This window comes from Tasmannia lanceolata, unplaced genomic scaffold (assembly GCF_043159265.1).
Source record: "Tasmannia lanceolata isolate RefF3 unplaced genomic scaffold, GAP_Taslan_0.1 ptg000013l, whole genome shotgun sequence".
In the NCBI taxonomy this organism is placed as follows: domain Eukaryota; kingdom Viridiplantae; phylum Streptophyta; class Magnoliopsida; order Canellales; family Winteraceae; genus Tasmannia; species Tasmannia lanceolata.
In genome coordinates this window covers 49,516,278-49,644,069 of record NW_027518690.1, presented here as the reverse complement: position 1 = coordinate 49,644,069, position 127,792 = coordinate 49,516,278, and the positions used below count along the sequence as shown (strand labels likewise).

The 127,792-nt window shown below is 39.0% G+C and overlaps 6 protein-coding genes, 1 non-coding gene and 1 pseudogene across 10 annotated transcripts; 5 read left to right on the top strand and 3 right to left on the bottom strand.

Moving 5' to 3' along the window:
* Window positions 1–22,837: 22,837 nt before the first annotated feature.
* Window positions 22,838–35,263, top strand: LOC143890459 (alpha/beta-Hydrolases superfamily protein). Its single transcript, XM_077395154.1, has 6 exons — window positions 22,838–23,066; window positions 23,465–23,526; window positions 24,306–24,441; window positions 29,626–29,698; window positions 34,697–34,762; window positions 34,871–35,263. The coding sequence occupies exons 1-6, from the start codon at window positions 22,924–22,926 to the stop codon at window positions 35,084–35,086; spliced, it is 696 nt and encodes a 231-aa protein (XP_077251269.1). The 5' UTR covers window positions 22,838–22,923; the 3' UTR covers window positions 35,087–35,263.
* Window positions 35,264–47,806: 12,543 nt separating this feature from the next.
* On the top strand, window positions 47,807–54,702 carry LOC143890458 (Glycosyl hydrolase superfamily protein). The gene is made up of 8 exons (XM_077395153.1): window positions 47,807–48,120; window positions 48,228–48,301; window positions 49,609–49,689; window positions 49,771–49,855; window positions 51,944–52,041; window positions 52,146–52,233; window positions 52,418–52,769; window positions 54,322–54,702. The coding sequence occupies exons 1-8, from the start codon at window positions 47,854–47,856 to the stop codon at window positions 54,570–54,572; spliced, it is 1,296 nt and encodes a 431-aa protein (XP_077251268.1). The 5' UTR covers window positions 47,807–47,853; the 3' UTR covers window positions 54,573–54,702.
* Window positions 54,703–56,266: 1,564 nt separating this feature from the next.
* On the top strand, window positions 56,267–63,973 carry LOC143890457 (rhodanese-like domain-containing protein 4, chloroplastic). 2 transcript variants are annotated; one of them, XM_077395150.1, is made up of 8 exons: window positions 56,272–57,173; window positions 58,776–58,878; window positions 58,986–59,072; window positions 59,495–59,569; window positions 59,785–59,859; window positions 60,018–60,098; window positions 63,020–63,247; window positions 63,521–63,973. In XM_077395150.1, exons 1-8 carry the CDS (start codon window positions 56,509–56,511, stop codon window positions 63,566–63,568), a joined length of 1,362 nt encoding a protein of 453 aa, XP_077251265.1. In that variant the 5' UTR covers window positions 56,272–56,508; the 3' UTR covers window positions 63,569–63,973. The 2 variants fall into 2 exon arrangements, with proteins under 2 accessions (XP_077251266.1, XP_077251265.1); XM_077395151.1 differs by lacking the exon at window positions 63,521–63,973 and having other exon boundaries at window positions 56,267–57,173; window positions 62,915–63,052.
* A 1,338-nt stretch (window positions 63,974–65,311) lies between these two features.
* LOC143890455 (calcium-dependent protein kinase 1-like) lies at window positions 65,312–71,723 on the bottom strand. 2 transcript variants are annotated; one of them, XM_077395148.1, is made up of 8 exons: window positions 71,004–71,723; window positions 69,378–69,521; window positions 69,127–69,279; window positions 67,902–68,017; window positions 67,646–67,813; window positions 67,044–67,171; window positions 66,834–66,933; window positions 65,312–65,741 (listed from the first exon to the last, which is right to left on the bottom strand). In XM_077395148.1, the coding sequence occupies exons 1-8, from the start codon at window positions 71,665–71,667 to the stop codon at window positions 65,658–65,660; spliced, it is 1,557 nt and encodes a 518-aa protein (XP_077251263.1). In that variant the 5' UTR covers window positions 71,668–71,723; the 3' UTR covers window positions 65,312–65,657. The 2 variants fall into 2 exon arrangements, with proteins under 2 accessions (XP_077251263.1, XP_077251264.1); XM_077395149.1 differs by lacking the exons at window positions 69,127–69,279; window positions 69,378–69,521.
* Window positions 71,724–73,651: 1,928 nt separating this feature from the next.
* On the top strand, window positions 73,652–94,443 carry LOC143890454 (phosphoesterase). Of its 2 annotated transcripts, XM_077395146.1 has the most exons (14): window positions 73,654–74,177; window positions 74,266–74,319; window positions 74,651–74,713; window positions 74,803–74,865; window positions 74,956–75,018; window positions 75,114–75,176; window positions 88,212–88,283; window positions 88,537–88,593; window positions 89,118–89,194; window positions 89,720–89,801; window positions 90,003–90,119; window positions 90,561–90,688; window positions 92,924–92,993; window positions 94,115–94,443. In XM_077395146.1, the coding sequence occupies exons 1-14, from the start codon at window positions 73,977–73,979 to the stop codon at window positions 94,175–94,177; spliced, it is 1,173 nt and encodes a 390-aa protein (XP_077251261.1). In that variant the 5' UTR covers window positions 73,654–73,976; the 3' UTR covers window positions 94,178–94,443. The 2 variants fall into 2 exon arrangements, with proteins under 2 accessions (XP_077251262.1, XP_077251261.1); XM_077395147.1 differs by lacking the exons at window positions 74,956–75,018; window positions 75,114–75,176 and having other exon boundaries at window positions 73,652–74,177.
* An 857-nt stretch (window positions 94,444–95,300) lies between these two features.
* TRNAG-UCC (transfer RNA glycine (anticodon UCC)) lies at window positions 95,301–95,372 on the bottom strand. The gene has a single exon. It is a non-coding gene; the product is annotated as a tRNA-Gly (tRNA).
* Window positions 95,373–101,725: 6,353 nt separating this feature from the next.
* On the top strand, window positions 101,726–121,049 carry LOC143890453 (glycosyl transferase family 1 protein). The gene is made up of 14 exons (XM_077395145.1): window positions 101,726–102,357; window positions 102,772–102,858; window positions 108,493–108,602; window positions 108,827–108,877; window positions 109,220–109,391; window positions 109,521–109,832; window positions 109,923–110,126; window positions 110,244–110,741; window positions 110,860–111,069; window positions 114,837–115,025; window positions 117,491–117,654; window positions 118,142–118,294; window positions 119,774–119,852; window positions 120,346–121,049. The coding sequence occupies exons 1-14, from the start codon at window positions 101,923–101,925 to the stop codon at window positions 120,790–120,792; spliced, it is 3,111 nt and encodes a 1,036-aa protein (XP_077251260.1). The 5' UTR covers window positions 101,726–101,922; the 3' UTR covers window positions 120,793–121,049.
* LOC143891495 (U2 spliceosomal RNA) lies at window positions 102,882–103,039 on the bottom strand (annotated as a pseudogene).
* Window positions 121,050–127,792: the final 6,743 nt, after the last annotated feature.

Below are 127,792 nucleotides of genomic sequence, written 5' to 3'. Positions count from 1 at the left end.
CAAGTGATTTCAACCAATTGCAAAGGAAAATTATCAATCCCAAGATTACTGTTCATACAGAGAACGATCAATTTTCCTCCCTGATGTTGTTGAATCTATTTTGAAGCCAAAATTCATGTTGGAAAAGATTATGGCTTTCACTGAGCCCCTAATTTTCATTAGCAGTTGAGATATTTGTCAATTCCAAGTGGTTTGGAGACAATCTTGCCCTCCGATAGTTGCTTTCTTTGGGTGGTCGGTTAGCTGGGGCCGCATTCAAACTATGGATTTTTTGAGGAAATGAGGAATGTGGTTGGTAGATCACTGTCCTCTATGTTTATCCGCTGGGGAATCCATTGACCACCTTTTCATACACTGTAAGGTTGCTCGCCATATTTGGGGTCTTATTTTTTCTCGTTTTGGAATCAGTTGGGTCCCCTCCAACTCTATGGCTGAATTCATTCAGAGTTGGGCCTGGACTCCTTGGAAAAGGAAAGGCAGAACGCTGTGGAAGATGTGTCTCCTGGCCTCATGGTGGTTCTTGTGGAAAGAGAGGAATGCTCGTATCTTTGAAGGGAAGGCTAGATCTCCCTATTGGATTTATATTCAGTTGATAGCTGCGGTCATATCCTGGGCTCGAAGCCTTCCTCTGTTTCGTTTTGTTTCAGCTTTCGACCTCTGGGAAGGATGGTCAATCATATGCTTGGAATCGGCTACCAAAGTGAAAATCCTCCCCTCCTGGATTCCTCCTCTTCCGGGGTCCCTGAAACTTAACTTTGACGGATCGTCTATCGGCAATCCAGGAATGGCAGGAGTAGGGGGGTTATGTAGAAACCACAAAGGGGAAGTCCTCTGGGCCTACTCGGGGCCTATCGGAGTGGCAGACTCAAACGAGGCAGAGGTCCGAGCCTTTCATAGCGGGCTTCTCTCGATGCCTCGTCTAGAGTGCGACAAAATTATCGTCGAAGGGGATTCCTTAAATGTTATTCGCTAGCTTTCGGGTAACGCTTCTCCCCCTTGGCGATTTTTGCCTCTCTTAGAGGAAATAGAGGACAGAGCTAAGGGCTCCTCAATAGTTTTTCGCCATGTCAGGAGATCAGCCAATGCGGAAGCAGACACCCTTGCCAAGAAAGGAGTCTTTCGGGCCGCGTTTGAATGCTTTGACTATCTACCTCCTTGAATTATTGTACTGCTATCTTTGTATTATCTTTGTTCCTTCAGGACCACCTCGGTTCTGTTTTTACATATATATATATATATTCTGTTGCCCTTTTCAAAAAAAATAATTGACTACAGTCACTTAGTGCAATGCTATAAGAAGCGTGAATCAATAGCGGTGAGAGAAAACTATATAGCAATGGCTCTTTTGAGATTGAAAATGTTTTTCATTTGGAATGGGTTACCCACACTAGCATTTGACTTTGGATAACATCTATGCTTACCAGCCCACGACCGCCGGGAAATATCCGCCGGTAATACCCCTTTTTCTTGCAGTGTGGCTTTCACTTAGCCCCTAATTTTCATTAGCAGTTGAGATATTTGTCAATGGCATAATTGACTACAGTCACTTAGTGCAATGCTCTAAGAAGCGTGAGTCAATAGTGGTGAGAGAAAACTTTATAGCAATGGCTCTTTTGAGATTGGAAATGTTTTTCATTTGGAATGGGTTTCCCACACTAGCATTTGACTTTGGATAACATCTACGCTTACCAGCCCACGACCGCCGGGAAATATCCGCCGGTAATACCCCTTTTTCTTGTAGTGTGGCTTTCACTTAGCCCCTAATTTTCATTAGCAGTTGAGATATTTGTCAATGGCATAATTGACTACAGTCACTTAGTGCAATGCTATAAGAAGCGTGAATCAATAGTAGTGAGAGAAAACTTTATAGCAATGGCTCTTTTGAGATTGGAAATGTTTTTCATTTGGAATGGGTTTCCCACACCAGCATTTGACTTTGGATAACATCTATGCTTACGAGCCCACGACCGCCGGGAAATATCCGCCGGTAATACCCCTTTTTCTTGTAGTGTGGCTTTCAGTTAGCCCCTAATTTTTTCATTAGCAGTTGAGATATTTGTCAATGGCATAATTGACTACAGTCACTTAGTGCAATGCTATAAGAAGCGTGAATCAATAGTGGTGAGAGAAAACTTTATAGCAATGGATCTTTAGAGATTGGAAATGTTTTTCATTTGGAATGGGTTTCCCACACTAGCATTTGACTTTGGATAACATCTACGCTTACAAGCCCACGACCGCCGGGAAATATCCGCCGGTAATACCCCTTTTTCTTGTAGTGTGGCTTTCACTTAGCCCCTAATTTCCATTAGCAGTTGAGATATTTGTCAATGGCATAATTGACTACAGTCACTTAGTGCAATGCTATAAGAAGCGTGAATCAATAGTAGTGAGAGAAAACTTTATAGCAATGGCTCTTTTGAGATTGGAAATGTTTTTCATTTGGAATGGGTTTCCCACACTAGCATTTGACTTTGGATAACATCTACACTTACGAGCCCAAAATGCATAAAAAGATATCCCTTTTTTACTAGAAAATAAATGGGATCAATTTTTCTCATAATTTCAACTATCTTCAAATGAACTTTTACTAGAAATTACAGATTATCTTTTGCAGGCTGTCCTAGTATGAATTTTTATATGAATTATCATGAATATTCTTTCTCAAGTTGATCATCATGCCTGTTGGTTGCCTATTCAATTTCTTGTTGATCATCATGCCTGTTGGTTGCCTATTCAATTTCTTGTTGATCTCATGCCCTACATTTTGTAGGCTGATGCCAAAGGGTTCCACACAAGGACATGCATATGTAATGGGGGCAACTGATCTTGTACACCATAATGAGGCAAATGATGCATCTCTCAATACTTTTTAGAAGGGATGCTTCCACCTTCTGCTTAGAAAGCTTGCAGCCCATAATACCCTAATTTTTGTAATTTTTTCTTTTCAATTTATGAACAACATGTCTTGATTGTCCTAAATAAAAATACCAAGTTATTTTGTGAATGTGATGTCGATGTGTATACATGTTGTCCTTTGTAAACTGGTTATGTATGCAATGTAAACAACTGTTTTGTAAATAGATTCTGTATGTCATGTAAACTGGTTATGTATGTGATGTGGATGTGTATACAGGTTGTCCTTTGTAAACAAGTTATGCATGCAATGTAAATAGTTGTTTTGTACCCCATGTTTTGGGAATTTTGAAAATTAAAATTATTTTGAAAAATATATAAAATTTATATCATTCCGCTAAAGCGCCTAGCAAATCCCCAGTGATTTTTTTCGTCTCTAGATAATCTAAGGTTACAACCCACATCCTTATTCCCATTTCTATACTTTGGTCCTAGAGGTACTGAAAATAATCAGTGTGATGTAGAATAACTAACCAACTTCTCCAAAACCAAAAGCTTAAGCTGCTAGAGAAAGGTGTTATTTATTTTTTATACTTTAACACTCCCCCGCACGTGTGGCCAACTTGGCAAACACGTGGCACATGTGGTCCCACTTTGGGCCGACCATCGCATGTGGATTTTTTACTATCTGGGAGGTTTGAACTCGAGACCTTTGGCTCTGATACCATGATAACTTACCAACTTCTCCAAAATCTTAAGCTGTTGGAGAAAGGTGTTATTTATCTTTTATACTTTAACAGTTATTATGAAAATATAAAGAAAAAATAAAATAAGTCAAGGACTTCGTGCGCTACAAGACTACAAGTAAACAGGGGTACAGAGATCAGATGTGCAAAATAAAACGATTTTGCTAATAGAAATAATAATGGGATCGATACTATGAGATGCTCTTAATATGAGACCCATGTGAGAAGCTTGACCCGGGCCCATCCACGAGTTGTTAGCATGATCCGGTTCCCTTATACTGTGCCCCCAACCTAGATGACATAATGTGAAAATCATTCTGTCTTAAAACATTTCTAATCATTCGATTATAGAATTTGAACATGAACCATTGCTCATTTTTTCCCAACTGTTCATTTCCAAGCCGATGGTTGGACAATTATATTATCAGATGAATGTAAGCATTCGGTCATTTCAACACCACAACCATAGAGCCTACCATATGAAGATCAGGTTAATGTCGGGGGGCCGGGTGGGCAGTGGCTCTTATTATTCTTAGGCACTTTGCATATTAAGGCGTTTTATGGTATCCACCTACCTCATTTACTAGGATAGTGAATCCATTTTGTGACATTGAAATCGATCTCCCTCCAATATGCATTAAGGCCCTGTTTGTTTTAGAAAATGAGAGCTGATTGTGAGTCCCAAACTGATTGTTTAGCTGTTTGCATTGGAGACATGGATTTTAAGGCCTTGTTCGTTTTAGATTGTGGCAGCCGATTGTGAGCCCCAAACTTATTATTAGACTCAAAATTAAACGTAATTCTGAGTCCAAGAACTCAAAATTAAACGTAATTTTGAGTCCAAGAATCGGTTTGGGGCTCACAATCGCTTATCATGAGCAAAGTCTAAAAGTCTAATAATCAGTTTTGGACACACAAAAGGTTCTCAATCCAAACAGGGCCAAGCTTCTAGCTTCCCTAATTTAGGGCCCGTTTCGATACCTCATATTTTGTATTTGGATTTGGAATTGAGTTTTGAATACAAAATGAATAAATCAGGTAGCTCATGTTGAGGGAGACAGAGAGGGAAGGGGGTACTTCCTATTGGAGAGGAGAGGTTGAGGAGCAAAGAGGGTGAAAGATTTCCAATTTACTTATTTCCATAGCATATTTGGAAATCTGATTTTTTCCACTATCAGTCGCTGATTTGGAAACCCAAGGATTTGATCCGGATCCAAATCACAATGCAAAATGGGCTGCAAATGTGAAAAATCAAAATCAAAATCTTCTCGGCATCGAAACGGGCCCTTAATCTCCATAATTTTTCATGAGGTTTTTTGCAAAAAGAGTATCCTAGTATGCAAGATTTGCAAGATATAGTAACCAAGTTTGCTATTTTGCTAGAAGAGTAACAGGGTTTGGCAATTTTTTGCATGTGAGTCAAAGTTGTTAAAGTATAAAAGATAAATAGCGCCTTTCTCCAACAGCTTAAGCTTTTGGAGAAGTTGGTAAGTTAACATGGTATCAGAGCCAAAGGTCTCGAGTTCAAACCTCTCGGATAGCAAAAGTCCACATGCGATGGTCGGCCCAAAGTGAGACCACATGTGCCACCTGTTTGCCAAGTGGGCCACACGTGCGGGGGAGTGTTAAAGTATAAAAGATAAATAACGCCTTTCTCCAAGAGCTAAAGCTTTTGGAGAAGTTGGTCAGTTAACAAAAGTTATGCTCTCTTGATGGAATTCAAACCGAAGATGATTTTAAATTTGAAATGGACAAAATTACCCTTTATTTAAAGAATGTTAGTGGTGGCATTATGATCTTCCCACGCCTCTCTGGTTTTTAGAGTTTTTATATGGTGTAAGCCTGTAGTTTTCAAAAAATACTAAAGAATTTGTCGCTAGTAATTAAGAGTTTTTCATTGATACACTGGCCCTGCGTGTCCCTAGTAATCAAAAGGAGCGTAAGTATCACTTCCCTTCCAAAATTCAATGAAATTTCAAAGGCTTCAAAACATATACATTTCCAGTGACCTATCTTCATGTGAATGACCCGCTCCATTGGATCAGTTTCTTATGCAACATTACACATGCAATTAAAATGCAATACATGTAAGTAGGGCAAGCATGTAATGTAACTAAACCGGTACAGGCCACCCTCTTGTAGTGTAAAAAGAGCAGTCATAAGTACACTAGAGGGAGGTGGGCCGGTGTGGAACCCGATCCGAGAGAGGCGGGGGGACGTGCCCCCACGCGAGTCTCGGGATCATCCACGTGAAGGAGAGCTCCGCCAAGGAACTCTCGAAAGAGTGCCCCTCACAGCATGAGCGGCGATGTGAAGTGAGATACCTCTCGATTCGGGGACTAGCCCGGATTCGAGACGCACCTTAAACAAAGAAAGAGTCGCCATCCAAGGAAGTAGGCCCTGGATCCCATGCTGTGCTCTGTCGCAACAGATAACCAGAGATATATAAAAGGTCCGTGCCTGATGACGAATGGGGAAGGGGTTAGGCGCCCCCAATTCGCCCAAGTGCGAGCACCTGGTCTCTTATGCCATTTATTATTAATTTTGAAGAATTTTGGGCGAAAATCACGCGAAATGGGAATGAAGATCTCCGAGATAACGTCTATCTAATCATGCATGTCTCGGAGATGAATAAGAAGCACAAAAAGGAAATGAAAGATGTCACCTAAGAATAGCTAGATTATGAGTGCCATGCCTAATTGGTGTCTAAATTCTGGTGGGCACACACATGCATGCTACATCTAAAGGTATAGGATCTGTACATGAAAGTAAGAAAACACAGCAAAACATACAGCACAACCAATGACTCGACACGACACACCCTAAACTCTAAGGCGATAATTGACTCGGACCAAGATGGCCATCCATCTTAGCTGCACTACGTATCCCGGCCTCGGGAAGAATCAGAGCCAACGTAGTTCGGCGACCTATGCTAAACTACAATGCCTAACCCTCTAGAACCGCTATCCTAGACTCGATTAACTAGACCCGACTAGTTTTTAAAGCTTCTTGCGACATTACTTAAGTTCAAGTGCATGGTGATTTTTAGGACTCCCTGTATGCCCTAACTAATGCCAGTGAACCCTACACCCTAGGTGTGACTAGGTTGTGTGTCCTAAGGAAAACCGTGGGCTATCTAAGCGCGTTCTAGTCTAGCCATCGACTCGACTAAGTGTCTAACCGACCACAACCTGAGGCCTCCTAACTCTAGGGACACTCACACGACCGGACATGACAAAGCAACACAATCAGGACAGACTCCCCACTCTACGACACCCCCAAACGCCTAGGACTGACTCCTAACTCTATGGGAGGATCTTTTGAAAATTGTTGGTAAAGTTATTTTGAAGAATTTTTGTAGTTTTGGAAGATTTTGAAGTTGTGAAAGTTATGAAGTTGTGGGAAATTGCGGAAATTGTGAGAAATATTTACAAAAATGGTGACTGCACTCAGGATGCCAGCAGCACGCCTGAGCTGCCTACGTACCCCTCAGCTAGGGATCAAGCCATCCGTAGTTCGGACCCAGATTTTCCTAACTACACTCTAATGACTCGAGATTTTTGAGATTTTTGATTTTTCAGATGTTTTTGATTTTTTTCGATACAAGAGGACAGAATCCTATCATCACAAGGGGAAGACAGACTCCTGATATCCTGCAAAGGTTGGACAGCATCCTATGCTTTGCGGGGGGAAATGAACAGAATCACGACTCTGCAAGGGTTGGACAGCATCCTATACCTTGCAGGAGTGGATAGAAAAAATGCGGAATGAACAGAATAACAACTCTGCAAGGGTTGGACAGCATCCTATATCTTGCAGGAGTGGATAGAAAAAACGCACGACTTGATGAGAGGGCGGACAGAATCCTAACCCCTATGATGATAGGACAGACCCCTGAAAGACTGAAGGACTGACTCCTATGCTGAAGACTGACTCTGAAAGATGGAAGGACAGAATCCTAAATTTTATGAAGGGATAGGACAGAATCCTAAACTCTACAGGGGTAGGACAGACACCTAAACCCTAGGATGGTAAGACTAACTCCTAAACTCTCTAGGACTGACTCTAAAGAGGAAGAAATCCCTTAACCTGCGAAGACTCTAAGGCAGGAAGGGAAGGGGTTGGCTCAAGAAGCATTCCGTCATAGCCTCTTTCATATCCTGAAACAAACAATGAAACCCGAGCTACAATGAAGGCCCTTTTGAAACCCTTATACAGGTACGAGAAGACCGAGCCCAACAAAGATGGAACATAAACATAAACGCCAAGGGAAACATGTAGATGGAGAACAGGACCAATGGGCCATGGGCATTTTAACTGGAAACAGATGAAGTTGATGCGCCCAACAAAACAAGGTAATGCCCGTACTGCTAATGGAGAGGTTGCTATGGGCTAAAATGAAAATGGCGGTTGGGTGTAGTCCAAGATATCATTGACTAATGTTTCACAATAGCAATGAATTCAATTTAGTTCAAAATATCAAAGCAACACATGATCAGGAAAGCCCTAAGATTCGGGCCTAAAGAAAATCAAGTTACAAAAGAAAGTGGAACCCGATTTTAAATATTCAAGCAACATGGATCCAAAAATTACATAAAGAAGTGAGATTACTTGGCATATTTCTTTGTAAATTGGCACAAGGGAAATGGCAAAGATGACCAGGTAGGCAATGATAGATTTCCAAGATTGAGAGCTCAAAATATTCAAACTGAAATAAAACTATTAGGGTATGTCCTCCTATAATCCCTAGAAACTGTGAAGACAGACTTGCAACTCATGCTATCAGAGCAAGCATAACGGCTATAGAACAAATAAACACTCATAGCAGTGCCATGAACACCAAGAATTTGAAAGAGAATACCATGTAAAAGCTTGAGGGGAATGAATCATACCTATGGATCGCAGGAAATTGCGCTTACAATGCAGAGTGCCAGTGATTGCGAAATTTCCCAAAATGCCGAAAGTGTTTGCAGATTGTCAGAATCGAGTGCTGGCCGCGGAAGGAGGTTGGTTGAGGCAAAAAGGGGGGGAATGGGGGGGAACCTGCCAAAACCCCTCTCTCTCTTAGCTCTCTCTCTCTCTCTCTTTCTCTCTCTCTCTCTCTCTCTCCCTCTCTCTCTATATTGCTCTGTTTTTTGCAAATGGAGGAGGGTTTGGGTCTTACAAATGGGTTTTGGGTAAAAACCGAAATGGGTTTGGGATTAGAAAATGGTGGATGTGGTTGTTGATGGGGGATGGGGATCGGATTCGTCGGCGGTTTTGATATGGGTTTGGAAGTGGGGATGGGGTGGAGATGGGTTTCGGTTTTTTGAGGTGGTGGTTGGAGAAGATGAGGGTTTGAGAGGATTTTCGAAGTGGGTTTTGGGTGGAGATGGATTTCGGTTTTTGGAGGTGGTGGTTGGAGAAGACGAGGGTGGAAGAGGGGGTTTCAATGGAGGTTTGGGTGGAGGATTTTGGGTTTCGGGTTTCGGGTTTCGGGTTTCGGGTTTGAGAGGATGGTGGTGGGTTTTGGGTTTTTGAAAATGGGTTTTGGGGGAAAGGGAGTTGCAGAAAGTGGTTCGGCTTTAGGGTGGAGATGGTGGATGGGCGGCGGCTTGGGAGGATTTTCGAAGGGTTTTTGGTGGCTAGAGGTGGCGGTGGCCGGTGGCGATGAGGGGTGGCCGGTTTGCAGGTTCTGCGGGGGTGATGGTGGAGGTGTGGGAGGTTGGCCGGAGATGGGAGATGGTGGCCTGGAGAGGTGGCTGCAAAGGTGGTGGCCGGAATCCGGTTGGGTCGCCGGAGGAGAAGACTCTTTCTCTCTTTCTCTCTCTCTCTGCAGCTCAAAGCAATGGTTTTTTTTATTTTTATTTTTTTTTGTGACAGAGGAGGTGGCTGTGGAGAGGCTTGGTGGTGGTGGGTTTGGGGATTTTGGGTGGCTGCAATGGTGGAGGGTATGGTTGTGGAGCGGTTGGTGGTGGTTTGGGTTTTTTTTTTTTTTTTGAAATGGTTTTCTTGCTGGCTGATGGTGGACTTGGGCTTTGGGGAAGAAAGGCTAGGTGGTGGCTGAGTTCTGCCGGATTTCGGCCGGAGGAAGAGGGAGGTGGTGGTGGTGGTGGTTCGGTGGATGAGGAGAAGAGATGGTGGTTTTGCTTTTCTCTTTTTTTCCTCCCTGCTCTTCTCCCTCTCTGTATATTTTTCAACGAGAATGCTGCCCCCTCCACCAATTTTCTTTTTTTGATTTTTATAACTAGGGTTGGGACCTAGCTCTAATCCTCACCATCCATTTCGTTTGATGGCCTAGATCATTTCTCTTTGTGCAAAAAATTGAAACCCTAAACATGCCTTCCATCATGGCCCTACACTTGTCCTTCCTTTGATCTTAGGGTCCTTGCTCATTGCTTGTAGGGGAAGCAATGAGCACACCCAAGAATACCCTTAAAGATGGGTTTATCTCCTTCTTGCCCCACACCTATACTTTGATTTTTCTTTTAATTAGAGAAGAAAGATATACGCAACCCCTCCTTTTTGCTCTAGACAGCCCCCTCTAGTGTATTTTAACTACTCTTATCCTTACAGGGGGGGGCTCGGGTAGAAAAGGGGGCGAAATAAAATAAAAAATTTTGTTTGCCTATGGTAAGCTAGTATTGACACACCCATGCCCTGCTAATTCACCCTCCCTTTTATATTTCTTTAAGCTACGCCCGGCTCGAGCTCGAGACACGGGTAGGGATGCGACCTGGGTTGATTCATGAAATTCGGGTTGAGATTTTCAACTGCCAATCGGGTTAGGCTCAGATTAATTCCATTCATTGTCCGCCTGACCTCGGGATTTCATTCGAATACACGGGTTTAGGGCCCTGTCAAAATGGGGTGTCTACAGCCGGGTAAGAAAAGGGGTGAATATATCACTTCCCTATAATTATTTATAAAAATATAAGTCATAGCAGTTTTGTAAAAGAACATAACTGATGACTTTCAAAGAGGCCTCAGTGTCTCATTTAAAGATAACTCACACACCCTAACGTTTTGCGTTCAAAGGGGTTGAGATTTTGGCGATGTAGGACATCTTTCGTAAGGAGTGATGCACCATACCTGACTTGCATGATAGAGAGGACACAGTGCTGTGTGTAATCCGCACTACCATATACTGAAAATGTCACTACTCGCTTTGTTTTGTACTATTCTAATTAGCTTTTCAATGGTATTAGTCAAGATGTTACGTAAAACGAAGCGAGTAGTGCCATAATCAAAATAATTTGCTTAGGCCACAATTTAATTAGGTTAATTAATTTTTTTCTCTTATTGATTAAATTATTAATTACAATGTTTGTTTGTTTGCGCCTCCCTGTAATCGAGCTGGGCTGTTTGCCTGTTTGTTGACTATTCATAGATCTATCAATAGTTTCCTTCAGTCTTTCATATTCGCGCTCCCCCAAAAAAAAAAAAATTTTAACCAGACACTGACTATTCCTTGATGAGGAAGCAAGTAGATCTTTCTTTCGTCTACCATGCTGCATGCCTGCTTGAGGCTGATTCATGTTTGATTTTTGAAAGTAAGAGGGGTAAAACGACTACTTATATATATAAAGAAATATAAAGATTGACCCCTATTAGTAAGGGCATCCCAAAAATACTTCAAGAATATCTTGTATTGGTCCAGGTAAATCCATTATGGCGCAGGGCAAGCCGAAAATCTGAGTTTATCGGAAGCTTGGTCTAAAATTCCCGAAAAATTGGCTTTTTATGATTTCATAGGTAAAAAAAGAAAATAGAAACATGGAATAGATTTTGAGACAAACCTTGAGCTGAAAAGAGAGATGAATGGTGTACCTGTACTAATGAAAGCATGACAGACATTGCTGACTCTCCCTCAAAGCCTCAGGCTTGCCTCAGAGAGGCAATGCCAAAAGCCCTTGAGGGAGAGTAAGCAGTGGATGCGATGGATAGACTCTGCTCCATATAGAGCTCCACACATAGCCAAGTAAGCGAGACACAATTTGTGCACTCCCCCCACAAGAACTCCAAACCCCTCCAATGTGGCTGTGCCAGTGTGCCCTGTGACACCTAGTTTAGTCTTAGCCCACATGGCAAGGTTTGAAGCCCTTGAGGGAGAGTGAACAACCAATGCCACGAAAAAAACATATCCACACATGCCATTGTCTGATTGGATTGACTCACTAAGAAATGGACTGAGGCTTCCTTCTTATAGGCCAAAAAGTATATTAAAAAAAAAGGGAATTGACACTTGATTTTAGTGGCCATATCCAGTTGGTTCCCAAAAGGGGAACCAAAATCAATTGAAAGGTTGCCCCTTGGAGCCTTAGCAGGGCCGTATCACTGTTAGCAAGAATAAAGTGGAACGGTTCCCTTTGACATTCCACATATTTTATTATCCTTGGTTTTTGCTCATGGTTTTTAAGAGAGTTTCACTCTTAACATGCTTGGCTAATCTGTACTTTTTTTTATGGCTCCATTTCTTTCAGCGTATAATGGGCGTAAAACAAATTTTTTTGCCCATTTTCCCACTTAGAAATGGGCATAAATTTTCTTCTACGCCTTTTTTATGTTGAAAGAAACAGTGGAAAACTTTTTCCACTGAATTGTTTTCAAGGGCATGCTTGTTTCACTGTAAAATGGGCGTGAAACAAATAGAGGCTATTGGTTTTGCACTAATATTTTGCCATAAAATTTTTAACCCTTCTATTTTAAGAGTTGTCTATAGTGTTTGAGCTGTTCATTTTACACCAAATATATGGAAGGGTTAGGATAAACTTACGGAGAATCTATGATAGGAACTATATAGCATGAGTTGTTTTTTCAAGGTCTTCTTATGAAGAACTTTTACCTAAAAAATGATTACCAAACCATACAAAATCTTAACTTTTGTTAATTTCCTTTTTAGGAAAAATCTATCAATGTAACCAAACATGCCCCAAAGAACATGGTTTATGTTAATTAGGAATGCCAAAGAACAAGAAGATGGACAGGGGGAAGGGGTCGTTTACAGGTCCCCTTTTTTATGCTAGTAGGCCCGTGTGTGTGTGAGAGAGATTATTGGGGCCATTGATTTGGTGGGCTACCACGATACTTTACCATGAAGATCGGTCCCATGCTGATTGAAGATATCAAGACATCATCCAATCTGTCGGAAGTTGGGCCATGGCATTAATTTAAACTTAGTTACAAGGGAAATGATATATTCGTCCCTTTTTCTTCCTTGGGCCACCCCCTTGTAGTGTAAAATTGGCCTGCAACTGTTTGTTGGGAGGTTTACTTCACAGTGTGAATTCCAAGTGATTTCAACCAATTGCAAAGGAAAATTATCAATCCCAAGATTACTGTTCATACAGAGAACGAACAATTTTCCTCCCTGATGTTGTTGAATCTATTTTGAAGCCAAAATTCATGTTGGAAAAGATTCTGGCTTTCACTTAGCCCCTAATTTTCATTAGCAGTTGAGATATTTGTCAATCGCATAATTGACTACAGTCACTTAGTGCAATGCTATAAGAAGCGTGAATCAATAGTAGTGAGAGAAAACTTTATAGCAATGGCTCTTTTGAGATTGGAAATGTTTTTCATTTGGAATGGGTTTCCCACACTAGCATTTGACTTTGGATAACATCTACGCTTACGAGCCCACGACCGGTAATACCCCTTTTTCTTGTAGTGTGGCTTTCACTTAGCCCCTAATCTTCATTAGCAGTTGAGATATTTGTCAATGGCATAATTGACTACAGTCACTTAGTGCAATGCTATAAGAAGCGTGAATCAATAGTGGTGAGAGAAAACTTTATAGCAATGGCTCTTTTGAGATTGGAAATGTTTTTCATTTGGAATGGGTTTCCCACACTAGCATTTGACTTTGGATAACATCTACGCTTACGAGCCCACGACCGCTGGGAAATATCCGCCGGTAATACCCCTTTTTCTTGTAGTGTGGCTTCCACTTTGCCCCTAATCTTCATTAGCAGTTGAGATATTTGTCAATGGCATAATTGACTACAGTCACTTAGTGCAATGCTATAAGAAGCGTGAATCAATAGTGGTGAGAGAAAACTTTATAGCAATGGCTCTTTTGAGATTGGAAATGTTTTTCATTTGGAATGGGTTTCCCACACTAGCATTTGACTTTGGATAACATCTACGCTTACGAGCCCACGACCGCTGGGAAATATCCGCCGGTAATACCCCTTTTTCTTGTAGTGTGGCTTTCACTTAGCCCCTAATTTTCATTAGCAGTTGAGATATTTGTCAATGGCATAATTGACTACAGTCACTTAGTGCAGTGCTATAAGAAGCGTGAATCAATAGTAGTGAGAGAAAACTTTATAGCAATGGCTCTTTTGAGATTGGAAATGTTTTTCATTTGGAATGGGTTTCCCACACTAGCATTTGACTTTGGATAACATCTACACTTACGAGCCCAAAATGCATAAAAATATATCCCTTTTTTACTAGAAAATAAATGGGATCAATTTTTCTCATAATTTCAACTATCTTCAAATGAACTTTTACTAGAAATTACAGATTATCTTTTGTAGGCTGTCCTAGTATGAATTTTTATATGAATTATCATGAATATTCTTTCTCAAGTTGATCATCATGCCTGTTGGTTGCCTATTCAATTTCTTGTTGATCTCATGCCCTACATTTTGTAGGCTGATGCCAAAGGGTTCCACACAAGGACATGCATATGTAATGGGGGCAACTGATCTTGTACACCATAATGAGGCAAATGATGCATCTCTCAATACTTTTTAGAAGGGATGCTTCCACCTTCTGCTTAGAAAGCTTGCAGACCATAATACCCTAATTTTTGTAATTTTTTCTTTTCAATTTATGAACAACATGTCTTGATTGTCCTAAATAAAAATACCAAGTTATTTTGTGAATGTGATGTCGATGTGTATACATGTTGTCCTTTCTAAACTGGTTATGCATGCAATATAAACAACTGTTTTGTAAATAGATTCTGTATGTCATGTAAACTGGTTATGTATGTGATGTGGATGTGTATACAGGTTGTCCTTTGTAAACAAGTTATGCATGCAATGTAAATAGTTGTTTTGTACCCCATGTTTTGGGAATTTTGAAAATTAAAATTATTTTGAAAAATATATAAAATTTATATCATTCCGCTAAAGCGCCTAGCAAATCCCCAGTGATTTTTTTCGTCTCTAGATAATCTAAGGTTACAACCCACATCCTTATTCCCATTTCTATACTTTGGTCCTAGAGGTACTGAAAATAATCAGTGTGATGTAGAATAGGAATCAATTTGACTCACAGGATTCTATATGGTATGGAAAGTCTTGTGAGTAGACAGATTAAGCTTATGTTATTGATAACTAACCAACTTCTCCAAAAGCTTAAGCTGCTGGAGAAAGGTGTTATTTATCTTTTATACTTTAACACTCCCCCGCACGTGTGGCCAACTTGGCAAACACGTGGCACATGTGGTCCCACTTTGGGCCGACCATCGCATGTGGATTTTTTGCTATCCGGGAGGTTTGAACTCGAGACCTTTGGCTCTGAAACCATGATAACTCACCAACTTCTCCAAAAGCTTAAGCTGTTGGAGAAAGGTGTTATTTATCTTTTATACTTTAACAGTTATTTTGAAAATATAAAGAAAAAAAAAATTAAGTCAAGGACTTCGTGCGCTACAAGTAAACAGGGGTACAGAGATCAGATGTGCAAAATAAAATGATTTTGCTAATAGAAATAATAATGGGATCGATACTGTGAGATGCTCTTAATATGAGACCCATGTGAGAAGCTTGACCCGGGCCCATCCACGAGTTGTTAGCATGATCCGGTTCCCTTATACTATGCCCCCAACCTAGATGACATAATGTGAAAATCATTCTGTCTTAAAACATTTCTAATCATTCGATTATAGAATTTGAACATGAACCATTGCTCATTTTTTCCCAACTGTTCATTTCCAAGCCGATGGTTGGACAATTAGGATCATCAGATGAATGTAAACATTCGGTCATTTCAACGCCACAACCATAGAGCCTACCATATGAAGATCAGGTTAATGTCGGGGGGCCGGGTGGGCAGTGGCTCTTATTATTCTTAGGCACTTCGCATATTAAGGCGTTTTATGGTATCCACCTACCTCATTTACTAGGATAGTGAATCCATTTTGTGACATTGAAATCGATCTCCCTCCAGTATGCATTAAGGCCCTGTTTGTTTTAGAAAATGAGAGCTGATTGTGAGTCCCAAACTGATTGTTTAGCTGTTTGCATTGGAGACATGGATTTTAAGGCCTTGTTCGTTTTAGATTGTGGCAGCCGATTGTGAGCCCCAAACTTATTATTAGACTCAAAATTAAACGTAATTCTGAGTCCAAGAACTCAAAATTAAACGTAATTCTGAGTCCAAGAATCGGTTTGGGGCTCACAATCACTTATCATGAGCAAGGTCTAAAAGTCTAATAATCAGTTTTGGACACACAAAAGGTTCTCAATCCAAAACAAACAGGGCCTAAGCTTCTAGCTTCCCTAATTTAGGGCCCGTTTTGATACCTCATATTTTGTATTTGGATTTGGAATTGAGTTTTGAATACAAAATGAATAAATCAGGTAGCTCATGTTGAGGGAGACAGAGAGGGAAGGGGGTACTTCCTATTGGAGAGGAGAGGTTGAGGAGCAAAGAGGGTGAAAGATTTCCAATTTACTTATTTCCATAGCATATTTGGAAATCTGATTTTTTCCACTATCAGTCGCTGATTTGGAAACCCAAGGATTTGATCCGGATCCAAATCACAATGCAAAATGGGCTGCAAATGTGAAAAATCAAAATCAAAATCTTCTCGGCATCGAAACAGGCCCTTAATCTCCATAATTTTTCATGAGGTTTTTTGCAAAAAGAGTATCCTAGTATGCAAGATTTGCAAGATATAGTAACCAAGTTTGCTATTTTGCAAGAAGAGTAACAGGGTTTGGCAATTTTTTGCATGTGAGTCAAAGTTGTTAAAGTATAAAAGATAAATAGCGCCTTTCTCCAACAGCTTAAGCTTTTGGAGAAGTTGGTAAGTTAACATGGTATCAGAGCCAAAGGTCTCGAGTTCAAACCTCCCGGATAGCAAAAGTCCACATGCGATGGTTGGCCCAAAGTGAGACCACATGTGCCACCTGTTTGCCAAGTGGGCCACACGTGCGGGGGAGTGTTAAAGTATAAAAGATAAATAACGCCTTTCTCCAAGAGCTAAAGCTCTTGGAGAAGTTGGTCAGTTAACAAAAGTTATGCTCTCTTGATGGAATTCAAACCGAAGATGATTTTAAATTTGAAATGGACAAAATTACCCTTTATTTAAAGAATGTTAGTGGTGGCATTATGATCTTCCCACGCCCCTCTGGTTTTTAGAGTTTTTATATGGTGTAAGCCTGTAGTTTTCAAAAAATACTAAAGAATTTGTCGCTAGTAATTAAGAGTTTTTCATTGATACACTGGCCCTGCGTGTCCCTAGTAATCAAAAGGAGCGTAAGTATCACTTCCCTAAATTTCAAAGGCTTCAAAACATATACATTTCCAGTGACCTATCTTCATGTGAATGACCCGCTCCATGGATCAGTTTCTTATGCAACATTACACATGCAATTAAAATGCAATACATGTAAGTAGGGCAAGCATGTAATGTAACTAAACCGGTACAGGGCACCCTCTTGTAGTGTAAAAAGAGCAGTCATAAGTACACTAGAGGGAGGTGGGCCGGGTAAGATAAGGGGTGAATATATCACTTCCCATTATTTACAAAAATATAAGTCATAGCAGTTTTGTAAAAGAACATAACTGATGACTTTCAAAGAGGCCTCAGTGTCTCATTTAAAGATAACTCACACACCCTAACGTTTTGCGTTAAAAGGGGTTGAGATTTTGGCGATGTAGGACATCTTTCGTAGGGAGTGATGCACCATACCTGACTTGCATGTTAGTGAGGACACAGTGCTGACTGTAATCCGCACTACCATATACTGAAAATGTCACTACTCGCTTTGTTTTATACTATTCTAATTAGCTTTTCAATGGTATTAGTCAAGATGTTGTGTAAAACGAAGCGAGTAGTGCCATAATCAAAATAATTTGCTTAGGCCACAATTTAATTAGGTTAAATAATTTTTTTCTCTTATTTATTAAATTATTAATTACAATGGTTGTTTGTTTGCGCCTCCCTGTAATCGAGCTAGGCTGTTTGCCTGTTTGTTGGCTATTCATAGATCTATCAATAGTTTCCTTCAGTCTTTCATATTCGCGCGCCCCAAAAATAAATAAATAAATAAATTAACCAGACACTGACTATTCCTTGATGAGGAAGCAAGTAGATCTTTCTTTCGTCTACCATGCTGCATGCCTGCTTGAGGCTGATTCATGTTTGATTTTTTAAAGTAAAAGGGGTAAAACGACTACTTATATATATATATATATATATATATATATAGAAATATAAAGATTGACCCCTATTAGTAAGGGCATCCCAAAAATACTAAAAGAATATCTTGTATTGGTCCAGGTAAATCCATTATGGCGCAGGGCAAGCCGAAAATCTGAGTTTATCGGAAGCTTGGTCTAAAATTCCCGAAAAATTGGCTTTTTATGATTTCATAGGTAAAAAAAGAAAATAGAAACATGGAATAGATTTTGAGACAAACCTTGAGCTGAAAAGAGAGATGAATGGTGTACCTGTACTAATGAAAGCATGACAGACATAGTTGACTCTCCCTCAAAGCCTCAGGCTTGCCAAAAGCCCTTGAGGGAGAGTAAGCAGTGGATGCCATGGATGGACTCTGCTCCATATAGAACTCCCACATAGCCAAGTAAGCGAGACACAATTTGTGCACTCCCCCCACAAGAACTCCAAACCCCTCCAATGTGGCTGTGCCAGTGTGCCCTGGGACACCTAGTTTAGTCTTAGCCCACATGGCAAGGTTTGAAGCCCTTGAGGGAGAGTGAACAACCAATGCCATGAAAAAAAATATCCACACATGCCATTGTCTGATTGGATTGACTCACTAACAAATGGACTGAGGCTTCCTTCTTATAGGCCAAAAAGTAGATAAAAAAAAAGGGAATTGACTAATTTCATGATGGCCCCTTCATATCTTTGACACTTGATTTTAGTGGCCATATCCAGTTGGTTCCCAAAAGGGGAACCAAAATCAATTGAAAGGTTGCCCCTTGGAGCCTTAGCAGGGCCGTATCACTGTTAGCAAGAATAAAGTGGAACGGTTCCCTTTGACATTCCACATATTTTATTATGCATGGTTTCTGCCCATGGTTTTTAACAACTTGCCATGGATCCCTTAATCCTATTGCAACCATTTTAAAGGAAATTGATAATAACCCATAAAAAAAAAAGGAAATTGATACTATCAACTGGGTGAAGAGAGTTTCACTCTTAACATGCTTGGCTAATCTGTACTTTTTTTTATGGCTCCATTTCTTTCAGCGTATAATGGGCGAAAAAAATTTTTTTTGCCCATTTTCCTACTTAGAAATGGGCATAAATTTTCTTTTACGCCCTTTTTATGTTGAAAGAAACAGTGGAAAACTTTTTCCACTGAATTTTTTTCAAGGGCATGCTTGTTTCACTCTAATGGTGTGTTTGGCGTACCGTTTGAAATAGCGTTTAAAACTCCGTTTTGCAAAACGGTGTTTTGGTTCAAAACGGTGTTTTGCCAAATGGCATTTTTATGTTTGGTTGGCCAGATCAAAACGGCGTTTTAAACGGCAAACGGAGGTATTGTGTGTTTGGTTGCAAATGCCCCAAAACGGAGTTTTAGTAAAATGACCAAAAAGGGCATTGTTTGGTTGGCTTCAATGTAACTCAATTACTCTCTCATTAGGCCCAATATTAAAAGGTCATTAGGATCTCATTCAAACACTATTAAAATTTAACATCATTGCCACAAAAAAAAAAATAGGCTATACCTTTGGGGTTCTTCTCCTTCTTTTTCTCAACGGCCGGATTTGACGGACGAGAGGAGGCGCTGAGGCAGTGAGGCGTGAGAGGGTTTGCAACTTTGCAAAGTAGATGAACAAAGTAAGAAACTAGGGTTTCTTTTAATTCTTTTGTCTTTAAAAAATCAAAATTAAGAGATCATATAATGATATCAGCAGCCCCTTGTTTTGAATTAAATATTAACAATTTAACAAATTTGTGTCCTCAAGAATGATATTAACACCCCCACTTTTTTTATATTTGACGTAACGCATAAAATGCACGCATATACGTAAAAATGGATTTTTGTGAGGGCAGACATGTAAAAACCCGTAGCCTAAAAACTCCGTTCAAAACGGCGTTTTGCAAACGGACCTCCCCCCCTCCGTTTGCAAAACGGTGTTTCAAACGGCGTTTCAAACTGTGGATGCGCACCCAAACACTCCCAAACGGCCGTTTGGCCCCAAAACGGTGTTTCAAACGCCAAACGGTGTTTTAAACAGTACGCCAAACACGCACTAAAATGGGCGTGAAACAAATAGAGGCTATTGGTTTTGCACTAATATTTTGCCATAAAAATTTTAACCCTTCTATTTTTAGAGTTGTCTATAGTGTTTGAACTGTTCATTTTACACCAAATATATGGAAGGGTTAGGATAATCTTACGGAGAATCTAAGATAGGAACTATATAGCATGAGTTGTTTTTTCAAGGTCTTCTTATGAAGAACTTTTACCTAAAAAATGATTACCAAACCATACAAAATCTGAACTTTTGTTAATTTCTTTTTTAGGAAAAATCTATCAATGTAACCAAACATGCCCCAAACGGGCACCATTGACTCATGCCACTTAGCTTGACATCTCTTAGAAAGCTAGAGAAATCAGCCTTTGATTAATCATCTTTAAAACGTAGCCATGGATGTTGAGATCAATTGGCATTGTGAATAAGATATTAATAAGTGGTTTTAGAAATTTTAAGGGCATATATGTTTTCCACATGGTGAGTGCCATCTTTTTAGGATCAGAGTGTTAGGATCGTCCTATAGAGATAATATACGGGCTATAACCTATTTTCCTTGTGGCCCCATCAAATGAACGGTTTAGATCATCTGAAAAGTGGTCCCCACTTTACTTTTTGAAAAATACGGGAATTAATGGGCACTCACCATATAAATCTCACCAATTAGAAACGGGGAGAAATAGGTGATTCGTCCTGTTATCAAATCATAGTCGTCCAGATATCAACCCCCTTTCCACGATTAGTCGTTTTTAAACGAGGAAAAGTATTTTAGTAGGATTTGACATCTAAAACAGCACTCCCACTAACAGTCCAAGTGGGTTGATCAATGTCGGTTGCCCCAAGAAAGCCTAAAAATGGGGCTTTACCCATACAAAAGCAACCATAAAAAAGTTTTGTGGTCGAGAATCTTACGAATTACTATTAAATTTTGCTAGCTAGATCTAAACTTCCAATTAGGAAAAGATGAAAGATTTTTCATAAGGAAAATTTCATATATACTATGAGATATATATAGCCTTTTTGTTTTGCATTAAAAAAAAATAAAAAATCTAAACCTCTGTTTGGTTGCCAGGTTTTTTTGGTTCCTGGGATTTATGTGGGAGAAAAAAAATCCCGGTAAAATAAAAAAAAGTCCCGGTGGGAAAAAAAAAAGTCCTAGAAGTATCTCGGTAAAATAAAAATCCCATGTTTGGTTGACCGGACTATAGTGGGAGAAAAAAACACTTTGTTTGGTTGCTTGAACTGTTGGGAAGAAAAAAATTCTTCTCAAGCTTATTTTGGTTCCTGGGATTATCTTGGTTCCTAGGATTATTTTGGGATAGGACGAAAAGGCAATCATTACAAGAGTGGGATTAAAAAATTCACCACACAAGGAATCATTACAAGAGTGGGAATAAAAAAATTCTAGTGCTAAAAGGCAACCAAACATGGGATGAGACCAAAACTTTACTAAAACTTCCTGGAACAAAAATTTTACTGGCAATCAAACGGAGAAGAACAGGTTGTGACACACTTTGGTCCTCGTCTTAGAAAGCGACTTTGGTCAGCTGTATTTTGGTCTTTTTGGCAAAAGCTAGCCACCTTAGATGCTTAGAAGTTTCTCCTTGTATTCGTGGTGCAAAGAAAAGAAAATGGTAGGATATGTTTTTTATGCTTTTATGGATGGTCGAGGAGGGGCGAGGGGGTGAGTCGTGACATCATTGTATCGAGAAAGCATGCTCACGTTGTTTGGGCCACTTTTAGTAGGTTGAATTTCAAACTTACCGTTCATTTATTTGGTGGAAAAAGAAATTTAGTTGAAAGAGAAAACACGAAGCATAATAGCCATCCAAAGGCCTCTTGAAATAACTAATTAAGTCCTGGTTAATCTAAATAAAAGCAACAGTAAGCAATTAAGCCTCAATGGTCTATCTATTATTTTCTCAAAGATATATAGTCTCTCCTTTCTAGTATGGATAATTACTTCTTGGTATGAATTAGGTAAGAAACCAAAAGTTTTAACAAACGTTAGATTAAATTTTGTGCCCTTTGGACGCCATACGAATGAATTAATCGACAAGAAGACTGATAAGATAGGCGTATAGAAACATCCAATTATAGGCGTAGCTTGAAAGTTTAGTAGTACGGAGAAAGGGATTTGCTAGGCAATTTCACATAAAACCATTTTGAAGCTGGCTTTTGCACGTGAGAACAGCCCGTGCGGGGCTTTCGCTAGGCAATTTCGCAGTACAGCCCACTTGATAGTAGATAGGATGATTCAAATTGTCCTTTTGTTTGGCCTTGCGCCCCAAAATCATTTCATCCTAACCCTCTGATCTATAGAGGGATGGGCCACAACGTAAATAGGTTGTGTCCCAAAATCATTTCCCTAGGATGATCCTAACCCTTGGATCTATAGAGGGACTGCACATTATGGAAACTTCAATAAATTGGAAGGTTTGGATCATCCCATGGAAATTATTTTTGGGGCACAACCTATTTACGCCGTGGCCCAACAAATGGACGGTTTGGATCATCCTATGGAGTGGGCTGAACCGTACATTTTGAAAATACGGGTTTGCACGGCAACTCATCATAGTAGTATGTGTATATCTCCTTTCAGGGTTGTGCATGCATCCGGGATTGTGATGGGCCAATTTACGATCACCATTGGATCTTGATGGGAATACGATCAGCCGCATCATTCTCCTCGTCATTTTCACAAACATGCAGGGGTCTTTGTGTAACTTTGTATGTATTTTAAGCGGGAAAAGGTTTTAGAGAGTTAAATCATCATCATTTTCTAAAGGTTTTAGGGTTTTTCTAGGGTTTGAGAAAGAGCTGATCTCCTCTCAACTGGATCTTGCGATTTTCTAGGGTTTCATTCATGGCTTCACCTCCCACCTCAAAGCGTCGCCGTAAGAACCAGAACGATGATCATCCGAAGGACTCTTGCGTGCAGAAAACCTCTCCTCTCGTCGTTTTTGCTCATGGAGCAGGATCTCCTTCCACTTCCGAATGGATGATAAGGTTATTTCTCATCCGAATCCTAAAGTTAAAGTTTCAAATAATCATCAATTTCTCCTTTGAGAATCGTCAAATCACTTCGTTAGAATACGATTTATCTTCTTCTTCCTGATTTTAATTGATATTGGATCTGTAGTGTTTGGTTTCTTTGTAAATTCCTGTAATTTTATTGAAATGCAACTTTTAAAATTTCGATAACAGTATTCGATTTTCCATTTTGAGCACCTGCAATTTGAAACCTAGATTAGGGCATTTTCGGCTCTCTGTTTGATGCCTTTAAGAACTATGCAGATGGACTGTATCAAAATGCCCTTCTTTTGTTCGTGATCTTGATGCTAATGAGGAAAATCCTCCGTACAATAATATCTCATTAAACTGAAAACATTTGATATATTTTACAGATGGAAGGAAATGCTGGGAAATGCATTGAATGCAATTGAAGTAGTCACATTTGATTACCCCTGTGAGTCGTTTTACCGACTTATGATTTGTTTGAGGGCAGTGATATTCCCCCTGCTGATGGATATTTCCCCCCCTTTAACAGATTCCGTTAGGATATATATGAAGGGGGGAGGTGCATCCGTTAACTCCAAATGCTTTAAAAGTTAACTATTTCTGTTAAAGGGCGTGGGGGGGGGGGGGGGGGGGGGGAGGAATATCATTGCCCTTTGTTTGATTCTTCACTATTTCGTTTCGTAAGTTAAGCTCTCATAACTTTTTAACCTTCTTTTCAAATCTCGACTCTTTTTTAGCATTTCTTCTCAAAGGCTAAATCTGTTTGATCAAATTTGGGAGTTTTCACCATCAAAATTTATCTCCAAATTTAGGTTGTCTTCTGAATTTTAGCATGTCCATGAAGTTAGTAGCTTAAATGACAATACATCTACCAAAGTTAGTTGGAGTAACTTTGTGAAACAACCAATTACTCCAAAAGCTTAAGCTGTTAATTGGTGTTATTTAATCATTTATACTTCAACACTCCCCCTCATGTGGTGGCCCCTTTTTTTTGGGTGATTTGTAACATCAAGGAGTTGTTGAGTTTTGAACCCAGGTCCTACCATGAGCCAATAGCTCTGATACCTCGTGAAACAACCAATTACTTAAGCTTTTGGAGTAATTGGTCATTTGACAAACTTTTCTATACTGTACGAGAACTCATAAAACTATTGAAGAAGGTGTGCTTTTACATACATTACTCAAGACCATAGAGTTCAAAGGCTAACTGGATTGAATGCTGGGCAGACTTGTCTGGTGGAAAGCGTAGAGCTCCTCCCAAGGCAGAAAAATTAGTTGAGTACCATTCAGATATTGTCAAAACAGCTGTTCTAAAATATCCTGGGCATCCACTGATTTTGGCAGGCAAGTCCATGGGTTCAAGGTAATGGTTACTTGATTATCTGAATTGTTTCACATACATCAATGTCATTACATCTGTCATGTGTAATGTGCACAGAGGAATTTGCCAATTAGAGGTGACAATAACTCGTGTCAATTAGAGGAGACAATGACTCTTGATAGCACATTTCCTTGGGTTTATAATCAGATATTTTCTTTATTCAATTAATCTCCTTAAATAGGGATAATAAGCAACAACCAATCAGAAAGTTACGGCTACAAACTTGGACTTATCTAATCCTAAGATCACGGAGATAAAGTAGCTAACAAGAGTCATGCTAACGGTACATGACTTATTCAAATACATGGCTTATTCAAATACTTAAACTATTAATTCCTAACAAATAGGATCGGCAACATAATCCAATCAAATAGGATCAGCAACATATCATCCACCGCACACAACATTTCCCCTTCCTTCAAGCAACCTTGTCCACAAGGTTGAAGTTGGGATATTCCTTGCGCATGGTCCACTCATTGAGCCAAGTAGCTTCTGCAGGTGTGGTGCCTTCAAACTGGACCAGATATTCCTTGTAGAACCGTCTGCCACGCTTCCTTTTACGAACTTGAAGTACTGCTAGTGACCTTGGTTGAAGCTGGCCTTGGTCATCTTCTTCAGGGAGCTCGACAAGGGCCACATTTCCATCTCCTAGTCGTTTCTTAAGAAGAGATATGTGAAAAATCGGGTGCACTTTAGAATGAATGGGAAGATCAAGTTTGTAAGCAACCAGCCCAATTCGTTCAAGAATTTTGTAAGGACCGTAAAACCGGGGAGAAAGTTTGGTGACCTTCTTAAGATGAACAGAACTTTGCCGATATGGTTGAAGTCGAAGATAGACCATATCGCCTACCACAAATTCCTTGTCAGTCCTCCCTTGGTCTGCTAATCGTTTCATTCGTTCTTGAGCCACTTGTAAGTTTTCCTTTACCAATTGGAGAACTTCATCCCGAGAGAGCAAAGCTTCTTCTACATCTAAGTCTGAACTTGTACCTTTGACATAGGAGAGCAATCTTGGAGGATCAATACCATAGACAACCCGAAAGGGAGTGAAGCAGGTTGATGAATGTGTGTTGGTGTTGTGCCAAAACTCGGCTAAGGAAAGCCAAAGAACCCAATTTCGTGGTTTAAGTCCAGCAAAACAACGCAAATAATTTTCAAGGCATTTATTGACAATCTCGATTTGACCGTCCGATTGTGGATGGTAAGCCGATGATAACTGTAAATGCACACCTTGAAGGTCAAATAACTCTTGCCAGAAGCTTAATAAAACTGTCAGCAAATGCTCTTGCGACTGAGGGAGCCGTGAAGGGGTGTTTGAGAGCTACAAAATGTGAATATTTAGATAATCTATCCACGATGACCATACTAGTATCCTTACCTTGGGATTTCGGCAGACCCTCAATAAAATCCATGCTAATGTCCTCAAAGATAACCTTAGGAATTGGCAATGGTTGCAAAGTCCCATATGGTTTGACATTTTGCGCCTTAACTCACTGACATACGTCACATTTTCTGATAAAATCTCGAACATATGAACGTTGTCCAGGCCATGAAAAATCTCTAGCAATCCTGCGCAATGTTTGGTGGAAGCCAGAATGGCCCCCCATCGAGTCCTCATGCATGGCTCGGGTAATGTCTTCCCTTGCTGCATTAGTCGCTGAAACTAGTATCCTGCCTTTGTGATACAAAATCCCATCACGAATAGTATAATAGTAATGATCAAGTGTACCTTCATTATATTGCTGGAGAAGGTCCTGTAAGTCTTGGTCCGATTGATAAGCAGCCTTCAAGGTTTGATACCACTGAGGAACAATGGTGGAAATGCCAAAGAGATCTTGTCGAGATAGTGCATCGGCCACTCGGTTGAGGGTCCCCTTTTTATATTCTACGACAAAATCATAACCAAAAAATTTAGAGACCCATTCTTGTTGTTTTGGAGTACCAATTCTTTGTTCCAACAAGAATTTAAGGGACTTCTGATCTGTCCGAATGATAAACCGATTGTTGAGTAGATACGGTCTCCATTTTTTAATGGCCATCACCAAAGCCAATAGCTCCTTCTCATATGTGGATAAGTTGAGTTGTTTAGCTCCCAAAGCATGGCTTAAGAAAGCCAAAGGGTGTTGAGATTGCATTAGAACAGCCCCCACGCCTCTCCCACTAGCATCACATTCAATTATAAACGGGTTTGTGAAATCTGGAAGAGCTAGAACCGGCGGAGAAGACATAGCTTGCTTCAAATTATTGAAAGCCTCCTTGGATTCGGTTGTCCACACAAACTGATTTTTCTTCAACATTTGAGTGAGAGGTGCTGCTACTGTACCAAAGTCTCGTACAAACTTCCGATAATACCCGGCAAGTCCCAAGAAGCCTCGTAGTGCTTTCACAGTTTGTGGCAGTGGCCAATCAATTATGCACTTAATTTTCTCCTGGTCTACGGACACTCCCTGTTTGGAAATAACATGGCCAAGATAGTCTATGGCTTCACAAGCAAATCGGCATTTAGATTCCCTGGCATGTAAGTGATGATGCTCTAGAAGTGATAGTGTAACCTGTAAATGTTTCAAATGGTCATCAAGGTTATGACTATAAATCAAAATATCATCGAAAAAAACAAGAATGAATTTTCGTAAATATGGACGGAAAATTTCATTCATCACCGATTGGAAGGTTGAGGGAGCATTCGTGAGTCCAAACGGCATTACTAAAAATTCATAGTGTCCCTCATGAGTTCGGAAAGCCGTTTTATGGACATCATCCGTGGCCACTTGTATTTGGTGATAGCCGGAGCGAAGATCTATCTTTGAAAAAATTGTGGCTATGTAATTCGTCAAATAAATCATCTATCACCGGAATAGGATATCGGTCCTTCACCGTGATAGAATTTAGGACCCGATAATCCACACAAAGCCTCCATGAACCATCACTTTTTTTTTACTAAGAAGATAGGAGAGGAATACGGGCTGTGACTATGCCGAATGATACCATCCTTTAACATCTGTGTAACATGCCGCTCAATCTCCGATTTCTGAAAATGGGCATACCTATAAGGTCGAACACTTACAGGTTTATCATCGATTAAGGGAATTTGATGGTCCTGGGCCCGAGATGGAGGCAAGCCCTTGGGCTCACTAAATATGTCCTTGTAACGCTACAATAGCTTATGAACCGGACCTGATGAGCTGGAATTAATCGGTCCTAAACCTGCTGGAGTGATTTGGGCTGCACAAATGTGAAATAGAAGCCCACGTTGTGGAATTGGCTCCATTAGGTTTAGTACAGCAACATCTTTTTGGCGATCTCCATAAAGAACACATGAACGACCTTCGTGCTTGAACTCCATTGTCAACTTCTTGAAGTCCCAAATGATTGGACCGAGTGTACATAACCAAAGAGCACCCAGTACAACATCGCACCCTGCTAGAGGAAGTAATTGAAATTCGGTGGAGATAGAGGTACCTTGGAGGTTAAGCCGTACATCGGTGCACCGTCCTTCGCTATGTAGAGTCTCCCCATTGGCAACCATGACACTGACTACTTGATTTTCTTGCCGCTGGATCCCAGTTTTTATTGCCACACTCGGGTCAAGGAAGTTATGGGTACTTCCTGAGTCTATTAAAACGCCAATGGTTTTGTGGCCAAGGTTTGCGGTGATTCTCATGGTATTGGGAGTTTGTGTGCCAGAGATGGCATGGAGAGATATGGTTAAGGGTGTTTCGTCATCCCCATCAGATAACTCCATATCGACAGAATTTGGGTTGTCTTCAGTGGCTTCTAAGAGAAAGAGGGTTTGGGTTTTACATCGATGGCCCGGGACTAATTTTTCGTCACAATTATAACATAGACCGCGCTCCCTACGGTCCTTCATCTCGGCATGGCTTATAGTTCGAACAGCTGGGTTTTTGTTCAGGCTAGGGTGTTTGTGGTGGTAAGTGTTTGGCACGGATTTGGAAGATATGAAGGAAGTCTTCTTTTTTTTGTCTTTTATGCGGGCAAGGGCTATGGCTTCATCAATGGTGGATGGTCTAAGGAGTTGCACAGTGTCTCTTATTTCTTCTTTGAGCCCACTTATGAAGTTCTTGAGACGGAAACTCTCTGGTAATCCTTCCACACGATCTGACAGCATCTCATATTCGTCAACATATGCAGCAACAGTAGTAGTTTGGTGTAGTTTGGTCAATGCACCTTCTGGATCTTCGTATTCCGTAGGTCCAAAGCGGCGGTCCAAAGCCTTGGTGAATGAGGCCCAATCCAAGATGAGACCTGCATTTTGAAGATACTTATAATATTGTAAGGCTTTGCCTTTAAGGGAGAAGGAAACATACAATATTTTTTGGAGCGGAGGGATGTTGTATAGCAAGAAATATTGATCAGCTTGCATAATCCAACCGGTTGGATCCTCAATTCCATCATATTTCAGGAGTTCAACTTTTGGCAGGTGAGGAAGGGGTGCAGGAGCCGTTTCTCCATTACCGGAAGAAGAAGCAGGGGGTGATCCACGAGGTCGGGTTGAAGGAGCGGTTGTTTGGGATAGGGACAGTTCACGCAAGTGGTGAATCTCTTTCTGCAATTCGTGAACCAATTGCTCAAGGGATGTTGTTCTCTAGTTTTGCTGCTGCATCATCTCTGCAACCTCTCAAACTCTCATGTTAGCCGGAGGGTTGTCGGTCATGGTGTAGGAACGTAGGCTCTGATACCAGTTGTAATGTGCACAGAGGAATTTGCCAATTAGAGGTGACAATAACTCTTGTCAATTAGAGGAGACAATGACTCTTGATAACACGTTTCCTTGGGTTTATAATCAGATACTTTCTTTATTCAATTAATCTCCTTAAATAGGGATAATAAGCAACAACTAATCAAAAAGTTATAGCTACGAACTTGGACTTATCTAATCCTAAGATCATGGAGATAAAGTAGCTAACAAGAGTCATGCTAACGGTACATGACTTATTCAAATACTTAAAGTATTAATTCCTAACAAATAGGATCGGCAACATAATCCAATCAAATAGGATCAGCAACATATCATCCACCGCACACAACATCATGGAGCTGAAAATATTCTCCCTACTTAATTTTTGAACTTTATGGCTGCTTGGTTAAAGTATCTGATGGTTTTATTTATTGACTTTTGTGCATCGCTTTTGCTTTTTCTTTGAACAGAGTCAGCTGCATGGTTGCAAGTACAGAAGGCATCCATGCTTCAGCCATAGTTTGCTTAGGCTACCCACTGAAGGTTCATTATTATTTATCTCTCCACTTTCACTTGCTTATCTGCATCATTTGTGTATTTCCCATGCCATGCTTTCATGTTGTATGTGTGAACTGGGTAAGTCTTAGAGTGCAGCAGTCCTTGTTTGAAATGTTGAATGCTCGATCTGGAGGTGCATAGCTTTTATATTTTTTTTCTGTGTGAGGGTTCATGTGTGGTTTTGAATTATCACTCGAAAACTTCACATTATGGAATCATGCGAGTGTGATGAGAAACCCATTGAAAAGGGAGGGAAGGAAAGGAACTTGTAGAATCTGCTTTTAGCATGCAAAAGATAAAACTAGATAAAATCAAATAAAATATAAAACACTGGAAACGTTTTTTGCATGCCAAGGACAAAATCCATGCTTAAGTCTTGCCGTGGTTCATGTGGAACTGATAGTGGAGTGTATAGTCCAGTATTATGCTTTCGCCCCCTTGCCAATTGACAAGTAAAACACTGCTGGATAAATCCCACTACGTAAGGTCAGGCCAAAATAATCTGTCTTCAACCATTGCAAATTTGTGATGGTCTGGTCACGACCGAAGTTTCCTACGACGCATCCGGAGCGCAATTCCCATACAACTTGGTATCTAACTGATGTGTCGGGAAGACAAAGGCGAGTATCTTGGAAGTTGGTACCCGTTGTGCATTGTTTAGCCCGTGGCACTGTCTTGTCGTCCAGCTACAAGGTCACCATAGATGGTATCGAAGTCTTTGCATGCAAAATGTTGCTTCTTTAGTTGGTTGGACCCATCAACGTGGATTGGGATAGAATGTAAGATGTATATAGCTCGACCTAAAGCATCTGCCACCTTGTTCTCAACTCCTGCATGATGTTTGATGAAGGTGTATTCTTTTAAGTGTTTCATTCTTACCATGTTCTGGAATTAGGATCTTTGTGGTGTTTAGGTGACAATGTGCTTGGAGGGGTGATTAAAGATTCTAGAGGGCAGATTAGGATGACCTTCTCAGGTCCGGCTGGTATATGCGATGCAAATGAAGCGGAAGCGAGGGCTCTTTGCTTCGGCCTTCGGTGGTATTCAGGAAACAATTTGGGTCCATTAATAATTGAGGGCGATTCTACGAATGTGGTTGCATGGCCAAAGAATTTATCTCCGGGACCATGGGAACTTCACAGAATTATTGCAGAAATTAGGGACCGGATTCGTATGATTTGCCCCCAAATTTCCCATCGAAGGAGGTCGGCAAATAACCTAGCTGATCAATTGGCAAAAGAGGGGGCATTCTTGGAATCGACCACTATAATCATACCCGACTTTCATTTGGAGGATGTTAATGGTTAGTTTTGGATGTATTCTTTTTGTTGTTCTATGCTTCTGATGTAATACTTGATGGTGACAACTTGTCCCTAGCTTGTAATTTTCATCATTAGTAATATACAGTCATCTTTGAAAAAAAAAAAGGTGACAATGTGCTTGATGATCTGACTAAAGCACAAACTCCTTAGATATTAAGTAATGCTGTGAATGTCGCAGAGTCAGAACTACGACATATAAGTCCTTGTCATATGTAGAAAACTTTGGCCTCGTTCAACATCTCAATATGATAAGCGATAGGGTGACCACTTTGCATAAGAACACCTCCGAGCCCAACGCAACTTAATCCAAAGACCATAGAAAAGTCAGGAAGTTGAAGTATTGTCATATCTGCCATCTTCTGCTTTATAGTTTCTGTTAACTTACCAACTTCTCCAAAAGCTTAAGCTGTTTGAGAAAGGCGTTATTTATCTTTTATACTTTATTAACACTCCCCCGCACATGTGGCCCACTTGGCAAACACGTGGCACATGTGGTCCCACTTTGGGCCAACCATCGCATGTGGATTTTTGCTATCCAGGAGGTTTGAACTCGTGACCTTTGCTCTGATACCATGTGAAACCACCAGTTACTCCAAAAGCTTAAGCTGTTGGAGAAAGGCGTTATTTATCTTTTCTACTTTATTAACAGTTTCAAAGGCCTTAGTAGCTGCCTTTGATTACACAACTCTACTCAACTCAACTTAACTAAGCCTTTGAACTCTGTTTTTTTTTTTCATGGCATCTATAATAATAGGGCCATGAGGGTGTTAAAGTTCTCGCGAATCGCTTGTAGAATGTAGCCAAACCATGGAAACTCCGCACTTTGTGCAGGTTAGTAGGTATTGGCCAATTTAAAATAGCTTTCACCTTTTCATGATCAACTTTTACACCACAACAGATACAATAAAGCCCAAAAAGATTACATTAGTGGTCATGAAAGAACATTTCTTCATATTAGCGTAAAGCTTCGCGTGAAAAATCCTTGGTAATTGTTGAAGATGATATTTTCTTCCTTACTAGGAGGGACGAACGGAGAAACCCATAAAAAAGAATATTTTCTTCCCTACATTTACAATAAGAATATCATCAAAATATAGAACAAAAAATTTGTCGATGTAAGGCTGGAAGCACTGTTCAAAATGCGGATGTGGGTCAAAACGTGGCCAAAGCAAATCCTAGTCGACTCAGCACGACACGGTCGAGTATTCGGTTGACACGGCTGAGTACTTAGTTGATGTGGGGCAAAATCATCTTAACTTTTCAATAAGCATGTAATCCTTAAATCATTTTAACAGAAACCATAGATATTGGTAATTTTCTTTGTAATTTAGAGTACTAGGATAGTTTAGAAGCAAAGGTTGCATTCATAATTGTATCCTAATTGCGATCAATCCTTGAGAATTTGAGCGTTTAAATTATAGTATGTTGCTGGCTCCGAGGTTGTAGTCAACTGAAATCCTGAGATACATGCCAGGTAATAATATACTATAACTTATATGCTAAATTGTGCAATGGTGGAAAGCACGATTCCCGCCAACATCAAATGAACCCAACTGAGCACGCTGAGCTTAAGCAGCAAGTGAGCTTCTCAGAAAAGGCTTCACCTGCAAAAGCCTTAGCATGTGAACCGTTACAACCGTACTCCAACGAAGGATGAAGGACGACAGTTAGAGGATGTACGTTGATTGTCAGACCATCAATAAGATCACCATCAAGTATTGATTTTTCACCTTTCCCATCCCACAGCTTGATGACATGCTAAACATGATGGCGGGATCATCCATCTTCACTAAGATTGATTTTTATTATGCTACCATCATATCCAGGTTAGAACCAATGGAAGATGGAGTTCAAAATGGAGTTAACGAGTGGCTCGTTATGCCATTAGGCCTTTCCAACGCCCCTAGCACCTTCATACGGATTATGAACCAAGTCTTCCAGCCGTAGTTTTAAAACCCCTCTGTGCCATCATGAACTCCCCCGAGTCGACCCTTTTACCTTGGTTGTATTCTCATGTCTGAGTAGTCTTTTAAGACCTCTTCGATTTCAGGTGGAACTTTAGGAGGTGACTCATCATTAGGCTTTGTGACTTCACCATGTGCACTATACCTGCCTTTTTTCTCCATCTCAAGCTGCTTTTGGGTGGGAATGTTTAGTGTTTTCCTTGTTGGAGTGTTGAGCTTCACTTTCGCATGGCTCTCGAGACCCTTGGGGGACATGGGCTTCAATGCAATTTTCTCCCGTTGTGCATAAACTGATAGGTATTGGCTTGTCCATGATAAACATCTTATTCGTACATCCACAGTCGATCAAGAAGTATAAAGATGACACTCATCGGTGCCACATCACTCCAAATCGACTCATGGAAGGTACCAAAAGATATATTAATAAGGCTGTGCCACATTACCTGTATTGTGCCCTATGTCATAAATGTCGTTCTCGGGAATTTCTCGGCAAGGGAAAATCTAGGGACATATTAATTTTTATTATCTTTTTTCGGGTTTATATCGGGAAATAGATGAAATAGATGGTAAAAATAAAATTATTTAAATTAATATAAAAATATTAAATTTAAGAAAAAAATATAAAATAAAAATATCATAAAAATACCGTGATATTATCAGGATATTTTATGATAAAAATGAAAATATCGCTATATTTTTAAAATCTCAGGATTAGTTCGGGATTTTTTTCATTTTATCAAAATCTCGCGATAAAAACGCTATATTTTGAAAATATCGGAGATATTTGTGACATAGATTGTGCCATTGTCAACCCACACAATTTTATAAGGTCATGCGTAAGGCTGAGTGTTAACTTGCAGACGATCAAGGGTGGATTTGGAGACCACATTCATGCTGCTTCCCCCATCAATGTTGAGCTTACAAACATTATCTCTAGTCTTGACCAACGTGTGAAAGATGGCGGTGCGAAGCCAGTCATCTTTAATCTCCTCATTCGGCATAGTCAAGATTTGTGGTATTTTGTGGGACAAAGACGTGTCATTGTTCTTAGAAGCTCACCCTCGAAAACGTCCTTAGTCACTAATTCCGAGTCGTAAACATGATTACCGTTGTCTTTTTCTTAGATGCCAAGATGTAAGTTCTTGGAAGAACAGTTAATAGAGAAAAGCCCCTTGCCTTCACACAAGAAGAAAATTATACCGCTACTAGTCTTCTGTGGAGGTCTGCCAATGGGCGGTGTTGCGGGCGCTGAAGGGGCAGCAGCTCGTGGAATACTTCGTCTAGGCTGAGTGTTGCTATGATTAGGTGTTGGCCTAGAGCCTTGACCACTATCTAGGGGCTTTTTGGTGCTCGAATCATTGCCATGGCAGCAAGCCAGTTAATGGAGGCTTGAGGACTCAACTCCGTTGTGTTGATGTTGGATTTGTTGGCTGACATAGCCAGAGGGTCGTTGCCGTTTCTCTTCAATTCATTAATTTCATAATCAAAATCAGAAGTCACTTGCAGCCATATAAGGATTAGTCTCTTCCAAGACCAAAACCAACATACATTTTAAATTACTTCCTGGGGAACTCTACCCGGTGTCTGTTTTTCTGGTTAATATCAATCATTAATTCATACTGTTCAAAATATATATATATATATATATATATATATATATATATATCATTAATTCATAAGAGGATATTCCATTTCAGGGCATAAATGGTGCAGTGCGAGATGAAACTTTACTGCAACTTATAGTTCCAATAATGTTTGTACAGGTGAGAGGCTACGTGTTCCTTGCTTTCTCTGGTATTTGAAATTTTCTTCTGTTTGAGCTCTACAATTCCAGTGACATTTCCTGTTCTACTTGTTTAACATTCATGAAGGGCAGCAAAGATGGGTTATGTCCGCTGGATACGCTATCTGCTGTTCGCAAGAAGATGAAATCCGTGAATGAGTTGCATGTGATTGAAGGAGGTGACCACTCTTTTAAGATTGGAAAGAAATTCCTGCAGTCAAACGAATTAAGCCAGGCCGAAGCTGATGAACAGGGTGTTGAGGCTATTGCAGAGTTTGTTGCGGGATTGACTGCAGAAGGATGAAACTTTTTGCCTCTTTTTAATTATCGAGGGTATATTTAACATGAGCATATCTGTAAGCATCTTGACCACTTCTTCATTTTGGAGTTACAGTTTCAAGGACCCTGTACGAGCCAAGTTGTGGCATGCCAAGGTTCTTGGTGGCCATTACTGTATAGAGCATCTGAAAGTGGTAAACCATCTCTCTCTCTCTCTCTCTCTCTCTCTCTCTCTCTCTCTCTCTCTCTCTCTTATTGTTTTCATCCTAGAATGTCTCATTCTCAGTGACCTTGTGCTTTATAACCTATCCAAACCCCTAAAATTATCACCCATCACTGTGGCCCATCAAATAAACGGTTTGGATCATCCTAAGGAGTGGGGCCACTGTACTTTCTGATAACTACTGTACTTCACGCTCGCACACATGGAATATGATTACAACGGTAATAAAATATGTTACCTTTCAAAAAAAAAAAATCCATCTGGCTGTATCTCTATTGAGGGCTTTCCTCATTTATGTTTATTCTCCTCCAGCTTCTGCAACACTTTATCATGTTGTTATATCAAAATCATTTGAATAACGCACCAAATAACACATTCAAAGGACAGACATGCCTAAAACATAGACATGGCAAACGGGTGGGCCGGGCCGGTCTCACCCAACCTGTACGGGTCCGGGTGGTACGGGCCGGGTCAGAAATTACCCGGAATTTTACGGGTCACTATTTTGTGAACCCTAGTGACCCGGACCCCACCCATATGGACCGCATGGACCTGTGGGTCAACTTTTTTTTCTTTTTTTTAGCTGTCCATGTGATGGGCCATAACGTACATAGGTTGTGCTCAAAAAAAAATTCCAAAGGATTATCCTAGCCCTCTATAGAAACCTCTATAGATTGGAGGGCTAGGATCATCATATCGAAAGTGATGAATGATGCGGTTATCCTGGGAACTGATTCCCCTTTCCTCCCATCAATTGATATTCTTGAGAACCTGGCGAAGCTTATTGCTCGTTCTAGAGCCTGTTATGTTATCAATAATGGCAGAGATCCTCTTTCTTTCAATGAGAGAGGCGGCTAGACAAGGAGAGAATCTGACTGTGGGATGAACTACTTCCTTGTATGCCGGATCACAAGGTCTTTTCTTGGTCTCTTTTGACTTCTTTACTCCGATGACCGGTCCACAGGAGACTAATTTGTTTCAACGACAGCCATTGGTGAAGACTCGAACCTGTCTGCGCCTCATGGACGAAGTAAAATTAGATAGAAAAAAGAAAGACAAATGAGGAACAAAGGGTGTTGACAAATAAGAAAAATACCTGACCGGTGAAATGTCATCTTTATGTGTTTTGAGGCACATCCTATTTAGGTTGTGTTCTATCACACGGACGGTTTAGATCATCCTATGATGTGGTCCTTTCAATACTTTCTGAAAAATATGGGACTGTAAGGGCTTACGCCATATAAAATCTCGATCATTTGAGTTTTAATGGGTACCTGTGACTTTACCTGGCCCGGTTAGTTTGACGGACCTGTAGCGGCCGGGTCAAATTGCAACAGGTCACTAATTCAGTGACCCAGACTCGTAAATTATGGGTAGGTCGAGTGGGCATGTAAGTCCGGATCACTTTTTGCCAAGCCTAATAAAACATATGAGTTAGATCTTAATTTTCTAATTAACTTGAACTTAACACGTACCTTCTCATGTTGTCGACGCTTTCACTGCTCCTAGTGCTATGTGGTCATCTTCATCTTCTTTTACTTGGTTGGTTAGATGGCTATGGTCAGGACCCTTGTGCGTGTGGATTGATGGAATCAGGCACCAGAATCGGCATCCTATTCTGATTCCACCTGAGTCTGACATTTGGTTCAAAAAAATGAACAGAGTAAAAAGGGTGGAATTAAAACCATGGTGGAGTAAATAGGGGAAAGTGTCACGATCTGTTTCCCATCCAAGAGGTGGTATTCTGATACCACCCCAGTCAGAATTAAATTTTTATTGGACTTTTTTACTTGAAATTTTTATTAGAAATTTTCTTATTCCATTTGCAGGGAGTCACAATAGGAATCAGAATAGGATGCTGATTCTGATTCTTGATTCTGACAATCCAAGCACTACTTTTTATTGTAATTTCTTTTTCATTCCATTTACAAGGAAAATAAAATTAGCAACTAGAATTGGCACCCGTTTTCTGATACTACCCGACTCTGTTTTTTGGTTCAGATAAATTAACAGAACGGAATTGGAGGTGGAATTAAATTTGGAGCAAAATAGATGGAGAAACTCATCATATGTTTCCCGCCCAAGGGGTGTGTTCTGATTCCCTCTGAATCAAAATATGGATGCCAATTATTGATTTCTTTTCTCCTATAAATGAAATGGAAGCAAATTCATATAAAAGAGTGTGTTTGGATTGCTCGAATTAGGAATCAGAATCAGCATCCAATTCTGATTCCAATTATGATTTCCCTACGTATGGAATGGAAAAAATCCAATAAAATTTCAATAAAAAACTCCAATAAAAATTTAATTCCAACCAGGGTGTAATTAGAATACAACCTCTTGGGCAGAAAGCAGATTACTGCATTTTCCCTCCATCTATTCCGCCCCATTTTCAATTCTGCCCTCCTTATTCCATTCATTTTTTTTAACCAAATGCCAAAATTAGGTGAAATCAGAATAGGATGCCGATTCCGGTGCATGATTTCAGCAATCCAAATGCACCCGAATCATTATCTCTATAGCTCTCCCTTCTAACTTGTAGGCAGCATTGCAGTCTGAATGCTCAACATGTGATTCAGTTGTTGCTCTTCCCTAGCATTGAAGCCATTGCAAATGAGGCAACAGACAAGATCTTGTCTTGGGAATGATTAATGAAGATGATGCTAGATTTATAGCAATCGGGTGGGATTCCTTCACTTGCATTATACACACTTTTCATCTTTTACCAGGCAAACAGCATGTGATTCTATTCTCCATTAATCAATCCTCTCTTCTTTATACACACTTGGCATCTTTTATGAGGCAAACACCTTGAGATTCTTTTCTCCATTAAGCAATCCTCTCGTTTCTTCACTCAATCAGTAAAGCACATGATTCCATTCTCGATTAGTGGCTAAGATCGGTAATGAAAAGCTTAAACCTTTTGCTTCACTAGAATCCTTCCTATCAAATATAGTGGCAACTGGCAAAACACTTAGATCATCATCCACTTTTACCATCATATATGGGTTTTGGGTTTGTTTTCTTAACAAAAAATGGCATGAATGTACTTGTTTTAACCCCTAATTTTGCAATAAGGCCTTTACAGACCCTGAGAATTTCCATCCAAAGTCCCCTTGATTTGTCGAGATATATGATTAAACAGATCTATGTCAAGACAATTTGATCATGAAAACTTCATTTGGCTTTCGAAAATAATCCTTGGATAAAAATATTATTAGAACAAAATTGTACTGATGCCTCAAGATAAACTTATCGAGGTAGGATAACCAATCCCAGGAACATCTTATACATGGATGGTAGGAACCCAATTCTGCATGTAGACCCTAGTGTCCGCGGGTCATTGTGCAAAAACCTCAATAATAATTGATTTTAACCGAATATGAAATAAATAAGGGCCTGTTTGGATGCATAGAAGATTTTGATTTGGATTTCGCACATTTGCTACTCTTTTTGCATTGTAATTTGGATCCGGATCAAATTCTTGGATTTCTAATTCAGCAACTGACAGTGAGTAAAATCAGATTTCCAAAAATGCTGTGCAAATAAGAAATTAGAAATCCACAGATATGGCAGTTTCCATTGCCCTCTCTGCTCCTCAACAACCTCTCCCCTCCAATAAGAAGTGCCCCCTTCCGTCTCAGTCTCCCTCAACATGAGCTGCTGGATCTATTAATTTTGTATTCAAAACTTTTTTCCAATTCCAGATACAATGTATGAAGTATCCAAACGGGCCCTAAGGAATTTGCTGGGGCCACTGTGCTGCTGTGTGTGTGAGAGAGCTGCCACACAGGCTTAGATTTTGTCTTATTCATTTAGTTCACATGAGGTGAACCGGATTTGCTAGGGACCATTGCAGAGAGCATGGAGTCAGGGATTTACACTTGGGGGCCGGACTAATTTGCACCCTTTTTCGGACACATGGTGGACCCACCACGTGAAGAGTAGCATTGATTATAAGAGTCTACTCTTACAAAAGTTAAGAGTAGATGCGTGACAGAGAAAATAATCCAATGCGATAAGGCATGTGACGATATGGGCCCAATGAGGACCCTGACATGACTTAAAGTAAGATTCCTACTTTGGTCAGTAGTCTTTTCTTTTATTTTTCATTTGTCTTTTGTAAACCCTAAACCCTCGCTTCCCAAGTCTATACAAGGGAAGGAAGTCGGTAGTAGTGAATATCGAAGATAAGCTGTGAGAGTTTTAGTTCTGAAATAATTCCTCTTGACCTAAGCAGCCCTTGATTCTCTCTTCTTTACCTTCCGACTATGCCAGAAAAAGCTTGAGAGACCTTCCATTCAGCTAGATAGAAGGAAGAGAAGTACTCCCAATCCATGTTGAAGCCTCGATAGGCGATCAACGATAAACCAGTTGAGCCAAAGACCTTCTTTAGCCACAAATTTGCTTACCCTCCTTGTAAGCTGAGTGAGCGGACCCAAATAGTCTGAATGCGCTATCCTACCTCCGTTTCACCCGTTAGCATGTGTTGCGTTGGGCGTTTAGGCACAGGGATTTGAACGGCTTTGTAAGATAGGCAGCTGAAGTTTATCAACCGATTTGCGTGGAGACGGGACTCTGAGGAAATCTAATGGAGACTCTCAAGCAAGTAAGAGAGAAAATAAGGTAAAAATTAGAGAAAATCTGGGCTAGCTTTAAACAAGAAGGAACTATAAGCAGGGGATAGACAAACATTTGGCAAAAACTTCAGGCAAGAAATTGTTGATGCAAATAAACTGAAAAGTTTTGCAGCATACTGAATAAGTATGAACCCCATAGATGATCTAAACCACTCAGGAGAAATCCAGAGTGAATTAAGATACCTTTCTGAACAAGAAAGATTATCCTCCATATCTGTTACAGACTTACAAGGAGAAATTATATGAAGCCCCACCGTGAAATCGTAAAGGGCGGGCGAGACAAATCCTGCTGCCATGGTTTTTGAACCAAGGAAAAGTCCAAAAAGAGGCTTTCTCTTGGATTAAAAATCAATGGAGAGATGGTTCTCTCCGCCCTTTATAATTTCATGGTCGGGCATTATATAAGTTCTCGTTAAGAAGAACCAAAATAAGATTAGATTTGATACGATGAAAAGACTTAATATTCTCTTCAGATCCATCTTATGATCCAGGGTGGGATTCCCCCTTTCATGAATCGAACATAAGAGCCACTGAAAATCTTGGAGGTTCGAGTTCTGAAAGGCCCCCATCTCAAATGGTATCAGAGCCTGGACAGCCAAGTAGAACTGTTGCACAGACAGGAGCTGCTAGGCCCATAAGGTGCCCAGACTACACCAGAACTGGAGAACTATGCATAACTTGTGAAGTACAAGGTTATTATGGTTCAGACACTGACCCTTTTGAAGATGACCCTAGTCATCCGGACTCTAGATGGAAGTGATTCATGGATTAAGTTCCTTTATTCTTAAAGAGTCTATCATATCGTTATAGAGATTAAGAATGAATTACCAAATTGCAGGTCTAGATGAAGAGTTAACTACTCTTAACAATTACTTGTTTCTGTAGAGTAAAGTGTTTTGAGTATGAACATCTTCTACATTTAGACACAAATTGTTGGAATATTGGAAGCAAAGACACTGCAGAGTGTTTAAATACCCTTGTTGATGTTGCTCTCATAAACGAGAAATCATATGGTGGCCGACCGTGAAATTTATAAGGGGCTCCTTGATTTTTTATCTAAGTGGGAAGTCAAAAGAGGGGGTTTGACCCGGATAAAAAAATAAGGGGCAGAGCTCTGTCCTTGTAAATTTCACGGTCGGCCACCATATAAATTCTCTAAACAAACAACAAGTTGATCGATCAGACTTCCTCAACAGTAACTGAAAAGTTAAGCAACCTCAAGAAACTTGTCAAAAGGCACCATTCTGAAGAACCGACATCCAGTACTCAGCGATTATAATGAGAAGTGGAGTCAAATTTATAGAATGTGTTCTAGACTTGATTCTAAGGTGAAAGCTTTTGAAGAAAAACAAGATCAAACTAACAAAGTGACATCTGTTTTTAAAATGATGGAGAAAATTGATTCCAAAAAGAATCAAGAAAATTCCTCTACTAGTTTTATCGACAAAAAGTTGGATGATCTTTCTAAGCAATTAGAAACCTAGATCTCTGAAATAACCAAGAAGATTGAAAAACGTCTTTCAGAGGTTATAGACAAAATCTTAGAAAGGTTTAACAAGGTTGAAGGTCTACTTGAAGATTTCAAGTTTGACCCAGAAAAAAGGACTGAGGAGAATAGCAAGCAAATACTGGATTTAAGCAAGAGAGCTTACCCAGCTATTGAGCGAGCTACTACTCTCCTCAAAGAGGTAAAAGAACATCTGAAACAAACGGATGATGTCCTCGCTGAAATACGCAAATATCAATGACAGAGTCCAGATATAATTCAGAAGTTGATAAGATTACTAATATTCTTGACGGAACCCGAATTTATGGTTCACCACCTTTAACGAGTACCAGTGCCTTAGAACACACCAAAGCAGTGTATTCTATAGAGCAAACTACTCAAAGGCTCACAGTTCAGATACTAGTAAGATTTAAAGATTTCCAAGATACTGTAGAAAACAGGCTTGATGTTCTTTACAGACAAAACAAAGAGATAGAAGAAAGTCTTCAGAAATTGAAGAACGACTATTCAACTCCAGACAATACTCAGGTAACATCTGAGATAAAGGCAACTAAGGAAAAGATAGCTCAAGAAATTGAGTCTGTCCGAACAGACCTTAGTAAGATATCGATTGGACAACCTGTCAAAGACCCGAGCTAACCTAACTTTGGCTGGATGACAGGCAGAAAATCGAGTTTGAACTGGCTTCTTGATCCAAGTCCTAAGGCTCTCACCTTAGACAAAGGAAAGGACAAAGCATGAATTCTTTGTTCAAAAATATCAAGAACATAGTTAAGAAAGACAAACAAAAATATCAGGCTTATGATAAGCTGAGAATTTATATGATGACCGACCGTAAAAACAACAAGGGCGGAGTGTCAAAACTCTGCTCCTTGATTTTTTATCTAAGTGGGAAGTCAAAAATGAGGTTTGGCAGAGTGTCAAAACTCTGCCCCTTTTTTTACTTCCCACTTAGATAAAAAATCAAGAGGCAGAGTTTTGACACTTTGTCCTTGCTGTTTTCACAGTCGGCCACCATATAATTTCTCTGATAAGCTAACGCTATCACAACAGCATGATATTATTAATGGAGACACTCCCAAATTATCTCAAAGTGCTCTTTATGAAGAGAAATTATATTATGCCCGACCGTGAAGTTGTAAAGGGCGGAAGGAGACAAAACCTGCTGCCTTGGTTTTTAACCAAGGAAAAGTAAAAAATGGGGCTTTCTCTTGGATTAAAAATCAAGGGAGAGAGGTTTTGTCTCTCTCCGCCCTTTATTTTCACGGTCGGGCATCATATAATTTCTCCTATTATGAAACCAAGAATGTTTCGAATATAAATACTGAAAGGTATTTCAAAAGAGTAACGAGAGATTATAACTTTAAACATGATGTCATGAACATTTCAATTTGGCAGAGAGATGATATAACCAAAGCCACAGGTTATTATCACCTAGCCGCTGTTCAGATCTTGATTAAAGTTTTGGGAAGCAGCCAGCTTGATTTACCAATTCAAGTTGCATTCTTAGACAATCGATGGCTAAATCCTAAAAATAGGATTTTAGGACTGTGGTCCACTAACCTCTCCACAGGAGGAGTTTATACAGAACTCTATACAGATCTATGCATTAGTGTGGAAGATTGAAATTACAAGGCGTGTGTACTGCACATCGTTTTCAAAGAGAAATTGCTGGATGGACCTCTCCCGGTAAGTATAACTATAACCACAAACTATAGTTGGAATAGTGGAAATAAACCATTCAGGAAACGAGATGATCGTTTCAATCCAGATAATAGGATTATTGGAACTTCATGTCACTTTAAAATGAAATTATCAATCTTCCTAAACCATTAGAAATCCAGAATTACACTTATGATCTGAATTTCGAAATACCAAAATGGCAAGATGATATTGGAGAAACTTCCAATCCCTCTTACTTGCACGAAAGCCGCGATGCTTTACATATTTAGATGGAAGATCCCAAATCAAGATGATTTGATTTTAATTCTCACCCTTTATCTAATGATTCAGATGATAAGGATGGCTAGCTATAACTACAAAAAGCTATCACGAGAATTAAACTTAGACCCCGAACAGAATTTACAAATTCTTGCAACCAAATTGAGCAAGGAATGGGACAATCAACAAATGCCAACCCAAGAGCTAATCCGGCGAGAATGTGCTGTTCGAAGTATTCTGTATAAATAGAAAGCCAAGATGAGAAGTTCTTCATTCCAAGCTTCTCCACTACAATCCTTTCTTACAAAGAATTCTCAAAACTTCTAAGTTGTAGAGATGGCTTCCACCCGCGACAAGTCCAACACCATGGCGACGCTTCAACAACAAGTGAGTCGACTCGCCTCGGTAAGTCAGGAAACTGTTTCTTCCTTAATGGAGACGGCTAATCCAATCCCACCGGCGATTGGTAAATATATCTCAAATCCGGAGATGGCTGTTGCTTTGCCAAAAAGCAAATCCCGTGACCGGAGAAGAGAGAAGAGAAAACTTCTGGCCGAAACCAGAGAGAACCTGTTAACTTACCAACTTCTCCAAAAGCTTAGCTGTTGGAGAAAGGCGTTATTTATCTTTTATACTTCAACACTCCCCCACACGTGTGGCCCACTTGGCAAACACGTGGCACATGTGGTCCCACTTTGGGCCGACCATCGCATGTGGATTTTTGCTATCCGGGAGGTTTGAACTCGAGACCTTTGGCTCTGATACCATGTTAACTTACCAAATTCTCCAAAAGCTTTAGCTGTTGGAGAAAGCGTTATTTATCTTTTATTCTTCAACAGAACCCTTTGGAAAAACCGAGCTATGCTGCAGCTCTTAAAGATGCAGGCAAAAAGATAAAGCTCATCACCCTAGGATCACCCTCCGATGTTAATCTCCGACCAGAAACCCCAAAACCCTATAGTTTTGATTCCATTGTGAAGAAACCCAGATATAGGTACCAGACAGACAAAATTGAGTGGAATTGCCATACTAGCAATTTCATCACACCTGAACAAAAGACTTCTTCAAGAGTGTTTCAGGCACTGATCAATGGATCCCACAGCTGTCAAGAAAATAGAAAAGCAATTTTCTATGCTTAACAACTTAGCATCAGGAGCAGCACAGACACCAGCAATGGTGATTACTCCCACAAAAACCAAAAATGCTGAAAAAGCATCCTCATCACAGACAACAGAATTGGTATCTGAAGAACCTTGGGATCCCAAGTTGGTGACACCAAAGAATAACGAAGAAATCGAAAAAGCTCTGTTAACGCACATTATTCCAGAAGGAATTTTGGAACAAAGACTATATCCAGAGTTTTTCCGAGATCTAGACAGGTGGGTGCAAACCTACCAATACATCAACAAAGGAGCCCTAAAACAAATGCTCCAACTCAGACAAATAGATTTTAATGAAGACTCGCTAGCAGTTTATGAACGATACTACAGGGAATGGAGCGAAGTCCATGTACTGAAAGACGTACATCCAGACCTTCTAGCCGAAATGTTCGAAGGAGGTTTCGTAGCTAGGCAGCAGACAGACGAAATACAGATGAAATGATGAACACATCATAAGGCGGGTCTGTCAGTTCTCACTGTTCATGCTATCTTTCGCATGTTTAGGATCATCCTTTGGAGTTCAGCCTATTTATGTTGTTGCCCAATAAATTAGCGGCTTGGATCATCCTATAAAGTTGGCCCACTGTACTTTTTGAAAAATACTAGACTTCAACTCTGTAAATGAAGAGGCTTACTGTAGATTCTGTTATTTCCCATCTTATGAAAAACCCTATTGTTTCCCTCGTAATCTTGATGGAAAAGTAATTCCTTTTTAAGCTTTTAATCTCTGCCGATTTTACAATTTCCGATTGTGAAAAACCTCTGCCTCCCTCGATCTCCCACATAAACCATAACTAGAAGGGAAGTGATATTCACGTGTTTGAATGTATTTTTCATAAGTATAGATTCGATGATCGAAACCATTCATTTGTTAGAGCCTTACTTAAATAGGCTGTCCTCCCAAAATCATCACCATAGGATGATCCTATCCCACCGATCTGTTGAGGTCTGTTTAATGCGTCATCCCTCAACAGATCAGAGGGTTAGGTTCATTCTACGGAGATAATTTTCTAGTCACGACATATTTAAGTTGAAACCCAACAAGTGAGTGGTTTTGATGATCCAACCATCGTATAAAAACTCTAATTCCTCATTCTTAATTTGTTTGTTAGTTTAATTACTTTTTGGGTCAATTGGGATCAAACCCACAACCTCAAGGTTTCATCACAAATCATCCTTCCTCTTTGTATAAAAGATAATGTCCTCTCTCTCTCTCTCTCACACACCCAGATAATTTGGTGAATGGAAGATCTTAGTTATCTAATTAGCATGAGAACATAGCGCCAATTGGACGGTTAAGATTGTTGATTTACAAATTTAGGAATTTTTTGATCTATTCTCATTAGAAAATGAAAATTACAAAGCCTGGCTTTTTCCCACAATGCTACATTGATTTGGGATTTGCTAGCCAATTTCGCATAAAGCCATTTCGCAACTGGCTTTTTCATTTGAGTTAATCTAATAATCTATTGATAAATAAACTTAGGAAAATGATAAATGCGCCCCTTTTCATCACTTGGGACACCCAACTGCAGTGTACGTGGCAATCAAATCTGTGGAATCCTTCTTACGTGAAGTACATCAGCCCTCTACAGTCATTGATACACTGCGGCTGGGTGTCCCTAGCAAAATTCATAACTATTATAAAGGGAGTGATAATGGCTCTCCTCTCTTATTTTATAATTTTAAAATTGGATTCAGTCCCCCAAAAGGAGTTAAAACCAGGGTTGCAACTCGGGTCGGGCGGGTTGGGTTTTCCAATATCCAACCTCATCTGAGAAACAATCTCAGGGAATTCACAAAGACATATGGAGGCAGGATGAAGTAGAGGAGAGAGACTCACTGCCGGAACAAGAGGAGGCTCAAGCTAACTCTCCGAAAGAGCTCACCATCTCGAGAGTCGAGATAGATCAAGAACCTTTAACAAAGCATTCTGTTTTGCTGGGTCACTCTTGCCCTTTGCAATTTCACAAATTTCGTATAGTAATTCGGGTTGTTGATCTACCACACCCGAAATGGCTTTCTCATATCGAGGTGTTCCGGTGGCATTTGATCGCAGTATCCTGCTGCATAAAGCACTACAACTAGTTTTTCAATGGCAAGTGCTGGTCGTTGAGTGACTTGGAAAATGATCCCACAAACAAAGGAATTGTATAGTACGAAATCCATTTGACAACATTCACCTCCTCTGCGTCGACGAGGAGCAGGCCGCCCGGATCATGGAAGAAGTGCACGAAGGTGTGTGTGGCCCGCACATGAGCGGCAGAGCCCTGGCCAAGAAAATCCTCCGGCAAGGCTATTACAGGACAACCATGGAAACCGCTTTTCAGCCAGCCGTTGCTTGCAGGTCCATGGTACCAGGGTGGGAAACGGAAACGAAGCGTGAAACGGAAAAGGCATGAAAAACAATACAGGAGAAACGAGAAACATGAAACAATAGAAAATTGTACGAGAAACGTCTTCGGAAATGAATTGTTTTTTCCAAAATGATTTTCGTAAGTTCCACACAAGTTTTCTACACGTTTCATATGCATTTTCTACGAGTGTTGCATATGTTTATCACGCGTTTACACATTATTTTCATAAGTTTTCCATATGTTTACCATGTGTTTTAGAATATTTCTCCAATTTTGTATCATATTTTGGAAATGTTTCCGAAACGTGTTTCCTCATTTTAGGGGAAACGAGTTTCCCAACCGCGAGAAATGCATTTTAGGGGAAACGGGTTTCCCACCCGCCCAAAGAGTTTCCGGCAACTATGGGCTGAACCAACCCCTACAGCGGATCCACCTACTAATGAATGCCAGGCATCCTTTATCGCGTAGCCTTGACTATTCTAGAACCCTTGCTGATTCGATAGTTAGGTCATTTTCTGGAAAACCCACGATTCATAAGCCCGGCCCTACGCAAGATATTTTCTCGGGTAGGGTTTTCTTTTCCAGATTTTCAATGAGGTTCCTTAATTTGGCAAATGTTTGGAGTTGCAACTCGGATCAAGCTAGTCGGGTTCTCCAAAACCCTACGCTACCTAGAAGATATCTAGGGTCGGTTTATTTTATTTTATTTTTAAAAAATAACTGAGATTCCTAAACCGAGCCCATGGATTTTTCGGGTCGGGTTGATGCGGGTCAGGTAAAACCCAACCAAGTTACAACCCTAAAACAGAGACAGGAGTGCCATTATCAAAATATGAGAAGACGAATTTTTCCTTAAAAGGCCTAGTGGAAAAAGACGGTTTTATCCTCACGAAACTTCTCTATATCCGGCACCACTGAATCAAATGTTGGATACTTTTTCTCTAAAATCCCCGAACACTCTCTGATGACGAAGAGGCGAGAACGGAGAGTTTCGGCCGGCTCGGACCGGCTAAACCGCATCGAACCGGTAGTTGCATCAGCCCAGACCGGTGGCTCCTCTTCTCACCTCCACATCCCTCGCCTCTTCCTCTTCTTCTTCTTATTCTTTCTCCCCTTCACATCCTTCATAGTATACCGTATAAAATACGGTCAGAATACAAATAAGGATACTCTATCTGTATATGAAAGAGGCCTCGTCAAACCTAAAATCTCATTTCAGGAAATTCTCGCTGTAAGAATTTTGCTTTCTTTTTTTTTAATTTACTTACTCTCAAACATTTCATCTTTCCATTTTTTTTTTCGTGTTTTCTCTCTTCTTTTTTCTTCCAAGAGATTCAGGAAAATTCCAAGGCATCTGAAAATACATCTCTCCAGAACTTTCCGTATCCTGTATTGGCATACGTCACTCCCTGGTATGTCTTCTCTATTATTTTTTTCCTATCTTTTAGGTTTTGCCTGCACTCCCAATTTTTGTTTATAATGGCACTCGTTACTTTGTTAAATTCTTTTCTAAGAGCTTTAACAGCTGATTATAAAGTTAATTGAAGAGAGTAGTGCTATTATAGAATATGGAAATGTGCTATTATAAATTCTCACCATTCAAATATTTAAATGCAGTTATATAATGGGTTCTGTCAATTTTTATTTTTATTTTTATTTGTAGTCTATATTTATTTAATTTGATTTGAGTATTTAATTTCTCATTACGATTGAGATTTTTCGTTTATTTATTTTGTGTGAATTTTCGAATCTCCGAGGTTAAGTCTAATTGAGCTGCACCACAGGCTCAAACCCTAGCTCATGTTAACCTAGATGTCTAAAATGTAGTGAAGTTGACTATTATCACCAATGCGATAGTGAGAGTAGTTGATTTTTTGAAGCAACACATTTATTTGAAACAATGAATCGTTATACTGAGAGTAGTTGATTTTTTGAAGCAACACATTTGTTTGAAACAGTGAATCGTTGTACGTTCATCTTACCAATAAACTAATGTATAAATGGCAGTGAGTGACAAGGAATGATCGATCAAATGTAGTTCAATTGCGAGGCACATTGCTGCACTGAGACTCTTGTGTAAGGGGGGGAATTTTTTACTTACAAGGATACATTCTTTGGCACTAAATGGAGATGCTTTTCATTTGGAAAAGTTGAAAGAACTAGAATTTCTTATTTGTTTCTTGGTTTTCAGCTCATATGAATATAAGAATGCGACGATTTAAACTCATGTCTTCTTTAGAGAACCTAGTAGCAAACGTTATTTAATTTGCTTTCGAAAGCATATACAGATTGCTTTTTAATCAACTAAACAAGGATTTACATTGTTTGTGCTGGACCCTCTTATCCTCGTGGATTCAAAATTGTAAGGAAAATGACAAATACTGCAATTAAAATCATGTTTGTGGAGGATTTACAAATGTGGTAGCAAGTGGGAAATGATCACAAGGGTCTTTAGATGTTAGGTGGTGCTTGGAATTTAAATGACGAGTGATTCTAGTTTGATCAAATTGGGCATTCTTTCTTTCTCTTATCGTACTTGAATCATCACTTTTTGGGATATGTTTTACTACTTTGCCAGATGGTTTCTTTCGTTAGCGATCTTTTCATTTTTTGTTCTCTTTAATTTCTAAATTTTCCCTTTGGGATCTTTCCTGGTTCTTTTTGTTTGTGTCATCTTTGTGACTTATATGCAGTCCTTCCAAAATGTTGTATCGTGTAGGAATTCCAAAGGTTATGACGTGGCAAAGCAGTTCACTTCTAAGTTTACACATTTGTCACCTGTATGGTATGAGCTAAAAAGGTATGTCGGATCAATTAGTGTATTTTTTGTCTACTACATTGCTAGTATTATTGGCTAATGCTTTTATGTTTGCCATTTCAGTGAAGGGTCCAAGTTAATTCTGGAGGGGCGGCATAATGTTGACATCGGATGGATTTCTGAACTTAGGATGAATGGGAATGCTCTGGTAATATAATTACTCTTGAGCAGATTTTGTGAAGTAGACACTTTTCAAGTCCTCTATTTTTCTGAAGGATAAAAAATTATTAAAAAGAAAGGAAATCAAATAAAAAACCGTGACCGAGGAAGTCAACAAATGTCGCACAAAAGAAAGCAAAGAAAGAACAAGAAAAAGAGCCAACAATAAGGAAAAGGACCCAAGGATCCTTAAGGAGGGAGTGTTGAAAATCTCAAATTCCGCACGGCCAACCCCTACACGAGAATGCCCCCTCTCTATTGGAAGACCGCAGCTATATCAAGAATCTTCTCAATAGCATCGGCATATCCCTGAAGGTAGCAAGCATTGTCTCTAACACAATGAATAACGGTAAAGGGAATCACGCTCAATCACCATAACATCTAGCAAAGATCTATCTGCTATATGAATCCTGTTAAGCAATGCCTGAACCTCAGCTTCATTGGAATCCTTCTCATCAATAAGGCTAGAAAAAGCCCATCTCGCCTCCTTATCAGAACTCCCTAGGAGGCTTCCAATTCTCGTCGGGGCCTGAATTCCTCAAACTTCCTTGGCCCTTGCTATAGCTGCTCATGCTAATCTCCTTCCAAGACATAAGGAAAGAAGTCACCAAGTAGCCTCTAAAGATGGGAAGAGCTGCCACCCACCAGGCCACAATAGAGAAATTTTGTTGTCGGATCCTTCAAACACTCTTAGATTCCCCCTTGAAGACCATTCTATTTCTTTCCTTCCATACCGGCTAAAGTGTAGCAAACAGAAACAAACTACAAAGGACTTTCCCTCTATCACTCCAATGGGGTGAAGTCCCAAGACTCGAAAGATCAGCAATATGTCCATGAAGAACGCAACTTACCTTGAACAAATCGAAAATGAAGTACCAAATCTTGCAGAAAGAGCCACATTGCACACACATGTGATTAACGGGTCTACCACCAACCAAACAAAAAGTAAAGTGATTGACAATGATTCTATTATGACTATGAAGGTGGTTCAAAATGAGAAATTTTTTTTTTTGAAAGTCAAAGTGAGAATATTATCCAAACAGACTAACAAAAAGCATCTACCATGCATGGGGCATAGGATTTTCATGCCCTATGAGCAGCTGAAAGCCCCTCCTGAGAGACTAATTACGGTAAAAGGACCTAAGTTACTACCCTCATAAAACCGCCTCAAACCCTCTTATCTATGTCCCACCTCTTTCTATTTCTTAGTCGAAGATGTTTACGGAATTGAATTGTCAATCCACAGATCCATCTAGTACAATTCTGAAAAGCGAAGGAAAACACAAGTATACAACCTTAAGGAACAGCGTCACACCATGTGTAGTGCGGTAGTGCCAAAACTAAGGGTCCGTTTGGATACCTGGATTTTATAATCTTGGATTTCCTCAAAATTGTAGATGGGAGACAAGAGAAGAAAGAGACCATCCGTCATTTTTTGACTTCTCGCACTTCTTTCCGACAGCAAGAGAGAAGGCGATCATCACATGTTTCCAGGTTTGAGAAATCTCAGGATGGGGGAGAGATTTCTAAAACTTGAATTTCTTTCTTAAAATCCAAGAAATGCTGTCAGAACAGCATGCAACAGCTTGATCATGAACCCTCTTTTACACTGTTTTCAATCTAAAACCTGGATTCTAAAATCCACATATCCAAACGGCCTAGATTTTCTCCCAACTACCCACTCTAAAATGGATACCTTTCTTAAAAACTAATGGTCAATTTCATGATATCACTTCAAATCGTCGAACCTTTGACTCTAAACTCATCCCTAGGGAACCAACCCCCAAAATCAGACCCATATCTCTCCTCCTCGTTACTCAGGTGGACCCCCATCTTCCTTCTATAATGTCTTGATGCCCTCAGAACATATTTTGAATGTCTTGCCAACTTTTCAGGAGCTACTTGGTCAACTCTTAATATATTGTTGCCAGAGTTGTTATATCACTTATTTTCTGTAATTTGTAGTTATCTGCTCTCACTCTTTTTTTTTTGGGTATTTCATTGACGTGATTTCTTAGAATCTCTTCTTTATAGAAATCATTGGATATTATCGGCTCTACTCTTTTTTGTTTAATAGGTGGTACCTAGAGTTGTTATAGAAGCATTTCCAGTTGACCTTCTTAAGAAGAAGCACCAATGGGATGAGGCGATTGATCTCATATTAAGAGAGTGCAAGTAAGCTTTCTGGTATCCCTTCGTTCCCTTCCAGACAATTCTTAGGCATTTTTTTTTTAGGACTATTGTTTGTGGGTTTTGAACATTCACTCAAAATGTATTAGGGACATGGGATATGATGGTATTGTGCTAGAATCCTGGTCAAGATGGGCGGCTTATGGTGTCTTGCATGATCCAGACCTGCGCAATGTGGTGATTACACTTTGACAATGCTTGTTTACTTGAGTACTGGAGGATTGGTTTTCATTTCTAATAATACAAACTTCATATATCACCTTCTTGTCTCTAATAATAGTCTGTGGAATTATCTGCTCTTCTCCACTTCTGTTAAATGTTAATCCATCAGTTTGAAGATTTTTTTCTTGGTATAATTTAGGCATTGCATTTCATCGAACAACTAGGACAGGTCCTGCATTCAGTGAGCTCAAAGAAAAATTCTGATAGCCATTTACAGTTGATTTACGTTATCCCAGCACCCCGTTCAGAAAATCTTCAAAACCATGATTTTGGGCCACAAGATTTTCAGAGATTGAGTAATGCCGTAGATGGTTTCTCCCTTATGACTTATGACTTCTCTGGTCCATATAGTCCTGGTCCAAATGCTCCTTTAAACTGGATTGAATCCTCCCTGCGGTTGACCATTGGCACAACGGATGGCGCTCGGAAACTTGCACACAAGATTTTCATTGGCCTCAATTTTTATGGAAATGATTTTGTGCTTTCAGAAGGTATGTGCTTTTATAATCTGTGAAATGAATTGAAATTTTCTATTCTTCTACTCTTTTGTGTAATTTTCAAGCTTCGTGAGAACATAGTTTAGGATATCGATACTAGCAGCTAAATAAAGAGTGGGTCAGTACAGAGTGTGTGGTGACTTCTTTATTGTGTTGGACAGATAAATCATTTTTCACCTCTCTTTTGATGCCTCTAAACAAGCAATCAAACCTCGGTTTCCCTGGATTTTGCAGATAAGACCTGTCAAAATTTCAAGTCAATGACATTTGGAGAAGAAATTCCGTCTGCCCACCTTCATTCTCTTTGGGACATCTCTCATAATTTCTTCCACTCTTTAAATAGATCTTGAGTGGTGTAACCTCAGAATTTGTTTTTACCAATGGTCCAACTAAAGATAAGACATGAATATCCAAGCTCATCTTTTACATTGATGAAGCTTTATGCTCAAATGCCATATGATACCTTCCATGTAACCCTTGCCACTCAAGGAATCATATGCCAAACAATGTGACTACCTCTTTCTTGTCACTGCCATCCTCCAAAAGCCAAATAAAAGAATCCAGAAACACCCATGTCAACTAGACACGCTCATAATTTCTTCCACTCTTTAAAGAGTTGCTTCCTTCTCTAGAAAAGCAACAGCTGAAGAAAACTAGCAAATTTGTCATCCTTCTGCTTACTATGAAGAACCCAACTCCTAGCTACAAGGAAACACAAACACCTTCTCAAGAAAAGAAAAAGGTGAAGAACACTAGTCAATTTGTCATCCTTAAGAATACAATGAAGAACCCAACTCCAAAGTCCAAACTACCTCACTCACACCCTCTTTTAACAACCAAGAATACAAAGTCCTTACAAACTAGCCTATAATAACACCTATATGCATGGCAAAATGGAATTCTACCTTAACCCACATCCTCCCAAAGCCTTCTTCCCTCACTTCCTCTGGCGTAATCAAGTGCTTGAATCTCTTTCTTTCTTCTTTACCTTCCCATGCGAAGTTATTTGAATCCTCTCCAACTTCTTTCCTGCCCATGCCAGAACTTTGAGGTCATATTCTAGGTAGGAAAATGTGGCAAGAAGGGCTTCGATAAAGTTTCACGTAATACAGGGAAAAAAGACAACAAGGCCTTGATTAGAGTTATAATTCTGAAATTTTGTGATATTCCTATAAATCCTTGCTTGAGTCCTCCTCCGTGGGAGGAGAAACTCTGGCATTATTTGGATCAATGATTGGACATATGACAAAACAAGGGTTGTGAGCTATCCCTGCCAACCACAGAATCCACCTCGAGCCTAAAGGGCCTAATCTTTCGTAGCTGGACCAATCATGCAAGAAAATCACTTTAGATCAAACCCACCCTACTACCTAAGATGACCATTCTCAAACTTCTAAATGCTAATCAGAACTAGTTTGATATTAACTGGCCATTCGAATCGTTTAATAGGAGACAACCATGATTTTGTTGAGTGATTCTCCATTCAATAAATTAATGAGATTTGTGTTGAGTCACTCGGATGCTGAACTGTTATTTGCTTTTGCAGGGGGAGGTGTTGAGGCTATCACTGGTAGGGATTACCTGTCTTTGTTAGAGAATCACAGACCTGTTTTGCAATGGAAGGAGAACATTGCAGAACACTACTTCATTTATTCAGTTAACCAAATCCAGCATGTCGTTTTCTATCCTTCATTGATGTCTATTTCCTTGCGGCTGAATAAAGCTCAAGCTTGGGGAGCTGGCATTTCCATCTGGGAAATTGGTCAAGGTTTGGATTATTTTTTTGAGCTCTTCTGAGCTCATTGTTGTTTTTTTTTTTTTTTTTTTTTTGTAGGTACTGTAACATATCTATATAATTTCAGTTCCAAGGATCCACAACTGCTTCTCAATGAATTACCGCACAACAATGCTTACCATAGTCTAGTTCATTTTGTTAACTATGCGGTTAACTCACTAGAGTCTGAGGCTTCTCTACCATTAAATGCGAGTTGCAACCCTGTCAACTGAGACTTCAAAGTAGGCAATAGGGTACATGATAGTGAAAGACTTTTGGGTTCTAAGTTCGAACATGGTGTTCATAATCTAGTAATTTCCAATGAGGGATGCTTAGGACCTGTTCCTTTCAGATTATGACAGCCGATTGTGAGACCTAAACCTATTTTGGACTCAAATTTAAATGTAATTTTGTGTCCGATAATAGGTTTCGGGCTTACGATCGGTTGTCACAAGCTGAAACAGGATTATGCGTCCAAATTTGGACCCATAATTTGAGAATTGAGTCTGCGTCCAGAACCATTTTATGGCAAAATTTGGCATTTGCTTTGCTGTTGTGGTCAAATTTGGACTCAAATCGGTTCTACATCCCCAAAAAAATGCACATACCAAACCCAAATTTGTCAGCAACGGTTTTGGACTCAAAATCGATTCTCAAAATCCAAAAACAAACAGGGCCTTAGCATTGCATAATAGGTTCGACAGTTGAATATGGATTGTTGCATTTATATTTTCACTATCCATTTATGGAACATTTAAGATCGTCCGATTGCTACTAGCCTGATTTTTCTTCTTTCGAGATTGAGTGGGGCCTGCTAGTGGGGCCTCCTAAGTCCTAACGGCTCCATTGTTGGCATAGCCATATTGGACCCAATATTCGGACTTGGGACTTGAGATCAACAATACACCAACTGTTCATTTGAAGCCCCTTGTCATCACTGGGCCACCCCTCTAGTGTATTTATTATGACTACCCTTCTTTTTTTTCCCTTACAGTAGAAGGTGGCCCGGGTAAGAAAAAGGGACGAATATATCATGGGAATTGTTACCAGCACTACTGTATTTTGATGATGGCACTCCTCACTTTATTAAAAGTACCGTATGATCCTAACCATAGGATGATCAAAACCGTCCATGTAATGGAACACAACATAAATAGGTTGTGCCTCAAAAATCATTTCCACAGGATAATCCTAGCCCTCCAATCTATAAGGTTTCCATAGTATCCAGTTCTTCTATAGATAGGGTTAGGATCAACCTATGGAAATGATACCTATTTAGGCTGTGGCCCATCTAATGGACGGTTTGGATCATCCTATGGTGCAGGGTCTGGGGAGGGCTGATATCATTTCCCTATATAGTGGTGCTGATAGCATTTCCCTATTTCATCATGAGAATTTATATGATGGGTGGCTGTGAAAACACGTGAAGTCTAAAAAAGTAGTTACGGCCCACTCCATATGATGATCCAAACCGTTCATCTGTTTGGGCACAACTTAAATAGGTTGTGCCCCAACAATCATTTCCATAGGATGATCCTAACCCTCCGATCTTAGAAGATTCCATAAATGATTTTTGGACTGTTCATCTGTGTGGCCTATAAAACAAAATATGATCTCTCTCTCTCTCTCTCTCTCTCTCTTAGAAACGCCTTGGCTCTTATAAGCCACAGAAAAACATCAAGATGGAAATTCTGTATAATTTTGATTTGCCAGTGAAAGCAAACGTCTCATCCTCACAAACCAAGTGTCATATCTTCCATTGGCTTCCCCCGTCTCTCTATTTCCAAGCCACCGTCTGTTTGTTTGGACCAGACGGCCACTTCCCAAGCTAAGGTTTTCTGCCATTTTCTAGGCCAAAAGGTTCTAGAATCAGTGGAATTTGAAGCCTTTCTACCCATTTCTTGAGAACCCAAATCCCATTTGTCTGCAACTGCCAAGAAATTCTCCTAGAATTATGCTATGGAGGTTCTCAATGCTGCAGGCTTTAAACCATTTTCAGTACACAAACCCACCATTTCTTCTGACAAAAGAGCAGAACCCAGAAAGGTTTTCTCATTCCCTTCAACTCCCCCTCTCAAATTCTCAAAATCCACCCCTTCTAATGCCTGCCCACCAAATTTAGCAGAGTTTTTATCCAAGGGTTTTAGTGGGGTTTTAGTGTTTCTATCACCTGTTTTACATGGAGGCTTGGCTAGAGCTCTGACATATGAAGAAGCTCTGGGTTTATCTAAGAACACCTCAATATTTGAAAATTTTGATGTTGATGTGGGTGGATTCATTGACAGTGTTGTGAAGTTTGGAACAGAGAATCCTCTAATTATATCTGGAGGAGCCGCTGTTTTGGCGGTCCCACTAGTTTTAGCCCAGGTTCTGAAGGATTCCAAGCCTTGGGGAGTTGAGTCTGCAAGCAATGCTTATTTGAATTTATCCGAAGATAATGGGGCTCAATTGCTTGATATAAGGGAAGCAAAGGAATTCAGTGAAATGGGTAGCCCTGATATCAGGAGTTTGAAGAAAAAGGCGGTCTCTGTCACATATAAAGGAGATGACAAGGCAGCATTTCTGAAGAAACTATCTTTGAAGTTTAAGGAGCCAGAAAATACTACACTGTTCATTCTAGACAAGTAAAATTCTGATCCTGTTGTTGCAGTGTATCTTTTATATGTGCGTAGTTTGTTTATCTTCTTCCTTTTTTTTTGAGAAAGTATTTCATTTTGAAAAGGTTTGATTCCTTATCTGTTCTTTTTAAATTTGTTAAACCTTACTGGTGATGGCATTGTGAAAAAGGATTATTGATCTTGATTTTATTTACTAATGTGCTCTTTGGTTTTTGTTGAGAAATCTGATGGGAAAATCTCCGATCGCCCCCAAAGAAACAAAAAAGTAGAAATTAACAAACCACAAAAATGCACACCGTGGTTGAGATCACGACAAAAATACAAGGATTACAGTGAATTAACCCAAACCCTCAAACCACATCTCTTTCCCTTTCCTCTCAACCAAGACAGTACACAAAGTAAAGAGAAAAGATCCACTCTCAATTTCTCTTTCTTTCCTTTCTCCAGTTTCTGCACAACATTTCTCCCTCTAGGTGCACAGATTTGTTTTATTATTGGTTCTCTGTACAAACAAATTTACCTGTTTCTTCCTTTCTTTCAATTTTCACGATCATATATGAATGTGGAATCTCTGATCTTTCTTGCTTTTTTGTCCTAATCAGCCTACAACAATTAATCATATAATTTTATCTTCTCATAGAAAATTCAACGTTTTCATTGCTTATTGCCTATTTTTGGAGTGTTCCCTATTTCTTCTCTCGATCTTTACCCAGGTTTATTCACTATGTATTGTATATGGGCTTGATATTCACCACATACACATTGAGATGGATTGTCATTTTACATGAAAAGAAGAAAAAAATATTTTTTATCAATAAAAAAAGAGAGAATAAAAATCACTGAAGAGATCAACCCCAAGAACCAAAAAAAGCTGATGTTTGTATGGATCTTAACTGTTCCCTCACCAACAAGCCTTTGATGCATTGATTGTCATCCCAGCTGTGTGGAAGAATTAGAAATTAATCTGTTATTTATAGATATTTTATTCTTTTGTTATTTAGTAGTTAGTACCATAGGAGGGACTGTTAATTGTTTCCTTAATAGCTTACTTATTGTGACTATTTCTTTGATTAACTGTGTACATTCTTGATACATACACAGATATGTAATGTAATGTAATGTATGTATGTATGTATGTATGTATGTAGAAAACTTCAAGTACTCTTTGTCATATAAAGTATTCCCAAATGAAGTAGCATTGATCTCCGTTGATTCACATCAACTCTTATTGGTACCAGGCACTCGCATCCACACAAAGCATTGCCACACACAATATCTCTTTTCTATACAGAATATATACCCACAAATTTGATTATTTGACAACTTGGTCACTCTTTGGTAATTTTTGGAGGACTTATTGTGTTTGGTAATATCTACTTTGAAAATTGATAATATCACTTATATTTCAGTTTTTTTGAATTCTTGTATCATCGCTATACTACTATCCTACATCAGAATCCAGTTTTTAAACTTTATCTACTGCTTATTTTTATCTCATATCAAGTCACAACAAGTCAACAATATCACATATCTAAGGATGTTGGATTTTTTAAGTTGCTTAAGACTAGCAGTCAAGACTAACTCTGTTCAAACTGCAATGAGAATCAGGTTCGATGGCAACTCTCAACTGGTTGCAGAATTGGCCACTCTCAACGGCTTCAAAGCTGCTTTTGCAATAAAAGATGGCGCAGAAGGGCCTCGTGGATGGATGGTCTTGCATTTTTTCTCTTAATTTCATATTTTCTTCTTTGGAAGTTTAATTTACATGAAATATGCGTATAATTATGAATCTTAAACATCCAAATATCTCTGTTGCAGAATAGTGGGCTTCCTTGGATACCACCAAAAAGAATGCTGAGTGTAAATTTCGGTGATCTAAAGGAGGCAATTAGTAGTGCATTCGGGGTATGTCAAGTTGTTTTCCTTTCGTAAAATGCTTATAACTACATTTATTAACTGTAATTTCTCTGAAAAACTTAAATTGTGTTTTCCTTTCGTAAAATGCTTATAACTACATTTATTAACTCTAATTTCTCTGAAAAACTTAAATTGTGATACCTGATGGTTCCCTTTGCAAAGTGAAATTATTATTTTGTTTGTCTTCAACTACTCTAGTTACCATTTCCAAAACAGATTCAAATTACAGCTTTTAAACCCCGTTACCAGCTACTGATGAATCTACTTAGAATTTTTTCTATTAGTTATTCACTACAGAGTGCAAGTTTTTGACTCTGGAAAGATGCAAATTTTTTTAAATTGTATGTTTTTCCTTAAAGTGTCAAATTTACATATTTTATCAAGATAATGATGACAATAACTATATGCAGGAGGGTTCTGATTCTTTGCCTGTCACCCTTGGACTAGCAGCAGCTACTGGTTTAGGTGTATTGGCATTTGCAGAGGTTTGGAAGTTCAAAGGTCTTCCTGCTTATTTGGCCGTTTTTATTCCTTAAGGCTCCGTTTCTTTCAACGTAAAAATGGACGTAAAATTTGTTTTATGTTGTAAAAATGAACAGAAAACAAACTTTACGCCCATTTTTACGTCGAAGGAAAAGGAGCCTGAAGAAGTACATTATGCTGGGGGAGATGTACTAATTACCTAAATGTTATGATGCAGATAGAAACAGTTCTCCAGGTTTTAGGTTCAGCTGCACTCCTTCAGTTTGTTACCAGGAAAGTCCTATTTGCTGAAGTTAGTTTTCACATCTTTGACTTTGTTAGGGTTTTTATTGCATTATACTTTAATTTTTTGTTTTATTTTTCTCAAGGGATTTGCATAACTCCTGTATGGTTGTTATATGATATGTATTTTTGAGATGTGCTGGTTACCCCATTTTTCACTTCTGTCAGGATAGAAAGAGAACTCTGCAACAAGTTGATGAGTTTTTTACCACCAAGGTTGCTCCCACAGAGCTTCTTGATGAGATAAAGGTACACCTCACTCTGACCACTTTAGAAGCATATCAAATGATCAAATTTGCTGCATACACAGTGGATGGGCATTTAGTGTGAATTCATTTTTTATTGGTTTTACCTCCCTTTTTCTCTTCATTTGCTTCTTTCATGATGACAGTTTCATTTCGGAGGAGTCAATTTTATTGTTCTCATTTGCCATGATTCTGTTATGCTTTGCATGGTGGCTTCTTTTCTATTCTTGTTATTTCTAATTGATTTTCACTTTTTTGTCTCTTCCAGTCTTATTTTTCACTGTTACAATGTTTAATTCGAGCGTGACTGCCATTACATGTCTTCATGTTGCCAACACTGTGTACTTCATTTTGCTTTATCTTACAATGAAAATAATGAGAAGTGAAGAGAATGTCACAATTGCTGATTTAAACTATTCGAGTGGTGATGACATGATGTGGTCAGTCCAAATTGTATTTGGGAAGTTTAATCAGGATTTTTTCCACATCACTTATTTTGGAGTTAAATCTTAAATTTTGAAGTTAAATGATCTAACTACCTATTTACTGTGAAAATGGAACTTGTAGAAAATATATATCTGCATGTACATATGCATATGCATATTCAAAAGCCCATTCACGTGCAAGTGTAACTTCCCCTAGCTCTTTTTTTTTTTTTTTTTTGAAAAATGACAGATAACATATTTCATTAATATTAAGGTAGCATTCGGGACAAGGAGTCCCACCCTGCTTTACAAAATATTAAAGATTTAAGGCACGGGCATACCCGAGGCCATTTCAAAGATTCCAAAATAAAGAAGAGTACAAAATCCAAGACTATTCCTTTCTTCCTTTCAGCAGCCTGGATGGGCTTACAAAAAAGGTAGCTATATCTATATCTTCCCTTTCTCCTAGCTCTATTTAAATAAGGAAAATCATCTACCTCTTATTAGAAAGAAAAATACCTGATTCTATATTACATGCATCAAAAAAATATAAAAAAAAAGGGACTGTAAATTTATAATTTTTATTATGTAAAATGAGCATGTACTCCTACAACCATAAAAAAAAAGTAGAAATATCCCTCATTGTCTTTTAACCAAGTTCAATACATAAACTAGACTTCATGAATTTGCCTTTTTAGTATAGCTATGTACTCTTTCCCTCTTATGCATGGCAAGGTTTTAAATTTTGGTTTCGGTTTTGGTCACCATGGAAATAGAAACATTTCGGTTTTCTTTTAGAAATTTCGGTGGAAATCATGCAAAATTACGAAAACATATGCAGTTACTAGAATTTTAAACAACAACTCAACTCAACTCAACTAAGCCTTTGTCCCAAACTAGTTGGGGTCGGCTAATGAATCCTTTAGAAAATTTTCATGATGAAGGTGAAAGAATCTACCCGGCTCAAAATGACTAAGTCTAATCCTGACACTAGTTGGGTTCACCTACATGGATCATTTTCTTCCATTCTCTCCTATCCAAGGTCATATTCTCTGTTATGTTCCTAGCTATGAAGTCTTTCCTCACTGTTTCTACCCAAGTTGTTTTCCGTCTTCGCCTACCTCTTTTTACTCCATCAACTTGGCACTAGTCGCCTCTTCTCACTGGAGCATCCAAAGGCCTATGTTGGATATGTCCAAACCGTCTTAAATAGTGCTCTCTCATCTTCTCCTCAATTGGTGCCACCCCCACCATTTTATGAATGTCTTCATTTTTAATTCTATCTAACCTTGTGTGGCCGCACATCCATCTAAGCATTCGCATCTCCACTACACTCATCTTATGCACATGTTGCTTCTTGGTAGCCCAACATTCGGAGCCGTACAGCATGGCTGGCCTCACAGTTGTCTTATAAAACTTTCCCTTCAACTTGGTAGGAATTTTTCGGTCTCACTGAACTCGAGGCAAGCTTCCACTTCAACCAACCTGTTCTTATTCTGTGGTTAACATCCTCTTCAATCTCTCCTTCCTTATGTAGAATTGAACCAAGATAGAGAAAAATATCCCTCTTAGGTAATTCTTGTCCAGTCATATTTACTACATCATCGTCCCGCCTCTTTATATTACTAAAGTTGCACTCCATTTTAAGACGAAACTTTAGGAAATACTTAAATAAGCACAAATACAATTTTAGAAATCATCACATAAGCAAGACAACGTCAACCATCCATAATGGTTTAAAGACATCAAACACCTGATGGGAGAAGAATGACTTCACGTGGTTTGGCTCCCTACTCCACGAATATATCATATTCGTAATGTGCTCTTTAAACAAATTACAAAAAGACTCCATTAGGGCCATCCAATGATGAGCCACATCAAAAGTATTCAAGTCACCTAAAATGACAAGCAATTCGCTTGAGTGAGTGTATAGTCTTGAAAGTAGTAGTATTCTACAATCTGCAATGCTTGGGATAAACTGCTCTGTGAGGTGAGAAATTTACTTTTCTTTTGGAAAAAAGTAGTACAGAAAGAGTTCAATGGGTACTCTATCTAAGACCTTTGTAAGTCAATCCCCTTCCTTATACTTCTCTCATATCCCCCATAGCAAGAACGATGTCGTGAGTCTGTTGACCAAGGGTGGTGTGTTTGTGTGAGGGGAGAGGTGTTATATGTGGGTTAATCTCTACCTCCATTGTAAATTGTTTTTATGTTTCTGTATTGTATATCTCCTGTGATTTCATAAAGTTTTCTTGCAGGTTCATAACAAAAAATGTATTGATTGCTACCCCGTGTTAATAATATCGGGTGGAGTGTAAAAAAGAAAAGACACTCTAAATATTTTTCTTTTATTGTTGATAAAAAAATATTCAGTTTTAACTTTTTAATGTTGCAGGATGATGATATGTCCTGAAGCTTTTTTCTTCAAAGATTTCCTACTCAAATCTACGAAGGAAAGGAATTGGTGCTCATCAATTCTTTCCATTTTATTGGAATGCAGATGATTGGCAAAGCTCTTCTACCTGCACCTGCGGAGAAGACTCTTCTTCCAGCACCAGTGGAGGGAAGCCCAAGTACTTCCACCCCTCCTAGTCCAGTAGAGAAAGTTCCTGAGGTGAAAGTAGAGGCAGCCTCTGAGCCTCCTACCCAAATCAATTCAATCCCGAAAGCTGATGTGAAAGCAGAAACACATCCTGGACTAAACAGACCACTTTCTCCGTACCCACATGTAAATTTCATCCTTATACATAACTATGCCTTTACATGCACTTCACACTATCTAAACACTGGTAACAGTAATCTAGAAATAGATGCTAAACTGCATCTTTCAGGCACCTAAACAGCTGTCCTTCTAGAAGAAACATTCTGAAATATATTTACTGTGTCCAAGAAAACCCACTGAGGAGTGTAAATATAAATGAGATTTCGAAGATACTGAGTAAATGTTGTTTACTTCTACACATTTATTTCATCTACTTACCATCCAATTTTCAATGTGCAGTATTCAGATTTCAAACCTCCGTCATCGCCTTCTCCTTCAAAGCCTTAGAAGCTCATTGCGTTGGGAAATTACCAGAAGTCAAAATTCAGCAAATTACTTTCACAATTTGAGTTTATGAGCACAGGAAGTTCTCACACTTTGACAGCGTTCTTAAATACAGAGACGATCAAGGTGTCGTTTGAGTCGAGTAAATCCTATTCTGCTACCTTGTTGCTGCCAAAATCTATTCTTCTTTCTTGTTTGTTGATGTAAAGGTTGGAGCTAGTGTTTTGTCATGCTTAGATATGGTGCTTTTAATTTGCTCTGTATGGATCCAATCACACATTTGTCTTGTAATTTTGGGTACTTCTCGACTCCCAATATTAATACTTATGAAACTGAAAGCTGGGACTTTGAACTTTGAGAAATTACTCAAATACTACATAAACCAAGAGAGATACACCCACTTCTACAGAGCTGTGTCCCTTTTTGTATGCACTGTTCACTTGGTAGGCCCTACCTTGGATCTCCAATGGACGAAAAGTCACATCCATTGCGAGACTATCTACTATTTTGTGAGCTACATCTCCAGTTGTACGTTCATTGGATTTCAGTGGGTGTTTGGCCTTTCGATCAAGAAGGGGAAATTTTCGGTTTTTGCAGGCCTTGATGGGGCTGATGAGATATCTTCTGGGCCTACTTATCATTTCTTGATCAGCACTAAAGGCAAGCAGGCAGTGGTGGGGTGCTTGAGAACCACCTTGGAGAGGCTCTCAAACGAGTCTGGCCATGCAGAGAAATGGCTCATGGAATCTAGTTCTGATCATACGAGTCGTTAATGCCCATCTGATGTAGTACAACCTCGTGTTGAGGTTGAAGATGAAGTGGATAAGAGCGGCACGGTGTGAAATTTTAAACGTTGTTAAAATCTATGCAAGGAGAGCCAAGATAGGAACTGTTCATGACCCAAATTAGATCGGCTACGTGAGCCAAAAAAACAAGTACCTACTGTTTGTGAGATAAGTTCTGACGCAGTTAGGACCATACTTAGTAAAAGGGACTTTTTATTTTAGTTGTAGGGTTGTTAATGAGTGTGATATAAGGTTTGAAGCAGTGTGAGTATAACGTGTACTTTCTTAAGTTTAACTTGTGTTGCTTAAGCAATTTAAACAAAATGGTTTAGGCTAGACTTTTAGAGCTTTCCAACTTCTTCCTCTTCTTCTTCTGCTCTGTCTTGGGGGTGGGCGTGCCGTCCGGTGGGTGAGAACCTTGACAAAAGCCTGTCTTGATGTTTCTCATTTGCAAATAACCATATTTAACTTCAAAAAAATAACCGTTAAAAAACCATATTTAACTTCAAAACCATTTACATATAAGATTATGGGAAATAATATTCACGCCCCCCTTTTCTAGCGTTTCCAGTCTATACTGTTTGTTTTTTCCTAAAAATGACTTCATTTTCACTCCCTTTTTGTTTGCCCCTTCCCAAAAAGTGGGCCATTTTCAAGATAAACCAAACAATAAGGGATGGAAATGTTGGGTGAGGGGGTGCAAATATCATTTCCTTAATTATACACATAATTTTTAGAGGTATTCAAAGTGGCCCCAAGTGAATATAATAGTCATCTTTTATATTTTTGTAGGTTTGTTCATGGCAACCAAACAGATAATTCCGGCAACCTACACGTGTAATCAACTCAAAATACAGTGTAAATAGGGTCTCATTTAGGGGTATCCAAAGAGGCACTCAGTCCTCACACCCTTCAATTTGAGAAACATGCATCAAGTTGAGGTAAAACGGAACCCAAGACATCACCACCCAATTGCATAGTGTTAAATGAAATAAGTCACTGCACAGCATGAGAAGATTCATTTCAATTTCATCTTCAATTCTACAGGCTTCTCCTAAAACTGGCTGCATTTCTACCCCTTTTGTTTGTTTGTTTTTATGCATATAAAGTTATTTTCCAATAAAAGACAAACAGAAGGTGGTGGGAATGGGAAAGGGAGTGGAAAATCATTTCCCCTATAATTATACAAAATACATGATAGAAAGATACAAAGGACACATGGGGAAAATGCAAAATTCGTAAATCATGATCCTTCTTGGAGCCAAAATGGCTAAATTCACAACATATGACTCCAAATCAGAAACTAACTACTTACGCCGCCTGTTTGGAACTATCTCCGGGTTGCCTTTCCTCATCATAGCTACAAACTCCTCATAGTTAATTCTTCCATCCTGCAATAAACATGTAAAGGGCAGTCCATGTTTAAAATGTTGCAATGTACATTGACTGTTAAGACAAAACCTTAATTTTTCTCTCTGTTGTTCTCTGGTACTTTGCACATACGAAATATACAGATATATCCATCAAGATATGTTACTATATACATAAATGGATATCTATATAAGAAAGTATTTTATAATCATACAACTGGCTTTTTGGGCTGTTTTGTGACTCAGATAGCCAATAACTGATATTTTTAGGAAACAACAACAGAAGTCCTGACCTTTCCATCCCAAAGGATTGTGTATATTCTTGTCTGAAGAAATTAAAGAGTGTCTGCGGCTCAAAAATCAAAAAAGAAAAAGAAATACAGAGTTTTTCCTGTCTGGAAAACTCTGTCCGGTGTAAGGTTTCTTGTTGGCAGTTCGAAGGAAATAGTTAAACAGGGGCAATGAGGCCCATGGCAGAATGCAAGGGAAACAAGATTTAAAAGTTACATTTTGTAAGTCCCCATTTTTGCCAGAGCAAAAAACCCCAAAGAAATTCAGGAACATGATCTTGTAAATGACCATTTGCACCAGTTCCTGAAAACTAGCCATAACTGACTAGAAACACCCACTTGAAGTAGAAAACCGATTTCAAGTGGCAAATTTTCATGTCTGACAGTTCTTGGAAGTTGGGACATCAATATGGAGCAGTGCTTAAAAGCTCAAATTTAGTCAAAGAAAAAATCTAAGACCAACTGACATGGATTAAGGCCCAGATCGAGTAAAAATTCGATCTGATCTGTGTAAATCCTGAAGAAATTACGAGGCTCAATTAAGTAATAAAATATTTTGGTTGTGTAATAAAAAAATCAGACTGCAACATAAGCTTTTTAAACTTGAAAAACTCTATCAAGTAAAACTGTGTCAAGTATTCAACTCAGAAACAAGCTCTCAACATTGAGTCCAAGAGTACCAAGTTTTAAACTTTGACTTGGAGGTTGTAACATTTTAATATAAAGAAATTCTCTCAGAAAATATGGACCGATTCCTTTTAATCTGACATTAAATTGTGACAGAGAAAAAGGAAAAGTAAAATGGTGGAAGTAACAAGCATACGTGATCTGTGTCCACTTCTGCAATGATCTCTTTAATTGTTTTCTCATCGCCCATGTTATAATGCCTGAAAGCTTGCTCTAATTCCTCCATTGTGATGTACCTGGGGAAATAAAAAAAGAAGTAATCCTGAATGCTCAGCTTAACAACCAATGTTATGAGTAAAAACTGATTATCTGAGGACTTTAAATTATTGAATGAAGAGAAGATTACCCGCTCTTGTCCTTGTCAAAATACTCGAAAGCTTTATACATGTGTTCTTCTTTTTCCACTCTATTCATGTGCATTGTGGCTGTTATAAATTCAATATAATCAATGGTCCCATTTCCATCCACATCCGCCTGAAAAGGCAAGCATGCTGCTGTTATAGTAAAACCTCAAAATCAAGTCCCAAAGTTTGAGGAACCCTCAAAGAGGCGAGCAGCTCCTAAGAAATCAAGTTGCACAAATCGTGTACTCAATCAGATTTTCAAGCACCAACGAAAATACACTGAGAGTATACGAAAATAGAAACTGCATTTGACATATCATATTACATTTAGCGAGTTTCTTGTCACACTGGAAGAGTAATTAGGTGGGCTTCTGACTAAAACAAAGGCTTAAAAATGTTGTCTCTGACAATATTATCTTAGTTGTCATATAAAAGCATAATGGCACATGTTCCTTTTTATAATTAGAAAAACAAAAAATACATCTTCATTATCTAAGTAATTTTGGTGATCTGCTTAGATAGATTTCCATCGTACAGATATGAAAAGATATTAAAAGTACCAGAACCTCCATCAATTCTTAACAATAAAGATTAGAGGTCATACCGCCTCCATCAGCTGCCTAACTTCAGATTCAGAAAGCTTGGTACCCAATTTTGGAAGACCGGCTTTTAGTTCTTCAAAAGTGATTGTTCCACTGTTATCTGTGTCCATAGATTTGAACATCTCTTTCAAACCCATGATTTCTTCCTCCGAAAGGTTTTCCGCAATTACCTGAGTAGAAAAAACCAAGATAATGTAATTAGGTTCCAATGCTGGCAACCTTGCAGACATAAAGGACAGCATGTAAGCAGCTGCTCACCTTCAATGCTATTTTTTTAAGCTTGTTCATCGCCCTGAACTGCTTCATTCTAGTTAAGACTGTAATATCAATTGGTTTATCAGGTGCATCCCCATCTTCTCTAACCCATGGATGATCTGCACTGTTTCTATTGTCAAACTTAGGGGCACTAGACTTGTAAAAAACTACGGAGAAACTTAGATCACAATTCCAAGTGGGAATTCTTGAAGGATTGACAAGTCTTTATCCAATAAAATTTAGAAAATCCATGCGTAATAGTAACATATAGCAAAAATGAGAACACAGAGCTCTTAATCACATGAATGAACAAACACAAGAAGATCCCATTAAGAAGATCAGAAAAGCTTGCAATGTGAAAAATAATAAGTAAAAAAACACCTCTTTCCTCATCAAAAAGCTACTATTCTCTACACTACACATGACCAAACCACTACTTACAAAGAGAGCAGCTTCAGCAGATTTATGGGACCTAGGAACTATAATCATTTTATTTTTCGAATGGTATACTAATTATATTGAGAAAGGGCAATCAAAAACAAAAAGGCAGCCTTAACCGAGATGGCTAAGCAAAAGAAAAAGAAATTACAGCACAAAAGCAAGAAAAAATTAGCCATGATCCTTGAATGGGAAGCAACACTAAGCAGGGGATCAGGAGTTGAGGCCCCGAAGCACATACTAGGGGTATTTTCATAATACGAAAATTGACAGGTTTTCTATTTGGGTGAAACTCTTGTAATGGGATTAGGATTAGGATTTTATATAACGCCTTGGTTGTAGATCATATCATGTACTTGTAATCTTCACTTATAATGGAAGCTCTGGAATCACCTTTGCCCACGAACGTAGTCACAAAATGTAACGAACCCCCTAAATCTCTCGTCTTCTCGATTGGTGTTTGGTTTCAGGTTTCAGGTTTTGGTTTCAGTATGCATTTCAATCACTATGGAAATGGAAACATGTCAATTTCAAATTGAAATTTCTGTGGGAATCGTGTAAAATTACGAAAACGTATGGAAACATATGCAAATGATGGACATTTAAAATGAAACTTCAGGAAGTGTTGTAGCACAAATACACACTAAAAACCATCACATAAGCAAAACCCATGATGGTTTAACAACATCGAACAGCTAGTAACATGCAAGACGCAAAAATGAAGCTCCAAACCTCCTCCACAAAATTATAGTGAAGCAAAAGATGATTGACCGACTCAGTTGTCGCTTACTCAGGATTTCAACTGCTGAAAGCCGCTCTTTAGGATCTGCCTGTAACATCTTCTTTACTAGTTCTTTTGCGGCATTGGATATGGAAGGCCATGGGTCGGACACAAAATCAATATGCCCATGCAAAACAGCATCAAATATACCCTGCTCATTTTCTGCATGAGAAAGGGAAGTGAACAAACGACAAGATCCAAATTGCCAAGGCTTCCATAAGAACATATCCTACATTTGTTTATTTGGATGAAATACACACCTGCCCAGAAAGGAGGGACACCACTAAGAAGAATGTATAGTATCACTCCAGCACTCCAAACATCAGCCTCTGCTCCATAATGATGACGCAGCACTTCAGGAGCCACGTAATATGCGCTCCCGACAAAATCTCTAAATACTTCTCCTGCACCAGAATTACACTTCATATATGTCACAGTCCCACAGACGTCTATAACTTAAAGTATTAACCAATAAGAGAGAATTTTGGAGGTTATGTTGTAGATGATGAAGGTTTCCAGAATGGCACATGATCTGCATATTTCCTTTTCTCGGACTATTGATGGAAACCTACCAATGCCCACTGATTTACTTTAGCCACAATGAAAATAACTGATGGTATTACTTAACATCAATAGCTAAGGCAAGGCTTTTGCAAGCATTTGTATGGGTGCTTGAGAATGTTCTAAGAACAAACAATTCATGCCAAACAAAGGTTAATTACAATCAATACAGACACTTATTCATGAATGGCTTCTTCATTTCTTAGTGGATGGCTCGTGGTGGAAATTGCTATGTGATAACCATTTATGTATGTACGCATACACACACATATGTATGTATATGTGCGTATGTATAGCTACGATTAGGTACTATATTTTTTGGTCTATCAATAAGTTTGGGAAGATCAAATCAATAGCTTGGATCAAATAAAGCAAGGTAAAGAGAAAGTTCAAAATCATGCTAAAAAAGTACTTTTACTTTTCATCATCGATGCATACCAGTTTTTTGTGTATTTCCTGCTTATCATGATTCTTGTATTGAAACAGAATTGCATCAATTTCTTGATGACCTTATAACAAAATTTAAGTACTAGAAGGTTGAAATTTGAGTAATGATGACTCTTCCCAAGGCCTATTCCTACCTCTTATTATCAGCAAAGACAGACAACAGACAACCAGCGATTCTTCTGTATATTTGAGCATTCAGATCTAACTATGAACTCAAATAAGTTTAAGGAAAGGGTTTGCTCTCACTTTGGTCAAAAGGGTCATCTTGTTGAAATGTGCTGAATGTGCACTGTAAACATGCTCAGCCTCTCCTAGAAGGCCATTAAATCCATTCCATCCCTTCCTCAACAGTACATAAAAGGATGCTCATGAGAAATTAGCCTTCAAATATTGTGTGTGCTCATTTCGTTTTCCTTTTTGGAAGATTAATTTGTACCTAAATCGTGCTTACTTCGAAGCTGCACACCAACTGCTCAATAAAACACCTCAAAAAAAAAATTCCTTATTCACAAATCCCACATGTTTCTTCTAAAACTTCGGTCCTCATAGTATCAAACCTCTATAACTCAACTCAACTCAACTATGCCTTTGTCCCAGACTAGTTGGGGTTGGCTAATGAATCCTTTAGAAAATTTTCAAGAAGAAAGTGAACGGATCTACCCAGTTCAAATTGATTAAGTCTAATCCTGACACTAGTTGGGTTCGTCTGTCTAATCATGACACTAGTTGGGTTCGTCTGCATGATCATTTTCTTCCATTTTATCCTATCCAAGGTCAAGTCATGTTCTGTGTTATGCTCCTAGCCGTCAACTTGCATGAGTCACTGAACTGCAAATCAAATTAAAAAAAGAAGAAGAGATAGACAGAATCAAAATTACCTGGTTTAAAGAACACTGATAACCCAAAATCCGTAGCCTTCAAAGGCGAATCCTCCCCAGAATTCAAAAAGAGAAAATTCTCGGGCTTCAAATCTCGATGAAAAACCCCCATAGAATGACAATTATGCACAACAGTAACAATCTCCCTGCAAAGCGTGGCGGCCGCCCTTTCAGAGTAATGACCCTTAGCAATAATCCTATCAAAAAGCTCACCCCCCTCACACAGCTCCATAACCAAATTAACCGAGTTCCGATCCTCATAAGCCCCCTTCAACTCAACAATATTCCGGTGGCCGGTCAGGTGGTGCATGACCTGAACTTCTCGCCGGACATCGTCCACGTCATCACGGGTTTGAAGTTTTCGAGTCGCGATCGATTTACAGGCTAAAAGCTCTTTTGTTTCTGTGTGGGTGCACAGGTAGGTTATGCCGAACTGGCCTCGGCCGAGTTCTCGGCCGAAAGTGTAGGCAGAGCGTACATCTTCCATCGGACGGTTGAGGACGCGGCCGATGCTGGAGAGGGGCGTACGTTTGGAGGGGCGTACGTTAGTGTCATTGGGACGTGGGGGTGGGGGGCGTTGTGCGCCTCCTGCTATTTCATCGGCTATTTTTAATACTGCTTGAGGGTGATCGTCTTCGGCTGGTAAGCCGTTACAATTTCCCATTGCTGCCTGCTCTTTGTTTCAGACAAAAGTCAGCGAGGAGGAGGAAGACTACAAACTTCTAAAACACACGTAAGCCTTGTAGTCTGTGTAAATTATTATTTTTTAAATGTACGGACCACATCATAGGATGATCCTAGCCCTTTAATCTATAGAGTTCCTGTATTGATCGGAGGGTTGGTATCATCCTATAAAAATGATTTTTTGGGCACAACTTATTTAAGTTATGGCCCATCACATGGACGGTTTGGATCAGCCTATAGTGTGGTTCAGACAGTACTTTTTGAAAAGTACGGGGCCATAAGCGCTTACACAGTATAAAAACTCTGGGCTTTGTTGCTCGTTTCAGTTACCTAAAGACTTGGTGTGTGGACGTACAGTCTACTACTTTCCAAAATGCACTGTACGGGTCTACTATACAGGTCATTTCATATGATGATCCAAACTGCTCATTTGATACGCCACAGTATAATAGACCTGGCAAACGGGCGGGCTGGGCCGGGTTGACCCGGTCCGTACAAGTCCAGGTCAAATGGGCCGGGTAAAAATGACCTGTAAAATTTTACGGGTCATTGAGCTTGGACCCGCACCCGCGGGTCGCCCGGAGTTTTGACTTATTTTTTAAGAAGTTTTTTTTTTTTTTTTTTTTAACAGGGATTTGCTAACTACCTTCGCCGATGCTACTTGTTGGCTTGTCGCCCATCCTTTGCTGCAAAGATCGGAAGAAGTATGATCTTGCCGTATTAAGTTTTAAATGAAAAATTACAGAAAAATAGAAGCAAAGTAGAAAAATTATGAAAAAATACCAAAAGAATATACTAAAATACGACAATTACCGAAAAAAACTACAAAGAAAATTCAAAACTAATGACAATTACATAAAAAAGGCCAAAATAAAACTTTTGCTCGTCTCTACGGCCAAACAGGTCATTGATTGGTGACCCGGCCCATATGGGTGGACCCGTGGGTCCAGGTCACTTTTTGCCATGTCTACACTATAAGTGGGTTGTGCCCCGAAAACCATTTTTGTAGGATGATCCCAACCCTTGTATCTATAGAGGTTTACATACTATGTTGTTCCTTACTATAAATGATTTCTAGGGCACAACCTAATTATGTTGTGGCCCATCAAATGGATGGTTTGGATCATCCTATGTTGTGGGCCATGCAGTTCTTTTTAAAATATATTAGACTATACGGCCACACCAAATAAATTCTAGAGTTGCAACTCAGGTCAGGTTGGTTAGGGTTGAGGCCAAACCTAGCCCAGCCCAAGATAGCATTCCCTCGACCCAATCTAAGTCTCGTGTCAAGGATGGTCAACCCTAACCCAAAATGTCTAACTTGTTTTTATTTGAATCGGGTCGGGTTGGTTCAGGTTAACTTAGGGTCAAATAGAAAAGTAAAAGGAGAAAAAACATAATCATAAGAAATCACGATAAAGTTTGCCCTAAGGGTGCAACTCGGATCGTTTTTTGGGAATTTAGGTTGAGCTTTTACCTTAAAATCAGGGTCGGGTTCGGATTGATTCGTTTTCATTTTTTTAGCGAAAGCTTAACCCAACGGGTTGGGTTGGTTGAGGCCAACCCGAACCCAACCTAAGGAACCATTTACTCAACTCGACCCGATTTTCCAACATAATGAGGTTCAACCCGACCTAGCCCAAGTTTTTAAGCTTACCAAAAAAATTGATTAAAAATGTCAGGTTTCACTCGGGTCGGGTTGCCCAAGCCCTCAACCTGAGCCCAACCCGAGCTCAACCCATACCCACCCCGAACTCAACCCAACCCGATTACCCGACCTAGCACCTAGCTTCTTTTTTTTTCTCCCTTTTTCTGGGTTGAACCTGAACGGAGTTGCACCCCTAGTATTTTGCCCAAGGCCTCAACCCAACCCAACCCAACCTTTGACCTAAGCTAAAGTGTGGGACCCGCTATGTTCGTGACTCACTATTTAACCGAGGTTGCCACTCGAATGGCATTTCCTCCCGCTCATTACAAAATCGAGCATGCAATATTGTTTTCGCCCCACTATAGGATAATGCGCCCCATTGTAACGTGATTTGACGTGAAAAAGCGTTAAAGTCTGCCCACAATTCACGTTATTGAGGGGCGAAAAAATCATCTCCCAATTCAGCTCAGCGCAAAATGGCAGGAAAGGATCTTCCGAAAAGGGGTCGATAGAAAACCCTAGCTTTCTCCTCTCCTCTATGCTGAAATCTCTGAATCCCCATCATTTCCCACAAAACCCTAACCCCTCTAATCTCCTCTTCCTCCGAACCTGCCCTAAGTTCTTGACATTTCAGAGCATTAATGGAGATAGTTGCAGAGTACGCGAAATCCAATCGATCTTCTTGTAAGAAGTGTTCGAAAACCATTCCTAGGGGTTCTCTGAGGTTAGGTTTGGTCAATAGAGTTTCGAAAGTGTTCGATTTAATGCAATGGCACCATTTGGATTGCTTTCCGAGGGAATCACAGCCGACGGAGAATATAAAGGGTTTCTCATCGCTTAAGGTTTTTGGTTATTTTTAGATTGTTAAGCTTATTTTGAATAATTTTGATTGTTTTTCTCTTCCTCTACATTCTCTGTTGGGAATTTCAGAACTCTGACCAGGAGGTGTTGAACAATCTGGGGATGGGAGGTGATAAGAATGAGGTCTGGAATGATTTTTTTTCTTTCTCAGTACTCTATTCATTTACAGGCTGTTTGGATATAAGGATTTTATAATCAAGGATTGTAAAATCCTGGATTTTACAGGCTATAAAACCTGAATTTTATATGTTAAAAACTGGATTGTACATTTTCAGGAGTGTAAAATCCAGGTTTTAGATGATAACATCTAGGTTTTAGCTTATAAAATTCAGGGTTTAGTAGCTTGTAAAATCTAGGATTTTACAATCCTGAATTATAAAATCTAAAAATCCATGTATCCAATGAAATCAAAGGGAACCAATGAATACACGAGACTTGCTTATTATTTTTTCAGGTTCGTAAGGCTGACGAAGCTGAGGTTGATGAAAGTGAGAAAAAGTGTTTAAAGGAATCAATGGTAGAAAATGTGTCCATTTGAAAGTCTTTACAGTTTTTACTAGTGCTGTTCTTTTTCGTGTGTCTTGTTAATCTTATTATCTGTTTCAGATCCAGAAAACAGATGAAGGTGGGATCAATGAGTTCAAGGAGAGTGATTCAAAGAAACAGAAGGTAGGCAGATTGTGAATTGACGTAGTTTAACACTTTAACCAGTCCAATTTGTTAATTTTCAGGTTAATGAGGCTAATTATTAATTTTCAGGTTCGTAAGGCTGATGAAGCTAAGATTGATGGTGACGAGAAAACGAGTTTGAAGGAATCAATGGTAGAAAATGCGTCCATTTGAAAGTCCTAGTTGTACTTATTATTAGTGTTTTTTTTGTGTGTGTGTGTTTTTGTTAATCTTATTATCTGTTTCAGGCCGATAAAAGAGATGAAGATGAGATCGGTGAATTCAAGGAGAGGGATTCAAAGAAACAGCAGGTAGTCAGATTACCTATTGAAGTAGTTTAACTAGTCCAATTCATTATTGATGCTATTCCAATCTTGAGTGGTACAAGTCTTGGGTATGGAACAATACATTTTGGGTGTTTGCTAACCATGGATTATTTTTAGAAAACAGACGTTTAGGAAAATGGGAGTGTTCTCATTCCTTTGCGTGGTTTTTTTTAATTTTAAAAATTAACTATAATTTATTTAATAAAAAAATGAGGGACAAGATGTCCCAGTAGATCAACGCAATCAGGAATTCGGCATAAAAAAGCCTATATACGATCCAAAGAATTACAATAAGTTACATTTGTTCCCGTTCCATAGACCCCCTCTTTGGCCAGTGCATCCGCCTCAGAGTTGGCCGTTCTCCTCTGGTGAACAAGTTGGGGATGAATACGACGAACAAGATCTCGAATCTTGTCAATAATGTGGTTTAATCTCCATGGCCCACCTCCTTTATTACTAGCCCAGCTGATAACCCCTCTACTATTAGTGGACCTAAGTTGTTATTAGCGTACCATCGGAGCCCAAAGAGCAGTCCCCTCGCCTCTGCCTCATTAGCATCGCATGTCCCCGCCGACCCAGAATACGATATTAAAATTCTACCAGTGGAGTCCCGAATTAGCCCACCAAAGCCCGTGGGTCCGGGGTTTCCTAATGAACTGTCATCAAAATTTACTTTTAACCAGCCCTCCCTTGGCACAACCCATTGTGGAGTAATTAGATCTCAAGGCTTTCTTTCATACAGTATCACATTCTAGTTTCTAAGAGCAATTCCAGTTGGATATGATAGCTTTCCATTCGCATTTGCTCACGCAATAAGAGATAATTTTATTTCCAGAGTAATATGTCTCCAATGCCTCGCTTTATCTGAAAAGACTTCGATACGGTCCAAGCAAAAGCCTTAACTCGAGGTGGGATTACTTGGTGTCGGATACTGTGACATCGAGAATTAGTACCTTCATCATTGGTTAGTTGCTGAAAGAAATATCGTACCGTGAAATCTCCCTCCGATTCCGGTTGCCAAAGGAGTCTGTCCTCTTCATGGGGTGAGAAATAGCAGGCCTCCAAACTGCGAAGTAGCGTTGTAAAGTGGTTGATTTCTTCATCTTTTAGATTCCTCCCCATTTGTATATCCCATACCAATTTACCATTGTCTTCGCCTCTGTTGAAATTGTCCGCCACCAAAGCATGTTGGTCAACTGCTAGTCTGAACAAGTCAAGGAATATCTCCTTAAGAGGACGGTCTCCAAGCCAAAGATCCAACCAAAGTTGGACGTTTACACCCGATCCCACTTTAAATCGGACCAATGGAGTAAACGCTTCCCGAACAGAGCTTATAGATTTCCATGCCCCCGACCCCTTCCCCTGAGGTGGGGCCCGGCAAGTCCAATCACCCCAACTGCTCCCATACTTCTTCCCAATGATGTTACGCCACAAGGCATTCTTCTCAAACCCGAACCGCCACAGCCATTTTCCCAAAAGGGATTTGCTTCTATTCCTTACCTTCCCAATCCCAATCCCGCCATTTTTTCTTGATTTACATAGCTTTTCCCATTTGAGTAAGTGCTTCAGTTTTTTCCCGTCTTCTAACCCTTCCCAAAGAAAATCCCTTTGCAACTTTTCAATTCTCTTGGCCACCGTTACTGGAATTTTAAATAACGACATGAAATAGACAGGCATATTGGCCAATGTAGCCTTTATAAGGGTGATTCTACCCCAAAAGATAGATACTTCTTTTTCCATGATGCCAACTTCCTCAGACCCTTTCCACTACGGGATCCTTTTGTGTTTTTTATAGTACCCTGAAACCCAGTGGGAGCTTGAGATGTGATATTGGAAGTGAGGTAGACATACACCCCATTTTTTCAGCATGAGCCGATATTTGACTTTCATCAATATTAATACCCGCAAGCGCGCTCTTGTACATGTTGATTTTTAAGGCCAGTAGCAATTTCAAACCATTTGAACAGAAGCTTGAGATTCATTACCTATTCCGCGCTGTTCTTCAAGAATACCAGAGTGTCGTCGGCAAACTGTAAATGAGTGACCGCCGTGGAATTTTCAGACACTTCAAGCCCCTCGATGTATCCCAACTCCTCCGGCTTGTTAAAGAAGCTGCTCAAGACTTCAGCTATCATGATGAATAGGTATGGAGATAGGGGATCACCTTGACGAATTCCGCGCGTGGATCCAAAAAAAGCCTTCAGGAGACCTGTTGATGAGGATGGAAAAAGAAGCCGAGGAAACGCAAACCTTCATCCACCCTCTACATTTGATTCCAAATCCCATATGATCCATTATATAATCTAGGGACCACCAGTCGACGTGATCATATGCCTTTTCGATGTCCACCTTTATAATGATACCACTGCCCCCATCACGCTTAACCGAGTCGAGGACTTCATTAGCTATTAGAACCCCGTCAAGGATTTGTCTATTGTTGATGAATGCCCCCTGGAAATTATCTCGCCCATTACCGCCTTGAGTCTACCGGCCAGTACTTTAGCTAATAGCTTGTAAACCCCATGGACGAGGCTAATCGGCATGAAATCTTTAATCTCTACGGCTCCACTAATTTTGGGGATCAAAGTGATGAAGGTTGTGTTAATGGCTTTGTTAAGAATTCCCCTGTCATGGAACTCGAGGAAGAACACGAGAATGTCACCTTTGAGAGTCTCCCTAGTGTTGATCATAAAAGGCCATTGGGAAGCCGTCTGGCCCCGGAGCCTTATCTTTCCGTAGGGTTTTGAGGGCTACTTCAATCTCCTCCAAGGTGAACGGTCTCTCAAGCCATTTTATCCGATCCTCAGGTACCTTTCTAAAGTTCAGACCATGAAGTTTTGGGCGCCGATTGTATTGTGCAGAGTATAGATTCTGATAGTAACTCACAATATGATTTCGGATCTCTTCCCTCTCCTCCATAAGCCTCCCATCCATCAATAGACAATTGATCGCATTGACTCTGCTTCGTGTAGAAGCCATTTGGTGAAAGAATCTGGTATTCATGTCCCCCTCCCTTAGCCATGTAATACGGGATTTTTGCCGCCAACTAATCTCCTCTTTCCGTATAATGTCCTCGTACTCCGCAAGCAACTCAACCCTCATTTGTAGATCCACCTCCTCCAAAGAGGATTCAGATTCAGCTGGCCCAACTTCGACAATACCTCCTCCTTTTTGAATTCTTTCGCTAGTTTTGCTTGTCTCGTCCGGTCTTTAATCTTGAGTTTTATGGGTTTCAATTTCCTACACACCGCAAAACCTTTCCAACCCTCCACCGACTCATCATTCCACCATTGCTGAATATTTGAGTTGAGTTCCTCCACATCACACAATCCCATGTCAAACCTAAATGGTCTTGGGCCACCACTAAAACCAGACATTAATATCATCATTGGATTGTGATCAGAGATAGGTTGAGGTAGCGCATGCTGACATATTAACTGAAAATCTTCCTCCCATTCCTTTGATATTAGGATACGGTCCAGCCTGCTTAACACCAATCTATCTTGATTGTTCGTCCATGTAAATCTTGCCCCCTCTAATGGAAGATCCACCAGTTCGCAGTCTTGAATGAAATTTGAAAAGTTCCGCATACTGGTAGTGATTGAACCCCCTCTATTTTTCTCCACAGGGAAGCGTTCTGTATTAAAATCCCCACCAACGAGCCAAGGTCCCTGCCACAGATCTCTGATGCTACTTAATTCTGGCTATAAGTATCTTCTTTCAGACGCCCTTGATGGTCCGTATACAGCCGTCTTCAACCGCTGACAGTTATTCACCCGAGACTGGAATTGGATTGAGATTGAATGTTCCTTGATGAAACTATTCACCCTCTCAAACATATTGTCGCCAGATCACGATTATACCTCCAGAAGACCCTCTTGAGTCTTTACCCTCCTAGTGTCTATTTGATCTCCCCCATACATCATCGTTAAGGCGCTCCGACACCCCAGAAACTTTTGACTCCACAATTACTAGGATATCGGGCTTTCTTATATAACAAAGGTCTTTCAACGCCAATGTTTTCCTCTCCGATCCCAACCCTTTGATATTCTAGAATATAACCTTCATTTTAAAACAGAAATTTGTATAGAACCCTTACCCCGATTACCCTCAGTGTAATCGCCTCAGCTCCCTGCTTCCCTTCCCTCCTTTGTTTGCCGAGGCCTTTTGCTCTCTCTATTATCGATTTCTCGGGCCATCTTCTTCGTTAATGAGATATCTTCCTCGAAAAGGATTCCAAAATCCTGCCCCATTTCCAATAGAGCTTCAAAATCGTCCTTGTGGGTTGAACATTCGTTAGATGCTCCATCGTTTCCGTGTAAACATTCCTTAATTCTATTTTGCAATTCCACCTCCATGGAATCCACCTCTTTCAGCTGATCATGACATCCCGCAAAAGAACCCGACATTTCAGTCGAGTTTTCTAGAGATTCCACCACAACAGACAGCACCCGGAGGTTGTCATTTTGATTGGCCACAGAATGTTTCACGATTTCATGATCCGTCGTTGCTCCCTCCAGATTCACAACCGGTACAGGAAGGATGGGTCCTTCGATCAACATCTCCACTTCGTTTGGCTTCCCCATACCATCAGCATAAGAGGAAGAAAGGACTCTTCCATTCATCTCCAATCCCTTATCCTGAATATGCAGAGAACTTTCTCCCTCCGTCACTTTCTTCGCCGATTCCGCTAGGGTATCTGTTTTTACTGTCATCTTCAGCTAGCATATGCGATGTACTCCTGTATGACATCCTCCTTTCGGTAGATAACTGATTTTCAGTTCTTTCTCGGGCGTTTCTGGCTACGAAACCATTTCCGTTCAATCTCCCGATCCACCAGAATCTGAAGATATCTTTCGATTAATCTTTGAGAAAGCCGTGATTCACCCCGTATTTCTTTTCTTCCCTCCCTGGAAGATCTCCATTTTTTTGACAGAGAGACATGGGTTCTATTTCGTACATTAGCTTTTAGACGGTGTTTTCCGCCATCTGTTTCCCTACTTCGAAGCTTACATTGCCAACTGTCCTCCTGCATGCGACCCTTCGAGAAGTTTTCCAGCCCGTCTTCTCGATACTGTACCAGCACGCCAACCCTATTATCCTCAATTTTAGTCATATTATCCTGACATGAGGGCGACCCATCATTTTTTTTGGTAATTACCAGATTGCCCTTCACCTTTTCCAGATTCCTTGATGCGATTAGATCACCATCCAACGATTCATGTGTAACCCTTCTTCTATCCACACCAATTTCTGCCATCGGGTAATGATCATCGAATTCCCAGTCACGCCGAATGAGACCCCAGTAATTTTCCGCCACATTATCATGCTTTAATATTTTGAATTTTGAACTCTGGTCACGTGTCCCCACCCGCTCCTGATCATGCTTCTCCCCCATTGGTTCTTCCCTTTTCGTTTCCTTTCCTTTAGCCAAAAATCATCCAAGGAATTTCGACCGTTGGATTGACTCGTAGATTCATCCACCGCCAAGTGATACATCTTCTTTGATTTTCCATCGACCCTAATCGGAACGCCACCGTTCGTTTTCCGGCCAAAGTCTGATACTGGTTCACACTCACGCAATGACCCATTCACTTTGAAAGGATAATAGTTCACATTTTTAGTTCCAGAATTCGCCGCAATCCTCAGATCTTCGCCAAACTCACCGGCAACTCCAATAGAATAATTCCTGTCGTCCACCTTCAAACGAACCACTGACTTCAGGAAAGCCCATTCGGAAGTAAATACCCTAGCTTTGGCATATTCAAGGCATTGGGGATTATCTCTGTTCGTCCCTATTTTCATGACGGTGCTGAATAGAGCCACCAGGGTTTCCGCCGTAGAATGAGCCCCGGCGTGGAGAGGGAGACCGTAGAAACGAATCCATATAGCCTTAGCTCCGGTTTTGAAGCCGGGTGCCAAGGGTAGAGCGATAAGAGATACTCTCCAAATGCAATTGCCCCTCTGTCAAAAACCATTGAAGCTTGTTGTTCAGATTCGAACCCAAAAAGAACTTCGTTTTTGCTAATGATGAATGGCTCCGGGAGTTCCGGCAAATCCCAAAACCATCTAGCCCATTTCCAGATCTCCCCAAGCTCCCATTGATTCTTTTTAACTCTTCCAATCAAACAGGTTTTCAATAGTTTTTCTCTCTGTTTCACCTGTTCTCCAGAGATCACCACCACCCTAGTGTCATCTTCCTCAGAAATTCTAGGGTTTCCATCCTCCGGCCACAGCCGGTCTTTCCTCGCTACATATCCGTCCTCCTGCTTTTGCCGGTTTACAGCATGGTTCATGTTCTTCCCGTTCGCCTTCTTTGTATAGCATCTCTGACATTCCTCCTGTCGCCTAAAGTTATGGCATCCACATTCCTGGCACTTCCCGTCCCCAGGTAAGAAGCGAAATCGCACATTTTCTTCGTGGTGGTTGGTAGTTTGCAAAAAAACCCTTCCTTCATTTGTCGCCCTTCTGGATGGTGGTGTCCTCAGTCTCGTGTTGAAATCTCCTTGTTTTCTCTGAGCTTCCTTAACTTTCCCTTCCTAATTCAATACAATATATTACTGCCTCAGGATCTAGAAGCAGAGGAGATGTATGAACAGAGACTAGTCGGTGCGCATCTCAGTTGTTCAAAGAAAAATCAGAATGACAAAAATAGTTGTGCGCATAGGCCTGGAAGGAGAATCCTCTGGTTATATATAAGTAAGCTCGAGGGCTTTGTGAGGGGAGGACATTTGAAGATAGCCCTAATTTGTGGAGCTTGTCTATCATATGGAAAGAATTCATCCTATCGGTTTATGGGTCGCTTAGTCTGGTTCCAAGGAGGCGTCTAAACATCTAAAAGTTCACTCCAGCCATAAACAAAAAAATCAAAAGGGCTAGATGGTTTATCTTTCATTGTATAACTATCATTGGTCTAAGCGTGTATGTGATATAATACTGGTTGAAACTTTTTAATACTATTTAGGCTTTTCACTTTCATGCCATTCACTTTTATGGTTGATTGACCTACCTTTTTTGCTTTGTTGTGGGCTGGCATTAGTAGTCTTTGAAACCTATTGTTAGACTTATTTCATACTCGTGGAGGTATATTTAAATTCCTATAATCATTGGATTTAATAGGAGGAAGACCAGCAACTTCAACAATTCCACATCCATCTTTTGTATATTGCTGTGATTTGCATTTTGCTTGTAGCTAGTTTATGTTCTTGTTGCCAGTATTTGGGAAGGCTAGACAATAACATATGAACCCAAACATAAGATAATCAATAACACTGAAAGGTTGTTCATGTAAAAAATAGCTATTATCCAATTTGTTTTTGAGATAGAGAAGAGACAAGTTAGAGAGATAGCCTTAGGAGTCCATTAAAAAAAAGAGACAGGTTTAAGAGTCTTAACTCAGCTCATTCAACTTAGTGCAAAAATATAGAGCGCACTTTGCCTTAAATACATCCTAGTCAAATGACCAAGATACCTGTATTCATCCACTTCTAACAACCCCCACCCCTCAAGTTGACACATGTCCTTTTGTGACGTGTTCATCTTGTCTACCATATAGAGGTGATGCTTGGCCGTGAGCTCTTCTGTGAAAGTGTCGGCTTTCGACTGGTAACATAGCACGGATAAATTTTACTATCTACTTTCTCATGAACAAAATGGTGGTTACTTTCAACACACTTACTGCTAGCATAGACATAGGGTTCAGTGACAATTTAATGGCGCTATGGTATTTAAGGTTTTAAATTTCGGTTTCGGTCACCACGAAAATGGAAACATTTTGGTGTCAGTTGGAAGTTTCTGTGGAGATCATGTATAATCAAGAAAACATATGCAAATGCTAGAATTTAAAGATGAAACTTCAGGAAATGCTAGAATAAGCACAAATACACACTAAGAAACCATCATGTAAGCAAAACAACCATCCCTAATGATTTGAAAATGGTGATTGTTGGGCATTGTGCTCTATGTATTGAAGCTGGGGAATCAGTGGACCTCTTATTCATCCACTATAAGGTAGCCAGGGAGATTTGGAGCAACATTTTGCAAAGATTTGGAATATCTTGGGTGTTCCCAGAACACTTTGTTGGCTTTTTGGGTTGCTGGCAAACATCTCCTTGGAGGAAGAAAGGCAAAATATTATGAAAAACCTCCTTTCGTGAGGTATTTAGGTGCTATGGAAATAGATGAATGCCATGATATTTAAGGGGTACACAAAGAGTTCCTCTTATCTATCAAAAAGGTGACATCACTTACAATTTTTTGGGTGAAGACTCTCCCAATCTTCAGATTTGTTTCGGCATTAGATTTGTGGAATGGGAGGGAGGGAGGTTTGCTGTGATTTAGAAATGAGGCCTTCAATTGTACAGGTATGGGAGCCGCCGGCTCCTGGATTTTTAAAGCTTCTTTGATGGCTCAAGTCTTGAAAATCCGGGCCCGTCTAGTATAGGAGGAGTCCTTAGAGATTGTGAAACTACCACTTACTCCAAAAGCTTAAGCTAATGGAGATGGCGTTATTTAATCTTTTATATTTTAAATCTCCCCCTCACGCTTGGCCCCCCTTTCTAGGGTTGGCCTACACGTGGCAAATGTGGCCCCTCTTTTGGGTTTGTCCATTGCATATGGATTTTTGCTATCAAGGAGGTTTGAACTCAGGACCTTTGCTCTGATACCATGTGAAACAACCAGTTACACCAATAGCTTAAGTTGATGGAGATGGCATTATTTAATGTTTTATACTTTAACAGAGATGATGGGGTCAAGTGAAATGGACCTATGCAGGCCCATTGGTGTGGCGGATGCGAGTGAGGCCGAGGCGTGATCGGCATATCAGGTATCAAGTTTTTAGAGAGAGTATAACTAAATAGAGTGATCATAGAAGGGGATTCTTTTAATGTTATCCGTTGGTTACATGGCTCCCATATTTTTCCGTGGAGATTTGCTGAGATCTTTGAGGAGATCAGAGATATTGTGGGTACCTTGAGTATCTCCTTCCGCCATGTCAGGCATTCGGCAAATGGTGAGGCGGATAGACTAGCCATGGAGGGGGTTCGGTTATTGGCCATCGAACAAAATGATTTTCTGCTGCCTTGAGTTGTGATTGGCCTCCCTCCTGCTCTACTCTCATTTCTATCTGTATTTTTTCTCTTTATTGGTTGTACTCTTCTGACCATCTCAGTCTTTTGTTTCAATAAAATTTTGACCATTCAAAAAAAATAAATATCGAACACCTAATGACATCACTGTCGCGCATGTCTGATAATTTTGTACATACCAAACTTTACATGGAATTCATATAAATATTTATACATAATACATACACCTCACTTTGCATACAAGTCATATAGTTACAATTTTGTAATACATATAGTATATCACTATTACACTTGCGATTTTGGTTTATGCATTTCAGACTTTCAGTCGTTTCAGACTTTCAGTTTTGATTTCGGTGGGGATGAAAACGGAAACATTCGGTTGTTTCTTGTCAGTTTTGGTGGAAATTTACAACCATGGTGATAATGTCACAGTATAGTGCATGTTTGTGACCTCAGATGGAGCCGTAGTACGCGTCATAGACCCGTAATCAGCTTTGCACTTGATTTGACGACATTTGCCTGCTTTTTACTCCTCTGGCTCCATGATATTAGGCATACACTTGGAAAAACAATATCCTATCATGGATTTGCATGTCTGGATCTCCTAGTACTTCATATCTATGGTTTCTTTTAGACTATTTTTGAGACCGTTTTTGAGACCATGTATCTCGGGACTATCACTGGTCCCTCCTGGTATTTATAATAGCATCCACATACACCAAAATCAGCACCATCCCTATTTAAGTTTGTTTTCTCCTTCGCCAGTAGTCAATGATCCTAGATACTAATGAGTTTCATCAAGCCATGCACTAGGATCTTGCTCATTTTCTTAAGTCTACACATGAATTTACCGCTATCTACAACTTTAAACCTTTCTCTGGTTGCTCTATGTATACCTCTTCTTTTAGTAACCTGTGAAGAAACACATTCTTTTTGTCCATCTACTGAGGGTCCAGTTGAGCAAGTTAGCTAGAGCAAGATGCATATGATTGTTGTACTCTTAACTACAGGGCTCAAGGTTTCTTCATAATCAATACCATGCCTCTGATTGTATCCTTTGCCATCAGCATGGCCTTGTATATCTCAATGTTACTGTATGGCTTTTGCTTTACCTTGAACACCCATTTGAAGCCAACTACATTTCTGTCTATAGGCCCATGAATGACTTACCACATGTAGTTCTGTATAGAGCATCTATTTTTTCACCATGATGTCTCCCCATTTATTATTAGTAGACACCTCTGAAAAGGTTGATGGCTCATCAATGATCTTAACACAGGCATGGCGATGTGGAGGGATATCAAAAATATAAGCATAGTTTTCAGAAGGGAATAAGGTTCAGAGTGTATAAAGGTGACAAAATCAAGTTTTGGCATGATACCTGGCGTGGTGAACAACTCCCGAGCCTTGCGTTTTCAAACATCATGATGGTAGTTGTAGATAAAGATGCCTTCGTTTAGGATTGCTTCCAGTGGGAGGAAGACCATGTTTCCTGGACGATCCAGTTTAGATGGTCGTGTTTCTTTTCAAAAAAAAAAAGTTTAGATGGAATTTATTTGAAAGAGAAATTGACCGGATAGCTAGCTTCTTGGAGATGCTGAGTTCTTGCTGCATTAAGAAGTATGGGAAGGATACTTTTCAAAAGAAGAAGAAGAAGAAGAAGAAGAAGATGAAGATGAAGAAGAAGAAGAAGCATGGAAAGGATAAGTAAGTTTGTATCTAGGATTCCTCTGGGACCTTCTCTATCAAGTCGTTCTACCAACAGATCACTGTGTGCCCTCTTTCCTCGCATTTGAATGGAGTGTGGTGCATCCCAACCCATCCTAGAGTCCGTGCTTTGGGTGGACGGCTTTCCTGAACAAAATGCTCACAGTGGACCATCTTAAGAACCTTCATATGCTGATTATTGACCATTGTTCTTTCTGCATTGAGGCAGGGGAGTCAATGGATGATATATTCATTCATTGCAGATTTGCCAGGGCCATTTGGAGTTGTATCCTTAGGAGATTTGGTCTCATGTTTATCTTACCTTCCTGTATGGCTAACCTTCTTGATTGCTTGTCCTTTGCTCCCTGGAAGAAAAAGGGAGAATCCCGTGGAAGCTAGCCTTGCTAGCAATTATTTGGGTGATTTCGAAAGAAAGGAATAACATGCATTTTTGCAATTCTGTCAAAAGGTCATTCTTCGCGTTCGTGATGATCATATTGCTTTGCATTTTTTGGGCTAAGTTTCTCCTGTCTTTCAAGTTCATTTCTAGTTCAGACCTATGGTGCCATTGGAGAGAGATTTGTATTAGTAGGGAGTCGAGGGATTCTCCTCATCCTAGGTGGACTCCCTTAACTCTGGGATGTTTAAGCTAAACTTTGATGGTTCAAGTTTTGGCAATCCAAGGCTGGACCGGAGTTGGAAGTCTTCTTAGGGACTAGACTAGAAGCATTAAGTGGGCTTTCTGTAGCCCAATTGGGAGAGCCAATTCTAATGAAGCTGCTGAGCTTAGGGTGGTCCTTCAGGGTATCATGCTGGTCAAGCATAGCAACTTGTCTACTCTGGTGGTGGAGGACGACTTTCTCAAAGTCATCAGATGGATGACTGGAGTCACCCCCATCCTTGGAGGTTTGCTCATCAGGTGGATGAGATTCACAACCAAGTGGGGTCCTTTCCTATATCCTTTCGGCATATCAGAAGGGTCGCCGTTAGTGAGGCGGACGGTCTTGCCCGAGCTGGGGTTGTTTGGCCTTGTCTGGAGGTTTTTTTATTTCCTTCCCCCATGAGATTGAGTTGCTTTATTTTCTTGTATTTGTTCCTCTCTTTTCTGTAGTTCTGACCATCTCGGTCTTCGATGCATTTTTGTCTACTTCTTAACAAAATGCTTAAATACCTTACCATTAAAAAAACAATTTGTGAGGCTAAAGCATGATTCGATTTTGTGCTGACGGGAATAGTGTTTAATGCATGGTTGGATGGGATGAGAGTGAGAGTGTGGAGTTTATGGTTCTGATGAGTGATGACTTGCTGGATGGGCTTTGTATGACACTAGATGACATGTGTTGCATCTCGAGATGAACTACCGTTCTTCTTAATCTTATGTTGATTCTTTAGTGGGTTGTTGTAGTGAGACCCATCGAGGAAACATGATTGAAAAAGTGAGACCCAATGAAGGAAACATGATGAGAGATTAAGACATTGTGTTTGGAGAGATCATAACATATATATCAATTATGATCACTGTTGTTTCCCACAAAGATACATGTAATGGCTTTAGAAGATAATTTCCAACGTTGGGAAGATAGAATATGCACATGACAGATGCAAGCCTGTGGTTCGAATAGAAAGATAAGTATCTTGTTGTGTTGGATAGGAGAGAATCCTGTCAATCTTGATCGTCATGTTCTGATACCATATAAAAAATAGCTATAATTCAATTCGCATGTAAACTGAAGAAAGAAGATAGAGAGATAGGTTTAAGGAGTCTCAAATCAGTTCATTTAACCTCATTAAAAATACAACACACACTTCAACTTATATACATGCTGGTCAAATGGCCAAAATATTCGTGTGGATGACCCACTACCAGTTTGAATAGTTATGCATAACCTCTGAAGTCTGTGCTGCCTCCTTGCTCTTGCTCTAAAGTACCAACTTAGGCACCTATTTTTCTCAATTCTATACTGATTTTAGCAATTATATTCATGATTTATATTTTTTAATTTATTTCTGTGCAAAAGCACTTATTATGATTTTAGAAGTCTAGGTATTTCATTTCTAGTGGTTTTGGTTAGAATTGACTTCCTGTATTGAATTTTAAGTAGCATTAGTGTTGTACTTTTTCCACTTCTCAATTGTTAAGTGGATTATATATTTTGGGATAGTTTGGACCTCGTATCATTATTGAGAGAAGCTGATTATTTCCTTTCCATGAAATTGATCTCAGATGTGTGGATCTGACGAGGAAGCTGAGCTTGAGACAGTTTTCTCTGTTTCTGATGTCAAGGACAAGTACAAGGTTTCTTTATTTTTATTAGCTTATGTTTTTATTGATACTTTTCTCCATTTCTGTTATCAATAACAAGTAGAAGGTTTCTTTATTTTGACTCGGTTCATTTTTTTGTTTTTTCATTGTCTGCAGTTGTCGATTTACTATTTTAACATAGGTCTAATTACAGTTTGTCTGTAAACATGTATTTTTGTCTGATTGGAATTTATTCTTCCTATATATTATGTTTGAATGCTCATTGCGTACTTCATTCTTGATCCAGGATGCTACACTTTTACCAAAATGGAAGGCTTTCCAAACAATCATTTTTCTTGAACGGGTGAGATTAGTTCTGTTTGCTAATTATTTATCTTAGGCTGCATGTCCTTTCTCTTGGATCAAATCCCGACTTATACAAGATATTACAAACTGCCATCATGTTATCCACTCATACATCTTTTTTTTAATTAATGTTTATTTCAGTAATGATGTCATTTATGTTGTAGGAAATGGTAAACACTTATTTCCATATTGCATATTGCCTTTCTGAAGGTTTTGGACATATTTGCGGTTAGTGAAAACTTGGCTTGGCAGATAATTACTGGAACTTGCAGTTCCAATATTTTTTTCCTTGCAAATTAAGTTTGATGCCATTTTTTTCTTTCATTCTGATATGTTAATGACAAATCCATCATTTCTTTGTACTTTCATGCTGCATTATTGCTGATATCTACATTAAATCTATTGCAGAAGACTGGTGACATTTTCCCCCATTCCCTTGGAATGAAACCAGTCACATGGTAGTGTTACATAACATGATATTTGTGTCCCATCTAATGTTCTGTCTTCATTGGAAATGCATAGGACGATGGGCTTCAAGATTCCAATAAAATTGCTGCATTTGATTTTGACGGGTGTCTCGTGAATACATCTGTGAAAAGGTATCATGATTTTTATTGAAATTGCATTTGGTATTGATTGTTAAAGATGTTTATTGCTGCGTTTAAAAAGGCACTATTATCCTATTTGTGTAACATGCTACAGAGTCTTAATGAAACATGCTTGCCAATAAAAATGCATGACTACCAACTTTATACTACTGCTTTGGTTTTGCTGAAAATTATCCTTTTGAATGTTTGATTTTCTTGCACAATGGTGTCTTTTGATGACGCCAGACATAGAGGTTAGATTGATTGTTTGTTCACTCTAATAAAATTGGTGAAAATAAATTCTTAAGCAAGTTTTTGAACAAGCAGATATGTATGACAATTACTACGCTTTAGGATAAAAAGCAGATATGTATTATATCCTTTCAGTGAGTGACGAACGTGTTATAGCTATCTATTTGATTTCTTTTTAGCTGAATTTGATGATAAAGCTATTTTTTTTTTTCGAACAAGCATGATAAAGCAACACATCAATCAAATGAGTGGATTCACAACCTAACACTACTTCATGAAGTGCAGAGTGGGTCCAGATGCTTGGTCCATTCTATACCCTTCAGTACCAGAAAAGTTGCAAAGCTTATACAACAATGGCTACAAGCTGGTTCGTTCCTCTCCTTGTTGCTTTCTGCACCTTCTAATTCTCTGATTTCCAGATATTGGAATCATCAATGTTAAGGTGGAAGGTTTGTTTGCTTCTATTTAAGAGTGCCTTGATTTTGCAAAGTGCAAACCCATCCATAGTTTTTGTAAATCGAAGATGTAGTGTTCATGTTAGCAAATTTATTGTTTCTCTTGTCATCAGGTAATCTTCACTAATGAATCCAATATTGAGCGCTGGAAGAATAAAAGACAGCAAGCTGTTGACTCCAAACTTGGACGACTCAACAATTTCATGAGGCATGTCAAAGTCCCAATGCAGGTGTGCTGAAAATTTGTGACACAATCCATTTTTGTTTCTCGTGAGCTTATTTTTCATGCAACAAGTCTCTGTCCTTCGGCCATATGAAAATGATTGGCATGTGCAATTGTCTGTTTCTTCTCGTGTTCTCATGCATCCAACAATATTGTCATCATGTTAACCTTTTATGTATTTGGGAGTTACACTAACTGAACTTTGCATGGTTCAAAGATACGACCTTTTTGGCGATTTGTGCACACAAACTAAACACTCGTGTGTTTGCAGATTATTTGTTTCTACAAAAAGTCTAGCCCAAACGGCACTTGTGATAAAGGACCTCTGTTTTCCGTACTATTGGTTATCTTTTCCAAAATCAAATGTTTTTGTTTCGTCAAATATCATATTTATCATACTCCTAGAAAATTGAGTTTATTTGATAATTTGTGATACATTTGAGTGCAGGTTTTTGTAGCTTGCGGTTTAGGGAAGACCAATAGTAAAACTGATGATCCGTTTCGCAAGCCAAAACCAGGAATGTGGAGAATAATGGAGCAACACTTCAATTCTGGCATTGCAATTGATATGGATCAGTTAGTTCGCTTTTCTTTTCTTTTGCTGCTACTGTGTATTTTTAAGATATGTTCTAATAGTATTTTCTGCCAAGGTAATGCATATGTAATGGCAGCTATAACCATGGTTTCAAATTTCGGTTTCGGAATGCGTTTCGGTCCTCACCGAAACCGAAATTTCAGCCGAAATCCGACAAAATCAATTAAAATAATATTTTATCTCATACAAAATTTCGGTAATTTCGGGAAAATATGAATAATAAACAAAATCTGAGATTTTTGGATGAAATTCCTTAAATTTCGGACGCAATTTCGGGAATCGGTCGAAATTTCATAACATTTCGGTCTTGACCGAAACCCGAAATTTCAGATTTCGGTCGAAATTTAAAACCATGGCTATAGCATTATTTTCTTTGGAGAGATTTTATTTCCGCGGTTTCAAAGCAAGTGCATTAATTCATATTACATCAGAGTAACTTTTTATTTCCCTGTTATGATTATTGAGGAAGAATGGAGAAGTGTAAATATTTTATATAGACCATGAATTAATCTTAGGGCTGCATAAATTGGCTAGCATATGATTAGGAATTTTTGTCAGAGATGTGTTCTGGTGACCATCTTAGAAGATGAAGGTCTTTAGATGGTTATGTGTAGACTGAAGCATATTTATTAAATTGGCAGTTCAAAATGAGCATGTGTCATGAATTGTGAAATTTTATATGATGTCTAACTGGTGCCCTTGTATTCATTAGAGAACTAATGACTCCTAGCCTGTTCTTTGCAATTATTAGCTTTTCTTGTTTTGTTTCATGTTTGAGTTGGATACTTCTTATGATTTATGACCATGTTACTAATGTCCCATTATATTATTATTAGGGATTTGCTAGGCAATTTCACAGATAGCCATTTCGCTGCCGGCTTTTGCATTGTAGAACAGCCACCTGAGATTAATTAAATGTGTTAAAGTATAAAAGATAAATAACGCCTTTCTCCAACAGCTTAAGCTGTTGGAGAAGTTGGTAAGTTAACATGGTATCAGAGCCAAAGGTCTCAAGTTCAAACCTCCCAGATAGCAAAAAGTCCACATGCGATGGTCGGCCCAAAGTGGGACCACATTTGCCATGTGTTTGCCAAGTGGGCCACACGTGCGGGGGAGTGTTAAAGTATAAAAGATAAATAAAGCCTTTCTCCAACAGCTTAAGCTGTTGGAGAAGTTGGTAAGTTAAGAAAATGAATATGACAAAATCTGCCAAAAACGTCAACCTGTGTAGCTGTTCCCACGTGCAAAATCCAGCCATGAAATGGCTTTCCGCGAAATTGCCTAGCAAATCCCTTATTATTATTATTATTATTATTAGTATCATTTTTTAATTTAGTTAAGGTACATAGTTTACCCTAGAAGAATACACTGGATACTTCCATGCTGAAACAAGCTTTCAGAGTTAACATAAAGTTTTACGGGGCATAACTAGGGGGAAAAAAAAAACTAGAAAAAAAGACGAAGAAATAAAAAAGAAATGACATCTTCAGGTATGATGTCTGAGCCTTGTCTTCCTCTTTGCAGAATAACATCAGTCTTCCATGAACTTCTGTTGGAAGTCTTTGCAGTTTTTCCGCCATTGGTAGGTTGACTAAAGGAGCCAGCTCCCATAATCTAAATCATATGCAGATATTGCAGGCTATATGTATCTATGTATTGGAAAGAGGTGTCGCTCTTGTTCTTCTAAAGATTTTGTGCAATTGGTTGATCTTTAGAGGCTCTTCATACTAGAAACTGGTCACCTCCAAATGGTCCGTCAACTGCAAAGCATCACAAGTTGAAAGAGAAGTATCATTGTGTTGTACTTGAGGCTAACCAGTTTTCTGTTCATGGACTTGAAAACCTATTTAAGATGGGAACCTTTGCATAAGCTATTTGAGTAATTAGTACAAGTGTTCTTTAAATTGCCTGCTTTCAGATCAAGACAATTATTTCACACATAGTTTCATTTCTAAAATGGAAGATTCACTTGTAAACTTCCTTCAGGTTTTAATGAGCTTGTATTATGCCATTCCCTACTGTTTAGGACATATTGTCTGCCCGTCAAGCTCTTATGAGACTGCCTTAAAAGACTCTGTCTGATAGTGTTATTCACGCCTTTCATATGTTAATATTTCCTTTGGTGAACAATCTTGTTATAATTGTCTGATTTTGTAAATTGTTGTTGTCTTGAAAGATGGAACACAAGTTAATATAAATACTCTCTGCATTCGTAGATCTTTTTATGTTGGCGACGCAGCTGGGAGAGACAAAGATCACGGTGATGCAGATATTAAATTTGCTCAGGTAGTATTGAGGCTTTCTTTTTATTTATTTCTTATCATTACACATTGCTAGTTTTCATTTTTTGTTGCATTATGAATTTTGATTTCCTTTTGATTAATTGAACCATATGTAAGATGAACTTTCAACAGTTGCTACCTGTTAGTGTGGTTTGAAATCTTCCTCATCATACTTACGAGTTAGGACCTGTTCGTTTAAGATTATGACAACCAATTGTGAGTGCTAAACCAATTATTGGACTCAAATTTAAACGTAATTTTAATTCCAATAATTGGTTTGGCACTCACAATCGGTTATCAGAATCTTAAACGAACAGGGCCTTAGATTATGGCAACCGATTGTGAGTGCCAATCCGATTAATAGACTCAAAATTACATTTAAGTTTGAGTCCAATAATCAGTTTAGCACTCACAATTGGTTGCCATAATCTTAAACGAACAGGGCCTTATGAATCATAATGCACAACTCCTTGGTTAACCTTTAGGTAAACTCACTCTACTTGAGAATAAGTGATTCCAGTTGAAATAGTGGACACTGTGGAGTTCTGTTTGGTCTTTAAAACTGTGGATAACTTTTGACAATAAATCTATTCTTCTTTTAGGAATGTGGCATTAGAGATAAATTCTTCATCTCATCCTCGATCGTTTTCATTGTGTCTATGATGCATTTGCTATTCTTTCATTCAAGAGTGATGGCTATTATTTCAATTATTTAATTCCAAATCTCTGCCATGATAAAGCCTCTATATGCTGGATGAATGAATATCATGACCTACTGTCCCTATTGCTCCGATTTGCAACTTTTTATGATTCTCGAACCCCAAAGATTTCATCGGCCACAGTACATTACTTCTGGGATACACTTCTCTCCAAGATGTAGATCTATGATGTGAAATTAACATTGGCTTGATGAGAAAAGAAGCAATAATAAATGGCTTTGCCACCTAGCAATAAATGATCAAACATCTGTAACACACAGAAACTAACATATTTCCACATTACACTGCAAAATTTTCATTAATTTCATGGCATCAAGTGAACTTATGTAGTGATTTCTCGCATTCCATTTTCATGCTCAGAGCTTCACTTCATTGTTGACATTATCTGTTCTTGTTGTTTTTGTAGGCTGTTGGATTGAAGTTCCACCTTCCTGAGGAATATTTTGGTGTCGAATGTGTTAACAATTAATCTTCTGGTACACCCCGGCTAATGGAGGGGGCTGTGGTTGAAACTGTTCCGAGTTCATGTTTTTGTGCGAATTTGGCATCATCTGGAGATTGGCAACAGGGGTGAAGTTGTGAAGTCAGTTAGTTGCTTTTAGGTTTGTTAAAGTGAATTTGTTCATAGATCCTTGTTGTTATGCTCTGTTTTAGGTTTGGTACTTGATGAAGAAGTTCCAGTCAGTTCAAAAAATGACATGATGAAATATGACTAATGCTACAATTTAGGGGTTTTATAGGTCCCAATGAACCTTCTACATAGTAACAAAATCCTGTTAATTACTTACTGAAGGAAAAGAAAAATCCTCTTAATCCTTACAAGTAACTTACCTAATTTCAAAAAGGGAAATGATTTTAGCACTCCGCTCCTTTGATATGTTTGCGAAAGCTTCTTGTCGTTTTGTTCTTAATTGTCATTGTCAGAGCTCCCGGGGAACTGTAAATAACCTTTTGACAGCCCTCTAAATAGTATTAGACAAGAAGCTTTCGCCACATATCAAAACTGTGGAGTGCTAAAATCAAATGATGGTGCTAACGTCGAGAGTATTATGTAAAAATTTGTGGGCTCCTCATAATTTATGAGGATATTATTATAATATTCAAGGTTCTGAAAAGAGAAACTTCACCAGAATTTCGTCCTTTTCCATTGTTTGATCCCACATGAAATAAAAAGTAACTTGAACAACCACAGTTCAAGTTTATTCAGTGGCCTTTAATATATAATGAAACCCAGTTCCCTCTTAACCGTGGAAACAAAAGAAAATCCTGGGAAAAAATCTTCCTCAGGAAATATTTTTCTGCAATCCAAACAGGGCTCCTCAGGAAATATGTCTCCAGTCCAAACAGGGCCTCGAGTAAAACCTGGGTCCACCTCGCCCTACAATTGAAAGGATCATTGATATCCGAATAGGGCCTAATCAGAGCTATCTCCTGTAGGCCAAATAGATCTGAACCAAACCCCAATAGTGGGCTTGACAGTTGATTTACTCAAAAGCATCCTGTTTTATAAATGGGAAATGTAAGAGGAAACATTTAACACTGTTCAAAAGCTCAAAAGTTTTCTGTTTTTAAAGTGGAAAACAAAACGAGAATGCGTTTGCCGGGAGTCGAACCCGGGTCTATTGCTTGGAAGGCAATTATCCTAACCGTTGGACTACAAACGCTTGTTAGAGCCTGTTGCAGAGAATATTTTATTTGTTTAAATATATCTTTTGGGGCATTGATATTTCCACCACTCTCCCTGCATTTTCACACACACTAATTTATCTTTATCTAAAAGTGACTTCATCTCCAACCCTCTTTGTTTGTCATCTTGAAAAAAAAAAACCAAACAAAAGAAGATGGGTGGCTAGGAATATTATGTAGCTTTCGTTAAGGAGATATCTTTTGTGTTTTTTTTCATTGCTCCCAGGCATTTTTTGGGTAATCAGCTCCCATGCTGCAAACAATCAAATCTGAATTGAACCTTGTCGCTCTTCTTTCTTCTCTCGTGGGCAGGAAGCACACCCATCACTACGTGGTGGGTTGGCGAGTGTTTCATTACATCTTCTGGAGAACGAACCAATCCCATGACTTTGACTTCCTGGCCCAACCGGTCCCCATTACAATCAGGGGCGATGCCAGAAATTTTGCACAAGGGGGGCAAAAATTATAGTAATTTTTTTATCTATCTTAAAATTAAGATAGAAAAAATTTCTATCTGAAATTTTGCACGAGAGGGCAAAAATTATAGTAAATTTTGCACAAAAAAGGGAGATAAAAATGGTAAAATTAAAATTTTAAACTTATTTTCTATCTTAGGGAGGATTGGAAAGGGGGGCAAATTTTTTAAAAAAGGGGGTAAAGATAAAAAAATATTAAAACATAAAGGTATATATTTTTTTTCCAAAATACTAAGGGGGGCAATTGTCCCCCTTTCCTCTCATGTGGCATCGCCCCTATTTACAATAATCTACTTCTTATTTCCTTTTGTATATTGACAGTATGCTTTACTTTCGGTAATCAAATGAGTAGTTGAATGACTATAGGATTAAATAAGGAGTTGAAAACTATGCCTGACTACCTTTAAAAATGGGAGAAAATAATCAAATTATGGGAGAAAAATCAAGTGTAGATGGTATTATAAAAGTACCACCTTTGATATTTAATCCAACAGCAGACTTTTAAAAAATGGTCTGCTGTTGGATCAAATATTAAGGGCGGTACCGCGCAAACTTGACTTCACGACCTGGCACAATATAAAATCTCTAAAAATGGAATGATAGCTGCTGAATCCAAAGGTAAACATGCACACAGCTTTTATCCACGGCTACCCATATAACGTTTTTGAGTTGAACATGGTGTATGACTTCTTAGACCATGTTTGGCGACCATTGATTTTTTTTTTTTTCACGATAAACTAGTTTCTCCAAGTGGTGGGAGAGGAGTAGGGCACATGGGTAAATGAGAGACCTGAGGGAGCGTGAATGAGTAGTGGTTGAGAGGTGTCTAAGAAAAAAGGAAAAAATCAAGGGAAATGATAAAGGTGCCCCTTTTCATTACTTGGGACACCCGGCTACAGTGTATCTTTGACTGCAAAGGAGGATGATGTACTTCACATTTAAGGAATGAAGTGACCCGATTGCCACGCACAATGCAGTTGGGTGTCCCAAGCGATGAAAAGGGGTGCATTTATCATTTCCCAAAAATCAATAGGTGGAGTTTTTTGCTTTTTCCTCCTTTTCTCACCCTCTCCTCACTTAGTCCCTGTAGTGTCTATCCTCTCCCACCCTCTCTCCCGGTGGATAAGCTAACATTCGAGTAAAAAAATAATTCACGGTGGTAATTTGTGAGGGGGAGAGGCCAATTTCATCCCTTCGATTTCGGGAAATGGAAAGTAGAGAGATGATATTAGCACCTCAATTTGCGTCTTTACCAAGGTTTAGAACATGCATGCCAAATAATAATATTGACACCTCATTGCAGCATTTTTTTTTCCCTCAGTCAAATACCTATTTCACACTTCAGCTCTTCTTCACTTATTATTGTATTAAAAATACTATTTTTTTTTTTTAAATTTAGTCCCCGAGTTATTTAAAACCTTCAAAATTTTAATTTCCCAATAGCAATTGAATACCTTATCGATGTTTATATAATGGGAAAGCTTACAAGACTCTGAGGTTATTTAAAACCATATAAATATAAAGTTTGTTTTATTTATATGGAAATGATATTTCCATTACTCTTCCACGCCTTTTCCTTGTCTTTTCTTGAAATTGATTTACTTTTGTTTAATTTCTCGGGAAAAAGACAAACACAAGGGGTGAAATGTGTGCAAATTTCTCTATAGCTATAAAATAACTTATTTACCTAAATATATGTACTAGAAAGCTTCGGTAACCCGGCACTATTTAAAATTGTATTAATGTAAAGCTTTCTTTAACTCTTAAATATCCGAGAAATGTAAATTTCTTTATAGCTATTAAAATGGCTTAGATTTTGAAGCTCTAGCTATATTTTCCCTCATAAAAATTTTGTTATAAAAATAAATATTTTTTCTCTTGAATAAATGTTTCACGCATTGTGCGTGCTGTTTTCTTGTAAACGTAAATTAATTTCTTTACAGATATTAAATACTTACAAAACAAGTAAGTATATCGACTAATTTGTATGTTAGTAGAGGAAAATGATTGTAAGCTCGAGCATACCAACCTTATGGTACGCTCGAGTGCCCAGTCACATGGGTCCTACATTACATTTTTTTGTGATGATCCAAAGCATTCATTTGCAAGGCATACATATCATAGATAGGGTGTGTACCAAAAATCAGCGCCATTGAATCATCCTAACCCCTCCAAAGTGGAGGGAAAAAATGGGCAGGTTTGTGGACAAACAGTGTCTGTCCATTTTGACCTTCACAAATGGATGGTTTAGGATGATCCTATGGAGCTGATTTTTGGTACACACTCCGTCTATATAAGGGCCTTTCAAATGAATGCTTTGGATTATCCTAAAAATGTGGGTCCACATGTGATTGGGCACTCGAGCGTACCATAAGGTTGGTACACTGGAGCGTACAATCATTTTCCTCATGTTAGTATTGTATTCTAGATTGCCGAAAATATATGTAAATATTCTACACATGACAACAAAATCTTCTAAACACAAGAAAACTTGGCTATATAACCATCCCACATTCTAAAACCATTCTTGGTTGCACGGCTGAAGTACAAAAATAAAAAGAAAGCAAGAAAGAATTGTAGCTCTAGCCCATCCATGTCACAGATATGTACATAATTAATTAAAGATATTGAATTAGTGGGCAACCCCAAGCTTAACCCATTTCAGCTGTTCTCACAAGAACTGGATGATCCTGAACCTTAACTGATAAGGCATCCTTTGTAGACCATCAAAAGAAGTCAAACCGAGGTTGCTCGGTTTCCTTCTAATAAAATTCTCACCGGTTCAAAAAAAAAAAAGGAAAAAGGAAGAAGCCAAGCCATTAATTTGGCTACTACTATGTTTTAATAATTGCGCAAAAACAGATTATCTTTTCTTCTTTAATTGACTTACAAGATGAGTTAGTGTAATTATCAAAACATAGCCACTGATTTTTATTTTCGTTTATTTTTCAGATAGTGCATCCGGACCAAGATCTTGTAGGTCGCTTCATGGGGATCCAACAAACCAATGCCCTATTTTAAGCTTTAAAAATTCACAGATAATTAAAAGTTTTTACATTTTTTAATCAAAAGAATTTTTTATTTAAATGTGAATTTCATAAATAATTAGTCAATTTCTCATATGTTTTTCGGTAGGTTTGCATGGATTGAACCTCGGCCTCTAGTTTGGAGAACAAAGCCTCGAACATTGAGCTAGAGGCTCAAACCCAAAAAGAGCCGATGCAACGCTAGGATTTTCTAGGAGGTCACCCATCATAGTACTACTCGCCCAATTTCTCACTTGTTCGAAAGAAAATTAAAAATTATTTAGTTTTTCAATCTCTCATTTAAGAAAAATAATTAAGGGCGCGTTGGATACCTCATAATTTGTATTTGGATTTGGATTTGGAATTGAGTTTTGATTACAAAATGAATAGATCTGCCAGCTCATGTTGAGGGAGACGGAGAGGGAAGGGGGTACTTCCTAGTGCAGGGGAGAGGTTGAGGAGCCAGGAGGGTGAAGGAAACTGCTAGATATGTGGATTTCCAATTATTTATATCCACTGCTTATTTGGCAATCCGATTTTTTTCATTGCTAGTGGCTGAATTGGAAAGTCAAGAATTTGATCCTAATCCAAATGTCAACGCAAAAAGGGCTGCAAATGTGAGAATTCCAAATCAAAATCTTCTCGGCATCCAAAATTCCAAATGGGCCCTGAATGTATTGTAAACAGAAAACATATACATTTTGTTGAATATTCCATAAACTCACTAAATATTCCACCAAAAGATTCGAAAATTTGCTCACCCTAACCCACTCTCTAACCTGAGCTTTGTAAGTTGTAACCATGGTATCACTCCAATAATAAGACACAGAGACAATATTATAAGATCATCCATTCATGGAAAGGCCATTTTAAAAAGCCTGAACTTTAATCCCTAAATAGAAAGGATGAGGGAAAGAATAAAGATAAGATTATGTCTGTTTTACACTTATTCTTTTGTTAATATGATGACTAATATGCCCTTCATGAACTGTTAAACTAATCCAGCCAAAACAGAGTGAACGATGAAGATTGAGATTCCTTCTATTTGGAATTGGGGACTGCAAAATCAATGATTAAACTCTTCTTTGATGGAACCCTTAAAAGGAAATCTTTGGATCAAGGGACTAGGATCATCAAACATGGTCGGCCCCATGCAGTAGATTTGATTCTCAATAGCCGACGAGCTCAATTAATGGACCCGATCACTTACCAGCCGTACACGTGGCCATCCAATTTAATTTTTTGGGGGGATATTGGTGAACTTGTTAGTGGAGATAGCTAGGATTGGAGGCTTTGTAGCCCACTCATCTAATGGGTGGGGCCCCTGGACCCCCAACCGACAAACTTAAAACAGTTCTAATGTTCAAATCAATTAATTAATTAATTGGACTCTCAGGAAGTGCAGTCGTGGTCGAGGTCCATTAATGCCGGGACCTCCTTATGTACAATAATTGTGGGCCCTGGAGATTGTGATGAGGGAACGACCGACCACAAAGAAAATACAAAAATCCAAACGTTTTTTTTTTTCATCCTTAAAAACGTTTCTTTTTCTTACTTTTTTGAGGGTTTTGAAGAGACGGAGAGAGAAGGGTTTTTTTTTTTTTTTTTCACCCAAAAAACGTTTCTTTTTCTTACTATTTTGGGGGTTTTGAAGAGACGGAGAGACAAGGGTTTTCTTTCCTTTTATTTTTTTGCCCTTTCGATGTCTTCGCTTGGAAGAAAACGTGTCGGCAGATTTTCAAAATCGCCTATTTTTACTCTGGATGGTCCATACGTCCAACTTGTGGAGGGTAAATTACCAAAATCTCCTTCCTCCCATCTCTGATCTCGTATCGGAGGTTTTCAAAGTTTAGAACCGGGGATTGATCAGATTATTAAGCGTATTCGCGCGAGTAGGTTTAGTTTTTCCAGTTGCCCGCCATGTTTTAAGCGTTGCACGTGGAGAAAATGCTCACACATGAGAAATTCTAGCCATTGATATTTTCTGATCTGGATCGGATCTCCATTCAGCTTGACAAAAGTCATCCTCCTGCAGAGTCTAACAGTTTTGATCTCGACAACTCCCCCCGCCCCATATGGTGGGCCCCGCGATGGTACAAAAATCGTGTCAGATTGGATGGGTCTGGCCATGCAATTAATGGACTTAATTTGATAGGATACAGTAGTACTCTACCACTTTTAATTTCTAGCTGGCCATTTTGAAGGCACATAGATTATATGGTTAGGAACTTAGGATTACTGAGATTGGTCCCATATTTTTCAAAATGATCCAAACCGTTCATTTGTTGGGCCACAACTTAAACAGTTTGTGCCCCAAAAATCATTTCTATTGGATGATCCTAACCCTCCGATCTATATAGGTTTCCATAATGTTCAATCCCTCGGTAGAGTTGAAGAATGTGAGAAATCCAATTCAAAAGCAGGGGCTAGGCTAAATAATTTAGTAATTTTGTTTTCTTTTATCAGGGGTACTTTTGTAATTCAGTACTAAACTCCAATCCCTTTCCCATGAATGTAGCCAAACTAAAGACCCTACATATTCGGCCGTAAGATTTGTCGGAGCCAAAACAAAAAGCGCAATTCAACTAGACTGACGAATTTACCCTTGGAAAGAATAAAAATACCTCGAAGAAGAGCGAGCACGCGTTTTTAGCCTGTCCGAGAGCCTTGCTAACAAAATCTAAAACCAGATTTATTTAGATAAAAAATGAATTGCGTTGACGATCTACGACCATCAGAACATGCCACGTCAGAAAAGATGCGCAGTGCGCACCACCGCTTTTCACACTACCGCAAGCTCTGTGTCTTCTCATTTACTCTCTTTTACTCTCTTCACAAGTCACAGCCATCCTCTTTCTTTCTTTATTAATACCTCTCATTTCTATCTATAGAAAACAAATATTAGAATATCAAGAAAAATCCATACCTTCTTTTCATACTACTTTTCTTTTTTCTCCTCTCTCTCTCTCTCTCTCTCTCAAATGTCTACTTTTTTCTTGATAGTGTAATTCTATGGATTTGTAGAAATGGGTTGTTTGGAGACAGGGTTTCCTTCAAAGAGAACCCCATTATTTCAGTCTTCATCATCTAACAGAGCTCAGCGCCATTCATTTACAAATAGAACCAGATCGAGATTTGCTAGATTTCTCCTTTTTGAGAAAGTTAAATACCTTCATTGGATTTGTGTACTAGGCATCTTCTTCTTTGTTGTTATCCTCTTTCAGGCCTTTTTACCTGGCTCTGTAACGGATAAATCACCCAATTCGGATCCACAAATGGGTTTATTTGAGGACATGGGTTTTTTGAAGGAGATTGGGGAGTTGGATTTTGGGGAAGGTATTAGGTTTGAGAACTCAAAGGTCTTGGACAAGTTTCAGAGAGAGGCTAAAGACGCGAATTCTAGTGTTGGATTGAGGAGATTAGGGATTCGTTCTGCGGTTCGGAGACCGCAGCTTGCATTGGTGAGTAGTGTTTTTCTGTAGTTTGTGTTTTTGGGTTTAAGTTGGTTACTAACCCTATGGTAGCAAAGAGGATTATGGGTTTATGAGATTGTGTTGATGGGCGTTGTAATGTTGTTATCTTTCCTCTAATAGTGGAAGAATGTTGATAATTGTGTGTTGCATTCTTGTGATCATTGTGGTTAAGGAGTGATGGGAGGGAATAATGAGAAGAGGGGGAATGAAAATTGAAATAAATGATCAAAGAGAATGAATAAGTAGAAGGGTCCAGATTCCAAATGAAGAAATTCAAACTCAAAAATGATTTTTCTGATTTTTGAAGAATTAGGCAGAAGGGGATTTTGATCAAGAAAGATTTCTTCTTCTTAAGTTTTATTTATTTTTGTCTATGAGTTGGTCATGGAATTTGCTTTGCAGGTGCTTGCGGATCTATCGGTGGATTCCACACAGTTGCTGATGATTAGCGTTGCGGTTTCTTTGCAGGAGATAGGATACACAATTCAGGTATTTGAGACATGTAATGTTCATTGATGTATGCATGTACTGTATTTCTTGTTGAATTTGGATGGAAGTATATACTTTTTTATTGAAATCCACACGAAAAATTAGGTTAATATCGTATCAGATATTAAACTGGTAAGAACAGATACTTCACTTAATCTTAGCCAAAAGGCCTCGAATGTGGGAACCTGAAATGTCACGAATTTTGAATGGAGCTACTCTTGCTTTATTGATGATGTTGTAGTTTATTTAACTCAGGTGAACTAGTGGAAACCCACCCATTGTTAGGAAGCCAGAATCATGTACTGAATAACTCACCTGGCAGGTGGCACAAAATAGGGGTATTTTTGTTATGTCATTATCATATAGTTTCCATGTTTGGGAGAAACTTCTGTATTAGGATTAGGGTTGAGATTCTATTTAGGGTCTTGGTTGTGGATCTGATTGGACCTTAGATCGACGGTTTCCACGACAGTTTCTCCTTTAACATAGTATTGGAACATGGAGACATTTATTCCACCATCAATACATCAGCATTCGCAACCTTGAGTAAGATGTTTTTGTTTTAGTGCTATAGCTGTTAACTTGGCATACAAGCTGATTCATATGCTTTTTGTTGAAACCTAACAACTTTTTTTGCCCGTTGTTACATGGAATTGAAGTTAAAGACAACCCTTTCAAGCTTTGAATGTCATTCTCTTCCAAAGTTCTGTCCTTTGGGAGATATATGGTACAAAACTGAATGTGGCATACTTAGTGCGAAGATACTTGCTCTGCAGAGTTTGGATGTGCAATACTGAATCGTACTAGTATTTGCTGTTGTTACTTAAACCATCCATACAAATCCACTCCCGCAATCCCGTTGCCTTATCAATGCTGTTGCTTGTAGTTTTTTGATAGATTTTGGAAGTGGGAATCCTTGTGGCAGTTGCACACTCCACATCTCAAAATAGGTAGCACAAATACACTGTTGGGGACAAGAGAAGTCAGTTGCCAATTAGGCAGGTGGGTAGCCCAACAAATCTATCATTGTTGGGGATTCCCCACCAATCCATACATTTCATTCCGTCAGCCGTCCAAGGCCAAGCTTCCAAGATGACCCATTTTCCTATCTCAAATCACATATGCTTAGTATGCGGACACATAAAACATCAACTTAAATATCCTACATTAAATAATTAAACTAGAATTCATCTGGGCCATTCCTGACCACCCATCCGCAATGGTGCTTGCATGAGCTTGCCAAGTCCAACTTCAAACAAAGCTATCTCATATAGCCTCCCCAAAGGACTATAATACCCAGGTGCCTTCCCCACATCACTTGCATGTCCAGTTTGGGTGCTTTATCTTTTCAATGGTTTTTTTCAAATAGATGCTCACAAATGTGCCTTCCCTCAGAAAAGGAGTTCCCATAACCTTTTCAATAAAATCCCAGCTTCCAATTTAAAATGGATCAACATTTTCAGGTCATCGTCGTGGAACCTATGATCCAAATAATTAGGTCAACTTCCAATGGCTCCTTATTGGGTCTCTCCTCTTCCATAATAACCCTAATTCCCTAGGTTTTCTCCTAGAACTTACATGGGCATTTCTCAATTGCATGCCCTAAGTGCCAAGGCCAAAGTTGCCAATGTTCAAATCCTCTATTATGTTTCACCCCTCTATCAAGTGCTGATGATTAGTGATTACCAAACTGTGCATGCGATCTAGTATTGTTGGCAGAGAAATCTTAAAAAAAAAAAATTCAAAATTCAAAATAGAGAATTTAGGGATTGCATCACACCATCCGTCCAACCTGTAGCATCAAACTATGTATAACCTGTAAAATCACTCTGCAAGGGTCTTAAGCATCACACTTGAATAAAAGAATTGGAAAATCCTTATTCATTCATCAAAACTAATAAGATTACACCAAACAAGAACTTATATATAAGTATCATTACATTAACCCCAAATTTTTTTTTCTCTAAAGCATGACACTTGAATAAAAGAACTGGAAAATTCTTATTCATTCATCAAAACTAATAAGATTACACTAAACAAGAACTTATATTAAAGTACCATTACATTAACCCTAAATTTATCATAACCTAGATTAAAACCCTAAAAGATAATACCAAAACTTCATCTTAGCCTAGACTAAAACCCTAAAAGATTGAATCCCTACAAAAGTAGGTCTTTTAAGTTTTAATATTAAATCTATGATTTAGCCGACACTTTCAATTGATTACCGACACACGTGTCTTGCCGTGTCCAACACTGTTGAGAAAATCCGCCGGGCAAATCAATCCGATCGTGCACAAATTAAACGGAAAAGATAAAATAAACAAACAAGCCATAAGATGAATACCGATATCTGACGTGGTTTGGCCAAGCCTACTCCACGGGCGAGGAACACAATCTTCCACTATGAGAAAAACAATATACAAGGATTACAATAGATTTAACCCAAAACCCAAAACCCGCAACCCTTTCCTTGCTTCCCAAACCAAGATCGTACAAGAGGAAAACCCAAGAGAAAACCCCAAGGCTCTGTTTGGTTGCAAAAGGCATGGAAGACGGCTGGGCATTTTTAGGAATATGAAATACCAAATGTTGTTTGGTTGTCAATTTTTAGCTCAAATTCCATTGGACTACTAGACATGGATGAGACATCATTATTAGCTTTTTGCTTAGGTGGCGCCTATGTGGCGTGATTGACATCCAACCAAACACACTACCTCCTTTCTCTCTCTTCTACTATTTATTTTGTTAATGACACCCCTCCATTCTCCACATGCTTTGACATCCAACCAAACACTACACCAATATTCCCCTAATCTTCTCTAGACAACTCTCCACATGCCTATGTGGCGGGATTGTCCCCTCTCCTAATTTTCGAATGCAAAACCTTCATTTTGGTGGATTTTAGAAGGGAAAATAGTAGAATATGTCTTGTCATGTGTAATCATTACTTTTTTCTCTCTTTCTCTCTCTTCCCTTTCTCTCTCTTCTACTATTTATTTTGTTAATGACACCCCTCCATTCTCCACATGCTTTGACATCCAACCAAACACACTACCAATATTCCCCTAATCTTCTCTAGACAACTCTACACATCTCCCATCCTTGTCACCTCCTTGTTGACTACTACTTCCACTAAAATCCCAGCTAACCAAACAGAGCCCAAGAGAAAAACTCAAGAAGAAAACCCAAGAGAAAAACCCAAGAAGAAAAGCCCACTTTCTCTTCTTTTCCTCTCTCTCTCTCTCTCTCTCTCTCTCTCTCTCTTCTCTCTCTTTTTCACTCTCTTTTCTCTAACCACGTTTCCACACACCACATAAGAGAAAAGACCTCTCTTATATCCTAGGTTTTCTAAAACCTAAAAGGTAAGTTTCTATTTTTGGCTTTTTGCCTTCCCACCCAAGCAAATCATGTGAGTGGGAAATAAGGCAACTTTCCCAACAGACACGACTCTCGTGTCCACACGCGTCGACACTCCTTTGGACACTTTTGAATGTATTGATAGGAGTGTTAAAGTTAGTGTGGCGTGTGAACACGCATTTGTGTAATAATCAATAATTTTACGTGTATGTATGTGTCACCATTTCTAGATTTTTAGATTTTGCCATGTTAGACAACTCATATCTTTGTTGAAACTCGGCAGACAGATCCATATCAACAAACTAAGATTATATATGCTTTCTATTTTAGTCGTGTCCCCGTTTCTAAATTTTGGGGGTTTGCCGTGTCCGACACTCCGTGCCAGTGTTGACACGCGACACTCGTGTCCGTCTCCACAATTCATAGTATTAAATACATTTGAAATCTTGAAAGAAAAAAAAAGACCAAAATGCTAGGAGAATTTCCATTTTTAGACACCACATTATAGAAACTGGCCTTTCTATGATATTCCATTCTAGTGCTCCTTAACACCTATGATATGAGGCTTGTCACATTGTTACACATGTTATCAACATGACAACTTTGCAATCTCAGTTGTCCTGACTCAATTCTGGTTGTGATCACTTATGGCCCTGCAATGGATAAATCTGGAGGCCTGAGATATCATGGTTTTTCCCAGTCATCCGAGACTCGGGATCACACTCCTGATGAATCATAGTCACTGAATTACCCATTCAGAACTCCTCAAACCCCTCAGGTCCAGGGACAACAAGAACTTTGGTTGAGGAGATCAAACCTTTGAAAACAATGAGGTGAAGTTGATCAATCCTAGTGGTCTAGATCAAAATGCGAATATACACAATGATGTGTAGGCAGAGAACACCTGTCTCACACACGACAACCTTGCAATCTCTGTTGCCCTGACTCAATTCTGGTTGTGATCACTTTTTCGTAGGTAATTTGGGGTTAGGCAGACCCTGACCAGAATTCAATAAACATAAGAATAGATTTACAACCGAAGATAGGGCTTCTCAGAAGCATCCAAAGATACAATCTCCATTAGAGGATGAGGGTCTATTCCCTAGGGATGCGCGCAGGCAGAACAGAGAGGAATATTCTCACCCTTACATGGACAACTGCGCTTTGATAGGTAGTCTGCTGACCCGTTTGCTTCTCTCCAAGTATGGGAGATCTTCCAGTTCTCAAAAGTTTCTAGGTCCTGCTTGATCTTACAACGGAGGGGAAGTGATTTCCTAGGGCAAGGAGTAGTGCCCTTTATAGTTTGAATTGCCAAGTGGGAGTCAGACTCGACCCAGAGAGATTTAACATGATAGGAGAAAGCGAGTGGCACCTTTCAGAATAGCTTTCATCTCCAGCTCTAAGATAGTAGTAGGGTCGTCATCAACAGAGAAGAGAGCGATGGTGAGACCCTCGGAATTTCTAATGAGGCCTCCAATGGAAGCTTTGTCTCCACACAGCGAGGCATCCGAGTTCAGTTTGAACCATTTTGGAGGAGGGCGAATCCATCTGCAATATTTTTCATGCTTGGGATAGTGGAAGATTGGGCAATGAAGGTTCATTGCAATCTGTTTGGATCTGGTTGTGACCACTTATGGCCTACAAGGATTTGCAGAATCAGATTTAGGTCTGTTACATGCTATAAACCCCTTCTTCTGCTGTGTTTCCAAAGGACAATTTCCATCCTTTGGTACAACGAGAGACCCAACTTACCCATCTAATGAATCTATGTTCTTGAGCATCCATAGAAAGAGGAAACTACATTTAAATATTAATTCCACATTAGCTTTCCAAAGGGGGCACAAAAACCAACAATTTAACCCCGAGGCACAAGTCAGACGAATTTCTACCCTTTTTAAGACTTCAGTGATAGAGCCTACTTCCTTTCACTCGAGAGAATTATTGAAAATAAACTTCCCTTAATAACATTTGTCCATGTCCTTTTTGATATCTGCTATTAAATTGGCTAGAACACAAACTTGGTGGATGATTTCTATGGATCCACATCTAGACTTCATGGTTTCGATTATGTTTCTCCCAACAAACATTTGGTGATATCTGTTTTGAGATCTTCTCTTGAAATTTCCCTGTACACAATCTGTGAAAGGCATATATGCATATAATAGTGGAGTGTTTTTTGGTAGGATATAGCTTGTAGTGTACCAGAAAAATGTGACTTAAAAGTACCTTTATTTCTTCTTAAAATTGTACAGGTTTGATATCTATTTTTTGCAGGTTTATTCAATTGACGATGGCCCTACGCATATCATTTGGGAAAATATCGGAGTCTCTGTCAGCATTCTGCAGATCAGTGACAGATTGGAGTGCACTCTAGATTGGTTAATGTAAGGCGATAACACTGCTTTTTGAAATATCTTGAGATATTTATTTGGAAAAGTGACTCAAGAACTTTCCCTTTCAGCTAAGGCAAACTTTTCCTTTTATATTCTAATTGTTTGGTTTGCATATCTTAATTTAAAAAATTTAAAGAAAATGATGACTAAGTTTTGGCCTACTGGAACAAATCATTTTCTGATCAATATTTAATAAAACCATATGCTTTGTGCAGCTATGATGGTGTTCTTGTGAATTCAATCGAGGCCAAAGATGTCCTTTCATGGTAAAATATTATTCCAGTCACTGAACCTCAAAATGCTGTTGTTTAATTCTTTTAAACATGCCTTCTTAACTCCAAACTTAGTGCATTGTTTGGACTTTGTAGTCTTTTAGGACAAACTCTCATATTAAATGAGTGTCTTATCGACTATCGTTGGTTGGTCCCGACAACATTGACATAAATATACTAGTTTTGTAATTTTCGCCATTTCTATTGTTAGAAGTACAGCGTGCTTTTACATACTTACATAGTCAATTTCTTTGTGTTTTAATTCTGTTATTAATCATTCATTAATTTAGCTAGTATTATCTTTCAGAAGAAATCGTATGTTAATACCTGTTACAGTCTTTTGCAGGAGCCTTTCAAATCTTTACCTGTTATATGGACAATCCATGAAAGCACACTAGCTCTTCGTCTAAGACAATACAGCTCAAATGGGAATACTAAGTTAATCGATGATTGGAAACGTGCCTTCAATCGAGCTACCGTTGTCATCTTCCCTAACTATGAGTTGCCGGTAATGTTCATAATTTTATCTTCAATCCATTGGTTATGCCAAGAACTAGCTCGATCTTTAACTTGAGGTGTTGAGCGTGCTGAGATTGGTTGCCATCTCTAATTCTGAAATTTTTTGGTACTTGTTCAGATGGTGTATTCCACATTTGATAGTGGAAACTACTTTGTTATTCCGGGTTCTCCAGCCCCAGCTTGGGAAGCATATAATTTCATGGCCTTAAATGATGGGCATGATCTACAAGTTGACATGGGGTACAGACCAGAGGATTTTATTATTGCTATTGTTGGAAGTCAGTTTTCATATAGCGGTTTCTGGTTGGAGCATGCCCTTGCTTTGCAAGCATTGGTGCCACTCCTTGCAGACTTTAAAAGTTCCAGTTCTCATATGCAAGTTGGTATTTTAAGCGGGAATTCAAATAGCACCTATAAGGTGGTCCTAGAGGTATTAGTTTACCAAAGGCAGATTCTAAATCCATTACATTCTGGCTTGGGACTAGTTTGATCATTCTAAAATAAACGCATTATTTTACAGGCAATTGCTCTTAACCTTGGATACCCAAGGGGTACTGTCCAGCAGATTAGAATTGATGGAGACTTCAACAATTTCTTAAGCATAGCTGATCTTGTGATATATGGATCATTTCTCGAAGAGCAATCTTTTCCAGCTATTTTGATTCAAGCTATGTGCTTTGGGAAACCAGTTATTGCTCCAGATCTTTCCATGATCAAGAAACATGTAAGTCTGTGAATGGTGATATTGATACAAAAAATTCAGTAGTTATTTTTATTTTATTTATTTAGTTCGCTGACCTTCTCCAAGCAAACAACTAACTGCACTGCCCAATAATTTTAGGTTGATAACAGGGTGAATGGATTTCTTTTCCCAAAGGAGAATATTGGCATGCTGACTCAGATACTATTCCAAGCAATCCTAAAGGGTAAACTATCGCCATTGGCTCGCAATATTGCATCGATTGGAAAAGGGTATGCTAGAAACCTACTGGCTTCAGAAGCTGTTGAAGGCTATGCTTCATTGTTGGAAAATGTTGTAAAGCTCCCATCAGAAGTTTTATCTCCTAAGGCTGTTGCGGAGATCCCTCTAAAGTTAAAGGAGGAATGGCAATGGCAACTGTTTGGCTCCTTTGGAGAGGGAGTGGATTTGAAGCATCTAAATAGAACTTCCAGAAGCTACAGGTTTTTAGATAGGGTCGAGGGACGGTGGAACCGGACAAAAATTCAAACTTCTGCCAACGATACCAGTGCGATAAGTGAAACATTCTCCCCAATTGATTGGGAGGAAGAGAGAGCTACAGAGATGGAAAATGCTAGAAAGAAGCGTGAAGAAGAAGAGGTAAGAGATGCAGTCATTTATTTTGTAGCATTTTGCCCAACAGTTTGTGATGTCTTCTTTTTTACGTCACTTGTTGTTCCTCAGCGAATATCCTATATCCTGTTGGAACTTGATGCAGTTGAAGGATAGAACAGATCAGCCTCGTGGAACGTGGGAGGATGTCTACCGAGGTGCTAAAAGGGCTGATAGGGCTAAAAATGAATTGCACGAAAGAGATGATAGGGAGCTTGAACGGACGGGCCAGCCATTGTGTATATATGAACCTTACTTTGGGGAGGGGACCTGGCCTTTTCTGCACCATACTTCACTCTACCGTGGAATTGGATTGGTGAGATAACTTATTTTCTCGAGTTTACCACTTTATAAATATTCCATGGAGCCTATGCTAAAATACCCAAAGCATGTGTTGGCTTTTGATGTGTCTGATTTTCTCGAGTGAACAACTTGGATTTTCTATTACCAGTAAAAATGCACGTGCGATGCACGTGCTATCCATTTAAAATTGTACGTACCACATCATAGGTTGATCTAAACCGTCCATGTGATGGAACAAAACATCAATAGGTTGTGCCCGTAAAATCATTTCCATAGGCTGATCCTAGCCCTCCAATCTATAGAGGTTTCCATGATTGTTGTTCCTCTTAAGGTGCCCAAAATTCGTCAATATTTTTGCAGGTGTCCTGCATTCGTAATATCAACATTTCTGTAATTTGACCCGCACATAGTGAATAAGGAAAAGTAGTTTTTTCGTCATCGTTAGGGGTGCAACTTGGGTGTCAACCCGACCCAATTCGGGTTGGGTTGGGTCGGGCTGACCCGATTTGATATGGTACCAATTGTTGACCACCTCAACTCAAGCCGGGTTGTTTTGGATTTTGAGAACCAATAGTGAGTCACCAATAATAAGTTTTTAACTCACAATCGGTTCTCAAAATCCAAACCAAACAGGGACTAACAATTAACAAAGGGAAATATTATCCGCACTACTATATTTTGATGATCACACTCCTCACTTTATTCAAGTACGGTATGGCCCGTACCATAGGATTATCCAAACCGTCCATTGTGGACTGTGGAGACTATTTCAATGTTGAAAAAGAAAAACACACATATACAGAACTTCTTCAGATGGAATCCAAATTCGGGTTTTGGGTCGGGTCGGGTTGCCCCACAGCCCAACCCGATTTCCAATTGGGGTTGATTTTTCCCAACCCAACCCAACCCGATTTACGAAAAAGCTTAACCCGACCCAACCCAAATTCGGGTTGAACCCGACTTGCGTGGGAACATCCAAGTAACAACGACGGTTTGAAATTATATATAGTGCTAATGTCCTCACTACCATATTTTATAATGGTACTACTCACCGTATTTTGATGATCGCATTCCTCACTCTATTAAAATGTACGGTATAGCCCGTACCCCGTGTCGGTACTTTTCGTATGTAGATTACGATTTTACGCTGAAATAATTTCTCATAGAGATAGATGTTAGATATCAGCGAAGGGGTTAATGGTAAAAGAGTAATGCTGATGTGTAAATCCCAGACAAAAAGAAAAGAAATTTCTTTTGGATGGGCCTCTTCCTACATAGGTTGTGCCCCAAAAATAATTTTCATAGGTTGATCCGAACCCTCCGATCTATAGAGGGTTTTAGGTTGATCTAAACCGTCCATGTGAGGGAACACAACATCAATCGGTTGTGCCCGTAAAACCATTTCCATTGGTTGATCCTAGCCCTCCAATCGATATAGGCTGATCCTAGCCCTCCAATCGATATAGGCTGATCCTAGCCCTCCAATCGATAGGGGTTTCCATAATTGTTGTTCCTCTTCAGGTGCCCGGAATCCATCAATATTTTGCAAGTGTCCTGCATGAGTAATATAAAGTAGTTCTTTCGTCATTGTCATATATCTTTACCTTTGCTTGGTAGTTTTTTGCTGTAATTGTCATAGACAGATACCCTGTGTCGGTCGTATGTAGATTACGATTTTACCCTTAAATAATTTCTCATAGAGATAGATGTTAGATATCAGCAAAGGGGTTAATGGTAAAAGAGTAATGCTGACGTGTGGATCAAAGGGTGGGACACAAGCAAAAATAACGGCAAATGACACAAATGCCCTTACATGTGGGATACAATTGGAATTATGGCAGTGGGACACAAGCGGCAATTACGGCAAAGGGTGGAAGAACTTAACCCATCATTTTGCCTTTATATATAGCAGTTAGATTAATTTATCAGTTACTATCGCGAAGTCAAGAATGAGTCGTGTTATAATTTCACGACTGTCTGTGGTGAAAATCTTGCAAGGCATCATGTATCTGAGCTCCATACATGTCATGTTGCATCATCATCCCCATGTCTTTATTTTCACCCATCTACCCATGCGGGATGAGTGCTATAGTGAAAGATATCTTTAAGATATTGAAAAGGCTACTGATGTTGGCACTGCCATCTTTCAAAGTTTTTTTTTTTTTTTTGCACTACTCATCATGTTTTTTTATCATTTAAACAACTGTCAAAGGTTATTACAGTTTCCAAGAGGCTCTCATTAGTCAATTTTAAAATAAAAGACAAGTCAAGTTTGTGCAATTATCAAAACATGGTAATGCTAATAACAGTACCCTTTGAAAATTCCCTGATATTTAACAGTATTTTAAAAAAAGAGAGATTTTATTGATATTTTTGAGAAACAAGATTTCCTTATTTTCCCCATATTTTCATGATAGCATCACAATATTATCATGATTTTTTCATTAGATTTTCATATTAGTTTTATTTTATATAATCTTTATTTTCCTAATTCTCTCAAATTTGAAAGTCTTCAAGATTATCGACAGTGATAACTGTTGGTGACAAGCATGAGGTGCTTTTAGTGATGCATCACTTTTGGGTGTGTTAACAATTTCATGTTGTTGCTCTTTCTATTTTGCAACAAAAGGACTTTATTTTTATGCATGTTTCTAGAAGAATTTTGCTCATTCTATTTTGCAACGAAGGATGCATGTTTCTAAAAAACAGAAGTTTTGGCAGCTCTTTCACAATTGGGAAAAAAACTTTTCACAGTTCTTCCACAATTGGGCTTCTTGTTGGCAAATGGCAGTAACAAACTGAACATCCTAAAAGTTTTTCGAACCTTGGACTTTCCTCCTAGGAAGAAGCATATAAAGCTGCCATTGAAAATAGATCATCCCATTAAGATGATCTGGATTCATCTGAACCCCATATTATCAATTCTAGGTTGGGAATGACATGAAAGGTGGATCAAAGATCAATGGTGGCCATTCTTGCTGGAAACTTATGCTTTTAGTTCATCATTCTGAAACTGTTGAGAAGATCTGATGTTCCTTTTTGTCAGAATTGAACATATTCACATCAAACATGGAGCATTTGATCCATTAATTGGCCAAGTTAATCTTTAGCATTTGATCCATTAATTGGCCAAGTTAATCTTTTAGGGGCCGTTTGGATACGCGGATATTAGAATCTTGGATTTCCTCAAAATCCTGAATGGGAGACGAGAGAAGAAGGAGACCGTCCGTTTCGCTTCACTTTAGAATCTTGGATTTGAAGTAAGAAATCCAGGTTTTAGAAATCTCTCCCCAATCCTGAGATTTCTAAAACCTGGAAACATGGGATGATCTCCTACTCTCTTGCTGACGGAAAGAAGGGCAAAAAATCAGAAAACGACGGCTGGTCTCATTCTTCTCTCATCTCCTATCTATGATTTTGAGGAAATCCAAGATTCTAAAATTCTCATATCCAAACTGCCCCTTAATATCCAGTGATCGATTCATTGCAGTGCACTTATTCCAAAATGACATTTCCTGATGCAGTGGTTTCAACTAGTACTTGACCATGCTTGTTTCTTTTTCCTTTTTTTTTGAATGATTACTTGACCATGCTTGTTATCCATTTCAAACACACCCATGAAACCAGGAACTGATGATCATGGCTGCACTACTAGCATTAATTTGTAACATGATAGTAGTTATTGACTTATTGTAGTTACTCTTCTAAACAGCATCATGCAAATGAATCAAGCAATTTTCTAATTCCATCTGATTCAGATATTTGGGCTAACTATGACAGTCTACAAAAGGCCGAAGACCTGGAGCTGATGATATAGATGCACCTTCTCGTCTTCCCCTTCTTACTGATCCATATTACCGAGATGCCCTTGGTGAATATGGAGCTTTTTTTGCAATAGCCAACCGAATTGATCGTATACACAGGAATGCATGGATTGGGTTTCAATCGTGGCGAGCAGCAGCAAGAAAGGTATGTGTTGGCCTATAGGTATTTGTCATCATAATTCTATTAATTTGATGTTTTTTGCTTGCAATTGTGCCCTTGGAAAACAAATAGAATCGACTTGGGCAAGTTGATCACTGACGTCATATTTCCGTTAACTTGGGAAACGAGCTGTGTACAGTATTTTAGGAAACATAAAACGTGAGTGCATTTTTTTAGGAAGCAGGTACGGCGACCCAAAAAGAATTTCCCAGTAATTATGTATCTGTCCTTAACTTTCTGAGAATTGATTCTTTGGTTCTGTGTAGACCAAGGATTTGTGATCACAAAAGTGGGCAACAAGTTTCCTCAGAAAGTTCCAGAAACGTTTCCAAAATGTGACAAAAATTTGGGGAAACGTTTCCAAAAACACATAGTAAACGCGTGGGAAACATATGTGAAATTTGTGTGAAATACGTGAGAAACTAATGAGAAATGAATGGAAAATGCATGCGAAACATGTGAAACGTGCATGAAACAAAATAAATAAAGATTATTGTTGAACGCATGTTAATAACGAAAACAATAGTATACACTGAAATAAGTAAAACATTCTGCTAAAAAACAAAATAAATAAAGAGCATACGTAAATCATATGTGTCCGCCTATAATTGAAATAAAAATTATGAAAAAAATTCTAAATCTACAAACACACAAAAAATCCACAAAAACTTATGAAAATAAAAATAAAAATAAAAATTAGGATAGTAAGATAAAAAATAACTAAAATGAAAATAAAAACATGGTAGGTACATTTCCACGTATCTCTATTTCCTTTTGTTTCATATGTGTTTCGCTCGACGTTTCTCTATCGTTTCGAAACATTTCTAACGTGTTTCCTATGACATTCTTCCCAATGCGTTTCTCATGCGATTTTCTATCACTTCCCTTATTCTCGTTGCCTCTTTATTTTTTCCAAGTATTTTCCGCACCCGTTTCATGTTTCGCTTCCCAAATTCGTTTCCCAACCTGGTAACTATGTGTTGCACATGAGTATATGAATTGACACATTGATTTGGGTCACCTTGAGTGGAATACGCTATTGCACTACCAACAAAAAGGATTAGTACCTCATCATCTGGAATAGCTTAGGTCCATAGATCTGAGATTTCTGTGATTTCTTGGATGACTTAGTTGTGTACTTTACCAAAAGTGTGATCTCATTGAAGGGAAAAAATGTGGTGTTTTGGATGCATTATTAGGTCATTGCAGTGGTCATTTATGATCGAGAAGGGATCTCTTCCTATGCAGAGTTTTGACTTTGTCTTGTGAGCTTTAAATTGTTTGATAATATCTAATCACTATAAATGGGCTGACCAATTGGATTTGTGTGTATGTGGAGATTTCAAATATTTTATATTTGTATCAATATAAAATACTAATACCAACCAAAGCCAGCCTCTTGATTTCCGTTCACTCATCCATGGTGAACCACACGACTGCCAGTAATGTTTTGAAGCTCTGAAATTTTTGTGCACCCTAGGGCACAAAAAACACATCTAATTTAACCTAGTTGTTTATATGGTTACAAACTTGCATAATTAACCTTGGATCAATCGATCCCCAATGTTTTTCTTTCTCAGATTTGAAGTTTTGAGCTGAGATCCAAGTTCATGAACATCCCAACAATTTTCCACATTAATGTTCAGAGCTGCAAACTGTCTTTTATTAGCTACAAATTGCATCTGTTATAAATTCTGATATAAGTGACTGAAGGTATCCTTCATGATGTCTGTCAAGAGAACACAGAACAAGTATAGGACGAAATACCTGTTTTTTGGAATTTCAACTACTTCTCTTTTGTCTGAAATACTCAATCACATAAAATAAATATCAAGCCATGAAATACTTGAGGATTCAAGTCTCATTGCTAAGAAACAAGCATAAGCAAGATAAAACAGAGGTACTTGCTGAACTCCACTGTATTATCTCCAGCACGAAAACGGTGTAAGATGACTTTTCACTTAATGAGTATGTTTTTTTACTAATGGCATTAATTAATAAATATCCACTGACTGCACCATTGTCTTACTCTTAGTTCTACTAATTCATTTCGATGAAAAACCATTCCTCCTTAAATTCCTCTTTTTTTTTAAAAAAAAAAAACTGATTTCTCTTCATCCAGCTACTGGAACCGCAAAGAAACCTTTCTTATTCCCGTTACCCACGGCAAGTGGATAATGAATGACCAATTTAGATTTGTAGGGTCTCTGGTTGTAATCTCTGACATTATTTTGGGGAAATCTTGTCCCAGTTGTAAGATACTATAATTTTCTTCTATTCAATAAGCTGGTATTGTTACTTTCAAAAAAAAAAACCAAGAAGAAGAAAACATGAAATCATTATGCAACATAAATTTTATTGTATATTGTAGCAATCAGGGGTTTTTTCATGACACTAGTATTCCTCTATTTGGAGGCTTTGTTGCTGATATTAGATAATCCTTTAAACAGGCTTCCTTATCCAAGGTTGCTGAAAGTGCGCTGTTAGAGGCCATCCAAGCGCGGAGACATGGGGATACCCTGTACTTTTGGGTCAACACGAACAAGGATCCAAGAAATCCACTTCAACAAGACTTTTGGTCTTTCTGTGATGCTATAAATGCTGGAAATTGCAGGTAAGTGATGTAGTGTCTGGAATTGTTTCTCTTCTATTTTGAAAATATTCGTATCTAGCCATTTTCTAACTATTGTAACTGCGTGAATTTTTTTTGACAAATGATTGCCTCTAGTTTCTCATAAGATTGACTAGTTAAAAGGTCAACTTTATCTGTTCTTCTCATTTAAATTGATAAAAGTCCAACCACTTTGTTTTGGTTAGAAGAATATATTGATTAAAGAAAAAGGCACTGTTTTCTTTAACTACCATCTTGGTTTGTTAAATGTTCTTAAATATGTTCCTTGTGCCATTAGTTGGTAATGTTTTGAAAATTTCATCTTCTTGTTTACTTGGTTTATCAGAATTTCTTAATGAACTCTGTTTCTTCTGCAATCTATCTTATGCTTATCAAAAAAAAATAAAAAATTGGAGGGTTTTCTATTCACTGAAACTAATTCCAAGAATTCAGCACTGAAGTTTTTCTGAATTTCTGTGCCTGATTTAAGGGTTGCGGTTTCTGAAACTCTTCGAAGGATGTACGGCATTAAGCATGATTGGGATTCTGTGCCATTCATGCCAACAAATGGGGGCTCGTGGTCTGTTATGCATAGCTGGGCTCTGCCGACTCGTTCTTTCCTTGAGTTTGTCATGTTCTCGAGGTATGCTGGTAACTTTATGCCATCTACTTGCATGCTCATGTTTGCATTAGTCATGATGGCATGCATTTCATGATCATAACCATCCAGAAACAATATCACACATCTTACTCATGTATCCAAAGACACCATTTTATATTATTTATTTTATGTACAATGTATGGGTCATTTATATGTCTACGTTACTATATCTTTTTCCTTCAGCTACTCACATGCAAACACATGTTTCAGTTGCATGTGTGACCAAGTGAGTTGTTGGGAGAAGTGGAGAACCATTCAACATTTTGACAAAAATCTTAATTTTCTCACAAGCCCTCTCTTGCAACCGCTCAACTATCTCTTTTGCCAAACCCTAATCTATTGACTTAAATATCTTTGTATTTGTGGCTGGATCTTTCCATTGTAACCTGGTGGTCACGGGTTCGAGTCATGGAAACAGCCTCTGTGCAAAGCAGGGGTGGGGTAAGGCTGCGTACATATGGCCCTCCCCAAACCCCGCAATGGTTGGAGCCTCGTGCACTGGGCCGCCTTTTTTGTGGTTGGATCTTTCCTACCAATACGTAATGTGACAACTAAAATACATCACCACATCACTGCCAACGCTTCTCAGATACAAATCTGGAATTAATATACCTTCAATTGCTCCCCAATCTCTCATTTCTGGGAATCAAATCCGGCAACTTTATCTTCTTTTTTCATCAGATAACTATTTCTTCTCCGTAAACCTAGATTTAATGATTAAAACACTCGTGTTACTAGCCAAATCTCACTTATGTGAAAACCGGATGTTTGAGCCATGGCCTATAAGTAATAATCCCTCTAAAACCAGCTTGAAATCCTCACTTGGGCTGGAAAATCCCTAGAAAAATTTAAACCACTTTTTGAAGCCCGAATCTAGTTATGGAAGTTTCTTACCCTCCAGAATTCTAATCTGAAGGGAATTTAAACATTTTGGCAAGAAAGTTAAAATTGCAACTAAATGTGTACAATGAGGAGAGAATTTCTTGTTCAAATTATAGCTAATTAAGTACCCTTGATGTTATAAAGTAACCCACTGACCTTCTCATATTAAATTACCCTCATGCACTAGGAACTAGATTCATGTAATAAAATCAAGAAAATTTTCATGCAAGTGTTAGCCTACCTGTCTATTGTGATACAATCATGTAGTGCAATAGGCAAGATATCCCTCTATATAGATTTGCATGAATTATGTTAGTCTCAGTGATCCAGAATGAAAATCAAAATGTAGCTGATTAATTGATGATTGTGAAACAATCAGTTACTCCAAAAGCTTAAGCTGTTGGAGAGGGCATTATTTAATCTTTTATACTTTAACAATGGTTATAAATGAGGGGGTCTATTTTAAATTTTTCACGTCGAGAGATGGATGAAGCATCACTTCACTAGCAATTGTTTTTGACATCCCTCACTTTCACTCTTTGTTCGCTTAATTAAAACCTTAGCTGCACCCATTTGCAGAATGTTTGTAGATGCATTGGATGCACAGATATATGATGAGCACCATCAAAGCGGGCACTGTTACTTGAGTTTATCCAAGGTAATATTTTCTTGGAATCACTTTTTATCTAAAAGAAAATGAGATTGCAGGTTCACATGCAAATTGAATCCAAAATCCAATTAGATTACACACCTGAACTAGCCTCTATTATCTTCAATGCAAAGATTTGTATTTTAAGTTTCTATTTCCATGAAGGTCCTATTTGAGTTTGACTGGATTTATTTATTTATTTATTTTTATTTTTTTTAAAAGATAACAGTTTATTTAATTCCTGGAAGGAAATTACACGAAGAAGGGACACGATGTCCCTGTGTAAGAGTTTGACTGGATTTATGTTGTGATAAAATGCAATATTTGCGTGGGAACTTGGACAAACAATTTGCGAATAACCTTTAACAAATGATTTCTTTTCGGGTTAGTCAGTCGAACAAAGTAAGACATAATATGTCTTTAGAAGGGAACATATGTTCAAGGAAAAAGCATCGGTAATTCATTTTATTTGAATTTTTAGTAATTACAGTGGGTGTTACAGGATCGGCATTGCTATTCTCGTGTACTTGAGCTGCTTGTGAACGTGTGGGCGTACCACAGTGCGAGGCGAATGGTGTATGTGAACCCTGAGACAGGGGCGATGCAAGAACAACACCGACTGAAGAGCCGAAGAGGTCGGATGTGGATCAAGTGGTTCTCATTCGCCACAGTTAAGAGCATGGATGAGGACTTAGCGGAGGAGTTTGATTCTGACCACCCTGACCGGCGGTGGTTGTGGCCATCAACTGGTGAAGTCTTTTGGCAAGGCATTTACGAGAGGGAACGGAGTCAACGCCACAAGCAAAAGGAAAAGAGAAAGCAAAAGAGTAAAGATAAAATCCAAAGGATAAGGAAGCGGCACCGCCAGAAAACAATAGGGAAATATGTGAAGCCACCACCTGAAGAGATTGCAAGTTCAAACACGACGGTGACAATGGCAACAGTTTGAAATGCTGACAGGCTCTGATCATTTATTTGGCTCGGTGTATGATCCGCTAATTGTTTTTTTTTTTCTTTCTTTCTCCATTTCTGTTTCCTTTTATTGATCATTTTGTTTTTCTTTTTTATAGTCAGAAGGGAAGCATAGAGTTGATTTAGATTTGTATTCTGTTTTTTGGGTTTTGTTTGTAACTTCTGCATCCTTCTGATCATTGATGTGGGATAAAGATAAATGCTCTTAGAAATGTAAATTTGATTTTTGTTCTCTTCCTGTTTGCATTGTGGTTGAGTGGTTGTATTTTGGAATAATTGGTAGAAATAACTGCAGTATCTGGGTTGAATAGGAAGTTATGTCTTAATAACTGCAGTGGGTCTTGTGAACCTGACCAACCATCCATCTGGGCTGCCATTTATGCTCTGTTTGGTTGCTGGGTTTTTTTTGTGCCTGGGAGTTTTGTGGGAGAGTAAGTTAAATTTTGGTCCCATCCCATGTTTGGTTGCCTTTAAGCACTAGGTTTATTTTAATCCCACTCTTGTAATGATTACTTGTGGGGTGAATTTTTTAATCCCACTTTTGTAATGATTGCCTTTTCATCCCATCCCAAGATAACCCTAGGAACAAAAATAAACTCAGGAACCAAAAATAAGCTTGAGAAGAAATTTTTTCTACCCAACAGTTCAAGCAACCAAACAAAGGTTTTTTTTTCTCCCACCATATCTCCCAGGGTATTTTTTTCTCCCACATAACCAAACATGGGATTTTTATTTTACCAGGATACTTCCAGGACTTTTTTTTTCCCACCTATCTCCCAGGGTATTTTTTTCTCCCACATAACTCCCGGGAACAAAAAAAACCCGGCAACCAAACAGAGCATTAGGGGTGCAACTTGGGTCGGATCTGGTTGAGCTTTCGCTAAAAAATTAAAGGAATCAACCCGGACCCGACCCAATTTTAAGGTAGCTCAAGCAGAATTGCAAAAAATCGACTCGAGTTGCACCTCTACCGCCATTAGATGGGCTGCATGTTGAAATCTAATCGAACTTTAGACGGAAATCGAATCATTACATGACGATCTGACAGAATCAACAGATGATGCATGCAATCTTACCGATGAAGATGCCCATGAGGAACATTGCATATCGAATCCGAAGCAGCCTATCTATTTATCTAAGTCTTTATGCTTAGATCAATGGAATCACTGTGTTTTGTTGATAGATCATGGACCACCAAAAGAAGAATCCTAATTGCTCTTGTATTCCTCGATGCGTGTTGCCCCCATTAAGCAACCACTTAAAATAAATCTTAGGGATTAGGGTTGGTTTCCAATTCACCAAGACTCTTCATAATTTATTTATCTTTACTTAGCCTTCAACCCATTTAGAAAAAAATGTCTGGAGACACCTTCTAAATGATGAGGGTTGCTAAAAAATCATAGTGATCTGACAATCCTAACCATATAAAAAATAACCCACAAAAAACAGTTAAGAAAAAATGTGCAATGATCCCACATTTGCCTGTCAAAAGTTCATTTATCTGACGGTTAGGATCATCTCAAAGGTGTGGCTTTTAGGCATTAGCCCATCTACAGTAATGCCGACAAGATGAACAATTTGTATCCCCATTGAGGACCAGATAGAAAGCGATATCCTGTTGAAAAGAGCTAAGCCTTTTTCTTCAGATTCGGTTTGGAGGTGATTGGGGGTCTCTTATTCGTGGGAATCCTCCTGAATACTCAACCTTGTAAAAAACAGAAGAAAGGACACATCAATACATTATTAAGGTGATCTGTACTGAATTACATGTCCAATCAATCAGTAATTCGTGTAAATTAGATCTCACCATTGAATTGGGTTGAGATCTCACCGTTGAAACGTACATTAAAGGCCCACATTAGAAGGTTAGGATACGATCAACTCACAAAATCCATGGTCTGGATCATCAAACAAGTGGGTCATTGGTTCACACGTAGCGGGTCCCAAGGATATAATAACTTGCAAAATATAATCAAATTTCAGGTGAATTTGATTGGAAGACGGCTGTTAGGAATGGGGACCACAAGTTGCATGGGTGGTGGGGCCTACACTAAATTTGGTGGCCATCATAATTGAGATTCTTCATTCTACAAATGTCGACTCGGTACAAATTCGGTGTGCTTCTACTCATACCTCATTATATTCTTCTATCTACTTGATTTTAATGAAAGACAAATCTGTCTTAGTTTAGCCACTCTTTAAGCCATCTCTCTCATCATTGGAAAAATGCTCAGTGAGATGAGTGACCCCACTTATTCGACAATCCAAACCATTCATTTGATGGCCCCTCAAGCTTTCGATCTGTCCCCCTTAAATGGACGGTTGAGGAATGAAGGTGCAACAGTGCACATCCATGAAGAAAAAAAGATCCCCACCTTCTATTTTTATTAATACTAATGTACAGTCGATAGATTACAGTCATGAAGTATGTGAGTGATCGATGAACTTCGTTTTGGATTTTGAGAATTGATTTTGTGTACGGAACTGATTATTATTATTAGACAAAATCCAATGGGAAAAAGGCCTAAGACACAATTTCGAGTAATAATCGATTCTGGACTAAAAATCATTTCTCAAAATCCAAAACCAACAGGGCCTAAATCATGGTGGTCATTCCTGGAATTGGATGCAGCGTATCCCCACACGTAATGTCAGTATCATGGGCTCAATACTCTATTCTCCACGTTTGCTCATACTTTTCCCAGAGGTCATATATTTTTCAGGTTTCCCTACCGCTGGGACCCACACTTTATTAGATAAGTAGGCAAGAGTTCTCTGGTGGGTCCCAATATATGGGCAAAACAAACGTTACAGTGACATCAATTTGATCTAAACCATTCATTGGTGGGCCCAATCAGATGATCACAAACACTGCTCCTCCTGATGTTTGGAATGATCCCACTGTTTACATCACCCGTCATAGCTATGTGACTTCTGGGGACAATATTTCTGTTTAACAAATGCCTAACCCTGAACTAAACATAAGGAATAATAGAGAAGAGTGATAAGACAGAAGAAAACAAGGAATAATACAGCACTTAGGAGTTAGTAAGAGCATCTGTTAATCTTTCTCTAATAAGTAGAATTCCTATGACCATATCTGAATGTGACATGGTGAGGTCAGTGAGAGGAGTGGTGGTGGATTTTTAGGAGAGGAGGGTGTATTTTGAACAAGTTGTGCGTTTAACAAACATAATTATTAGATCTACATGTCTCAGTCATGACAATATTCTTATCAGGTCAGTAAGCCACATTTCTAGAACCAGATGCCATTGTTACAAGCTCAGCTGTTTTTGTAGCACTTTTCTTCTTACAAATTTTTTTCTATTAAGGGGCTATGATGTTTATTCTCTTATACTATGCATAAAAGTTAGACAAAGTGCCAACCACAAACATTAGTCTTCTACATGTTAACTAACCAACTTCTCCATAAGCTTAAGCTTTTGGAGAAAGGCGTTATTTATCTTTTATACTTTAACACTCCCTCGCACGTGTGGCCCACTTGGCAAACACGTGGCACATGTGGTTCCACTTTGGGCCAACCATCGCATGTGGATTTTTGCTGTCCGGGAGGTTTGAACTCGAGACCTTTGGCTCTGATACCATGTTAACCAACCAACTTCTCAGCTTCTGGAGAAAGGCGTTATTTATCTTTTATACTTTAACACTACATTCATGAGGTTTTGTATTTTTTGGTAAAATTCGAATATTCTCCTTTACAGAAAATTGTGATCACCTGTATGGAGCTTTTTAAATGAAGGTTATCTCCCAAATATTAAGACTTTAAAAAAGGAATTTTTGAAATAGATTTCCTGCGGTTAAAAGCAAAAAATTGTTAATCTCTTTTTTCCTTTAGTCTTTTCAATGCCCGCTTCAGGAAGTTTAGGAATCGGGACTTTTTATAAAGGTTCAACAAAAGTGAGCTTGCATGAACAGTAGACAGGCCGCAAGGATTCTAAATGAAGGAGTTTGGAGTGGCCACATAAACAATTTGAAGAACAAATGACACAAATTAAGTGTGATTTCATTTTATAAATGACAAAGTTGTGCATATAATCTTGGCAAACTTTTGGCTAGATAATGACAATTTTCTAACAAAATGTTGATAGAGCTTTTCGCTAGATTATGCACCAAAAAAAAAAAAACGTGAAAATAATATATGCATGGACTTTGCTAAGTCTGCCTTATTTTTTTTGGTAGGTAAGATGAGTTTTGGTGGGGAACCCTACTGGTTTATTAAATGAAAAGAAAGATGATACATTTAAGAACGAAAATCGAGATAAGCTAGATAGGGAAAACAAGGGATTCAAATGATCTAAACATACTAGGAACCTATGAGCAAACAGATGGCGAAGAAACAGATTTCAAGTTCATCGAGATCAACTTTGTGCTACACTTCATGAATGATTCTGATGCAACTGCTAGTCTGGGTAGATAGGTTGGGTGAACTTAAGGTTCCTAATGTTCTAGGACGTCTATCATCTTCTGACTCAACTTCCTGATTCTCTGGCTCTTCCTCAACTTCTAGTGGTTTTTTCTCAGTATTTTGTCCTCTCTTTTGACCCGCTATTAGGGGTAAATCCTTGTTGAGGAATGGGAGATCACTCCTTTCTTCTCACCTCCTGCCACGCTTCATCCTCCAAGTTGATGTCTTTAGAAGAGCAATTGACAGTGGAAACCCGAGGTCGCTCTTTGCTTATTCTTTGGGGATCTGGGACTAGATTTTGTTTCAATTCATTATCAGTAGACGAGTTCTCTAAGTCTACCTAGCTAGGGCCGTCACTGAAAAAGTTAACATTATTGAAAGGCAATAGAAGAAGCTTGTTATTTAGCTAGCTCTAAAAATGAAAATGCTACAAGCTGGAGAATGGAGGGACATGAAACTCCTTGGTTGATGATCATTATCATGAAATGGTCCACTCTTTCCATGCTATAATTGGAGGTAAACTTGTCAATTCTTCCCTAAGAAATGACATCAATTTTGATATTTTGGCAACATTCTCTTCCTTCATCTCTTTTGTTCTTTGAACATGCCGTTGTTCCTCTCTTTCCATATGTTCCAAATTAATGCAAAGCTACTACCCATCCAGAGAAAAAATTATTCTTGTTCTAAGTTTGGTCATTGAACTAGCTTCAATCAAGTCTACAAGGATTTATCACAAATTCCAAAAAGAGATAAAAATAAACGTATTAAAAGGTTGCTGATCTTGTATGATCTTGGTCTTGTTTTTCGGTAGCACAACAAGATATGTATTGTAATCGAGATTGTTGATCTTGTATGATCTTGCTCTTGTAAAACATCATGAGATAACCCACATGGTTGTGGCCCAGTGCCAAACGGACATTCCATCTGTTACTAAAGTGGTACAAAAATCAACGGTCTAGCTTTTTTTTCCCTACTAGAAATCTAAAACGAGACCTTATAAATCATTAATCAAAGGGCTAGGTTCAGCCAATCAAGGTGGGGCCAAAGGCAGTGCCATAACTTGTGGTCATCGGTATTATTAACGGTCCGCTAGCATAATTGGGGCCCAAAACCTGGCTGTTAGCTTTCTTTTATTACTCTCATTTTAGCATTTTTCTATAAAGAAAAGAAGAAGAAAAAAACTAATGGAGAAATTCCATATGCAAATATGAAGTTTCTTGGAGTTTGTTTTTTTTTTTTTTTGGCTTTCGTCCATTGTACTAATCGAGTCTACTTGAAATTTGGCCCAAGTCGATTCAACTCGAGAGAAAATCAAGTCTTTTTGCCAATTGGTGCTTTTCTAATGAAAATGCCTAGGAAATAATTAATGCAATTTGCTGGAGGTTCCACATGAAAGCAAAGATCCTACAACGGAAAAGTGAATTGATATGGATGTGCTTATAAGGACTTGGCACCCTCGCGTTAATCGCTAACTTTTTAAGAGTGAATTCTATCCAAGTCCCAGGCATGTGGTATGAGCCAGGCCATGCTAACTCGGGGCGTGTCAACTCCTGCGTGCCCTTGAGGATGGAAAAAATCCCATGGGGAAGATTTTAGTAACCCCGGTGAGTAAAATCTTGTAGCTCCTATGTTGCTCCCATGTGAAGGGGCAAGATTGTCCACGTTGCTTCCGTATGGAGGGGTAGATATTGTTGGGGGTTCCACGCGAAAGCAAAGATCCCACATCGAAAAAGTGAATTGATGTGGATGGGATTGTAAGGACTTGGCACCTCTCCTTAGCGGCTAGCTTTAAGAATGAGTTCTACCCAGGTCTCAACACAATTTTATGGGGGAATGGATATTTTAACGACTCAACACAATTTTATGGGGGAATGGATATTTGCACTCCCTCGCTTAAATAATGGCTTGCCCTCAGGAAAAATTCATGTTTACCATGTTAGTAAAACATTTATTACGTTTAAAATTGGGAAGTGATATATCTGCACATTTTGATTACTTCGGACAGCCAGGGGCAGTGTACGTGGCAATCAGCCCCATTGAATCCTTATGACGTGAAGTACATCAGCCCCTCTCTAGTCATTGATACACTGCTGTTGGCTGTCCGAAGTAATCAAAAGGGGCAGATATATGACTTCCCTTAAAATTTTGTCATTTAAAAGGCTGTTATATTTGCACTACCATGATTTGATAATTCCACTATCTCATCTTGTCTTTTATTATTTAAATAGCTGTCAAAAGTTATTACAGTACGCAAAAAGATCTCAAAAACATAAACCAATTAAAGACGAAAGTGAAATTGACCCAATCGTTGGGTCATTTCCACAATGATTTTTCATTTCGTGGCCAAAAAAGCTCACTTGTCTTCTTGCTCATGTGTCACAACACACGGTTTCGTTTTTATTTTCAAAGGAAATCACCGTTTTGCTAGCAGCTCTAAAAAAGAAAAGACAAGTTTGTGCAATTATTAAAACATGGGAGTGCCAATATCAGTAGCCTTGCAAAATATATCGGGGTAAAGTTTGAAATTTGGCCAAAAAAAGGGGTTTTAAAC

Coding starts and splice junctions, on each gene's coding strand:
- LOC143890455 (XM_077395148.1), bottom strand. CDS start 71,667: ATGGGAAATTGTAACGGCTTACCAGCCGAAGACGATCACCCTCAAGCA. Junction 69,522..71,003: donor ATCAGTGTTCTTTAAACCAG/GTAATTTTGATT, acceptor ATTCTGGTGCAG/GAGAAGTATTTAGAGATTTT. Junction 68,018..69,126: donor TTCAGCAGTTGAAATCCTGA/GTAAGCGACAAC, acceptor GAAACAGTGCAG/ATCATCCATGGGTTAGAGAA.
- LOC143890454 (XM_077395146.1), top strand. CDS start 73,977: ATGGAGATAGTTGCAGAGTACGCGAAATCCAATCGATCTTCTTGTAAG. Junction 74,320..74,650: donor TGGGAGGTGATAAGAATGAG/GTCTGGAATGAT, acceptor TTATTTTTTCAG/GTTCGTAAGGCTGACGAAGC. Junction 74,866..74,955: donor GTGATTCAAAGAAACAGAAG/GTAGGCAGATTG, acceptor ATTAATTTTCAG/GTTCGTAAGGCTGATGAAGC.
- LOC143890458 (XM_077395153.1), top strand. CDS start 47,854: ATGACGAAGAGGCGAGAACGGAGAGTTTCGGCCGGCTCGGACCGGCTA. Junction 48,121..48,227: donor CATTTCAGGAAATTCTCGCT/GTAAGAATTTTG, acceptor CAAGAGATTCAG/GAAAATTCCAAGGCATCTGA. Junction 49,856..51,943: donor GGATGAATGGGAATGCTCTG/GTAATATAATTA, acceptor TTTGTTTAATAG/GTGGTACCTAGAGTTGTTAT.
- LOC143890459 (XM_077395154.1), top strand. CDS start 22,924: ATGGCTTCACCTCCCACCTCAAAGCGTCGCCGTAAGAACCAGAACGAT. Junction 29,699..34,696: donor GCTTAGGCTACCCACTGAAG/GTTCATTATTAT, acceptor ATTCCATTTCAG/GGCATAAATGGTGCAGTGCG. Junction 34,763..34,870: donor TTCCAATAATGTTTGTACAG/GTGAGAGGCTAC, acceptor ACATTCATGAAG/GGCAGCAAAGATGGGTTATG.
- LOC143890457 (XM_077395150.1), top strand. CDS start 56,509: ATGGAGGTTCTCAATGCTGCAGGCTTTAAACCATTTTCAGTACACAAA. Junction 57,174..58,775: donor ACACTGTTCATTCTAGACAA/GTAAAATTCTGA, acceptor AATGAGAATCAG/GTTCGATGGCAACTCTCAAC. Junction 60,099..63,019: donor AGCTTCTTGATGAGATAAAG/GTACACCTCACT, acceptor ATTGGAATGCAG/ATGATTGGCAAAGCTCTTCT.
- LOC143890453 (XM_077395145.1), top strand. CDS start 101,923: ATGGGTTGTTTGGAGACAGGGTTTCCTTCAAAGAGAACCCCATTATTT. Junction 108,603..108,826: donor TGCACTCTAGATTGGTTAAT/GTAAGGCGATAA, acceptor TGCTTTGTGCAG/CTATGATGGTGTTCTTGTGA. Junction 109,392..109,520: donor TCCCTAACTATGAGTTGCCG/GTAATGTTCATA, acceptor GTACTTGTTCAG/ATGGTGTATTCCACATTTGA.